Here is a 141790-nt window from a genome sequence, read left to right as displayed (position 1 = left end):
GGAGTCCTCTGCTGCTGCTGGAGCCACTGGAGGCTCTGCTGCAACCTTCTCTTGTACTGCTTCAACTGCTGAGACAGATTCCTCTGCTACAACAACTGGCTCTTCTATTTCTGGAACTGGTTCCTCTACTGCTGTCACAGGTTCCTCTGCGACTGGAGCTGCTTCCTCTACGGCTGCAGGTTTCTCCTCAACAACTGGAGCCGTCTCCACTGCTGCTGCAGTCGGCTCTTGTTCTACCGGAGCTGCTTCGACCGCTGCAGCTTTCTGTTCTGGAGCGGTCTCCTCTGCTGCTGCAGGAGCGGATTCCTCTGGAGGTGCCGACTTGTTCTCTTCTGGAGCTTGTTCAGCGCGTACAGCTTCAGTTACTGCTGCGACTGCTGACGCAGCAGCTTCTTTTACCACTTTGTCCGCCTCAGCTATCAAGTCAGCTCCTGTGGGTGGAGCACCATCTTCCACTTTAGCAGACTCCTCCGCAACAGTAGCTGTTGCTGCAGTCTCATCCTTCTTTTCTTTTGGGTCACTCACATCGTAGCCCTTCTTTCTCTTGCTCAGTTTGCCTCCCATGATGTCTCCTAAGGACAAATAAGACATTGTTTAATTAGGTTTTTCTCTTTTACCGTGAATGATGCAGCAGTGTTAAGCAAAAGTGTGATATATTCTGTTTCCAGTTTCCCTCATCTGCATGTCTGAAGACTGTTGTGAAATGTATTCAAACAAAAAAAGTCTGAAGGCACCTCAGTGAAAGCCAAACACACTGAGGTTTTCAGTTACAGCCAAAATCGAAACAGAAGCATGTGCTTACTTATACTTTATCAGCAATATTGCTTCTTCTTGGTGGTTTCTATCATTCCACTAAATATAGGGGAAACAGAAAGTGCAAACCAAACACGAAAAATCCTTAATATCTTGGAATACTGAGCATGTCCCAACTCTGAACTGTGAAAATGTCTCTTCCTACACTCTCCACAAAATCTGACAAAACATATCAAGTTACATCCAAATGAGTCATAACAATGCCATTGATTACACGTCTGTATGAAACACAGCCTAGCTTTAAGTTTAGTTCCTTCAAATGTAAAAGAGCTTCCACTTCTAAAGAGGAGCCTTTTGTGTCTAAATGAACCAGAAGTTCAATTAGAAAAGTGCACTCTGCCAAAACACGGTTTGGCAAGAAAACAAGTGTAAATGCATGGGAACCTTACAGAGATCAGAAAACTCTACAGAGTCTCTGCCCTTTCAGGAATGTCTGTGGAGGGCTTGATGCCAAATGAACCCAACAGTCTTAGTTGAATATCTGTGGCGTCGATGCACAATTCAATTTTGCTTGGTATGATGAGAGGAAAAATACACACGTAGTTACACTGACAGAACATGTGTTCCATTTAAAATCAGTGCGAAACCGTGCTCAGCATAATAGCGCAGTCAATGAATGGAGGGAGCCTGTGCAATGGACATGCAGTTCTTCACTGTAATGTCACAACATGTTGTGGCTGGAGGGGAAGTGTAAGGCAATGATTGCCACAGAATGCAACTTCCCCAGCAGATAAAGAACTACAAGTTCAACTTTAACTTGGATATTGTACCCTGAAAGAAATCAGGCTCTTGGAATACCAATGTTTAAAGAAACAAACTCTTAAAATACGCTAATATGACTTAGGGGATATATACTAAAGCACTTTTAAATACCACATCTATCTTTTTTTTTATCTTTGCGATTAGGACTGATATATTTTTTGTCTTTTTAACTGAAATGGCACAAGCAGGACAGCATGAGGGCACACAGTGCAGGAACTGTCCATAGTGCTGCAATGGAGCAATCAAGACAGGATGCACCACTAACCAGGCTCAGATAGGCTGCATGTCCATTACACCAAGACTCTGAAACTAAAAAGCAGGTATTTCTGCCTTTCTAGCCACATTTGTGAAATTCCTTTGCAGAACCTGCTTTCACATTAGATCTTCATTTTTCACTCACGTGATTGCATTTTTTTTTTTTTTTTTTTTTTTTGTCTCGCCTATTTTTCCACCAGACCCCCCTGGATGTCGGCCTCCCAATCGGACAAAGCAAATCGTGCAATCGGATAATTTTTTTTTTTTTTTTTTTTTTTTTTAAGAGAATCAATATGTCGACTGACATTGAGATGAATTTAGATTAGAAGTGAAAAATCCATCATTTGATGCGGACGGAGAGAGGATGGCGGAGAGGCGTGAAGCGAGCAGCAGCAGCATGTGCCGAGCCGGCCGGTAACAAAGGATGGGGATCCCTCACCCCCAGCAGCACACACTCAATGAATAAAGTAATGGGCTGGGCTGAGTTGGCATCGCACACTGACACCGAGCTGTAGGGTACCATAGAATAGACTGCGGACGAATATACGGCGGAATTAAAGCAGCCCTGTGCACCGGCCACAGCCGCTTGAGCGATAAAGGCAGCCGAGGGGTCTCCATCCCCCATTCCATCCCACCCACCGCTCCTCTCCTCTCCTCTCCTCTCCGCTCTGCCCTTTTTTGTTCATGACGATCTGAAAATGTCTGATACTCACACAGACCCGTAGAAATGAGGAAAACTCGCAACTGCAACCTGTTAATGTATCAAGAATTCAGTTTTGTTTTGCGCTCTTTTCGTTTCACGTGCTTTTTTTTCTTCCCAAACCGCCTGTTCGATTTAAAGAAAACGTCCTAAAGCGCATCTTCAGTCGCAAAACGACGAGGGAATTGAAGGAGGACAATATACTTTTAGACAAAAAGTCGTTACTTTGTCAGCAATCACATGTGAAAAAATGCGGTGGTCTGATAAGAGGAAGATAAGAAGAGAGAACAATGCTTTAACTCAGACATCTTTCTTTCTTTCTTTTTCTTTCTTTCTTTCTTTCTTTCTTTCCACGAGACATTACACACTAATGCAAATGTAATACGAATTAAAAAAAAAATAATAATAATAAAAAGTGAAATAATGTTCAGGTTTGACTGACCTGTATTTCAATAGAGTTGAGCTTCTTTTTCCAGCCTCCGAGCCTGGATGTGTAGAATTTTTTTTAAGCCTTTTGGAGTGACAGCTGCAGATTCCGCCCCTGCTCTCCGAGCTGCAGCCTGGGACTGAGCTGTAACCGAGGAGTGCCCCTCACAGTTTTCTAGACATCTGTCGCTATCACAATCCAGCCAACCCCACCAGAGCTCCGTCTGCAACCTACACCCTCCCATCTGTAAGCCCTCCCCTCCGCACACACCCACTCCCAGCGCACGTTTCCCCCTCCAGAAAGAAAGAAAGAAAGAAAAAAAACAAAAAAACGAAGACATCTCAAGGTGATTATGAACAAACAGCCGCTTATTAAACTTCATGAAATTGCATTTATCTCATTCTCTTGCTTAGCTGAGAAACACTTCCTTGGGAAAACCATGTTAGTGGTCCCGCCGCAGGATCATTGCTGTAACATAAATAATGCATAGCGGCATTATGTCAGTGAAACCACTTGAGTGCCCCTTCTCCCAACACACACTCTTCTCCATAAGAAATGACTGTGATTCATTTATGGTCTTTGTGCTGTTCGTCAGCAAATTAACAAGCATGCTCATCCTTTTTCTGAATAGTATATTGTATTCAGGAACAACATTGATATTGCTCTGGCATATCTGAGAATTATAGTCTATGTGACTGTTAAATGTTTCTGATCCTTCATTTATGTAATCAACTGGTTAGACCTGAGTGTGTATTAGTATATCATATTTTGTCTCGGTGTGTCCTCTCCAAATACTAAAAACATCAAAATGCACAGAGCATCTTATTTGCCCTCAAAGTGTTAATGAGACAAGAAGTGTTTCAGTCAGTGTGACTCGAAAGTTCACAACTGGACCTTCCAGATAAACATGTTGACAGCTTAAAAAAATGTAGATCCTGGCCGAGTTCCAGTGAGTTTCAGTCAGGTGTGGGGAGACCACTCAGTATACATCTGATTTCTGTTTATTTCACCAATAAACACTTTAGTTTCACTTAAACTAATCCCAGTAGTTCTTCAAGAAGCGCATATATCCTGTACTAAGAAGGTCATTTCACACAATATATTTTCTTTAAAGTCTACAAAGCAATTGCTTACACAAGTCAGAACTGTCAAACCTGCAATTTAATCACAAATGGCTTGAAATGCAGGCAAACAGGTTGGGTTGTTAAGGGTCAGGTTGGTTAGACAAGGGGTGATTGTGATTGCCTTTTTTTTCTCAAAATGTTATAAAACAGTATTTCTAAACAAGGATTACAAATAACTCGGACGTCTCCACCCATGTAAAGTTTATTATATGATGCATGATACATAATAAAAACTCACACTGGGTATTTAGTATCTATATAAATACAAATGCCAGAATATGTGAGTGTGATATGTCCTAGTCCTTTTGAACGTGTAATTTCTCCTTCTCCCTCTTGATCTCTCTTTATTTTTATTTTTGTTCAATTCCAGTAATGTTTCTAGGTATGGATTTTTCAGCGTATAGATTTTACACTTACGTTTCACTGAAATAAAATGAGCATAAACGAGGCAACAGCACCCTCTCCTGTTGTACAGCGAAGAATGCAGCACGTCACTTGTGAATAGAAACTCATGAGATTTAACACTTGAAATGTTCCAAAGGTAAGCTTTTTAAAACGTATTCGTTATTGATATTGATATTGATATTGATTTTTATTGGATTTTTTCTGGAATTTTCTCTGTCACTTACAAAGTAAATAAGCCATTGCTGTTCTGGGTGTAAATGATTACCTAAATCAATAGATTAAAAAACAAAAATCAAACAGAAAAATAAAGTTCAAACAGCAAATCAGATCTGTGGATGTTTCTCAAATTTGATGAAATGTTTAACTCTCGACTGTTCCCCTCACACTAAATCATACTTTATAACAGAAAAACAGAAATAAGGGTGCTGTTGTTTGTTTTTCCTGCTGGCAGCAGGACTAAACAGTGACAAAGGGGCAGCGGAGGCTGACTTTCACATGATGCAAAAGCTCAGGAATGCACTCCCAGGAGTGTAACAACCAGCTCAGCCAGCCACTCTGCTGCAGACAGGACTCAGAGACACACTGAGAGACCTTCAACTCACTGAGCTACTGTTCGAGATCATCTGTCTGCAACTCCTGCTGGAATACAAGAAAATTTAACCAAAAATCTATTAAAATAAATTGTTCACTATTTATTTTTTTCATGAGTGACTTTGTGTGAGCCAGTGTTGTTCGGTGAATTATTCACCCAACTGGGTAAATTCGCAACTATGCATGCTATATGACAGCGATTACCACTCTCGCCTCACAATGACAATTTCCCTGACTTTAAGCTCACACAGCCCAAAACCAGGCTTTTCAGGCTAATTGGTGATTCCAAATTGCCTCTATTTGTGGATTGAGTGCATATGAAATTCTGTCTCCTTCTGTGACCTGCGATGGGTTGGTGACCTCTCCTTCCCTGGAATCACCCACTGTCAGCTGGGATGACCTCTCATGCCACCCTCGTGACCATAGGCGGATCTAGGGGGTGGCTACTTGGGCTCAAGCCCCCAGACCCGTTGCCAGACATTCGTTTAAGGGGGGGGCATATCAAGTGTATGGGGGGGGGGGGGGGGGGGGGCGGCACAAATGTGCGTTCAGCGGGGGGGGGTATCCGCATGTAGCGTCGGAGCGAGGACGGTGCAGTGCGTGCTCGTGCTAATATATTTTGGGGGATTTAGTTTGAGGGGGCACAACATTTATTTGAGGGGGCCAGGCCCCCTCTTGCCCCTGCGTAGATCCGGCCCTGCCCCCAAAGGGGGTCCCAGACCTCTGTTTAGGAACCACTGAACATGATCCTCCAAGGATTTAACTCTGCATGAAGCAGCGGCAGAAACCTATCTATCGCTGTGCTTTTTCTCGTTCCTCGTCACATTTGAAACACTGCGCTGATTGTTTTGGCAGCATCCGGTGGCATGAAGCAGAAATAAGACGCTGAAATGTTGAAGAGCAACATGAACATTTTGGAAGATGAAGCCAGAGGGCGTTAAAGCCGAGAGGCTCTGATAAAACTGAGCCCGAGTCTCCAAACTCCTGTGAAATGTTAACAGCTGCTGGTGAAACACACAGTCACACACCTGAACACACCGTCAGGCGATGCAACAGCCGTCACACACCTGAACACACCGCCATATCTCACAGCAGCCAGGCCCGCCCACTCCGCCCCACATCCACCCAGCCAGTGGATCACCTCGGAAGCACAGAGGAGTGAAACTACAAACCAGTGTGCCACTGGAAGAAAATCTGCAGGCTTGATAATTAAGGTGGAGTCTCATCTAAAAATCCTCAAATCTCAAGAGCACATGTAGAAAAAAAATCTCATTTTCTCCTGCTTCCCCTCCCCAACACCTCGAGTGACAAACGCAATGGGGGAAAGCTCTGAAGACAGTATCAAAACAGGAGAGGAAATATTGCACCATCATAAGATTACGACAGCAATATCATGTACAAGAGATCCGAAACAAACACACAGGAGTTAAGGTGTAATTTACACAATCAAAGGTGTGAGCTTGTTGACAATGCACGCCGTGTCCGCAACCAGCTGCAACTCAGACTACAACACTGACAAACACTGCTGTCGATTGGATGCTATGATATGCGGATAGGAAAGTGCCGTTTAGATATTCCGTTAAAGGAAAAACAGAAACAGATCGAGCCTGACAGAAACTAAAGCTACTCCCAGAAGTCCGTGAATCCACCAGCAGGTCGGCGGAATCGCCGTTTTAAGGGCTGAGGTGTGTTTTTGGGGAGAAGTGGAAGGAGCTGGACAAAACACATTTAGGAGTGTATTTGGGGCTCCTCATCCTGGCTGGGGTCTATAGGTCAAAGGATGAATCGACAGCCAGTCTGTGGGATGCAGAGACAGGCAGGGACAGATTTTGAGCCACAATGTCTCTGGAGACTTTTCACATTTTCTCCAGAGTAATCCGATTTGATAATCCAAAGACAAGGGCTGGTCGACAGGAGAGACAACCTGGGAGCTCTGAGGATAGTGTGGGACAAGTGGGTAGAACCACCTCCACTACTCTATAACCCAGACCCTCATATCACAGTGGAGGAAAGGCTGGAGGCATTCAGAGGTCACTGTCCATTTAGGCAATACATGTCTTCCAAAACAGATGAATATAGGATAAAAAAACTGGGCAGCATGTAATGCGAACACCATTGAACATGCAGGCTTACTCTGGAAATCCAGTTGAAGGAGCCCCAGAGAAGAATCAGGGAAAAATTCAAATGTTATGTTTCAATGTCATCTAAAACTATTGTTTTATTTGTTGGTCTTTCGAAAGCAGTGAAGAGGTGAAACAAATAAAAAAAATGTTTGAATATGTATTTTTTTTAGAAAAAAACGAGTGAATTATCCTAATTGAACCACTACCTGTGAGAGGCAAAGAACACCATTGCACTAAATATTGATAGAATAGCTAGTAATTGAGTTAATAATGACAGACTAACAATGATTTTTAGGATTTTTTGTTTGTTTTGGACATCTTTTAGATAGATAAACATGCACCGGGTCAAATTGACCCGGGAACATCATTGCTGTTCCTAAATAAATGAGCATAACAGGAGGATTAAAGTAATTCGTTTTCTTGTAATTTTACACTTTTCTGTTTTCTCTTTATGAAGATAATTTTCTCCTTTTTGAAGTTTAATTCAGCACTTTAACTCCTCTCATCGGTCAAATCTGAGTCATTTCTTTCATTTCTTCGTCTTAAAGTTTGCTCACTTCTTATGTTTTGATGAACAGTTGAACTGCTTTCAGTACTAATTATGTTTATATATTATACATTTATTTTAATTATATAAGTTTTACTTCAAATTGATAATGACAATATTAGAGATAAGAAATAGAGAAAATGAACTGGTCTTTTATGATTCAAGAATGATTAATGATAAAATATATTTAATTTTTTTAAGCTTTTTTCATGGCTCAGACTTTTACTTTCAATTTTTAACCATTTTCTTCATAATTAGAACAAATTAATCCTCTTTATTCATCCTCTTCATGTAACAATAATACAGAAACACTCGTTTCAGACTGATTTTCTACTCACCAGTTGTTTGGTTTTTCAGCTTCATTCACACTTGAACCGTTTAAATTGCTGTTAACGTCCTATGACAATAACCCAGACTCTTTCTTTCTCCCTTTACTGCCCATACCGGTCGATACTTGAGCTCCTTTTATTTATTTCTTTACAGTTGTGTTGAAACTTAAGCACCTTCTTCTCTTCTTCAGCTGAACTGATTTCCTTTCTGGCTGGTTTTCTTGCTGCTTTCTGACTTTGTTTCTCAGTGTTTCATTGAATGTCTGCTCATCCTGGACTTCATGCGTCTGTGACACAGAAAGAGAGCTGTGTCAAGAGTCACTTTGTCCTGTCGGGATGTGGACGCCGTGACGGCTCTGTGCAAAATTTAATCCACCAATTCTGTATTTTCATACAACAACTTCATTCAACTCTTCATATTTCCATAAGATCTGAAGGTAGTCCTAGTTTCAAGGTGAACTGAAGTCAGTATACACTTTGTTCTTCCTTGACTGTGCAATTTTGGCACAATAACGAACAACATAACAGTAATAAGGACTACTGTGTGATAAAACGGGCATTAAATCAGATTATCAGTGGAAAATTAAACTCTCAGGGTTGGAGGATGTCTTTTCCTGTCAGAACTTCTTGTTATTTAATTACTGATTAATGATCAGGATCAAAAAAAGATCATTTTGTTAAAAAACACATTTTAGAACAGAATTTGCTGTGATTGCAATGGAAACAAACTACATGGAGAAAATATGCTTCAGTGTTATAATAAACACTAATATTAAAGCATCTGAAAAACATTTGATTGATTATTTGGCACGAGACAGAGCAGGTGTGGAGTTGGTCAAGCTGTTTGAGGGTGGAGGAACCTCCTCCCGAAGACCCTCGATTAGATCGTCTCTGTAACACCTAGCTCATGAGATCAGTTTAAAAGAAGGAAACACTGTCCAAATGGTGACCTTCACATTTACTTGAATGCTTTTTGTAGAAACAATATTTCTTTGTAGCTTTGTAACTGAGACGTGCCTTTCATATTAAAATTCAACAGCTTCGTGAGGAATTCTAAACCTATTCCTGTTCACATTTTAAGCTTGTGTGCATCATTCAAACGAAGGTCCAACGCTCCTCCTCCTCCTCTTCTTGCTCCGTCAGCTCGTCTGTGGCTGAAGCCGAAGCCAAACCTCCATTCATTCATCTTCCTCTGACTGGAAGCGGCATGGCAGGCAGGAAGTCGGCGGTCCTGAGGAGCATCGTCAACAAGGACGGCTACAACGACGTGCGCATCGACCACGTGGAGGGCATGGTGAAGCTGTACCTGCACGACATCTGCACCACGGTGATGGACATGAAGTGGCGCTACAAGCTCACCCTGTTCACCTCCACCTTCATCATGACCTGGTTCATCTTCGGGGTCATCTTCTACTTCATCGGCATGGGGAACGGCGACTTCGAGCCGGGCCTGAGCTCCAACCACACGCTCTGCGTTCTGAACGTGGAGACGCTGACGGGGGCCTTCCTCTTCTCGCTGGAGTCTCAGACCGCCATCGGCTACGGCTTCTGCTGCATCTCCGAGGAGTGCTCGCAGGCCATCTTCACCCTGGTGGCCCAGCTCGTCATTACCGGCCTGGCCGAGATCTTCGTCACCGGCGCCCTCCTGGCCAAGCTGGCGCTGCCCAAGAAGCGGGCAGAGACCATCAAGTTCAGCCAGTCGGCGGTGGTGTGCCGGCGCCGGGGCCAGCTGTGCCTGATGCTGAGGGTGGCCAACATGTGCGGCTACGAGTTCAAGCCGGTGCAGTTCAGTATGCCCAGCGGCCGCTACGTGGCCAACTTCAAGTTCTTCGACAAAGTGCAGGCGAGCAACGACCCGGCGTTTGTCAGCAACAACACGGAGAAGCTGAAACTGGAGGAGGACTACAAGAAGGAGTAAACTGTTTATCAGGAAGGCAATGAAATGTTTTCTAGGTAACAAAGAGACTGAACAGAAAACATATAAAATACAGGACAAATTCGTAGCAGCTTGACCAGTGAAATGTGATTTGTAGTTTAATGGAATTATAAGATAAAGTGATATAAAACTACAAAACAGCGTCAGTGGAGTTCACAGAATAGGATCCTGTTGGACACTTCTCTGCAGAAGACATAGATGTGAAAGGGAATGTATTTAATGTGTTCAGCAACTTTAATCATTGCAAAAACCACAAAAATTTACACACCTTTACCACAAAAATGTGTGAGAATTAGAAAAATTTAAGTTAATCCACCAGAGTTCACGTCTTAAATTTAAATCTCTGCATTTGTGTTTTTTTCTACCCTGAAATAAAAACCCAGTTACAGTCTGATCCAGTCATTTCAGTTGATACCTGTTTCAGAATGTTGATCATCCTATCATTAAACGTGAAATCAATAATTCATTCGTATCTGTGAATTGGCTTGTGGACTCTTGAAAAACACACAAAAAGTAGTGAATTTGCCAAATGTCACAATACAGATTGTTCTTCTTGCCTTTCAATAAACTGAAGTGATTTAAGCTCCTTGATCACGCAGGAGGTTTTGAATGAATGGGTTTGCTCTGTACTCGCACAGATTAAAAGCAGAAGCCTCTTCAAGGCCAAAAAATCGTTCCTCCAGCAGCTCAGCTGTTCAGGCTTTCAGGGTTTGTTATAGAAACATGGAGCGACCAGCAAACTGGAGACGACTGTTTCTGATCCAAACATCTGATCTTTTACTGTCAGAGACAATAAACTACATTTAGTAATAATTCTGTTGTTATTTTTGATATGGAACAACTTTTCTTGTTGCTTTTCTATCAGCAGCTACACATCCGATATTTGCTCTGATGGACTGGAGCTACACACACATTCTGACTGTAATTAATGAATGGGCGCAGGAAGCTTTTGGTTTTGTCTGTCAGACTGTACAACTGTATATGTAGAATATGAGCAACAACCCTGGACAAAATATCCTGCAGTCTTGGTCAATTTATAATGTTCTTTTTTTCATTCTTTTTCCTCAATTCACAAACACACACACACACACACACACACACACACACACACACACACACACACACACACACACCCATTGTGACATAAAGTCCATTCCTCATCTTTTCCAACGTCGCTGTTCCTGAAAAAAGACACTTTTTTTTTAACCTATTTGTGCCTTTTTTTTCTTTTTTTTGGGGGTTTCATTGAATTATGCCGAGAAATTAGCTCTTTTTTGTTTTGGTTTAACTGAATTATGCCTGGAATGTAGCCCTCTTTTTGTCTTTTTTATCCTAAATTTGTTCTGAATTTTTTCTTCTTTCCCTCTGTCTTCTTTTTCCCCGTCCCCAGTTTCCTTTCGATTTCCAAATTTCTGTCCAGCTGTGCGAACTGGACAGAAATCAGCTCTTCCAGCTCTTCCGGCTCTTCCCGCTGCAACAACTGAACAGTTTCCTCCACCAGCTCCACCGGCTCGACTTTTTAACCGGCTCCACCGGCTCCACAGTCTCTACTGTCTCCACCGGCTCTTCTGTCTCCACTGGCTCTTTTGTCTCCACTGGCTCTTTTGTCTCCACCGGCTGTTCTGTCTCCACCTGCTGTTCTGTCTCCACCGGCTCTACTGTCTCCACCGGCTCTACTGTCTCCACCGGCTGTTCTGTCTCCACCGGCTCTTCTGTCTCCACTGGCTCTTTTGTCTCCACTGGCTCTTTTGTCTCCACTGGCTGTTCTGTCTCCACCGGCTCTTCTGTCTCCACCGGCTCTACTGTCTCCACCGGCTCTTCTGTCTCCACCGGCTGTTCTGTCTCCACCGGCTCTACTGTCTCCACCGGCTCTTCTGTCTCCACCGGCTCTTCTGTCTCCACCAGCTCTACTGTCTCCACCGGCTGCTCTGTCTCCACCGGCTCTTCTGTCTCCACCGGCTCTTCTGTCTCCACCGGCTCTTCTGTCTCCACCGGCTCGTCTGTCTCCGCCGGCTTTACTGTCTCCAACGGCTGTTCTGTCTCCACCGGCTCCACAGTCTCTTCTGTCTCCACCAGCTCTACTGTCTCCACCCGCTGTTCTGTCTCCACCGGCTCTACTGTCTCCACCGGCTCTACTGTCTCCACCGGCTCTTCTGTCTCCACCGGCTCTACTGTCTCCACCGGCTCTACTGTCTCTACCGGCTCTACTGTCTCCACTGTCTCTACCGGCACCACCGGTTCTACTGTCTCCACCAGCTCTTCTGTCTCCAATGGCTCCACCGGCTCCACCTGTGGCGCTGGCACCAATGGCTGCACCGGTTCCACGGGCTTCACCAGCAGTATTATTTCTTTTAACCAATGGGTGTTTTACTGTGTTGTCAGTAGCAGCCATCTTATTTGATTGGTGTGATACAATGCTACGTTTAAAGCCTTTTCTCAGATGAACAATGGAAAAACTCTGCCAAGACAGTTTGTCTTTCTTGTGACCAAATGTTAATATAATCAGGAATTTATTCTGATTAAATGAATTCCCCCTTTTAAAAACATTCATTGTTTTGCTTTATTTTGGTTTTAAGTTTTTAAATCAATATAATTTCTTGATTTAAGTTTTTAGATTGCAGAGAGAATCCCTCTCAGGGAATCAATCACATCAAAACCTTTCTGTTTATTAAAAAACCTGCTTATTTTTCCTGAACTCCCTGTTCTTCCTCCATATCATCAAACTCTTCTCTCTGTCTCTGTCTGTTTGTCTCTCTCTCGCAGTGCATGCTGGGAGTGATTGGTAGTAGGAGTGTGTGAGATTGTGGTGTGTGTGGCGTTGCTTTTTGCTTGTTTTTTTCTGTTAGTTGCGAATGTTCACTTTCATTGTGGTTTATTAATCACAGAGCACATTTATTAGTTTATATCGTCTTCGGGTTTCTTGGTGGGTTTTGCCGTCCATTTGGGGGTCTGGCTGCAGCCATGACCACCCTCAGACAGCTCACCCGCAGACACGGTGTCCGGGTTGTGGCCCCGCCCCCTGCGGCGTGGAGGACGTGGCTGTGGGGGAGAAGGTGGGCTACGATAATGTGAAGTCGGTCGCGGGGATGAACAGCGCCGTGGTGATCTTCCTGGACCAGGTGGAGCAGGCCAACGCTGTGGTGGAGTCGGGGACAGGTTCGTCCCGGTCCAGCCGGCTGTCCGGGTCGTCCATGTCCAACGTCTGATGGTGAGGTGGAGGGACGGGTGGAGCTGGATCAGGGTGAGACCGTGATAGGGGAGTCTCATAGTGATTTAAACAATGAAGCTGAGTGGAGGAGGGAGTGGAATTTACTTCATGCCAATAAAACTCTTCTCATCAGGCCAGTTCGTTTCCACGGCTGCTCAAATATTCGACTGCTGTTCCAGCTAAACGCCTTGAAGATGGACAGAAGGAGTCTGAAACACTCGGCTTGTATTTGGTTTTATTGAAGAAGAGAGATATGAATCGGTAGCCTTTTTTTAAGGCACCTCCAAAATGTACAACAAAAGGTGAACCATTTATTTATTCAGAATACAAAAATACACATCTCAAGTGACTCCAAATCAGAATAAATAGTTAACCATGCATTCTAACCATAAAAAGGCACAGAAAACAGTCACTTAGTAGTCATAAAAATGATCAACTACTGTGAAGGTGACGACCGTAACATTATATTCCAAATGTGAGAACACAAAACACGTCATATCATTTAACCTTAGGCAATAAATATGCAAATATTTGTTTATTCCTACATATATATCCTTACAAATGAAAACTGCCATTGTAAACGTAATGTAAACAAATCAAACTCACTTTTCTCCCATAGTTTCAGGACTACATGCCAGCTAGCCTGTCTTCTTAAAGATCGTTGCATGGGTTCTCCCAGGGTTCTGGAGAACCAGGCAGTTTGCAGCATTATGTACAGTCCACTGAAAAGACACAGCGGGGGGGGGGGGGGGCGCAAACACACCCAGATGGTACACACACACACACACACACACACACACACACACACACACACACACTGAGGAGCAGCAGCTCAGTCATCGTTCAAGCACAAACCAGCACGAAGAGACGGAGACAGAACCAGAGTTTGAAATGTTCAGTCTGATCTTGACGAGACTAAAACTGTTACGGTCTGTACTGAGGCTCAGACGCAGACAGCAAGACGGAGGCGGGTCTAGAAAGTTCAAAGATCAGTTTATTCTGGGGGTCAGGAAGCGACGAGTCCAGACGGCAGGTCAGAATGGGCAGACTGCGAATTGTCAGTGGCGAGGTTCGGAATTGGCGTCCAAGCTCTGCGTCTTGAGACTGTCTGGGGCAGGTGGGCGGCTGGAGAGGAAGAGAGCTGCTGGGCACTGTGGCGAACTGATCGAGACTCCAAACTGCAAACAAGGAAAAACTAGGTTAACTCGAGCAGCTACAAAGCTGAAAGAACTAACACACGTCAGACACGGGCGGTGATGTTACGATCCAGCGCTGACTTCCAGCTCGAACATCACTTAAATAGTGCCAGCGCCCCAAGCAGCTGAAAGCCATCCCGCTGACGAGCTGAACCCCCGCTGCAGCAAACCTCCTCTCCAGCTCCACCCACCTGAAAAACAAAACCAGAACCCGCACAGTGCCTCTAGGAGGCCGCTGCAGTGCGGGACATGACAAAAACACCTTCAGTTAGGAGCAATGAATCAGGAAACGTCTTTTGATTGACAGACTGTCCATTTCTGAGAACCAAGAGAGGAAGATCCCGTTTACACGACGACGTTTCAGGTGAAAACGCAAAGTTTTAGCTTATTTGTTTCAGGAAAGTTTGATGTTTACACGGAAACGTTGAAAACGACGTGGTGAGCCGTTAGCATCGCCGCCCAAACGTTGCCACAAAGTGTTGTTTTTCCTCGTTCCCATTGAGACAGACCATTTTCGAAAAGTTCCACTTTGGGAGCAGCTGTCAATAAAGGTCCGTTGCACCGCTGTGGAAAGTTTTGCGTTTTCACTTGAAAATGTTTTTGGTGTAAACAGGGTCTGAAACCGACATGAGGCCAGAGTTCCAGTCAGGGGTGACTGGATTCTACCAGCCGATGGATTTCTTTTATTTTATTCTTTTTATTTTCAATAAAACAGACATGTGTCTTCATAATGGAGAATGTGGATCTTGACAGGGGTGTATCCAGGACATTTTTACTGGGGTGGCCAGGATGGGACACAAAGTTAGTCTGGGGTGGCCATGGTAACATGGAATTAAACTCTCTCTATGTCTCTCTCTCTCTCTCTCTCTCACACACACACACACACACACACACACACACACACACACACACACACACAAATGATTTAAACTCAATATATCAGTATGATTCATAGGTTTTATTTCTAAATATTTTTATTTATTTTAGTTCATGTGTGAGTGAAGAGGAAAAGACAGGAGATTACCCACATTTAACATTCCAAAAAAGGACAAGACATGAGAACAGCTCTGAAATATTGTATTTAAAGAGTAAAAGAGACAGAAGAGAGGAAGGAGTGAAAGAAAGTGAGGGGGAAAATGAACAGGAAATCATAAAAAATGTGCAGAGAAAGCAAGAGAGAAGAGACAGGAGGATTGAAGACAGGATTTGAGGACACGATTGAAGAACAGAGCAGTAAAGGACAGCAGAGGTGCCAGCCAGGATCACAGGTAGCCTGCAGTAAGGAAATACTGTAAGGTATTTTATTTCTTTAGTTAATGATCAGTCTGAATAACTTTTGTATTTTAGATTTTTTTCTTTCAGTGGACATGAGGCATAAAATAATGACTTCAAGGCTGCTGGTGGTAAGACATTTGAATCATTTAAGGGTCTGATTTTTAAGTGTTCTCTGTGCCTTTCTCAGCTTTCAATTGGTGGTAAGTTGATGTAAAAAAAAATTCAATAAATAAAATAAAGATAGTTTAGTATGCGTGGCACAAAAAGTGCCAGAAAAAATAGATTGGCATCTGCACCCTCAGGGCTAAGCCCCTGATCTCCTAGAATCCTAGATCCGCCCCTGCTGGTGACCCTGAATCGGATAAAACAATATGAAAGATGGAAGTATGAATTTTAACATTTGCCATACATCCACAGACAAGTTGTTTTATCCTTCTCTGCACAAGTTCATCGAGGAGGTATTGCAATATGCAGCGTGTACAATGCCAGCCAGGTGTCAGTGAAGTCCTCAAGGCTGATTTCACCTCCTTGTACTTTTTAAAGTAATCATCACATGACTTTTTCATAATTAAGAATCAGTTCTTGCACATCTGTCAGTGTTCTTGATAACCATATGGACAGAAGTAACAGCTACAGTGAAGAAACAGCTTTCATTTGCATTTGTTTTAAATAAAAGAGGAAACGTCTCTTCGCACATTTTCAGCACAGCACAAACAGTACCATCTAGTGGAACATGGTCATTCTGCAACATCGGTGACATCTGTGAAGGGACATAGCAAAAATCACAACGAATGAGTAGTAAATAAACAATTATTTCAAACAAAAATAACAATGAGATAACTCTTTATTTTTCTTTTTTGCATCTTCAGATTTGCAAGGCGTGATTTAGAAAGCTCAAATTCCTACCAAAATTAAAACGTGTGGGATTCAAAGAACGAAGCTCTTATATACACTGTCAATGGTTATAAGTTGTATATATGAGGATCTGAGATCAAATCTATGAGATTACACTGCTGTCTATCAGCTGATAGAAGAAAAAAAAGAAATGACATCATTTCCTGGAACGCAGCCATAAGAGCTGCTTGATAATTTGACCCACGTATTTCAAATATACATAAAAAAAAGTATTCCTCCATGTATACAGTCGTAAAGTGTTAAATGTTACAACATTATATAAAATTATTTCTTAATAACAATAATTAAGCAATATTCGATAATAATATAGAGCGGAGGCGTACCCCGGGTGCCGGCGCGACGTCGTGGTCATCGAATGCAACGTACCCGTGTCCGCGCGGATGAAGGCGGTGCTTGTGGCGCCCCAGCAGCAGCAGGGCCTCGCCTTTGTGGTCGTAGAAAGAGAAGATGGCTCCCGTTCTGGAGAAACAGCACCCGGGCGCTGCCGGGGCAGGCGACAATAACAGCGAGGAGGAAGAAGGACAAAACCTCTGGCAAGTCCCGCTGTTTCTTTTACCGCCTTCACGCCCGCCGGGGCCTCCTCTTGAAGGAACGCCGGGGTTCTGCTTTGTCACTGCCGGTCTGTGCCTCCCAGACGCCGGCCCGGCTAGCTGGAACGTTAGCACTGTCTGAGCGGTCAGTGTGCTAACGTCAGCTACTGCTACTGCTACTGCTGCTCGGCTAATGCTAGAGTGCTGCAAAAAACCTGTCAGGAACTGCTCGTATGGTGGTTTTACCTCACACACTGGATGTCACATAACAACTTATCCTCAGGAGAACCGCCTAAATAGCGAAGAGCGCTGACAGTTGGAGCAAAATAAGCATTTAGCTTATTTTATGAGGGTTACATTGGCTAACAGGACAACAACACGAGCTAGCAAATACTTCCACCGTCAACTCAAAACTATGCTTGGAAAAAAAGCACACTTCCTCTTTTGGACGCACTTTTTCAGAGGTGTTACATTCAAGAGTCTTCAGTTTGTCAGCTTGCACAGACCCTGAACATACCGGCCAGTGGAGGTGATTTGTCATTTCCTGTTTTCGGTGTTTGTATCGAAATCCTCTCATCATCAGGATAGCTTTGGCAAATCTCTGCTTCAAGTGGAGTTAACCTGTGTGAAAATAGTTGTGTATGTTTTCTTTGCAATCTGTACTGTATTAATCGAAGTTGTCGACTGATCTAAGCTGCATTTATCCTTTTTTTGTAGGTCTTCAATATTGAGTGAAGTTTCTACACGATCGAGTTCAAAGTTGCCATCAGGGAAGAATATCCTGGTATTTGGTGAGTGTTGTTTTAATGAAAAATGTTAAAACCATAAACAAGAAAGATATAACTTTTTTGATTTTATAAATGAGTAGTGTAATGTTCCACAACATGGACGCAAATGCATAATAACACAAAGACAACTTGTCTTTGGCAAGTTTCTTTTTTGGTTTGTCTTTTTGCAAGTGTGACATGGGCTTTTAGAAATATTTTGTTATGGTAACGATGAGTAGCTTTTGTTTGTTCAAGACACAACAGCAATGACATTTTAAAAAGTTTCATCTGAAAGTTGTTAAAGATATGTTGATGCATGTTGGGATCTGTCCATCTTCAGTAAAAGGATTGTGCAGCTTACAAATACAGTGTCATGCAGGTGAGGATGGATCTGGAAAAACAACACTCATGGCCAAACTTCAAGGAGCTGAGCACAATAAGAAAGGGAGGGGACTGGAGTATCTCTACTTAAATGTCCACGATGAGGACAGGGATGGTGAGTTTACCTGCAGCAGCTTTTCTGCTGTTGATTAACACCAGCTGATCTAACTAAAGCAATGGAATATTCATGCAGTTATTGTACTATTTGCTCAGTGTTTTCTTTTTTCCTGTGCAGACCATACTCGCTGTAATGTGTGGATCCTTGATGGGGACCTATACCACAAAGGCCTTCTTAAGTTTGCTGTCACGGCTCAGTCGTTACCTGACTGTCTAGCTGTGTTCGTCGCGGACATGTCCCGACCCTGGACCATTATGGAGTCGCTGCAGAAGTGGGCCAGTGTGCTCCGTGACCATGTGGACAAACTGAAGATTCCTCCAGAGGACATGAGAGAAATGGAGCAGAACAGTAAGTGATTGCTGACTTGCTTGCTTTGGGAACGTTAATCAAATCAAATCATTGATTTAGTGCATCTTCATATTGATTTTAAAATGTAGCTGTAACTCCGGCATTGATTTTTGTTTTTAGCTTGCCAGTCAAATTTCAGCATTATATGCTGATATTTTAGTGCATGAGTTAAATTAAGAGTTTAAGACATACAGAAAGAAACATAACACATTTAAGTTTTGTTGAGTGAGGGTTCTGCAAAGATGTCTGAAACATCCTGAGGTGTGCACCGTACCCAGCGACTATTACATAACGAGAGCCAGGCTTTTGGCTGTATTCGTAAAAAGAGAACTAGGTAGCTCAGTTGCATAGAAGCTGACAACTGTGTAGCATTACATTCTAGGTCGTCATCACACAGAGGCCCATGATCCTCAGCTGGCTGCTCTGGCCAGAGGCGAGCTCTGCAGATCAATGACTTAGATGTTTTTCTCTTGTTAATTTTAGATGTGATAATTTCTCGCTCATGAACAGTTCGTTTGTGTTGCTTTTCAGTCAAGCCAGTTGAGCCTGCAGGGTTTTGCAGATGGTTCTCACGTGTCTCTAAAGTTTTCTTCTTGCTGTTGGTTTTGCAAAATCTGAAATTCCTTTTAGCAGAGACAGCTTTTTTTTTTTTAATGCATGTGGTATAGAAGTGTTCCAAATCTACAACATGCCAGTGCAGTGACAAGTGTTAACAAGCAGTCTAGTCTGCTGGCAGGCTTGGCAGCTGTACATGAGACATAAAGTGAAAGCTGTTCCTCAAGTAAAGTGAAAGCATACTTCATTACAACAGCGTTACACGGCTATAATGACCTATAAGTATTTCATGTTTGGAAAAAAATTTACTGAGCCTTTTTTTTCTTTGATAACTTGTATTCATAAATCATAGTTAATATCGACCTATGAACTAGAGTCAGTGGTGTATCTGTTATGTCTTGTCTTCAGTAAGTGTTACCTTGAACTGTCATTGTTTCCTGTATAAATATATTTGAGTCTTCAGTCTTGTTATGGAGTGTAACTTTAAATCTGTAGGGTTTCTTTAAATTTCCTTCCATGTCCTCTTGGCTAGACTTTTTGTCCCCACCCATTGATATGGTGAGATATCCAGTTTAGCTGAGGCATGCCACCCACATAAAGCGTCTCTCAGTTCGTCCACTGTGATGTCAGTAGCAGACTGGTGAGACCCGGTCGGATTATGTTTGCAGACACGAGTGTGTGAGTGAGAGGCTGACAGACTGGAAGTGTGTGTGTAAGTGAGTGGCTTTTGTCCAGGGTGTCTTGCATGCGTCTTGCATCATAGTTCCCTCCCTTCCAACAGCAGCGCCAGGGAACGGAAAGGACGTAAACTCTGTAGCTGGGAATTCTGTCAGTGGGCCGGACCACTTCCATGCTGTAGCTGGAGTGGGACGGCTCCTGGAGTCGTCCAGAGGAAAACTACAGGATCAACACTCGGTTACACAATCACATATGACGAAGAAAAATGTACTCAGACTTGTGTGGCATTGAAAAGATTGAGTTTTTTTTTTTCTCCTGTAGTGCTTCAGAATGGTTTGTAAGCAAACATCTGGACTGTTTTGTTTTAGTGAGTGAACAGTTTAGTTCATGTGTAAAACTTTGGTTAGTCTGAAAATAGCTCGTGACACCAAGTATGCTTACGGGATATTTAGCTAGCCAGATGAAAAAACAGCTTTATTCACAGCTCTGTCTGTACATGAACTTTGAGTCAGAGTTTGCCTATTCTTTATTTAATTGGAAGAACTGTTTCAATTTGACTCCACCTTTGTTTGTGGAACAGATAATCTGGACTTTGTGGGGCAAAGTCTGTATTTTTTTTTTTTTAATCTGAAAGTGATGCATGCAGTAACATTTCTCACTGTAGCGTTACAAAATTGCACCTTAATTAAAACCCAAATGCCAAAGAACAAGTTGAAGCATCACTGAGAAATAAAACTATGTGCAAACTCTAGTGCTCCCTAATACTCCGTCTCATTAATGTCAACTTTCAATTTGTGCGATGTCTGTCAGGTGCAGCTTCCAGTCTTTGAACTGAGAAAGCTGAACATCTGACTGCTTTTGCTAGTTATTTTGTTGCCTCAGCTCAATTAAAAAAAACAGTTTTAAGGAAGCCTCTGTCTGGACGTTAAATATTCATGTAATCATGGTACTTGAACCCTAATATATGCTTAAACTTGTTTGTGCATATGCTCTGGATTTGTGTAATCCTGATTCCAAAAGGGTCCTCATTTAGTTTTGCTGAAAACACAGCTCTTGCCCCATGTACAGCTAAATCCCCTGTCTGAACGTAAAGGGGTCAAGGCAACACAGCAAGTCAATCTGGCTTTGTGGGCTGACTTCAGCTTCATTCTCAAAGCTCCTGAGGAAGTAGGCCAAAGCTTCCTGCACGAACACTCCCACCCACCACCACTGCATAGTGCAGCTTCTTGGATGTCTGGACAGCCAGGGAAGCACAGCAACAAAGTGAAGGGTGTCAGTTATTTGTTCGTCTACACTGTATGTACCTTTGGAAAGGTATTGACCCGATGATCTAATCCGCTTGATAAAAGTTAAGGCGAAGCCCAGTTGTCTTAGCAGCTGGAGACAGCCGTGTTAGAAAAGCAGGTTTACAGCATTGCAGCAGGTTGTTCCTCCCGATTGTACATCCAGTTTGTTTTTGACCTTGAGAGTGTGGGCCCCAGGTTTGAATCCCATCTGCAGCAGGAATGGCAGTCTGTGTGAAAACTAAGTTTACAGTGCTGGTAAAACGCCTTGCTGTGGCAACGCTTTTTGAAACATCTGGTCTGAGAACTTTGTGGAAGAAGTTTTTATCCATGGTGACTTCGAGTCTTAAACCAGGGAAGACAAGGGACCACGGTGCAACATATAAAGACACTTAAGTTTCATGTTCACTTAGCTGTTATCCGTTTGACTTCCTCCCAGTGGTGAAAGCCTTCCAGGAATACACAGAACCTGAAGATGGCTCCCAATCCTCCCCGCAGCGACGGGCCCCTCCGGCAGGGGAGGACGAGGCCATCGTGCTGCCACTGGGGGACAACACACTAACGCACAACCTGGGCATACCGGTGCTAATAGTTTGCACAAAGGTAAGGCGTTCCTGCAGCCTCATTCCTGTTTTCAGTCATCTGCTCCACGACATGAGTCGCCTGATGTTATGGTGTTGCTACAAATTGTTTTATGTATTGATCATAGCTTTCTGAAGCTTCTTGTGTCTATTACACAACACATTTTTGGATTTTGATACTCATTAGCTGTGCTGCACAACATTTTTATTTTTTATTCTGATGCTCAAGACAGCAACTTTCCTGACCTGAATGAATAGTTTTGTTTGTGTGTGCTTGTTTTTTGAGGGCTGATTTTTATGGTGCCATCTGTTTTCCTCCAGCAATCCAATGCTTCTGTGAAGGTTTTTATTTTTGACTCAGGAGCTCTTCAAAATGTTTTCACCAACACCAGTGTATTCAGAAATAAAATCCATATTCTATGATTAAGTTTCTTCACAAGTCCTGTTTGATATCACGTTTCTATCTGAATAGATTTAAGAACCTCTCTGTGGTGTAGGTCTTAATTTTTTCTAAGCTAACACATGTAATAATATTTTTTTACACACTAAGTCTTGAAATAATCCTGACAGGAACAAATAACTGCTTCACAGATGTTTTTTGGAGATTCTTAAATTGCCACAGAGAAGCGCATATTTGACATGTAAACCTTCTTGCACTGTATCATTCAATCATCTACACATTTGTGTGTGCTACAATACCTCTTCTGTGATTTACAGGGCAGTTTCCTCTAATATAAAGCTGCTGTTGTAGCGACTTGTGAACCCTGCAGGCTACAGTAGTGCTGAAGAGTGCAGTATAATCGTCAGCAGAGCTTCACATGCTAGGTGTGACTTGGAGACTTGAGAAAGTTTCTTTATCTATCATCTTTGCCCCGTCTAGTCTTTGTAAAAGGGAGGGGAAAACACTCAGCTTGGCTGGGAAGCTTTTGATGAAGATATTTTGTCTTTTACATTACTTTTAGTAAAAGGCTGAAAAGTTCGAAATTGGTGAACATGACAGGATCGTGCTGATCATTATGCGGGATCCTTCTTTTAACAATAGTCAAGACATAAATAGAATAGTTGGGAAGTGAGGAGTTCAAGGCACATAGTCTCAAACTTGTCCAGTGTTGGACTCCTGCTGCACTATGGTTCCAGGTCTTTGTCTATCAGGGCATTATTTTTGGTCTTGTCTGGTGAGCTGTGTCCATAAACAGTGATTTTTGTTTCCTGAACTCTTGCATTTGTTTCAGTGCTGCTAATGTAGTTGGACCTGAGGGCATAAAGGTCTTGGGTATCTAAGATTCGCCTTTGAGCTGCCCCATTGTACCATTGTCCTGCAATTCTGCATATTATTCAATTTTAGAGTAGTAAGACATTACCCCTCAATAAACTAGCCCTTTTATACCCACTCATGTCAGCAAAAGTATATTATACTGTACTTTGTGCCGCACAGTGATGCAGTACTGAACACTCTCACCTTATAATAGGAGAGCTGATTTTCAACTGTTTTGATGTTTATACTGAAGAGAACAAAAGAAGCTCACAAGGAGTGTATTGATGTGCGTTGCACCTCTGTCAGTAACACGTATGTCCGTCTCCTTGTGTTTTGTTTTCTCCTTCAGTGTGATGCTGTCAGCGTATTAGAGAAGGAGCACGACTACAGAGAGGAGCACTTTGATTTCATCCAGTCCTGCATCAGACGATTTTGCTTACATTGTATCCTTTAAAATGCAATGGTTTCTAAGATCACAGCTGGGATTATAAAACAAACTGCAGCTGCTTCATATTTTCTGATCCATCTATTAGCAGCCTGTATTCTATGACAGTAAATGTGCAGTTTTTTTCCTGAACTCAATTAAACAGACGGTGCCGGCCTCATCTATACTTCAGTCAAAGAGGAGAAGAACCTGGATCTACTTTACAAATATATAGTTCATAAGCTGTATGACTTCCAGTTCATCACGCCTGCCTTAGTGGTGGAGAAGGATGCAGTGTTCATGTAAGTCACACCAGAGATGTGAGTGTTTTCATAACCACTGCAGCCTTCTTTCAGATGAGATGGTGCAGAGTACCATCCCACCCACTGCAGCTCATCGCCCTTTCTCTCTGTTCAGTCCGTCTGGATGGGACAATGAGAAGAAAATTGGGATTTTGCATGAAAACCTTTCAACGGTCAGACCAGAGGATCCTTTTGGAGATTTTATCACAAAGCCTCCAGTGCGAAAGGTATGGCAGCTCCAATTGTGACAGAAGTGCTGAACAGTGCGTTCTATAGCTTTTAATGTATTTTACTGATCTTCACAGCTGGTTCATGACAAAGAAATAAATGCAGAGGACGAGCAAGTATTCTTGATGAAGCAGCAGGTATGGCTCAGTTTTGATTTTAATCAAGACATGAATGTTTTAGTTTGTTTTTGAACACATTTTGGATTTTATTCTTTATTTGGTTTTTAAATGTAGGAACAAAAGTACCATGTCCTTATGTTTGATAGCATGGAAAAGATAAGGTTTTATTCACAATTTTCTCTATAAGTAGAGAAGCTTATCAAAAACCTTGACTGGTCAGGGTTCATGCTTAAAATTAAAACGCTAAACATACAATACATGCATGCACTACTCATAATATATGTGAAACAGTCCCATGATCATCACCTCTTACTTCCTTTTTTGTGATCAAGTGAATCAGGAAGCCGCTATTAATAATAATCCTTTATCCACAGTAGGATATTGTTTTTTCCCCCCATTGTTCTGCAATTTAGTTTTACAGTATATTGCTCTCCTATAATGTGTGATATTAACACACTGCAGATATTAACTTTGAAATGTTTTTCCCTGCAGTCTTTGTTAGCAAAGCAGCCTGCCACACCAACAAGAGGAGCAACAGTAAGTTTGAAAATATATTCATTCTAAATATGTTTTTTTTTTTTTTTTTTTTTTTAAACTGGAAACACAAAAAAAGCACTTTTTGTTTTTGTTGATGCCCGCACTCTCAACCTGTCTTTGTTTCAGGAGTCTCCAGGACGGGCAGCCTCAGGCTCTCCCAGACCTGCAGGTCGCGCCGGCCAACCAACTGTGGCCGGCGGCTCTCCAATGACTGCTGTCAAAAAGCCCGATCCGAACATGAAAGGTTGGGGAAATAATTTTCATTCCAGAATAACGAGGATCGTACTTATTTGTGTTGTTGTCAGTAGTTTTCAAGCAGTGACAGACCCAAGTCTTAAAGACAAATTAATTAATTAAAGTCAAGGTTTTATTTAATTATCCTTATAAATTGGGAATCTTTGTTTAGATTCCTGTAAGACACATTACACTCAGTCATTTTTCACTTTAGACTTCTCTTTTGACTTTAATGCTGTCTCAGTTGTTTGTAGGTTTGTCAGTGCTGCCTCCAAGAGGCGATAATTCACATAACTGCAAGTTTTCTGCACATCTCTCATCCTGACACTTGGATTTTTTTAACTTTTATCATAATGCAGCCATGGACCAATCTCATTACACTTTATCTATTAATCGTTAGAGTTGATGTGTTGTTATGGGAATTACTATGTTTTGATTTTTTTTTTTTATAATTATTTTTGTATTAATAAAACTGGAATTAACACATTCTAGTCAGACATGCTCACTCTCATAAATAAAACAATGCAATAGCTTTTTTTTCGTACACAATCTTTTACATCTCCTTTTCATTCTTATTTTGCCTTTTTGATAAGTGAAAATCTAATTTAAGCAGCTTCAGAAGCAGACAAATCCAAAGCCCCCTCTGTGATCTCTGGCACCGACTGGACCTCAGGGTGGGAAGCACTGATCTATAGATAAAGAGCATCAAATCGTTGGTCAGCATCACTCTACGATAGGAGTTCAAAGCGCTTTTGTCCTCAATTAGATAAAGACAAACTCATGATGGAAAAAAAATGTCAGCCCAAATCTTATTTTCAGTAGTGACACAATTATCAAGGTGGATTATTTTTTGCAACCTGTCTAAATAATATTGTTTTGATGGAAATCGTATTGCTCACAATTTCTCCTGCAGCGGGGGCCGCCAACGAGGGAGTGCTGGCTAACTTCTTCAACAGTCTGTTGAGTAAAAAGACTGGATCCCCAGGGAGCCCAGGAAGTGCAGCAGTAGGAGCGGGAGTTCAAGGGTCAGCCAAGAAAACAGGTACAATGTCCTATTCCTCTGTTCCCATGTCTATCTCTCAATTTTTTTTTAATATACAGGTTTTCAGCTGTCTTTTTACCAAAACACTTTGAAGTAAAACATTTTTTAATTGTGTGTTTTAATCTGTCTTGGAGCATGAGTGGGCGCTCTTCACACATGTCAAATTAGAAAACAGGGACTTCTCTTGTTAGAATCTGTGGAATATTTTGCTGTCTGGAGTTTTATCTCTGCAGCCTGAGTGAGAAGGTTAAGCAGGAGAAAAGGAAAAATTTTCCTGTGTGAGTGAACGTCTGACAGCTGAGGAAACTTGTGACAGGCCTGTATGCACCAAACCCCCCCATCACACCTGCTCCCACCAAACTAATGCCACTCACTCTCAAGTCAACTAATTTGCCCACTGTGTTACCAGAGTAGCCTCACTCTTTTGCACATCAGCGGCTTTTTTTCTTTAATTTGTTGTATCACGCAGATATAACCGTCCAATCTCGCCACCAAAGCCTTGATGAAATCATTGCATAACTCGCGTCTGCCTGAGACTACTGACGTGCACTTTTTGTTCCAGCACTGTGCAGCCGTAACGCCCCTCAGACCCAGCTGAATTGATAATGCATGTCCCCTTTTGTCTGGTTAGTTTTTGCATGTGTATTAATCGTGGCGGCGAACAGCATGGGGAAAGCATCACCATCCAGCCTCCATCCATTAAGCTCGCTGGCCGCGGCAGACCGTTTGCTCACTGGAACACGCACAGACGCTACAGGAGATTACTTTTGGGTTTTGTCTCCTGTTTCTTTCCAAGGGCAGAAGCCGGGTTTGACTGACGTCCAGGCCGAGTTGGACAGGATGACCCGCAAACAAGACTCCGTGGTTTCAGCTAACAACATCCCACCGCCGACAGAGAACGAAGCGTGAAGGCAACAAAAACAGCTGCATCGTCCACTGCGTTTATACTCTGGAAAGATAAATATACATGTGAGCATAAAGAAAAAAAAACAAAAAAACATTGACCAAATTCCCAATGCCTATTTCAGTCCGCGCACACACACAACGGGTTCACCAAATAAGTTTCAGAGGCTATCAGATGCTTTGGTGAGATGGGAAAGAGAGAGGTAGTAGAGATGGAGGTGCTGAAGGCTTGGCTTTTTGCTTCTGTCCTCTCTCCCACTGCTAAGTGTTATTTTGTGAGGGATGTCGGTTCATGGAAATGCGTGCACTCTTCCTGGCAGCCAGCCTCACATGCTGGGCTGCAGCCCCCCCTCCTCTGTTTCGGGGCTCTCTCTTCATGATGTTGAAGAGTGGAAATATAAAAGTTTCGTGGCCTCTGGTTCGGTTCATCTTGTGGAAGGAATTCGGTTGCAATTGGAACAATATTCAAACATGAAATAAATCTCGGCAAGCTTTTGAATTCTTGCAAAAAAAAAAAAAAAAAGTAGTTATAGTTTGTAAGATATGATGCTAATGTATTTATACAAATTGCCTCCTTTTTATTTTATTTCGTGCACCATTTGCTGGTTAAAGGAAATAGTCAACCGTATCACATAACATGTTGAAAAGCCACTGACATCATGACACTAATAATGACATGTCCTGATAGCTGATCGCATATCATTTTAATTCCCTTGTCATCTCGAAGGATTTTGTAAATATAAATACAAAAATATTCAGGTTACCTTGATTTTGTATGAAATGCATTTCTGTCCAAACTCTTGAGAATAGCTTCCTTGACTAAATGAGACTGGTTGGGAGTCGACAGGCTTAAAAGGTTTGCAGGAGAATCGCTTCTTTAGCTACAGCCGTGTATATTTGGGAAGGGGGTTGGGCAGCATCTTTCCTACTATAACTCCTAAGTGCCTCGCACAGTTAGCTGTTTGTGTCATAGTAGAGGTGCTTGTCTACGCAAGAGGAAATGCACTGTAGCACCATCAGTTAAAATGTTTTTGTGTCCATTTCTTGTCATCCAAATAATTTATTTCGTTTTACTTTTTTTTTTTTTTTTTTTTTCTTTTTTCATGTACAACAAGCCTGTGGTCTCTGGTTTTGTTTTTTTTGTTTTTTTCTTTTGGAAATATGATTTCTGTGGCCTAGCTGATAGTGTTGAATAGACTAAATGCCTTCATACAAACTGTAAAGGCTGCTGATCGTAGGAAGAAACCACATGACAAATCTTTTGAGTCTTACTGAGACTTACTGTGGTTGAAACCACTCATTTGCAGCCAAAATATACACACAATTATTTGCTGTGGTTTGAACAAAACGAGATATCGTGTCCTCCTCTTGGGTTGAAAAGTTTTCTTCACGCTGTACTTCACATGTCAGTCATAACATTCCCAGTTTCTACATGAAGTAGGTGTAGAGACGCTCCCCAGTCGGAAATCTGTTCGTCCAGTCCTTTTCGTCTGTCCCTTATTAGTGCCCACACAAGTAAAGCTACAACTTTTGCCTTCATTGTACAGCTAACAGTTTGTCACACTTGGCACCCTGCCTTCACAGGATTGCTCCTAATTAATTTGTGTGTCCTTAAGGGGTTGCTTAATTGTCTTATGTCATTTCTTTGTTTTTATTATTAAAACAATTATACTGTACCATATCAAATCTGTTAGAATGTTTATGGTTTTATGACACCATGATCAAAATTAAGTGTACATTGTCATTCTGAAATATGTATGCAAGGCTCTACTTAATCTTATGGATCGTGTACAAGAGTAGTTTTTGCAGCATTTAAGGCAAGTGTGAGGAGAGCAGCTATTTGCTATTCAGAAAATAGCAAAATTGAAAACTGGAGTGAATTGGAACGTGGTACCAAAGATGCATCATAGTCACTATTTTCTACTTTTGTAGTTTGCAGTCATCCATAAGATTAACTAGTGGCCGTTTTGTCCTACTTTTTGCACCAAGCCTTCGTAATCCCAGGATCCAACCAGCCTATGAAGTCTTGTTTTGAACGACTCCCTGTACATTGACAGAAATGGTTTACTCTTCTCGACTATGACTGGAGATTTAGCAGTTTGATGCAAAAAATACTTTATTTACGTGGAGTGAGAGTAGGTTATGTTAAATCCTCCCAACTGTTATCCAACCCAATTGGAATTTACTTCATGTTTAATATCTGCTAAGGGAATAAGGATGAGACATAGCTGCATACGGTCTGTTTGATGCATTACCAGAATGATGCTGCGCAACCTTTCTGGATTTATGCCGATCAACATAAAACACTTTTCTAATTGGGTGAAATGTGCGTGGCTGCTGATGTAGATGAAGCACAATTAAACAGTTTGTCAACAGAAACCACACATGTTGAAATACGCACTTTTTTTTTTTTGGACGCTGAACATTTTTGCTACAGTTCAAGATACACAATGCCGTTTTTGGCCTTTTTTAGAGAATTTCTCAGCAAGCGAGCTAATAAAAATTCATGAGTGATACCACTTTTGTTTTTGCTGGTATTGGTCGTGAATTTATTGTGGATCCTCTTGTCATTACACTTCTGCTATGGATGTATTTGGCAAATCTTGAATGAGATAAACCAAATAAAAGTCCAGTCCTTATCAGGTTTGTCCAATTTGCTCATGATTTGTCCCCTTGTGTTGTTTACGTCCCACTTTTTTTTTGTTGTCAAATATGACTTTGCCCTTATAACCTTTGTGTTTGAAATCATTTTTCAGTGTCACTCTAACCTGACTGACCCTCCTGATTTCTGTTGGTGATACTTTGCAACACTGGTTGAAATTTGGCATTTAGCTGAGTGGAATGAAATGCTTCATGCTGCTTGGTTTCAAAAGTTGCACTTGGTCTTTGTAAAACATTGGATGTTGCTCCCAAAATTAAATAATAGATATGCGTTGTAAGTTTTATACTCCACTGTCAGTTTTAAGCAACTGCCTCTACACTTCCCAACTGAATTGCCTTCAACCACTATCGACAGTCTGCACCTGTGTGAGACTCTGAGCTTCTGCTTCCAGTCCTTTTTGTATTCAGGATATCAAGACATTGTAAACACATGGCTGGCTGCATTTTTGTGTCTTGGATTAATTCTGAAGTTTGATTGTATGTCTTTAACACAACTCTGTAGCCTTTAAGCTGCCATGTGGATTATCGCTTCCTATGCCGACAAAGATAAGGAAAATGTTTATCAGACCCCTGGCTTCAATAAAAACAAGAATCCAAGCATTGCCTGGCCTCTGCATGTTTATGCCCTTACATTTAATGTGTCTTGTTCTGGGTAAAAGGTAAAGAAAACATAACATGTCAGACACGTTGGATTACAAAAGATATCAGGGGATGAAACATTGCTCCATTCTCTCTATACCGCTTTATCTGATGAAGGATTTCAGGGAGCTGGAGCTGATTCCAGGTAACTCGGGTGACAGTTCAACAGTTCAAACAGATTTGTACATACAAGCAATTTTAGAGTGACAAATTAACTTAAAATGTATGTGTTTGGACTAATTCAACAAATACTAAAAGACTTAAAACATCCAGAAGCCTGGACTGAAGCTGTGGATGTTTTCACTGAGATGAGAGTCCTGCATCACCGCCATCGTCCAGCCCTCAGTGAAACGTTTTAATTACACTGTGATGAAATTTATTCACAGGTCAATTAAATGTCACCTCAGCCTCAGGTGCATGTGTTGGAACTGTGGGAGGAAAACAGCACCTGTGAAAATCCACACAAGGGAGAGCATGCATACTCTGAGGAAACCAGGGACATTCTCACTACAAGGCAGAACGATATTAAGGATATTTAATACAAACTGTTAAATCTTTAATCACTCCTTTAATTCCCTGAATTGTCTCCTAACAAGCAGACCTCCTCTATTCACACAGCAGCTCCACAATTTAATCATTGATTAAGGTTTGAGGACAGAAAAGTGAATCTGTCCATTTCAGCACAACCCTGAACCTTTGTGAACCTTTTGCAGACATGATTTGAAAACAGTGGAAAAAGAGCGTATCCCACTTGAAGTGAAACTACCGAAACAACCCAACCTGAGGAGCAGCATTCATCTGCGTCCATCACCTATAACCTCTGATGCCACTACACGCCATTAGAGGGCAGTAAGGGACTGTAGGGAGTTCAGTTTGGAAGACTTGTAGCATTCAGGTGACATGACTACTGTGACAAATGGTAAATGTGTTTCATCCTTTTCTTGCTTTTACAGATTACATTGTTTTTTTTCTCAATAAGTTGGAGGGAGCACATTTAGAACTTTGAGAAATAGACTGTACAGATCTTATACATATCAAAACTTAATAAGCATATTATAAGGACAATGGGAGAGCAGCAAAAACAAGAAGAAAACTTGTAAAACAATGAATAACTATCACATGAGGACATTAGGACAAGGGAAATAATTTGTTTCAGGTCCGACTAGTGGTAAAATGCTTGCGGGGACGCTGGCAGTGAAAAACAAGAAGTGGAAAGAGGCAGAAGAGGTGGAAAAATGCAGCCGAGCCGGATCCTGTCGGCGTGGTTCCGGCTGGATCCGTTTTGCAGGAACACTTGAAACGGCCGGGCGCAGAATGTGCAGTTTCCAGATGGGCGGAGACAAGCTCGCTTCCCATCCAGGGCGAGAGAGAAGGGGCGTCTGCAGGCAGCCCGGACAGTCCGCTGCGCCACTGCCGTCTGGTCAAGTTAACAATAGGACACAGCGGGGATCGTTCTGGGCTCTCCTGGCTCGCGGTGGTCGGATGTTTATTTCGGTGGCGGAGAGGAGTCACGCAGCCCGGCAGCCTTTTTCTTGTTTTTTTTTTTTTCTTTTTTTTCTCGGTGCCGCCGAACTGAGCAGAATCGTCCACGGGACTCGAACAAGTGCCCCGCCTGACAAGAGTTATAAGTGCGGCTGTTAGTGGGGGAGACACGCGACACTGACGCCGGGAGAGGAGACGCCGCGCGCGGTTACGTCGGACGGACACGAACTCGGTTCCCCCCCCTCCTCCTGGTGCGCGTGATGTCGCAGAGCTCCCACCGCGGCGGGGTGACCGCGGGGCGGCTATGAGAAGCGGACTGCCCGGCTTGTTTTCTCCATCTACTCCTTCCAACCTGCGTGGAACAGAGTGTGCTCTCTGTCACACGCCGAGCGCCGCGAGGGACGTCCGCGCGGCTCGTTACTTCGCCACGCAAGAGTCCGGCTCGTGCGGGAACCATGAGGACCACCGAGGAGAGCGAGGGCTTCGACGGCGAGGCCTCCAACACCTCCATGATCTCCGGGGCCAACAGTCCCTACCAGCCCACCACCGAGCCCGTCCACGCCCGCAACGTCCTGGGGGGGCTGAGGTGCGACATGGAGTACCTCAAGTCCTACTTCGGGATTTTGAAGGTGGTTGAAGTGGTGAGTTTAAAGCACGACGACACGACACGCGGAACTCTCACTAAAGTAACACAAACTCTGACACCCTCTGGCAGGACAGCATCCAGCGGGCGGTCTCTAACATATGGCCGAACAGCTGAGGCTGTGGCTACAGGTCCAGGTCTAACCCGCTGCAGGAGAGCAGCATCTCGGCAGGAGACTTTTAGGACACACGACTGAGGTCAGATATCATGTGGACTACATGCTTCAGTCAAGAAGAGCAGCTTGTTGCTAGTCTTATAAGAACTTTTTCCACATTCTGCGGTTTTGGGTATGGAAAGTGTTTTACAAGACAAGATAACTTTCAGCGTGCTTGACTTGAATGTATTTGCAGCTGTGGTTAGACTTTACATCGCACTTAGGAGGTCCTCTGGTCATAGATAATAAGGGGAATAAAAAAAAGGTGTATTATTGCCATATTTCTTGTAGTAGCCACCTAGGAGCACATTTTTGCTTTTATTTCAAATCAGTATTCCAAAAACCAGATGTTTGAACTGGGATAAGAGGCAACAGCTTAGCAAAGTGACTGGTCCCAAAGATCTGATAACTCAGCAGAGGAGGAAATGTCTATCAAGCTGGAGCTATTTCTCTTCTTCTGTTGCCAAAAAACTCAGTATGGTCCTGCACACTGAAAACACACAGAGGAGTGTATCCAGAGATGAAGGACTGTGAATCACAAATGACTACAAATAAAGTTTTTGGATTGTGCAATAAATCAAAATGGAATATGTAAACTTTGTGACAGATAATATTCTATATTCTTGACTCCTCTGCTTCATTATCCAAACTTCTGCCGAACTGTAAACCTGAGATCTGAAAGGTTTTTCAGCTTGTATGCTGTTGGTCCCTGTGGTCTGAGATTAGATCAGTCAGCCTGCGCTCTTGCACACACCTGCAGTGTTTACCTCAGTGTATGTGGGAAGTCGGGATAGGAAGCCATCTGTCATCAGCGTGGGAGAAGTTCGGAACAGGCTGAAACCAAGAAAATTCATACGCTCAGTCTTCAGCCATTTCCCAGCGAACGCTGGAGCATTGTATTAGTCTGGCAGCACCATGAGATTAATTATGTACTTCTCAAACATAAACCTGCAGAGTCCACAAGTAGGGCATCCCATCACTTTAATGTTGAATGATGGGCCTGGATATTTCTGTATATTCTCAGGTGTGTGCAGTAGAAAATAGCAGAACTTAGGTTAAACATAACTGTATTGTCTTCACCATATACTGTTTCCTGTTTACTAGTGGATGATACTTGAGCTGCTGAATAGCTCACTTTGATTCCCATTTTCAAAATAAACACAGTCTCTTCTACCGACAAAGTGAGGACAAGTGAAAGTCATCCAAGTTTACCGTCAGTATCTTGGAGGTCCATAAGGCTCCCTGCCAAGCATTAATAGCTTCCCTGGCTTTAATTCTTACTGCTTTCTCCTGTAATTGTTTCACTCTGTGCCAGCTGAGGCGATGTGAAGATGTTTTTAACAGTAATGTATAACAATGCACGAGAATCGGGACGTGATGTGCTGTAAAAGTACTTGATGTAGCAGAGTTTGGGCTTAATCTGTAACTGCTGCTTTACCAGGAAAGTGCTGTGCGTCATTTATTTCATAGTGATAACAAACTAGATCTTAGGTTGAATTGGCAGCAGTCATACACACTTTTATGCTGCAGATAAATATGAATCAACAAGGTGTGATGGCTTGTAAAATTCAAGCACAGAGTAAAAGTCCTGTGGTAATGTCTGTCAGTCATCACTTATAAACAGTTTTACCTCTTCTTGCCTATGGCCTTACTTTCTAAATATTTTTCCAGAGAACTTACTTAGATTATCTCAATAAGCCTGCCTTTTTGCACTAAGGTAAATAGTTTAAAACCACACTGATATTTGCACAGACCGACGTTTATGTTGAGGTTCTGTTTCTCTCTGCGGGCCGGTGTTAAATGTTAGGTGCTGATAGACCTGTGCAGCAGTTGTTTCACACTAAAATGGATTTTGCACAGGCTTTTAGGAAAAAACCAGGCGACTTGCCACTAAAAGCACAAGCTTCTGCTGACCCTGTACACATCACGGACAACTCCACTACTGTGTAACCCGACCTAGGTGTGTCTGTGCAGGTTTTTCCTTTGTGTCTTTGCCGCGACTGGGTGCACAAAGTCCAACTGATATTCACCTCATTTCCCTGTGCACATCAACCCTGAATTTGATACCTTGCAGAGCCATACGGTCCACACTGCCCGCTTCACTTTGTTTCCTACTTAGTCAAATGGCTTGACAATAAACAACAGATGACAATGGATGTTGCACAAAACCAGGTTTCACATTTTCACATTCTGCTTACAAGTGGTAGTTAAATATTATTGTAAGGAGTTTTCCTCCCCCCGTTCTGTTGTGTAATGAAGTTACCAGACGGTCCCAAATGTAAGCACGCTCTTCCTCTGCTAATACAGATGCCACATGCCTCAATCTGGTGTATGAAACATTACTTATTATTCAGGAAAAGCGAATAACAACATGAATGTTGTGTATGCAGGTGAGGAGACATGCACGCGCTTGATTTTGCACAAGTTCACACATTTACCTGAGCTCTCAGGGTTCTTATGGGTAATTTTTAGTTGTTTTTTTCTTCCATGTGGGACCCATAGTTGTTTAAGTGCAGCATCTAATGTTGAATAGTCTCAACAGTGAAGCCTCCTTTCTTCTGGAACTGTCTGTCCAGAACAGATGGTGTTTAAGAAGGTTGTCTGAGTCCAAGGCGATTCTTTAAGGCAACCAGTAAGGTGCGTAATCCCAAAGATAAGGATGTACTTGGATGTGAGAGAAAAGACAGAAAGACTCTCGGATTTACAGGGAACAGTTTGCACAGGCGTGAAGGCCGGCATGAAATCATTACTTACAGGATTAAGCAGTGTGGCGCTTGTGACACCCCGCCTCCTCCCTTGTGACTGCCTGACACCTGATGCACAGGGACTTTGGGAGGGTGGAGGGGTCGGGGTCGGGGCTGGGGGGGGGGGGGGGGGGGGGGGGGCAGGCAATGAGCGTTCTTCCATAGACATGACATCATGGCTCGGCTTGAGTAGCCCTCCACTCCCATTTGGGTGTAACCTTTTCAGCTCTGTTACTGTCGTCGTCAGACTCTTGCTTCATGCTTTGATGACATTCCAACGACTGCACAAAATGCAACTTTTTTCCTGATCGCTTTAGGGAGTCACTTTCATCGTGACTGTTGAGGCATGTTGTTTCATAAATCATTAACTGTGGACTTCTTACATGTTGTTTTTAATGTCAAACGTCGGCCAATATAACTTTATCATTTGGCTTGTGCATGTGACAACAGTTGTCCACCACTGTAGGTGCTGAAAGCATAAAAGAGATGGCAGGAGGAGGAGTTGTCTTCAGAGAAGCAAGACGAGACTTAAATAGGAATCTCATGGGATGAAACCCTTTATTGGGGCTCGCTTGAATTCCAGTGTTGTAAGTTTTCTGAATTTAAAGCTTGTTTACCCAGGTACAGTCTGAGTCTTGTACAGTTTGTGTAGCAGTGGTAGTCTAGAGGTCGGAGCACCACTGCCGGTCTGTCACCAGTGTCGGTCACCCAAGGAAGGTCCTGAACCCCAAACCGCTCAGGCTGCTTCAAAAAGAGCACCAAACCTGTGCCAAGACATGCATTCAGATCACATGATCTGCTGTGGTGGCCTTTGAAGCTGAAATGCAGACTACTTTAAAAAAGTAAATTCGTTGTTCTGCTCTAGAAATGTTTCATTGAAAACTTTGAGTGCATAGCTAAAGCCTGTCTTCATTCAAACTTAGTTTAAATCACTTTAGTTATTATTTTCCTCAGTGAAGCTGCAGTTTTGACTACCCTGTACATAACAAAAGGAATTATGCTTGTCTTTTTTTGTCTGCCAACTGAGTCAAATGTTCCCGCTAACTGTTTATATCTTTAGGAGTTGATTCATATCTCTGGAGAGCTAATAAAGGACTTTTATAGTTCCTCATGTTTATGCTTCTTTTCATTCATTTGAGAAAGGTTTTTTGTTATTTTCAATTTGATTGATCTTATCCCTCCTTAGTTTTAGTTATGTGGGCTTTGTTTTGTAACGTAATAGCAAAAGTAAAGATGACTACATGAGACGTGTGAGCGTATACAGAGTAACATGTTCCCTTTGTATGTACTCTGGATTGTTAGAGTGCAGCATTATCATCTGGCCTTGACTCTTCTCAGCTATCATTTTCCCTTTCTCTCTTTTTCACCCATTTTGTTTTTGCAATTTTCACTGAATCAGCCATGTGACCATGTCCCTTTAATGCTCTTCGCTGACACTGCCCACATAAATAGGAATGTAGATATTCTGACCACATCCGTGATTGCACTTCCCTTGACATTTTTGCACAATTACAAACAAGAAACTGACTCCAAAGAAGTTGAATTGCTTTCATAATGTTGATATGGGAGCCTTCAGTATCAACAATGAATGTAAATTGAGCTGCACCAAGGATGGAGTTAAAACGTCTTCCACTGTACCTCACCTTTGGAATGATGTTTTCATGTTAATGGCAAACATAGTTCTTTTTATTTCTGTCCAAATAATGTGTTGTTTAGTTTTTAGGTCCACACAATGTTTCCCCATCAACACTGGATCAAGATCTTCAACATTCAGATCACAATGATGGTGGATATGATGCAAAGCAGGCTCTTAAAGTTTGCATACACACCAATAAAGCTCATGATTTTAATCCGCATCTCATTTTATTTGCATCCTTGTTTTGATAAACTGCATGGAGAAGCACAGAGAGCCACAGAGCTGCTTTAGTTAGAAGCAGAATATTTATCAGGCTCACAAAATTATTACTTTTCATTCAGTGAAAAGAAATCCCTGGTGCACGTGCTGTCAAAAGGCTGTCAGAAAAGAAAAAAAAAAACACTGTCCGTACAAAATATTGTAGATGCGCAGGTCTGGTCTGAATTCAGAGTTTGGCTGCTTCAGGTGCGTTCTCATGTCACTCTGGGATTCTGATGGTTGTGTTTGCTTGGATTAGTAATGTGTGATTTACTCATGTCTAGATGAAAGATGGACAGCTGAACAGCAGCATTAGCTTTATTCACATCCAGTGGTTTGAAGCTGACTGGCTGCAGATGGGTTCTCCTGGCCGTCGTGCCGGGGACGGGACTTTACGGCCTCTTCATGAGGCTTAGGTTACTTCATATCCTGAAACGTTTCACCACTCGCGGTTACAATAACTTTTAAAAAATGGTTTGACGTGCTGTGTCCCCCTGAAAGCTTCACCAAGGTATTTTCAATAAGCATGAATTCATATATAGTTTTATAAAGTTATGTGAGTAATTGAACAATGAGTTACAGCGACCTGATTTTTCAAACAGGAGAGATGATTGATTCGTTTGTTGTCACCGATTTGATTCTGACAAACTCTCGTGTCCTCTTGGCCCTCCCACCGTTTTCTCTCTACCTGCAGCTCCTGTCATTCATCGCATTCATCTGCATAGAGACCATCATGATGTGTTCTCCCTGTGGAGGCGTCTACTTCTTCGAGTTTGTCAGCTGCAGCGCCTTCGTGGTGACGGGAGTCCTCCTCTTCATTTTCTGCCTCAACCTCCACACGAAGGTGCCCCACATCAACTGGAGCCTCACGGTACGTACAGGGTGGAATCACCATGTGCAATACATGCAATGGAAACAAAAAACAAGCAGGACAAATCATGTGATTTGAGCTGCAGCTCAACCAAAATTCAGTTTATTGCAGTTTTGTGCAATAAAGGTTGCGTGACAAGGCATAAAAGCAGTACCTGATCAATAATCGCTTTATTAAGGGTTACCAAATGAGAACGTGTTTCGTTTTCATGTTTTCTGTCTTGCTTTGTGACAATCTATCCTCCAAATAATTTGCTCATTGGCTTGTAAAAAAAAGTGTAACAAACGGTATGCTTTGCTTCAGAAGTTGAAATTATTTCTGTTGACACAAGATTTCCTTTCATGACAAATAAGTTTTTCTCCTAATTCTAGCAACAGAAACGGCTAAATGAAATTTTGAAAAACAATAGCTCTTCGGTGTGGTTGTTTGTGTCTGTGTTTGCTGTGTGGTGGACTGGTGGTCTGTCCAGAATGAACCCTGTCTTCACACACAGTCAGATGGGAGCGACACGGTGGGATAGACGATAGATGGACAGACAAGAACTTTAACAGTAACTGAAGAGTAAACATTTACTTTCAGGAAACATGTTTATTTAAAACCAGTTTATACCCAAACAAGTATTAACCACCCATGGTCAACTTTGTTCATGATCATCATTTTGTCATTTTGCAGCATTGTTCGAATGAGAAATGCTTTAAATGACACCCAACATCCTCTGACCATGTTCCCTTTCACAAACGTAACTGTTTCCTGCTCTACAGGCACAACATTAAAGTCTTGTATTCGGTACCAACATGAAAGCTCTCAAAAACTCCCCCACTCAGTCCGAGAGCACGCAGTTCCAGTGTTACTACCAGGAAATGCATTGTCAGCTGTAAACAAATGAGCTGGTGGGTGTTCTCCAGTAAATACTGGCAGCCTCACAGCGTCTGCCTACATGCAACACGATGACGCGTTCTGAGCTGCAGCCGGGTATCTTTTACAGGCAAATGGAGAGAAAAAACAAAAATGTCTAACTGTATTTCCAGGAGGCCACACAGCTTACAGTAGATCATGAGCCAGATGTCCGCATCCAACTATAGCTATCGGATTGCTATCCTCCGTACAGTGTTCCACCTCAAACATGAAGAGTGGGCGTGTCTTTGGCTTCTGTTGCTGGCAGAACAGCAGTAAATGAAAGCTTTTTACAGCGTTCGAGAGGCCAGAACTAATTTGGGAATGCTGATTTAGTAGCTTTTACCTGTGGCTGCTATAATAGTGAAGTCCTCCTGTGGGCCTTTTCTTCAAATTCTTCAATTCCTTTCTCTTGTCAGCTCTAGCAAGTTGATGTTTTTTTTTTTTTTTTTATGATTAATAGTCTAGAATTATGTAATCGAGATGTGTTCTGCGTGTGTGTAGGCTAAAGTGTGTTGGCTGCAGATTGACTTCAGGGAGGTAGAAGAGAGAAGTCAAATGACTGTGGTTTGGCCCGTTGGAGCAAATCATACAGTTCTGAACTAAGTATGAATTTATTTTATTTTTTTTGTAAAAATTAAGATGGGTCAGCAAATTTCTTCCTCACTGAACTCTTCTGCGCCTCTTCATATCTGATGCTTGCGCGCCCCCCCCCCCCCCCCCCCCCCAAGTGAGCCTCACTTTAGTAGTCGCTGTTACAAATGAACACTTCTTGGTTGCACTTCATACTGCGGGATTAACTGCATGCTGCTCATGTCTGTCGAGTTCAAAGCTGCTCCAGTCCCTCTGGATGTCTGGGATTTTCATCATGAGTAAGTGTTTAAGTGCAATAAATCAACCATTAACAAGAATTCGAATGATCCGTTTCCCAACTACAAACTATGGACCGACACCTCAGTAGAGCGACTTCTAAGATTCCCGTTGAGCCTATGAAGAAGAGTTTTAATGGTACAATTACATGCTACATGATCCCGTCCCCTTCGATTCACCCTCTGTGATGACTTTGGCAGCACCGAAGGGGAAACAGGCCTCGACCCCATTCCCTCTTCTTCCACAAGGAAATGAGTGCAGCCCTGGGACCTCGTTTTAAAAGCCACTGCGTGGATTCATTTGCTTTTGCTGCAGTAGATGGTTCGACTTTTGAAAGCAGACCGCTTGGTGCATTGTGATCCCAATTCAAAGCCAAATAACTGTTGGCAGCAGGAAGGGATTCTGGGACAGAAATGGGCCAATGCTAAAGACACAGTATAAAATTCAAAGCCCAAAGCGGAGGGAGAGAAAGAGAATGTGATATTAGTGCCGCTATTCTCCTTTTGGAAGTAGAGCAGCAGCCTAATTACTCTGCTGGTGTCTCCAGCATATATCTGTTGTTTTGTCCTGAAAACCAACACCGTGTCATTGCAGTTAACGTTACTACCGTGAGAATAAGCATTTTGGTACTGAAACAAAAGTTGTCAGAATGGTGCCAGTAGAACCTACTCTCACACAAACACCAACTGCAACACAATCAACTTAACAGCAATCTCAACAAGGGTTATAACTCCCCAATTGTCCCACTGGTGTGACAACACTGATGGTGTGTCAGTGTCGCTTATCATACCAATCATGTTGAGGTGTTATTTGTTCTTCATAAGCAAATTATTTTTACAATATTTCCCTTTTATAACCACATTTTTTGCAGTGAATGTCAAATGTGGCAGTCACAGTCACGGCTGGGGGTTCGGAGTAATTTCGGGGGCTGGATGTTACTCAGCAACATGGTCACGATGCTAAACTTGCTTAAAAAAACCTGGAAATGTTGGTATTTCAAACATGTTTTTGTATACTACCTGATTCTGTGGCACTGGCTGCATTGGCATCGTCAGAGAATTCCAGTCATTTCTGTCCTATTCTTATCTTGATTAAAGGTTTTAGGGGTGATCTCGAAAAGGTCGGGGGTTCAAAATAGAGAGAGGGGAGTTAGAGAGCTGCTAGAATAAAGACAACGTGTTTGGATAGTAGCAAATCTATAGAAAGTCATTGAATCAGGAAAATGTGTCATTGATATCAAAGTGTCTTAAAGGAACAAACAGAACACAGTCCTTGTGCCTGGAAAAGAGAAACCTGCGAGAAGAGTTGTAAAACTATATTAACATATTTTCGTATTTGCTGTATCATGACTGCAGCGTCATTTTGAAAGTATAAGTCATTGGACCTTGAAGTAATCTGTAAGGTCTTTGTCTGCAGACTACCCCATGACCCTCAACTATAAATAGTTAAAGAAAAATGTTGAATGTGATTTGTCCTGGAGACTGATATATTCTCAGATAAAGGCATTATTTTGAGATCATTTCACTAATGAGAAGGTTTAAGTGTTGATATATAAGCCATTGTATGCAGAGTATACCAATGAAATCATGCGTTTGTTATCCTCCAGTGATGATCGCTCTACAAGCAATGCAGCAAATGTCAAAGAAAATAAATAAAACTTTCCCTGACGTTTTTGCTCATAGTCAACTCAAACTATTCCTTTGAGCACAACTCTTATGTTGTAGCCTTCACACGGGTATACAGACTAGTTTTTCCATCAAGCGTGATTCTTATTCTGTGATTAAATGAAGTTTTTCCCCAACATTGTTTCCTTCATGATCCTGAGATGGCCTCGAAGAAAGGCTGTGAATCCCCTCTCTCTATTTTTGAATTGACAAAACATTCCAGTGAAGCCAAACACTTGCAGACATAGCTCATTTTCCGGGTTGTTTCCCAGGTCTGCTCTGGATGTTGAATAGTGTCACATGAGCAGAGACTCGTCTCTTTATGCTCCAGACACTGAATGGACGGTTGAGTGTTTACATTGGATCCTTCTCTGCATGCGTGTGACGCATGCCGTTGCACATAAACACAATGCCGTTTCTAGCAGATCACTGTTGTGTAAACAGATCTTTATTTATAATGTATGCTTTATTTCTTGGAGCTATTTAACATGTAAATCATAAGAGCAGTTATGAAATGCATTCACCATACGAAGGATGCCTGGATGGCATTTTTTTTTTTTAGTAAAAACCATGTGCTCTTCCTTTTAGAGGTGGATTGAAATGACTGTTGTATTTGGTGCTACATAGATAAAGCTGAAAGGTTTTGAAGGTTAATTAGTTGGTCTATCACTGAATTTCCTGAAAAACATTTATTCAGTATTTTCTTTCCATATTCTTAAAGCTGTAGACATTCTGCATCATAAGCCTTTCTCGTTGTTGTACTTTATATTCAAATAGCAGGTTTTTATGCAAATTCGTCTTTGTCTTCTTCTGCTGGTAATCATCTCCATCTCTCTGCAGAGACTGCACACAGCTCAGAGTTGTGGTTATTATTAGCCTCAGTCATGAATCTATCATCAGTTTAAAACAGAGCCCACTTTACTCGTGTTGTATTTACTTTATCTACCAGTACAATCCAATAAAAGCCTTCTAGGTTTTGACAGCTGAAGTTTGTCACCCAAGCCGACGAAGACCTGAAACACTCGCTCACTGTCTTTATTTATCTTTTGAAAGGGAATCGGGCGCGTATATTAAAGCCAGAGAGAGGTTTTATTCTTGCATGAAGCTTCCTGGCCCTGTGCGCCGTGCTGTCAGGAGAATAGATTTCATAATCAGCGTTCAGCTACACCCTGGAGGGTTTCCATAGTTGCACTTGAATGACTATTTCTAGTTCCTAACATGAGAGCTCGACAGAAACCCAGAACCAAATGCAGCAACAGGGACCTGAACCAATGCCGTTGAATGAACATCCTCCTATTTATATACTGGATACGAACCACGGATTGTTGTTTGATACCGACTGTATAAAGTAGGACACAGTCATTAGAAATTGAGGGCAAAGCAGCGTTCAGCTGACAAACCTCACTCGTCCTGACACCACAGAACACTGGGACCTCATTAACAATATCCATTTGAAGAAATCCGGCAAGAACTAACGGGAGAAAAACACTCATTTGGGGAAAAAATCTTCGGTAATGTGGGGACACTATTAACCTTCTGGTTGTTTCCCAATTATAAACTGCAAACCATGCATTTTGCCAGCTAAAATGACCACCTGTTTAACTTCAAAAGATGGCAGAGTTTATTTTTGTGTTGGATCTGACAAACACATCTACACGTTCTAGATTAATTACACATTTGTTGCCGGTATGAACAATCATTGTATAACTAAAGAGCTGCTCTGAAGCTGTTCTTTTTCCAGCTCTGATCCACAGTTAGAATCCATTTCAGCTTTGCTCGCATTGTTCTAGCTCACAGAGAACAACATTTTACTATAACACCAGTTACCATGCAGTCATTTTCCAGTACGAGCTAGCATAGGTGACAGTAGATCGGAAAAACTCTCTGGAGAAAAGATTTTACTTGTGTAGCGCTCCCCATGATCCACCACATTCAGCCCACATTTTCTTCCACAATCATTCACACACCAGGGGTGACGGCTGCCCTGCACAGCCTTCACTGGCTCTATGCTGCAGTGCTATTGGATCATAATATTGGATAAGCATTTTACACTCTTGGAGTTTATACTTTTTGCATTCTGTGGCTTGTTTCTGACTGAAGTTTGATAAGGGATTAAGAACTGTACATTTTTAAATCATTATAATTTAGAATCGACTATGAACGGAATAAAGCCATTAATGTAACGTGCATGTGTTGTAAATGTGACCTACTTAAAGTTGTGAAGCTCAGCAGATAGAGAGAAGAAGAGCGTTTGGACGTAATGATCCAGAGAGCCGGTGGTTTGGTCCGCTGCTTTGGCTTCAGTGGTATCTGGGGTTTACACGGGTTTGGTTAAAATATGAGTTGAGGAGCTGAGTGGAGCAGAAAGGAGCGGGGTCAACTGAATTGACTGTGGGACTGAGCCCACTTGATCCAGAGGGAATGTGGAGTCCTAAAATTGTGCACAAAGTCTTTCTGCACATGAGAACAGGACATGGGATAGTTAGCTATTTCCTGTTTAACCGGTTCGGCAAGATAGATGAGGAGTGCAGGGTGAGTAATGTTTGCAGTGTGTTTGTGTGTGTGTGTGTGTGTGTGTGAGGAAGGGATGGTTTTCTAACTGCTGCTCGTTGACTGTGCCTGTGTTAGCATGCGGTGTAATTTTTCCATATTAACGTGTTGGTAATTAAACCGCGGGATCAGTGGCCCGTTATCCAACCTTCTGAGCCCCACTGCGCTCTGTCAGCTTTACGTGCATGCATTTTTGCTTGTGTGTATGCGTGTGTGGTCAGCGTTGGCTATAAAGCCGTTGTGTGTCATATGAGGGAAAGGGTCTGCACTCATTACAATCACACTTGTGATCAGGAGGGTCAGAGCGCTCCACTATTAACCCTCTCCTCCCCATCAGGACTGCTGAATAACAGGAGCGTAAAACATGAAAGAGAAGTATCTCTTTCAGTCTCCTTTTCAAGTCTTAACAAGGTGGGGGATGGTTGGTGGGGATGCGTGTGTTTGTGTGTGTGCTACGAGGTCCAAGGTGGCTGTTAAATCTGTGCCTTTGCCCCTGAAGTTTTAGCCTCCCAGTGAAACACCAGGATGTAGTCTGGCAGGCGATAAAGTGTGACATGAGAAGTATTGACGGCTCATCAGGGCGACATCAAGTCAGTACATGCGCAGGTGAACATCATTTCACGGTGAATTCAAGCAGGCGGCCTGTGGTGCATAAACTTTCTGAGTGTTGCTGTTGTTATTAACATCCATACATTTTCCAAATCATATCTTACACCTTTATTCGTCCTCAACCATTCCCAGCTGACTGCGGTTGAAAGCACAGATCACCAGACCGCCACACACTACACATTGACCTGTGGGTCATTTACAGTCACTGATGGGTCTTAAATGTGTATTTTGGACTGTGGAAGGAAACCAGAGTACCTGGAGAAAACTCAAGCTTGTGCAGAGTAGAGTGGCCATAATGTGATTCTCTGATTCACTGAAAGGAAAGAGAGAGAGAGAGAGAGAGAGAGAGAGAGGTGTTGAACGTCTTTATGTGACTTAATGTCTCTTGATGACACCTCATGAGAACGGTATCAAAATATGCTTTGCAAAGCACCTGTCATTGTGAACACATGGACAGTATAGAATGGACATTCTTGTGAATTTATATTTAAAATAATATTCCCAAGTCCAAGCGATGTGGTGACCACTGCACAGGAAGAACATGCAAACTCAACTGGGGATACCATATCAGTATGAGGAGATATAGTGCTGAAAACCTCATTCCCAAGAAACAAACCTTTTATACATTTTCAAACTTCATAAATATGATGTGATTAACACGTTTGAGTTTCTTACTTGTGTAGTAGTGTATAGACTTCGATTGTTCCTGGTTTAAAATCACATGCCTAACCTGAGTGCTTATAGGTGTGTAGAAATCCTTGCTTTTAAAATTCCACAAAACTTGAATCTCCAGTGTTTTAAGTCGATCGTAAATTTGGAATTATTGTAAAATATTAAATTCATGTATTTTGTTGCAAGTAAATATAGAAACAAACGGTGTTTGTGTTGCTTCCCTGTAGGACCTGGTGAACACTGCTGCCAGCACCTTGTTCTTCTTCTTGTCGTCTCTCGTGCTCGCCTGCATTAACCACAGCAAAGGAGCTGAAATAGCTGCACTGGTGAGTAATCACACACACACACACACACACACACACACACACACACACACACACACACACACACAAAACACCAAAAAAAAAAACAGATGTAGCACAGATTGTGTTTCAAACAGATCCAAGAAGAGAAAGAGCAGTGTAGTTTGAAAGTACAAACCAAAAAAAGTAGAAAGCCTTTAAGGACGCGACACTGTGACAATATGAATAAATAGAAATGATATCCTGCATGGAATGGCTTCTATTATCTTTAATAGGTATTTTATGGCAATAGATTCACAATGGTCTCAGAGTATAGTATAGATATTATATCACAGTCATTCTAATTACAGTACTTGACGTATTATTCATATGTAACTAATATCATCCATAATCAGAAGCCCTGACTCTACATGTCTTCTATTTATGTTTTATAAGCACAGCTTTGAAAACCTCTCTATGTGTTAATCTGCCAGGAGCACAAACATCTATAAATAAACAGACCCTTTTATGTGATCCCACACATCAAAATAAGGAATAAATTCGACTGTTGTGTCTGTATGATATTTTCTTTTCCCCCCACAGTGTTGTGGTTTTGTCCTCACTGCCATGTTGGTATTTTATTTTCTCAAACAGAATTGTTTTTTTGCCTGCTATTGAAATTCAGACGTTGTTATTCTGCTGCTTCCTTCCACCTGCATGCAGATCTTCGGCTTCCTGGTCACAGGTGTTTATGGAGTAAACACCTTCCTGGCGGTGCGCCGGTGGCGCCGTGGCAGCGGGTGCCAGGCGCCTCAGGCCAGCGACTACATTCGGGCACGTACAGCGTCTCGCGGAGAGATGGAGGCACGAGCCGAGCTTGCGTGAGCGCCGCGTCGACGATCGGACTGACGTGAGACAATCCAGCGGCGGCAGGCCGGAGGGGGACACCACTGCCTTCAGGACAGTATTCCGTAAAATGTGTGTGTGGGATCGCCGCCGCACGCTTGTCTTTTCATCGCAACACTTGAGTTGTGCTTGGTGCTCGTCCAGCACGGAATCAGTCTTTCTTTACAGCGACCGAGCAGCTCTGGGGGCGATCTGGACTGCTTCCTGTGACGTTTTAGCGGAAAAGCGGATTCAGATTTGAAGGTGCGCTCTTTTAAAAACGCTTCAGCGTCTTTTTAAAGCGGTGTGAAGGACGACTTCCTGGCAAAGAGGCTGACAGAATGCGACTGTGCATCAGCTCTGAAGTAGACGTTAACTTTGCTTTCTTTTTTTTAAGGTTTTTTTTTTTTTTTTTTTTTTTTGTGAATGAATTGGAATTGAAGAAAGGCAGAAACTCTTGTACAGTTTGAACTTTTACTGCCAGCTGTGGTGATGAATGTGACCGCGGATCCAAGAAGCCGCTGGATCAGCAACATACAGAAACCCGCAGCTCAACAGAAGCACCACGACGACATTATTGTTCTTTCTTACGAGCTTTGGCTGCTACCTGTGAGCGAGGCTACACATGCTGACACGAGTTTATTTCAACTTTGTCTTGGCTAATTAAGAAATGCCTTCAGCGTGCGTCCCTCTGCCACCTGTCAGCAATTAGAGTCCCGACACAGGGTCATTTTCAACTGCAATAATGACGGTCAACACAAGGGCCAAAACCTTTTAAATGAGCGACACGATTACAGGAGCAGAATAAAAATTAACAATGCTTCATTCCATTTGTTCTTTGGACATAATTTCTCCCAAAACAAACAGCGAGGTTGTCGGGCTAATGCTGCCAGCCACCAGTAGCTGATGTTAGGCAATGGAGATGTTCTTGGTTTCCTTTTATTTTTCATTTTGCACAAATTCCTGGCTTCAGATTACACCTAAATCAACTGTAGACCATGAGATTCTTCCAAAGAATGAAGAGGCGGTAACGCAGCAGAGCCCGATGCCTTCAGCTGACACACTGAATCTCAGGTTTTCACACTCCTTCCATATTTACTCCTTAAAAACCAACACGAGAAATCACAGGTGCCTCGACCTGAACGCTGTATTTCTGTATGCCTTCCCAACAATCGGGCGTGACCAAACTGTCGCACAGAACAGAATCACCCAGTGGGATGGAAAGAAGGTACATTGAATTGAAATGTTTGAGTGTGTTTATGCGTGTGTGTGTGTGTATATATATAATATATTAACACTTATCGTCATGTATTACATTGCTGCCATTCCATATTGCGGTTGTTGTAAAAGTCATTCCTGCAGAGTGCAAAGTGAATCTATCATTCCTGTGACGGTCGACGGGAGGCGTAATGTTGAAGAACAGCGTCACATTTTGCTTTTTGAAGTGAAGGAAGGATCATTGACTTCCTTTCTGGAGTCTCATATTGTTCTGATTTACTGAACTAACAACACAGTGACACCTAAATACCTCTTCAGGCTTTGAGGTGCAGGATCGAAAGCAACTCTACGGCTCCATCTGCTGGTCACTGTCTGAGCAGCGCTTGTTGTGATGAGGAGTGTGTGTCGTGTGTGTGTTTCCCACAGTGAGTGACCCTGAGCTGGACGAGTCTACGGGTGGGTTGAATGTATCTGGCTGCAGAAATAAAATCAACACTTCTCCAAACTTTTTAGCAAAATGATAAAATGATTGTTTTAGTTCAGATTTTATGTTTTTTTTTTTTTTTTTTTTTTATTCTAAGGTTTTAGCTGTCGGTTTAAAAAGATGATGAATTATGTTCGAACTGTACTTACTTTCTCATGTTTTAAATAACTTATCCTAATTTTGATTGATTTTTTTTTCCTCTATTGTTTTTGTGACTGTAGTTGTATAAAAAGACAATCACATTTATATTTATATTTCTAATTTACATTGACGGATTTGACAGACACTATAACAATGCTCGCATTCAACATTTGTCCAGCAGCAAAAAAATGTAAGAGCATTTTGTCGTTTGATGATATAAACGGACCACAATCTTTGTCAAGCTGCAGCTCTTTTTGTGTATCACCATGTACTATGAAAAATCTATTTATGAGAAAGGAATTAAAGGCTTTTTAAAATCACCAGACTGTTTTATATACACGGCGAATATGATTTAGTGTGAGGGGAAATTTGAGGTGTGATGCTCTCCGGTTTCATTTTAATCCTGTGTGCTTTTACTGAGATTAAAACACAGTCTGTCTTCATGCCGCATGGAGCTGCACTGTATTTTTGTATTTAAGACATTTTCGAAAGGCTTCACATTCAGTTTATAGTGACAAATGAAATAAAATGGCATTACTGAAAACTGAGTGAGTTTTTAATTTTTTTTTTTTTTTTTATTCAGAAAAGAGCCGTATGTAAAACACATTTTAGTAAAAATTCAAAAATGCTCATCAGTACAAATGATTGATTTGGTGCACAGAGAAGGTACAGAGATTGATTTTTATAGGTAGAAAGTGAAAATTGTCAATCACAAAGTAAAAGTTTCTCTTTTTATGGTATATAAATCACGTGAAAGCCACTTGCATTGTTAAATACAAGTAAAATGTATATTATGTCTGTATATTTGTACATTACACAAATCTCCACTACAATCCTTTTGTACGTTTTGCTCTTCAGGTCGTTCCATCCACAACGTTTTTCTTGTCTCAACTTTTAAACTAGTCTCAGAGAGTGAAAAAATGGCAAGTCAAAAATTAGGACAGAAGCTGACAAGAAGAAAAGACACAGGCTCAAGAACACTACGGTGCAGGGATTTTCCAAAACATGATTCACATTCATAATTAATTCAAAAAATAACAAGACCACACCCAGTGATCTGCCGGGTTCCACACAAGCACACACACATTTGTGAAAATACATACAGTAGACAAGCATAAAAACCAGAGTTTCTCATGTCTTGAGTTATTTCAAATTCACAATAAATCTCCAACATAAACATCTGAGGGTATAAAAGACACGCTGAAGAAAAGCCGTGCACATCAGGGCAGAAGAACTGAAAGGTCCGATTTAAAATGATGCCAAAATTAATTATACACATCAGAAATACATCACTGTCAGGATAAGACATGTAGACAATGGTTGTAACCAGCCAACCAGTTTTTCTTTAATAAACTTGATTAATACTATAAATGATAAATGAGATTTGACCATGTTTTCTCTCCAACACAACATTTTTAGTAAGTTAGCAAACATTCCTCTATTCAGGCGTTACTTAGTGTCTTTAAACAGGGTCAATCATTTCCCAAAAGGTAGCATGTGGTATTATTTCAAAATTAGACACACCCTCCCACATTTCAGTCACACAAACGTTTTCTCAGTATAATTAAGACTGAGCAATGTCACAGCTTTTTTAAAGAATCAGACTGATAGTGGCATTTACATTTGACCAAATGGTCTCTGACACTTCTCACGAGGAAAAGAACATTATTGACCAGTAAATTAAGAGAGGAACACATCTGACACCAAATTGTTTTTCTTGCCTGGACAAAATTTGTGTGGTAAATAAAAATGACAGATTTCTCCAAAAAAAAAGGATATTTTTCTAGTCTTTCTGCATTCTTGAAAGCTGCTAAAACTACAGATGAACACATGTAACAAACCAGCTAATCTGACCTTGAAGTGATTTCTACGATACCCGGTATAAACGTGAGGCTGCTGCATAGTGAAGACGTGAAGGTCGCAGTGGACGGCAGCTCAGCGGTGAGCTGATCTCCTGGTCTGGGAACCGTGGATTCAGTCTGAGTCCGAGTCCGAGAACTCATCTGGAAAACACACGTGGAAAGCAACAAGGTGAAACAATACATGCCTCTGAATGGATTCCATAATATATAATGCTTTACCAAAGTTCATGAACCTTCATCTGGAGAAACAAACACACTTTGAGTTTCAAACATCAATATGAAGTTGTGACGAATAATAAAAAACACAAAGGAAAGCTTTGATGAATCAATCTTAAACTGAGTCACTTTGGTTTGTAGTCTCAAGTGTGTTCAGGAAGAGGAAGATGAAACTTCTTCAAGCTGAGTCGAGTCAAACTTCATCATAGAGCAGGTTTAAAAACAAGAGCGCTCGACCGAAGGCCCTAAAGGTTCACCAGAGTAGCGAAATGACTGCAGAGGCCGACAATGAAGAAATGAAACAACCCAACACCGAGGGAAACGGGCCTCAGGGCGAGGTTTGCTTTCAAAAACAGAGACGGCCGAACACGTATAAGCACACTTAGATGAAGAGAGTGAAAATAAAAACATCTAGAGGGTGTTCATCAGCAGTATAACTGTGTAACATGCATTTCCTAATATAGCCTGACGGGAGAGCAAACTTTCACTGAGTCATTCCGTTACCTTGCTGTCTGGACAGTTCCTCATTGGTCTCCCCTCCTTGTTTCAGGAAACTGGCCAGCTCATTAAAAATGAGATAAAAATCTAAAGCAAAGGCAATGGTGGCAATAAACCCGAATATCTGAGGAGACAGAGCATGGGCAGTGCGTTGAGCAAGTTGCTGAATTTGGAGTATTATTTGCAACAAGAAACTCATTGACAGTAGATCCTGCAGAGTGAACTTTACCCCGGCCGCCTTGGAAGAACCGTCCGCGTATTTAGACACCGCCATGATGGAAATGATGAAAAAGATTATGGAGGCAGTCACACATCTCATGAAATCCTTTGAGAGGAGAAGAAAAGAGAACGAGTCTCAGGCCGAGCTGCACTCTGACTGTTCGAGGCTGGAGAAGACGGCGCTCACCATGAGAGGCCAGCAGAAACCTTTAAACCTCTCGTTGAATTTGGTGGAATAGGCGAAGAGCAAGAAGACGGCTGCCAGGAACTCCAGCGCCGGGACCGTCACAAAGGCCGCCGCCGTGGAGGCGGCGAAGCACACGAACGATATGAAGGACAAAACCTGTGAGGACGGGTCAGAACAGAGGGAAAATGTCAGTGCTTTCATTAGTTTGTGAGATTCATCCAGCCTCTGGCAAAGGCACTTTTTTTTTTTTTTTTTTTTTTATCCAAATGATAAACAGAATCTAGTCTCCTCAGATCTCTCCTGGCGATAACACTCCTCAGCCCTGAAGCTGCGAGTCGTCAGGCCCACTTCCTGTCAGGAGATACAGCTGTTATAAAGTCAATGTTTATTCACACAAGCTTGTACAACTATCACACTGAATCCTCTGTGGCTCTCACACACACACACACACACACACACGCCCCGCAGACACACAGCTCTAAGACTAAAATGCTTTACGTGCTCTTAATCACAGCCTGACTTGGCTTTGAAGCTGGACACGCCGTATCAGCGCCGACGAGAGCGAGTCCAGACACTGTAATCTGGAGCAGCCTCGGCCATCTTGTCTTTGTCTCAGCCAGCGATCCTGCCCCGGCCCCGAGGGTAGGAACTCCCTCTGTCTGAACCCGAAGAGCTGCAGCTGCTGCTCTAATGAAACGCTGCTGCCGGGCAGCATCCTGTCGGGGATATGTAAGATTTCCCTGGAAGACGACACTCACAGCGAAGAACCACAGATGGTTTGCTCAAGCTGCACCCACCAGCATGTTCACCGGGAAACAGAGATTCATGAGACGCTGCGCTCTGGCAACTTTTAAGTTTTAGATCAAATACCTACTATTCACTTTTGTAAGGAAAATCATGCATTTTCTATCTGATTTGCTTATTGTACTCTCAAACATCTCAGCCTAAAATGTCTTCTTTTGGCTGAAAACAGAACAAATTAAATTATATTCCACAGGTTGTATTTATATAAAACAATGACCTAACTATGATTTAATGTTCAGGTTTTTAGACTCACACATTATAAACCTCAGGTCAAAAAAACCACCCTCACACACTGCACTGTACTGAGCTGTTTGTGGTGTGTATGGCCTCAGGAGCCGGCAGCACGTTTTACGCACATTCACCGCTCTGCACGCTCCTTATTAACAGCTTGTTTGTGTTTCGGAAAATGTTTGAAACACTGTAAAGCTGGGGTTTCTTGCAGCACGTTGAGCAGGCGCTACTTATTAGGGCTTTTCTTATCAGAGACTGACAGTCCTAATGAGAACGACACTGTTCAGACAGACCGGGCAGAATAATGCACGCTCAGCAGGATGCCGGTGACTAACACTGCAAAACATGGCCGAGCTATGATGTTCTCTTTTTTTTCTTTCGGCGTCTCACAGTTCAGCCACTATGAGCTGATAGAAAAAGCGTCAGGTTTCAGCTGCATCAATAAGATATAATGAGTTATGATCATTCACATCAGAGAATCGTGTGTGACCCTCAGACGCCACTTCACTCACACACACACACACTGTAGCAGCTGTGGCAGCTGTTTCACACGTCTGACCCACCAGGGGAACTTTCAGTTTGACATCTCTTCGCGTAGATATGAAGTGCTTAAACCACAGCGAAAACAAGTCGGGGTTAATTTTTGCTGTCAATGCAACGAGTGTGAGAAAAAAGAAGATGTTTTCATGTCGTGATCAGTGACCTTTCATTTACTTTGTTTGTTCTGAAAACCTAAATTTCTACTTCGAAATTTGAAATGCGATGAGAATGAGATGCTTTAGCATTTTGTGTGTGTGTGTGAGAGAGAGAGAGAGAGAGAGAGACAGACAAAGAGACAGGCACTCAGCAAAAGACATGGCTGTATATCGATCGGCTTTTTGTTTCTTTTTTGTACATCCCAGTGCAAAGCGAGGCTGAAAGGCCACAAATGAAATGTTTTCAAAGCCACACTGCATGGATTTTTGATATCTGTTAACTGATCCGGTCGGTGTGGGAGTTCTGTAGCCAGTGCTGACTAATTCTATTTGTTGTGTAACGTCACTGTATTTCCCACATTGTTTTATGCTGTTTGAGGCAGAGAGCTTTCCAACTTTATTTCAAGGATAAATTCATGGGTGCTCAAAGAAAGTCAAACATTTAAACCCAAGGGACTGTAACGTTTCATGCTTTAAGACTCCTTCCAAGACATTTTAAAGTCAAAGTAAACCATCTTTATGAAGAAGTGTATATTAAACCATGATCACGAAATTTCCATGATTTAAAGCTTAAAATCTGCCTAAATGGGACACCACACATCTTACACACTATTTACAATTAATTTGTAATGTGGTATCTCCAACAAAAGTTGATACACATGTTCCCCACTTGGTTAAAATCACTTGTTTAATGTGTTCTGTGAGGTCTGTCATTTATCCCTTCAGTCAGGTGACTGGAGAGTCGAGATCAGTGAGCAGCAATAAAGAGAATGCATTGTGTGTGTGTGTGTGTGTGTGTAGGGTTGGAGGGCTGCAGAGACCAATGCTCACACACATGCTGATGACTGTGCTGCAGGCTGCATGTTACAGCGACAGAGGGAAGGATGTGACCGTGAGGAGGAGGAGGAAGAAGAAGAAGAAGAAGACAGCTTTTCACTGCCTGACATGAGCTGACTGTCACATGACTGATGTGAGTGAGACAGAAAGCTCTGCAAGAAGACCCCTTCCTGCCAACAACCCTGCACGCACACACACACACACACACACACACACACACACACACACACACACACACACACACACACACACACACACACACACACACACACACACACACACAGTAATTCAACTACTCCTAAAAATGTATTGTTAGTGAGTTACAGTCCTGCTTTCAGCTTTCCACGTTCAGCTCTGCGCGTGCTTGGACATTTTTACGCTTGATTTGGCCCGATCACTGACATTGATGCAAACATGTTGCCAATAAATTCACTGCTCTTTTACATTTATATGAAGATTAAAAAGCGCATCCCACAGTTTTTTTTTATCATCCCACGCCTCCATTCACGAGTCAAAACCACCGAATGGCCTGAAAATGACTGAAACACTTGAAAAAAGTTCGCGCATTGACGCAAAAAAAAAAACAAAGAAGCCAATGAAGAGGAACGAAAGTGTTCAAAAACTGAGCAGACTGGGTGGAAAACAGTCGTCTTTTATGTGGAAGGCGTGATCCCGGAGCTGTGATCGTTTCTTACCACTTCAGCAATGAGCAGCATTCCCTTCCTGGAGGTGGAGAACTCCCTGCTCGGCAGGACGGACAGCAGGACGGACTGGCGCGGCCGCGGCGGGGAGGACGGAGCCTCCATGTCCCCCATAGTGAGCGGAAAACAAGAACCGAGTCTCCTCAAACTCCTGATCGCTCACAGCCCAGCGCAGCGGCTTCAAGGAAAAAGAGGGGGGGAAAAAAGAAAAGAAAAGAAAAGATAGCCCCTCGTGGAGGCGTGAGGCTTCTCGGAGGTGGAAACGGAAACAATGACAGCGCGGAAACGCTCCCAAAAAGCGCAACATCTGCTTTCTCCAGATGTGAAATGTGATGCCCTGCAACAACCACTCGGCGCACGGAGTCAAGAAAAGCTTTATTGATTGTTGCTGTGTTACATTTGTCACAAATGTTAAAATGTGCAGAGTTTATGGCGTTTCTTTTTAATGTGGAATGCTTCAACTTGGGCTTAACTATGCTCAAAGTCATATTTCATTCAACCCAGAGGAAAAAAAAAACAGCAGTGATGATTCTTTTTGCCCGGATTGGAGTAGCTTTTTTTCTTTTTACTTTGAGAAAAAATCATTAGTAAAGAAAATTAGTTCACAGTGAAACAAATATTTTTCATTAAAGTTAGTTGATAAAGGCATACCAAGTTTCATTTCAATTCAGTCTTATGATTTAATTTCAGCACCTGTCAGACTTCATCACTACAATAATATCCTATGTTGCAAAAACACATTACAGTGTCCAATAATTGTCACTTTGCATGGGACAAAACATGTGGCGGGTGCATTGTTTAGACTGGACACACTGAGGAAGTTTGGTTAAGATTAAACTCTTTGGTCCACTTCCCTAAAGGAAATTAAAAAGTCCAGAAGCAACATACACAGAAATGGACAGAACCATCATCAGTATTGAGGAAGGGTTTTTAATAGCAATAATTGAAATGCAGAATACTCAGAACCTAAAACAGAAATAGAGATGTGGAATAAATTCTATAAATATTTAGTTCTAAGTTACCCAATAAATTCCCTGTAGTTCACTTTCCATTGATTGCTTTGTGGTTTAGTTGAGTCCAGCTTCATTTCTTGATTTGTTGAAGGTGATGTTCTTGAAAAGCGTGTAGCTCTCCACACCATGCAGTGCAGCTGATATCAAACAGGCTACCTGAAAGCAGAAAGCAGGCCTCAGAATAAACACGTTTCACTGCATTATTTCAATCTGAGCTCCAGTCCGTATGGCTGGAGGCTACTTATGCTGTGCTGATAACGATCTGGACACAGCCGCAGCATGAGGACACCCACTGCTTCAGGACATAGAAAGCCGTCTCCAGCACTCTGGCTTGATTAAGTTTAGATGGTGTTATCCAGTCCTGGAGGGTCACTGTCCTGTACAGAACACTGGGCTTTCACAGTGGGGGCAGACTTTCTTTAGGAAGGCCATAAACTACTTTTAGAGAGATTTTTCAGGATCTTTTGAATTTTGAACAAAAGTACTAATAGAAATGAAAAACTAAAATGGTTAAACAATCGTTTATTTCACTGAAATATACATTTTTACACCAGACTTTCATGAGAAATTAAAAGCTTCAGTGTAACAGTTGCAGAAGTAACAAAATGCATTAAAAGATTAATAAAGGTGTGTTATTATGTGGAAAAAAAAATATTAGGATGTTTGGTTCCTTCTCGATGTCTGACAAAGTACAAATTAATGTGAGAGTTGGGGGCAGTGGTTGTGGACAAACTGTTTGAAAAGCCTCTCATCTCTGAAGAAAACTGTTCATCAGATGTATCCCTCATCATCAAGTGCTGCAGATACTTTGTTAAGCTTACATCCAGGTGTAATGAAGCACATGATATCTAAAACAGCTGTAGGACAATGTAGTGGGAAACTCTTAAACCAATATAATTCAATGTGATGTCCTCTTAATGAATGTTTGTATATGTAAGAGAAAGAGCCAGAGAAGATAACTCTTCCATATTATTTACTTCAAGCTGTCCAGTGAGGTGTACATGTGGGGAAATAAGTCCCATATATTAAAGCGGGCCCAAACAACCGAACATCACAACTCCAGATGAAAGAAACACTTCTCACCCCTCCAACCAGTACACCCGTCACAGTATATGTAGTCAAAGCAATCAGGCCCAGGACAATCAGGTAGACTGCAGCAAAGGTTGAATTGAATAAATCCTTAGGAGAAACGAAAAGACAAACTCTTGAGAAAAAAAACAACTGGAAATTGCAACACTTTCTCATTCTCAATTCTTGTACAACTTTGTGCAGTTTTGTGAGTTTGTGCCGTGGAATGTGACTCACAACCAGCGGCCAGAAGAAGAGCGTCAGCCGCTTGTTGAGCCTGAGCAGGTAGAGCAGCAGCAGGAACAAGGTGATGAAGAACTCCAGAACTGTGGCCGCGATGTGCTGTGGCAGGCAGGCGACAGCAAAACACACAAACGCCACGAAAAGAGTTCCCTGTGGGAGGAGGAGAGAGTCATCACAAAGTCAGCTTAAAAAAAAGGCATCCTGCATAAAAAGTGTGCATTGAAATACTGTTACATGCTGTCACAGTCATTTACTCATGGAATCATACAACTTGTTTCACCTTCAACATTAATGAACACACTCTACTAATGTTATTAGGTGAGATGAGTCACTGCTTCAACTTCTAAAATACTGTGGACAGTGTGGATCCCTCACATCAACAAACTCAATACGATAGCTTTGTGAGTTAAAGAGAAACTGTGTGACACTGCTGAACCGTTTCTCTTCCTCTTTCTGACAAAAGGAGGACTCTGGTATCACATTGAAGTAGTTTCTGAACAAGCCAAATGTTCAAAGTTATGGTCCTTAGAATAAATCTTACCATCTCGGCCAGTTTTACAATTCCTCTCCTGGATCTGAGGAAAGAAGTGTCCATTTCCACGGCCGGCCTTTCATCTTGATTCCCTGACATGGTGGTGCCATTTAATTTGCAAAACACAACTCACACAAGTCTGCTTCCTGAAACATGCAATTTCCTTTCAGCTTCATCGGAAACTGTCAGTGTGAACATGTGCAATGTTTTTTTTTTCTTTTTTTATAAAAGCTGTTAGTTGGCACATCGACCTGAAAGGAAATGCAAAAACATCTGCACACTTACACCTCTAAAGGAAATCAAGATTATCATCTAACCCAGCACACTCTGAGAAGCCACAGGAAGAAGTTGTTTATTTTTTTCAAAAATTTTAATGTACCAATTTTAATTGAAATTTTATTTTAAGGTATTAAAATGTATTTATTCCATATGAGCATTTATTTATATGCTGTTGGCCTCGATACACAATACAGTTTATGGAAAACACACACACAGGTTTGTATTTCTATCCTTGTGAGGACACTCATTGACATAATGCATTTACTAGCCCCTAACCCTGACCCTTATCCTAACCCTAACCCAAACCACAACAATGCCTAATGCTAAAGAAATGTCTTTGCACCTTTTTTTTTTTTTTCAGTAACAACAACATGGTCAAGACAACAGTTTCCCCTCATTAGGACTGGAAAAAGGTCCCCACAAGGATAGAAAAACGCGCACGCATGCACACACACACACACACACACACACACACCAAAAAATGTTTTTTCTTGAAGTAATTCCCTCCAGTCTGCACTGTTTTTTTTAAATACGTTTTATTAAAATAAACTTTTATCAGTAAAAAAAAAAATACTGAATGAATCTAACAATACAAATTTGTTCAAATTATTTTGGCAACATCCCTTTCTCATGAACGCATTCTTTTATGATCTCAAGCTGAAACTGTCATGACTTATTACAACGTCCAGCAATCAAAACAGTTGCATTAAAGAATATCTTGATCTTGTCCAATAGAAAAAATATATACTGTATATTTCACAGAATAGAAAGATCTGTAGAATAAGGCACGTTTTGAGGTTTCTTCATCTTCTGGTGTCAGTGTGGCCAGCTACACTTCCACGGTTTAGACTTGGGTGCGTCCAGACATTTCCCCAGCTTCTCACAGCCAGCAGGAGCCCAGTTCTGAAAGACAGAGTCACAACAACACATCAACAACATTAAGTTACCAAACCAATTATTTAAAGAATTAATGTCATGAAATAATTTACTTATTAACTTCTTGTAATGCATTATTTTTGTTTCCTGTCCTGTATGCTTCAAATTACATGTATTTTGCTTTTATCCCTGCAACAATATGCCTTTCATTACATGCTCCTGTGATGATCTTAAAGCTGCATTCACATCAGTTTAATGCAATTGCATTCAACAATCCATCTTTTAAGCTGCTTAGAGCAGGAACAGCGATGCAGCTGATCGCAGCTGACTGTGGATGGAGGCAGAGCATATTCACCACAGGACACTTTGAAAAATGCACATTTTTAAAATTACCAGTACGCCTTGAAATAAACAGCTGTGAAATTCAAACAAGTTATAGGAAAACGCAACAAAGGTGAATATGCATGAGTATGTGATAAATATTACACACCGACAATGTCTTTATGATTAAGAGGACATAAGATACACATGAAGTTGCTCTTACATGGAGACTTGTGGCTCTGCTGTGTTAACTTGCAGCGCCACAAGGGGGCAGTACTGCACCGCAGATACATATGAAGAGGCGCTTATTTAAAGACTGGAGGAGACAAAGCCTCAGCTCCCTTTTGGCGGGTTTAATTGATCCGAAAATAGCTTTTCTAAATAAAGACCGAGGCAGTATCGAGGAGGAGAGGCTGAGATTAAAGGTCAGGACATCAACTAATAGGCAACACATTAGGGAGAAGATTAGTCAACAAACAACAAAACTAAATCCAAATTTACTAAAGAGTGAGGTTATTTGTCTTCTGTACTGTAGCTTCTTTATTCAGGGAGCTTTCATGAGTTCATTTGATATTCAAATGTAACTAAAAAAAGAGCAAGATCACATGTATTTATTTCGACTTTGATTAATTCTCCTCCTGATGTAAAACAAGTATGAAAGTGTCTTAATTTAGCCAATAACTTCTTTATATGCTGACATGTGCAACACGCTTGCCTGATGTGAATCTTACCATCACTGCCTGGTCACACATGTTGAGCTGCGGTACGCCGGGCACCAGAGTCTTTTCGTGATACTCCACTACTGCAGAAACGCTTCTCAGCGCATCCAGGTACTCCTTCGTCAAAACGCTGCAAGCACATGAGCACAGTCAGTCAGATTGATTTATACTAAATTACTCATGATCGATGCGTATTTCAGCCTCCATTACTTTTTCCAGGTCGATATTCCAGCTCAAAACATCTTGCAATATGTTGAAAACAGGTGAAACTAGAAAGAAGATAAGTAACAATTCTTCAATCTTGAAAATCTTAATCTTTACTGCTTTTTCTTTTCTTTGTTTTTTTAAGGGGGGGGGGGCATATTCACATCATAATGTCTCCATGTATCCACTTTTTGCACTCCAAAGAAACTCATGAGATCAGTCTGGGGAAACGGTGTTGACCTTCAGTAACAGATGGGGATCATAAACACACGCAGGCCGTCCACTCGGCATCCTTTGAGAAAGCGCACTCAGCAGGGTGAACTGTGTAACCCCCCCATCACATCCCCTGTCTCTCAATTACTGCTGTTGGACACCGGCGAGCGCCAGCACCTCTGTGCATTATTATATTCAGAGTGTAAAACACAGGGGCCCTGAAGGCTTTCAAAGGAACGCTGCTCTCAATAGGACCTGTAGGGTTAATGGGTTATGTGTGTGTGTGTGTGTGTGTTGGGGGGAGTGGGCGTCTGGTGGCGTGACACAGGGATAGACAAATATCAGCAGTGCAATTACACCCCTGATACACTCGCCGGCAGCACCTGTGCCAGCCTTCCATCCTCCCTCCACTGCAAACCCAACCCTCTGATTGGCCCCCGGGGAACATGTGCATGTGTGTGAGGTGAAGTGTCAATTAGAGTAATAACCCCGGGCCCTGTCCAGCTCACACCTACCCTCCCTCTCAGATCTCCCACAGGGCAGCAAGGCTTCCTCCATCAGCCAGCACCTGCTCCTTTTGCTTGATACTCAGTCTTTACTTTCCCTCACAATTACTCGACTGGTAGTGTGCTGACGGCAATTAGTCTCTCTCCCTCGTGTGCCACATTTGTCATAAGCCTGCCATCCATGCATTGTGACCCTAACTTATAGCGGGAAGAACCAGATAACTGCCCTCGGTTACAAATCAGACTTTCCCATTAAATTGCTTTAGTTATCTAAAATCACAAATTCTGCTTTTGGCCGATCTTGATCAGCAGGAAGGATATTTCACTCCCCTCCTATCTGTGCCCGCTACTGATTGTAGCGATTCATTTTGTGATAAGTGATGAAGCGGCTTAATGGAAGTAAATGTAAGAGAGATTTATCACTGCTGTAAGTATTCAATTTCTCCATGCAAGTGTGCAAACAAAGCACGCCATGTACTGAAAAAGTTGCGCGAGACGCAAAAGTTTTCCATTGTTTTGTCGATGCACTGAGAATCTCACAGTGCAGACCTCTAAATCAAAAACTAATAATACCATTTGTTTGTGCCCCCTCTGCAAACAAATAATGAAAAGCCCACAGTCAGCACAGCTCATTATCATGATTATAACCCTTAGCTTACTAGTGTAGAGGCAAAATCTGGAATAATAAGCAGCCTGTATGCAAATCGAGTCTTTTGATTTATAATGTATGGCACCCAAGGGGGATGGGGGCATTGCTCAGGTGTGTCACCACTCTGATTACTGATTCATAACACTATTGCGGGAACACACACACACACACTCACACACATACACACAGACCCACACACACACAGAGTAGCAGAAGGTGGGGGAATTGAGGAGACAATCAAATACATCTGTCCTGCCTGCCCCTCCCCTCCGCCTTCTTCTCCACCCCGGTGGAAATTGAGCACTTCAGTGAGGACTATTGATTGGGGATACAAGAGCTTGGTGGCAGGCAGCAGATGAGGCCAGACTGTGCAGGGCTGCCTGCAGTGTCGAGGCTGGGACTACACCACGGACGACCACGGGCTCCGGGGAAAAGAGCGGAGGTGGGCGGTGAGAAAGGAGGATGTGTTAATCTTGAGGCATTAGGTAACGGACAGGAAGTAAAAGGGAGCAAAAGGCCTTAGTTGAGCCCGGTGTAGTTTCAATCTCGTGGAGTTCTGAGTTCCATCCCGCTCTGCTGGACCAAGCCTTCTCATCCTTTAACACCGCTGTATCGATAACCTCCGTCGGACACAGTGGAAGCCAGGCCCCCAGTCACAGGAACCTCACCACAAACCCCAAAGTCCATGAAAATCCCCTTTAGATTGCTTCATAATATTATTTACCACCTTCTTTTGTAACTGAGCTGGGGATTGTGTGTGTGTGTGTGTGTGTGTGTGTGTGCGCTCTCTGCTATATCACAGCCTGCGACAGTAGTGAAGGTATGTGTGCAGACAGGCCCTACATCATCTTAAGTGGCTCTTTAGGTGCCGACAGAGATTAATGATGGCCAGGCAGCCAGTCCAGCTGGGGGACCTAAGAGCACACGGACAAAACACACACACATACACACGCACGTTTACCAGGATGGAGGAGAATAGTCCCAGTGGATGCAGAGGGACAAGAGCTGAGTGGCGAGAAGAGAGGCGAGATGCAAAACAGTAAGTGGAGAGAGAAAAGGTAACGAGGGAGAAGGAAGTCTGAAAGTTTGGACAAGAAAGAGAGAAGATGGGCACAAACTGAAAGAATAATGCAGCAGGAACGCCGTGTGTGTGTGTGTGTATGTGTGTGTGTGTGTGTGTGTGTGTGTGTGTGTGTGTGTGTGTGTGTGTGTGTGTGTGTGCGCAGCGGGGGGGTCAAAGAGTTGTGTGTAAAGGTGACCTTGGAGACAAACTCACTGACCTCTTTCTGCAGTGGTAAAGACGTGTGTGTGTGTGTGTGTGTGTGTGTGTGTGTGTGTGTGAAGCACTCAGCAGAGCACATGGCTGCATATTGATTGGTTTTTTTTTTTTTGCTTCTTTTTTTTATTCTTCCAAGTGAATAGCAAGGCTAAAAGGTGGGCAAATGAAAAACAACATTAATGTTTTATCATCCAATCTCAGTCTAGAGCTGAAAGGAGCTGGAGAAGGAAGCAAAGCCGGAGATGAGGCCAGAGCGATGTGAGAGAAGCGTCGCTGCAGACGACAGAGAGGAAAGGTCAGTGCAGCAGGTTTCAGGATCAAGTGCGTGAAGAGAACGTTGCCTCATTGAATTCGTCAAAAATTATTTCAATGCATGAGAGATTTTGTCAGGTTTAGATTCAGTTTTCTCATTAAAAAGAAAAAGCATATTAAAGCTGTACATTAAAACCAAATATTAACAGCGATATTCATCTATGCTCGCACCATTTTTCTCTTCAGCCTTGGCAGTCTGCGTCCGGCGCTCTAAGTGATTCTTAACTCTCCTCGGGGCTGCGGCAGAAACCCACATTAAACAGCACTCACTCTTAATTTAGACCCGAACAATTTATCTTGCAATTTTAACCTGCAAGCAGGGCGCCGGAGGGCCTAGGGCCAGATAGTGATCTTTAAGGAGCTGTTTGCAATCACAATGAAAAGGGTGTAATCAGGCATACTCCAGCTGAGTGGATCAATCCATCGCCTTCTTTTTCGTGCCACTGAATCCACATTGATCTTACACACATTCTGTGCTTCAGCCAAGAAACCTCTCCACTCTCACTCCTTTCCATCTCTTTTCCACATCCTCGCTCCAGTTTTGCACTTGTCCTCTTTTTCCGTGAACTGACCTGAGAGGGAACTTCTCTCCAGGGTCCCGTCCCAGGTGGAAAATGATGGGCTGCAGTGTGTATTCAGTCTGATTGTGGGTGGTCACACCTGGCACATCCTGACCAGCACAGAAGTTTACACCCTGTAGGAGAAACACAAAATAAATCATCGAAGTGCACTTGAAAAGCAGCGACCTGTCAGGAGCCCCGCTGTAAGTGAAGGTGAAGATGTGATTTGAACTGCTCCGTTTGTACAGGAATCGCCACATCTTCTTAACTTGCTCCATTCAGCATGCTTAAACTAACAGCAGATGATCTTCCTGCAGCAACCAGGACTCACACCTACGACCCACATACTTAAGGTCGAGACATGACCCAATGGGCAAGTACACAATAAAAGTAATTCAAGCGAATCTCCTGAAAACACAGCTCGCCACTCAGCCTGTGGCAGTTTCAGGTCACTGCTTTCTTCACGTGTTCTGGTGCAAGACTAAGCTTCAACAGAAAAGAGCAGAACTGTCCCATTTTGGCAACAAATATGTCAGAAGTTCATTATTAAAGGTCAGTTTTTCTCTACAAAGGAAGCCAACAAAAAGGGGGAAAAAAAAGGTCTGAATTGAGGTCCACGGTTTCGCTGTTATCTAACATCTGAATTAAAATATACAAACCAAAATAAAATGAATCATATTAATACTTGTTCATGCATTTTCAACCACTTCTTCCATTGAAGGGTCACACAGTTACTCCACTCAACAGTTTGCTGGTCCAACACAGGGCAAACACAGAGAGACAGACAGCCATACGTTATACTATGTGCAATGCAGGATCACTCAAATGCATGTTTTTTGTTGTTTTTTTTTTTTGCGGGAAGAAACTGCAGTCACAGTAGAAACCTTTATGGATGCACAGGAACAACATGCAGTTTCACCCTGGACTCAAACTGAGGATGTTGTTGCTGTGAGTGATCAGTAGAACCGCAGGGGGCCCGTGCCTCTATTCTGATCTGTATTTCGTTTAGAAACAGTGAATGGAGCGCTACACCGTTTCCGCTCTTCTATATTTGATGATTTTGGAGATTGTAATTTTAAACACCTGTAAACACCACTTTTTTTGTATGTTTTGTTTTCATTTGTGTGTACAGCTTTAAAGGAAAAACTGCTGAAAGGCTCCGAGTGTTTAGATTTAGGATTCCTGCCACCTGCCTCATTGTACTGAACGCCTAATCTCAATGTGGTTTGGTCTATATGCATATTGTTTTCCAATCTGTTGTGTTATTTATGCAGCCACTGTTGGCACATCTTGAAGGGAAGTCACTCGCATAATACGAGGGACTTTCGCAGCCTCCTCCTCCTCCTCCTCATCCCTCCATGCCTTCGCTCCCGCTCTCTGACTCCATTCTGGGGAGTCTGGCAGCGATCGCAGCCTGATTGAGTCACACTCACTCCTGCAGAACCCCCCTGGAGATCTGCCCCTCCTTCAGCACACACGCACATACACACTCCTAACCCTCGCACTCGCACACATTCTGATGAGCACAACTAATATTGGAAAAGCATTCGTCTGTAAGGCAGTGCTGCTGCCCCCCTCGGAGGTCGCTCCACAGAGAACCTCCAAATACATACAGAGGAGAAAAAAAAGAAGAGCGAGGATAGAAACCCCCGACCCGGTGGAGCTCGCACTGATCCAGGCATGTCCTCCTGTCTTTTGAAGACAGCAGCTCAGAAATACAGAAGAGGATGGAAAAAAAAAAAGAAGTAGGGGGAAGTCATCCCAGAGGAGCAGAGAGACGGACTGGACCTCACAGGACATCGCTGCCGTGGTCATTACATGATAAGAGGCAGGAGATCTACAGGTGGCAGGATGGAGTTTTATAAAGAGGGAATATTTAGTGTCTCTTTCTGAAATCTCTTACGTGAAATCCAACATTTTCACTGCTGGGGAAATCTATATTTTGATTTGGTTGACAGATTCTTCTTTGACAGTTTTATCAAAGAATGGGTTACAGCTCACACACACCTACATTCTCACCTACAGGCAAAATACAGTCACCACCTAGCCTTTGGACTGATTTGCAACAATATATCAAGAGAGAGAACATGCAAAGTCCACAGTTTCCTCCACATTTCATTTACGAACACGTGAAAGCATCAAAATGACAATAAATCTTGAATCTGATGGCTCAGGTTTTTAATATTACGTCTTGTTTATCTTATCACTTTAACTAATTTATGCTCATCATCCTTTACTCTGCTTGCACTGTGAGATTTTTAAAGACTAAGTGATTTTTTTTTAAATAGCTTCACTATTATCATGTTGTGAGCATTACAGTTGAGAAGCACTAAAACAAAACGCACAGTTTAGATGAATTGGAAGAACCTAAAAGAGCAGAGATTCATGACCCATGACTAAAATTAATGCTGAAAAATACTTAAATATAAATGTTATACAGAGTTAAGCTTCCGAATGACACCTGAGAAAGACTTTTGATGTCTGAAGCCTTCATCACAGGTACATCTGAATCAATTCAATAAACTATATTCACACATAATGATCTAATTCAAGACACTTGTTCTAAAATATAAACTTCTAAATGCCCTGGCACAATTTCATTGCTGAATTATTTCAGTCAAACACCAGCAACAAGTTGCTTCGGTCCTCAAAGTCAGAACCTGTGATTGGAACATGATCTTTCCCAGTGGCGTCATTTCAGGTCTCGCCCTCTAATTTTTTTCCCCCCCAACAACACCATTTAATGAAGTGTCGTATGAGATAAACAAATAAACAGATCAATAAATACAGAAATGCATCCGGATCAAACAAGTTATTTATAGACAACAATCAAAAGTACAGCAATCATGGCACAGATCATTTCGGTCAATTTCTAATAGATAAGAGCCATCAAAAAGCTTCCGCAGTAGATGTAACAGGTGTCTGATAAACTAGTTCTTTTTCAGTGTCACTGAGCTCATTTTCATCATCTAGGTTACTCAGTAATCCAGATACAAAGCCACCGTCACACCAGACTGTATTTTTCAATATTAACATCACAGCGCCGCCTCGCCGGAGTTTGATGGGAGCCATTTAAGCCTGTGAAATTTCTCATTTTTCTCATGGCTGAGCGGCGTGAACGGAGCCGGGCCGGAGCGATGCGTCGCCGAGCCATTAACCTGTAATTTCATTCTTCTTCACAGACACACATCTTCCCTTGTTTATTTCTTCATCGCAGGACAAAAAAAAAAAAAGGTAAATTATATTTCAGAGTATTACCAAATCGGAGGAGCAGCCAGGAAAACAGATGTATGAAAATAAAAATGTCACGATGAAATGGTTAATCTCATCTGTTTAGCTGAAAAAACTAAATTGAAACATATTTTTCTTTCTGGAGCTGATTTACAAAACATAAGCTATCTATTTACAGATTTTATGTTTATGAAATGCATCATGGGATGCACGAGAAAAAAAACAGTGGAGCAATTCAACCATCATGTGTCCTCCATGCGCCGATGCAGCCGTGACGACAAAATAGAGATTTAACTTTACCTCGAAGGAACTCAACAGTCGCTCAATGACACGCCCGCACAGACAGGCGCGTCTGCACAGAGCATCAAACATATATGTGCATGTTTTCCCTCGTCTTCTCGCTCCCGCCTCCGCGTACGCACGCACACACCAATCGATAGGCAACTCACAGGCAATCAGACGCCATTATTTGTGAAGTTCCACTTCAGTTCACATGAGTTGATAAAGGAGGCTGCTATTGATTCAGCGGCCCTGAAGGAGAGAGCAATTTAAGCGACCGATGGGGCATAAAACAAACTGGATCACAGGAAAAAAAGCATAGCCACCAAGGGCGGACAGGTGGACACGTCTCTCTGGACAGAGGGAGAGAAAGAGAGGCGAGGAAAACACACTCTCATGCCTCTTTAGGTGTCGGACCTCTTCTCTATCCAGATATATTTGATGTGCGCTCAGCTGATGTAATTATGGGCGAGCTGTATGATGCCACCAGGAGAAGAAGAAGAAGAAGCAGGGAACGATATGCAAATAGGGGGGAAAATTTTCCAGTGGAGTTTGAACAAACAAGTCAACTGGGTGATGAATGATGTAAGTTCGCTGATGTGGGGGCTCTTCATTAATATTCATTACACTCTGATGTACACAGCAGTCAACTGATGAGCCATTCTCAAGATAACACCAACAACAGCCGAAGTGTTTGTGTGTTTGAGTCAGATTAGGGAAGACAAAGAGGGAGGATGCGGCACCGCTTACGGAGGAGCGAGGAAACGGAGACGGGACGGAGCCGAAGTGCCGAGAAGGAGGTTTACCTGTTTAAACTCCTCCATTGAGTTGGTCCATGTCCAGTAGTGGGCCTTGAACTGTCCGACTCTCACTGCCATCATCTCATTCCCGCGGTAATAAAATATTGGCCTGCGGAACATGGAAAGATGAAGACATAACCATTATTTTCACGATTTCACAGGAAAAATCGTTTGGCATGCTCACATTTAAAAGAAAATTCTGATTTGTTCCAGTAAACATCGTTGTGGGTCCATCATCAGCGGTGCAATGCTTGTCTCTGCATTTCTGCTGCAGAAAGTTGGAGAAACATGGAGTTGCACAACAATGAAGTGTTTCATATAATGGCGCCATCAGCTCAAAGTGCTCTGCAGCTTTCCAAACAAAGCTCATTGATACAATAATCTATCTCAGAGTTTGTTCTCCAGTCTGGCTAAAGTCTGACAAACACATTTTTTTTTTCTGCTGTTGACAAACAGAAATAAACCTCTATGGGTGACAGCAATCGGCCATGGAGCTCCAAATAATGAATCCACAAGTTAGATAAACACTGTCATCTCAGAGACTTCATCTGAACTCCACAGGGTACGCTCTCCCTCTGTGTGCTTATGTCTTCTGCAGGGCCTTTGGTTTCCATCCACACGTCTATAAACATGCATCTGAAGGTTAAGATCTGTGTTTTTCCATGCATCTCTCTGTCCAGAGTGTAGCCTGTCTTCGCCTTTAGTGGATTTGAAAAGGGCCCCGTCACCCCAGAACCCTGGGAGTGACTTTACTGAGTAAAGCGGCACAAACGATGGGTGAATGGATGGTTTGCAAGTGAAATATAATGACGTGCTTCAGCTAGACCGGCGCCTGGAGAGAGGTGGAGACACTCACAAGCCAGCGGCTGGCAGAGAAATTTAAATGTTGTCCTCTGACAAACACTCCAACAAGCTTGCTCTCACCTGTTTTCCAGCGAGTGAGAGAGATTGAGGAGAACTGGAGTCAGGTCAAGTCCGTCCAGGACCCGGTCATCGGGAGCGCTGATGCCGGCCAGGGACAGGCACGTGCTGAACAGGTCCATGACGTTGGCCAGCTGCTGACTCACCTGGAGACATCGGGAAAAGAAGTCAGCATTCGTGGTTTCAGCTGATCTTTGAGACGCTCGCTGAACTTTACCACTGCTTCTTATTTTCACCACAGGATGACGACAGTCCTCAAATGAAATCAAAGTGCTTTGACACGTTGACAGTGCACAGTCATGGCAGGACGCTCGCCACACATGCGGCAGGCGCATGTTGCCAGTCTCCTCTCTAATCTCTGCATGCAGGATTTTTTTTTTTTTTTAATAAAACTCATTTCTTAAATGAGGTTTTTAGGAGGGAAAGGGGGAGGAAGGGAAAGGGTGGCGGAAACAGAGGAAATAAAGTAGGGAGAGGACAAGGCCCGGGCAAGCAGGCGGCTGGAGCTGGAGCGAGCTGGTGTTTTATCTCCTTCTCCCAGTCCCAGTGAAAAGCTTTATTTTATTTATAAACTTTGAACTATTTTCAGATAAAATGCCATTTTTTCGCTGTCATCCTTGATCTTCCGTTCCATTCTCTCCTGAGCGAGCCTTAGAGGGAGACGGCACGCTCACAATCAGATAGCGCTATCAGCCCTCTGCAGCTGCACCGCCATGTGCCGCTGTGCTCCTATCGGCAGCCGGCACACACGCAGAAACACAGACACTCTCACACAGGCGCACACACGCACGCACGCACGCACGGGCTCCTAAGCACTGAAATGAATTCCCTTTTCTTCTGTATCCACAGAACTCGCCACAGAAAAGGCTCCGCAACGCCTTCCATGATCTATCTGCACATCCAGACACTTTCTCTCTCGCAAACACTAACAGATTTCCTCCTTCATTTCTTCAATTCTCTCCTTTTTTTTTTTTCCTTTTAAAGTTCCCTTCACACACACATAAACCATTAGAGCAGACGGGACAAAAGGACATGAGGAGATGTCACACTGACATTTAGTTGGTAATAACTTGCAAAACCAAAAAAAAAAAAAAAAAGAAAAAAGAAAGAAAAAATCCAGAACTTTAAAACTCAAACAGGTCTGTCAGAAAAAAAAAAAAAAAAAAAACTTATCTCACACTTTGCCACCCTTTAAATCCTTCTTTTATTAGCTCTATCGCCCTTTGCTGTCTACACAAAACTTTTTTTAATCACCCTTTATTCTTGCCTTTTTTCGTCTGAGTCATCACTCTCTATTAATGTCACATTTTCTTTCGCGCTCTTTCTGAGCAGTGATGTGGGTTATCTGAGCAGGCAGCGCTTCTATCCCCGTCTCCGCCACTCCGCCAGTGTGTCTGCGGCCCGATAACCCAACAAAGGGGATTGTGATGCTCAACAATGTTGTGGGCCCTGACAGCCCACCCACCTCTCCATCTTTGTTCCTGCAGTCCTCATCACGGCGGCCCCTCAACCCGCCTCGGGCGCCGAGGATGCTGAATCTGCACGTGGCCATGCCGTCTCATTCCAGCACACCTTCACCACCAGTCAGTTAAATTGATACATTTCAGGATTTGTATGAAGTGAAGCTGTATAAAGTGTGCTGAAATCAACTTTTACCAAAAAACAGACAGACAGGTCAATGTCAACACGGCACAGGTGCAGGAAGTCTTTAGCACTCCTTTTCTCTTTTCTACACCAGCCACCTCTTTTACTTTTTTTTTTCTTGCCTTGCTTCCTTCTTTGCAACACCCCCCCCCCCCCCCACCTCCCCACCTCCACACAACCCCCAACCGCCCCCCCCCTCCCTACCACCACCGCCGCCGCCCCTCCCGTTCCTTTATCCTGAGCGCCTGGCATATTCAGATACTGAAGTCCTCATTACGGCTCAATCCAACCTCAGCAAACACACAAACAGATTAGCCGCTTAAGACGCTCCCAATCCCCCTCTCCCTCGCTACTCCGCCGTGCTATCAGGCCCCAGCACAACCCTGTGAGATGAGCCAGGGGCAAGGCTTACTGCAGACTGCTGCCTCCGCTCGCTCCTCCACAAAATCCCTCTGCGTCACAGCCCCGTGTCACAGCTGCCCCTAATACAATTAAAAGTCATTTGCAGAACGCACAGGCTTAGGGGATCACAGTGTGGGTGGGGGGGCCGGGGGGGGAGGGAGGTGGGGGTTAAATTGGGGAATAGGGAGGGTAAAAAGAGAGAGTTGGGACATTAATTCCATCCAAAAATATTTGAGAGAGGAAAAAAAAAAAAAAAGCACCCGTGTGCTTTATGGCCAATGACACAGTTTTCTTTCAGGAGTTCGTGACAGAAGTTGAGCAGTCACAAATAATTGGCAGCTGTTGCCAGTGGATCAGGATGCATGCATGTAAAGTGGTAAATGATACACAAATTAAACAAAAACAAACAATCGTTTGAAAGAAGGGATTAGTGAAATAATTATTCCTTTACTCTCAACCTGGTTCACAATAGTTTACACTGCCTGCAGCTTTTCGGAGAACATTTCAGCAGCTGGTTTGATTTAATGGGCAGAACATATGAAAGCAACAATGGGAATTAAAAAACACAGTCCCTGGATCCTTCAGTGTTTTCTCTAGAGAACATCCCAGGGATTTACTGAGTGATCAACTGTTTTTTTTTTTTTTATTTATTTTGTTTTTTTTGGAGGCTTTATTTAGGAAGAGGCAATAAATGACTGAGGCTTTCATACCGTGCCTTCTTTGATGTTTCCAGGCCACCAGGCAATGGCGGGCTCCCTCATGCCCCCCTCAAAGGTGGTCTCCTTCCCACAGAGGAACGGCCCGTTGCTGCCACCTGAGGAATCAGATCCGCAAAAATAAACATGCAGCACACCATGCATGCAAAAACAGATAATATAATATATAGTTATAGTTATATAATATCGTTTATGCATTTCATGCCATTTGTCCTCGACGTCAAAGCTGCTCCGTTGTCCGAGGTGAAGAAGACAAAGGTGTTTTTTTCGATGCCCAGACTCTGCAGCGACGACAAGATCTGACCCACGCTGTAGTCCAGCTCCATTACCGCATCGCCATAACTGCAACACGCGAATAATTACCCTTCATCTTCAGACATGTATTCATATCCAACCTGCACATGCTGCATTCAGAGAGTCAGTAGTCTGGTATAAAACATACCGGCCTCGCTGGCTCTTCCCCAGGAAGCTTCTGGAGGCATAAAGAGGGGTGTGAGTGGCGTCAGGCGCCCAGTAGAGAAAGAAAGGCTGCTGGGCTTTTGTCTGCCGATGGATGAATTCAAGTCCTTCCTACAAAGGCGGAAGAAACTCTTATGGTGTTATTATTATAGATATCAAAAGTCCCACTAAAGCTTGTTCTTAGTTGGTCACTAACATTCACTTTCATCCTGCTGAAGAAAAAACATTAAATACAGAAGAAATTGCGATTATTGTTCAGTAGTAACATGCAGGCAGTTGTTGCTTGTGAGTAAACTTTTTATTTTATTGATATTTGGGGTTTTTTTTCTAGATATGTCCTCCTCCAGTGTTGTACTTCTTACAGTGATAATGTTATTCTGATCAGTTCTTTTCTGATGTAATATTTTTGAAATGTCTGATGATGAGCGTGTCCAGCTGAATCTGCACGATGCATCATTTTGCAACATGGCTCACACACTCTGTATTGCTATTTAAGAGTTGTATTAACCTTAGATAAATTTTGTATATTCCATTTATGTTGTGAAATTTAAACAAAAAACAAATACACGCATCCTCACATCAGTAAATGAGGATTATCGCAGGGCTGTAATGGGTAAACTGGATTAGTTCCAGCCATTTGTGATAAAGTAGAAACCTGAAATTGCATATTTATTCTAATCTGTGTATAAAGTTTATTTGTTGTATGGTAGCTTTTATTTTGGAACTTTTAAATAGTTTTCATTTGGAAACTGAGACTCAGTCTTACAATCCTCCTGATAACTGCAAAACTGCACACGGCAACAATTTCAAATATAAAAAGTCACATTCCAACGGCCTACTTCTGCATTTGTTTTCATTATCCTAACACAATTTAAAAGCTAGAAACAAACTGGAACTCAAATGTTTGGCTTGAGTTTGACTTTCCAGACTCGCTGATACTGATACAGTCTCCAAAGGCGAGCCGTGAAAATCAGCCCTTGACAGGCCTGTGCTTCCCTTAAGGTGTCGCACTCACTACATCTCCAAAATACACCTTTTTATCTTTGTGTGCTGGTTTGGACACTCTAAATAAAGAGAGTAAGAAGAGCTGACGTGAGCGTCAGGGTGTGAAAAAACTCTTTGATCCACTTCGGCTGGCTAAAAAGAAACAGAAATGATCAGAGAAAAGAATGAGGCTTCAATCCCACTTTTAATCTGCTAAGACAGTTGTCGTTTCGATAAGCAAAAAACTATTTTTCCTTCTTGTGCAGAGTAATATAGTATTTTACACTTCAAATATGTTTGATGAAACCAAATGTGTTGAATCATTTAAGTTTGAAAGGAGAAATGTTCATACAGACAAAAAAAACACACTGAAATCTGAGGTGAGGATTAATTTACCTTCAAGAAAATCTGAGTGAGGTTTGACTCGCCGGTCTTCACGTTGATTGGAAACTCTTCGTAGTATCTGGAAAACAGAAGCAAATTAGGCAAATCAACTACATCTTTGCTACTACAAAGTTTACTGCCCGAAAAAGTAAATTTTAAGTGGTTCAGATTGACGATTGGCGGATTTCATCAATGAGCTGACTGCATCTTCTGCACCGTAAAAATTCCATTTACAGTGATGGAAACTGCCGTCGACACCATCAGTGAGACAAATAAGAAGAAAACTTCCCTGTTGTTGACGGCGTTTGCAGGAGATTTTGGCGACAGACATATTTGGGGAGTCTCTGCGAGGCTGAGCAGAGGGAACAGTTATGAGGTGCTGCTGAAGCGTGGCGCGGCGAGCGCAGAAGCAGCGGCAGGCATCTCTTTCCTACGCTTCACTTCCTCCAGGTGTCCTCGCGCACAGCCGACGCAACCTGCCGTCTCTCGAGGGCGTGTGCGTGTTTTTTGTGTGTGCGCGTGTCTGTGTGTGTGTGTACGTCTGTCCGGGGCCCAGGTATGCGGCGTTGATTAAACCCACGGCTAAGCGAAAAACACGCCCGGCTGCCAGTTCCAATGACCCTGAATACACATATGGCTGTTTTGGGGAAAACAAATGGGCGGAAAATGGAATACACAAGCACAGCTGGTACAGAGGAAGAAGGGAGGAGGGGGGAGAGAGAGAGAGAGAGAGAGAGGGAAAGAGACACTCAACTCATCCAGAGGAGCAGACAGCCCAACGATTCCACTGAGTCACGAGGAAAGAAGGTTTTTATAGATTTCCAGCTCCTGTTTGCGCGCGCCGTTATGTATATCTGAGTGCTCCTGAGTGATACTACCTGCCAAGCATCTCCGAGTTGTTGTAGACAGGGATGTTGGGTGTGATGCTGCTGTTGTAAGGGCCAAAGTGGCAGTTTGGTGCACCAAACCATTCATCAAAACCATTCTCCAAAGGAAGGTACGCCGGTCTGTGGCCAAGGTGCCTGTTGTGACAAGTAAAGTGGATTCATACACTGAAATCAACACGACTGAAGGCTCAGCTCCCGTGATTTAGCATCTCGGAATTCAGAAAATTGCACCTACAAGCTTGGACACACAATTTTTGAAAGTTCAATATCCATATTTTTCTTCTTTTTTTTCTTTTCTTTTTTTTTTTTTTTTTTTTGCTAAAAGCACTTTCTATTCACCACAGTTCAGTAAACCTGTAGATGTCTGAAGACTGAGCTGGAGAGATAACATGTCACTGTGCTCATCATGTCTGATTTGAAACTAACAAAGTCTGTTCGCAATTTCTGGAATTGCATTTCTTCACCTCTTCTGCACAGAAAAACAGGCAGCAGCTGAAGTTATTGCAAGAGAGGTGTGGTCAAAATGATGGAGGGAGCTATTGAGAAAAAAAAAATGCTTCTCCTTAATGTATCATTTGTGTGAATTACAGAAAACTTAAAACTGTGAAACAATAAAAACACGTATGTCTCACTTTACTTGACTAAATAATCTGAATGTGCCTACCATATGATGTCTGAAACCTGTAAATGGAGATATAAGAACTCACCATTTTCCCACTATCTTGCTGACGTAGCCGTTTTTCTTCAGCATCGCCGGCAACAAAATCTCATCCTTGGAGATTCCTCCCACTATCTCCTGCGGCGTGTATGCTGCAGGAAAAGTCCACATATTTAAATTATACAACTGAGCTGTTTGACTTTAACGCACACAGCACATTTTATATACATTTCAAGTACAGTGATCTGTATGATGAACATTTATGGAAACGTACCATTTCTGGCATGACCATTTGTAGTGTAGAAGCCATTTCTTACAGGCAGTCTCCCGGTCAGAAGAGCAGCTCTGGCTGCAGAAAACACAACATGACAACGATATACTGTTACTCTGAACTTCCAACAAACAACAAATAAATATACTTAAACTGTATATATCATCAAACTATTCAATTTGTAATTACTTTGATAACATTGCTTAAATAAGATGCTGCAAAAGAAATAGAAACATTTTCAAATACAATACCTCATCAGGAAACTACAACCATTGATTTCATATTTAGAGTCCTATATGTACGATAAATACAATGAAAGGGTAAATTTAATTATGAAAATCATAAATCATCTCATAAGGCTAAAGTTTCAACATGTCATGAACAGGAATCTGAACACTGGAAGAGGTCAAGATAAAAGTTTGTCTTTCATTCTGTTCACATATATGAGTCAGAATATGAAAATACTTTCAATAATAATACTGCCTCAAAGAAAATCCCTCAATTCTATGCAAATGAATTGCTGTGTAAATCGTCCCACAACCCTGATATGTATAAACTCCTTCAGAATCATTGGAGTTCGATGAGCATAATGGATAAAAATGCACAACTGAAATTTAAAAAATATACAAAAAAGAAATGATTGTTAATATAGTAAAATTGCTCAATATCTTTATCAGTGGCATGAACTAAAATGTAAAGTGTTCTTTTCTCAACTTTTAACATGCCAGCAAGGTAAAAAACAAGAAAGCATCTCAAGAAAGCGACTCATTTGTCACTTTTAGTAAAGCTATCTTATAATGACAGATAAATATTCTTGCTAAACAGGAAATGCTGGTTAACATCAGGCGCTGCTGACTCACACGGGGAGCAGAGGGGGTTGGCAGTGTAGAAGTTTGTGAGAAGCATGCCCTGAGCTGCCATGGCATCCAGATTCGGGGTTTCTTTGGCGGGGTGGCCAAACACCCCCAAGTCCCCCCAGCCCATCTGAGGAGCAGAGGACAGGTTATTACCAGGGGTACATTGTCCTAAAACTGACGATTTATTCACAGCTGGACATAGACGACTCATCAGATGATAGCATCAATTCATCTTATCATGGAAAGTAATAGTTGATTTTGGAATTTCATTCACTGGAGCACTTTAAAAGTGGCGAATCTGTTTTTTTTTTATGTATTTCTGACAACAAAAATCAAAACTGACATATATTTACCATGAATATGCAAATTTTAACACTGTCAATATGTAATTTTTATTTTATCACAATAAACTGGATGATAACGTTTGAGGAAATTGCAAGAGTTTTATGGGTCTTATCTCACTTCAGCTTATGCAGAGAGTAAACTAATACTGAGACAATGACGTCTGCATGGTCAGCTGGCAAGCTGCCGCTTTGGTTTGATCTGACTGAAACAGATCAGATCAATGAGGAGTAATCAATCAATGAAAAATCAGTGAAATTATTCCATGCTTTGGTTTTATATTAAGGACAAACTTTAATTCACTTTACATAAGGGAGATGATTTTTTTTAATGTGTTTATGCTGGTTAACAATGTTAAATAACTTATTGAGTCCTGTTTAATTAATATAAGTAAACGAAGATTGATGCAGAATATAAAGGGTGGTTTTATATTGTTCTACAAATTTTACAGTACTTCTATATTCAAGTGGAGAAGAACTCACTGTGTTGAAGGAATAGTCTCTTTTTGTAATTTTAAAAATGGCAAAAAAAAAAATAACACAGAATAGGAACAGTAGTTGCTCATTTAAAAACAAAACAATACACACCTATAACACATATACAAATATACAGCTTTTATTCACACTTCTATATTAGGGTATGTAGCAGAACTGAGTGACTGAGTTTAATAATACAATATGTCTCAGCCCTTTGTTTTGCTCCCAGTTCCTCATGTGGCCTCTTCCAAAAATAAACCTGCCCTACAACAAATACATACCACCACTAAAATGTACATGTGGCTGCCAGTGTGCAGGTTTCCATTCCAAATAAACCTCTGTGAATCTGCCTATGTGTTTTGCTTGAAGTTGTGCATGCAGGTTTACAGCAGTGGTTCACGCCCTTGCTTGTGTGGAGTCTGCATGTTCTCCCTGTGTGTGGGGGTGGTTTCCTCCGGGTACTCTGGTTTCCACCCACAGTCCAAAAACAAGCATGTGAGGTTAACTGGCAATCCTAATTTGCACCTTGGTGGGTGTGGGTGTGGGTATCTGTATCTCTGCGTTTGCCCTGTGATGGACTGGTGGTCTGTTCAGCCTAACCCTAACCCTAACCTCTCCCGTAGTTGGATGGATTTGGCACTGGCACAGTGCAACCCTGAATAAGATGAAGTGGTACAGAATGTCTAGATGTGCCTGTGATTAAGAAAAGTCCTGATCACTTCACAAGTAGGACAATCAATATATTTGTGACATTAAGTAATAGTTAAATCATTGTTCCAAAAAATTCCAAGCCCCATATCCATATCCATAGCATCACTTCACATCTGACGTTAAACGCTGCAAACACACTGAGAGAGCTGCCATCACTGGTTGATTACAGACTATTACTGTCTGTCCTGCTTTAAGGATTTACTATCATTATGACTTATCTAATTTATGGTGGTCAATGAGACTTCTGACTTCTTCTCTACTTTTCATATGATACCTCAGTGAAAATGCCTACTACGTCCTAAGCACTCGGGAAGGAGAAAACACAAAGACCTGTGTGATCTGTGTGGCTTCTACACTCAGTCATTCGATGATCAGGGAAGTGATGTGAAGCTCCAACTCAACACACAAACTCATGCGACCACAACAAAAAATACAAAGAATAACTTACGTCATCCATCAGCATTATGATAATATTTGGAGGTGATCCATTGTGTAGCTTTTCTGTCACCGAACAGCATATTAAAGCACTGAAGAGAATGAGAGTTAGGGCAGCCACAGCCATCAGGAGCGCAGGCAGTCTGCAGTGTGATCACATGACCATCCAGGAAGTGGTTTGTTTACCTTCCTGCACCACTTCAGCGCAGTTTCTGCGCATAGAAAGGCATAGGTGTCTGCTCGAGTTTGAAATAATTTTTAATTACATTTTAATGAAATTACAGTCTTCAATTGTGTTTGATGAAGATTTCTTTGGAAAAACTAACTTTTCTCTAAACTGTTATTATGTACAGGGACTAATAGTAAATGTCCCCCAACGGTGAAACCTCTGTATAAAGTCAAGGCTTGAATTGTTGTGAAGAGAACCAAATTGGATAATTAATAGAGTGATATTTTGCGAAGCGAACATATATAAAGTGGCCTTGTTCGATAAGTGAGAACGTCGTAAATGCCTCTCAGTTCTGGATTTTCCGACGGTCCTAAACGCGCCTCATCACGTGACAGCAGCTGACAGCTCGAGGAGGAAGAGCAACATGGCGGTGTGCATAGCAGTGATCGCAAAAGAGGTAACAACACCCTGGTTTATCATTATTTATGAAGATCAGGTCCATTTGTGCATTTTTGCTGTGGTCGCTAAGCTGTTTCCGTGTCTACACTTACTGACCCGGTAAAACTAGCGCTGCTAGCTCACATTAGCTTGATTCTGCTGCCAGGAGTGACAGATTCTGGCATATTTGGTCATCTTTTTTTGTAGGCTCTTCTCATGTTCTGCTTTGATCTAGTTTGTGTTGCGTTTTTCACTAGAACTACCCTCTGTACATCCGGAGTGTGCCCACCCAGAATGAGCTGAAGTTTCACTACACGGTGCACACGTCGCTGGATGTGGTGGAGGAGAAGATCTCCGCTGTGGGGAAGTCTATAGGAGACCAGAGGGAGCTGTACCTGGGCCTGCTCTACCCCACCGAGGACTACAAAGTGTATCCTTTACCAGTGTGTGTTTTCAGGTCATGTCAAACTCCTTCATTCACTGGAGTCAGAGCCGATGTTCAGCTTTCTTTCTTTGGAGGACTCGCGAAAATCAATGTGTACTACAACTGTTTAATGAAAAAATGTTGGCATAGTTTGTAAATAACTGAATCTTTCTGTATTTTGACATTAATGTGTTGACAGAAATCCAAACACCCTTAACCTGGTAAAATAGATATGGCTATGTAACCAACTCCAAGGTGAAGTTTGTAATTGTTGTGGACTCCTCTAATACATCATTACGAGACAATGAAATCAGAAGTGTAAGTTGTAATATTTTTGTTTCAATATTATTCCTTATCAACTGTGCTTCCCAGCTTGGGAGATTTTGTTTTCTCTGAGGTTTTCAACATTGAATTAATGAAAACCATAACACAACCAAAACACTTGGCAGAATTTAAAGCAGACCTTTGGATTTACTGGACTGTTTTGAATCAGACATCGGCTCTATAGTTTGAACAGAAGCAATCAGTGGGGTCTCGGGATGGGCAGGAACCACTGGTTCACAGTAAAAACTGTTTTACATTCAGTAGATCCAATATGACCCAAAACATTCACCAGATCAGATTGTTATGACTTTGTGTAAGGATTTTTATCTGCAGTTTCTTTGGAAAGTCTTGAGCTTCAGTTTACACCCTTTTTAAAATTCTTTGAAAATAAACATAAGTCCTGTTAATACTGAACCCAGATTGGACACATTATACAAAACATTTCAGGTGTACTGAACATGCAGACACAAACTGAACCTGAAATTGTCTTTACTTCTTCAATTCTTTCTGTCCTTGCAGATGTTCAGGAAACTGCATAATTCTTTCACTGATGTGATGTGCAATCCATTCCACAATCCTGGGGATCCCATTCAGTCCAAGTGAGTTTGTTCTCTTAAAAGATTTACTTTGAAAGTTAGAATCATGTGCTAACATGCTGTTCCTTGTTCAGGGCCTTTGATGGGATCGTTTCTGGGATGATGGTACAAAGCAGTTGAAGTCCTCTGCCTCCTCTTCACTGCGCCTTCATTGTGTATATATGCCTTGTTTACAAGTTGCTTTGATTTTGAATCTGTAATAAACGTAACTGGACAGTGAACCACATGTCATTTTACTACAAGGGAAGCACTGGGTCATTGTTTTATTTATTCACTTATAGCAAAGAACTTATACATGGGGGCGAGGGGTTATACATAACATTGCAGGCAATGACACAAAACCGTCATGTCAATCTGTAAAAACAAAGATGCAGCTGCATAACAATTTCAAGATTGTCCCATGCATTCACAGCAACTTAAGCTTGTAACACCTCTTTGTTTCATTCCCTTCTCATACAGATGAAAGACAGATGCTGGCAGTCAGCTCTGTACTTCTCAAATAATGGCTAACAGTAATGCCTGAATGCACTGGTTTAAAATAACTTCTAATCACCCACATGGCATGTGTGCTGCGGGTAGTGCTAGCGTTGTTGAGGGTAATGCTGTCCGCTGGACTCTGCCCCTGATTCCTCAGACGGTGGTGTGATGAGAAGGAGACATGGGTAACGTTTAGGCATCTGTTCATGGTAGCCCATGTGTCCGTACTGTCTCTTTGCCACTGAGGGTCCTCCGTAGTAAGGGTGGGGTGTCTGATGTTGCGGCCTTGTTGACTGGTACCGGAATCTGCCTCGAGAGCTGTTGTGGTATCGAGGTGGACCGTAACCGCGACCTCTGCCTCTGGAGTGACCTCCTCTGAGTCCTCCCCTGTCTGTGGTACTGATGCCAGGCATGTTGGTCCTCTTGGGAAACACCTGTGATCCAAAGAGATCCTCGTTAATGTGCTGTTTAAGACAGTTAAGTAATACAAAGATCACTAGTATTACTAGTATCACTAGTAGTATAAGACTGACAGTGTAGTTAGTTTACAATGGTGTTAATATCCAGCCTTCACAATCCAAAAGTAAAGGTTTGTTTGTTTTTGTTTTAAAGATATTTTCCACAAGCACACCAAGATAAAACTGGCATGCACACAAACTTGTTTGGGTTTTCTCCACCACTATGCCAACAGACACGATACTGCATCTCACCTTGAGGACTCTTCCTCTGAACAAGGTCTCATGCAAACCAATAGCGCTCTGCACAGAGTCTCGATCTGAAAACTCAATATAAGCAAAGCTGTGAGGGGAGAAAAGGTTCAAACGGCATTAGAGGGCCAGAGAGTGTCACTTTGCAGCATTGACAGCATAAATGGAAAAGTGAGTCGAACCCACCCTTTGGGGTGACCAGAGAATCTGTCACACAGGATGGTGACTCTGTTGACAGGACCGCACCCATTGAAATGGATCTCTAGCTCGTCGGCTGTCGCTCCATAGTCTACCTGGGAGATTGGTCAACATTGCGTCAGATGAGAGAGAACACATATTAATCATGAAGAAAGCAGGTGTGTGAGAAGACTTACATTTCCCACGTAGACTGATCTGTTGTCTGCATCTATCCTCTCCTCGGGAGTCATATTGTAGAAAGGTCCTGTAGAGAACGCAAAGACATGGCTTTTGTGCATCCAATATGGGTCACCTTATTTGAAATGAGTGCGTGCTTTCACAAAAATTTAATTCTTGCACCATCTTGTGAAAGTACACATTTCAGCATCTAATTTCAAGGATTACATCTCTGTTCTTGAGGGGGAACCAAATGCGAGGACGGGGAGGGTGTAACGGATGCACAGAGGCAGAAAATAGCCACGGGCAGCAAGGAGGACACTTCTGGTTCTCTGGGGCTCGCTGCTCCGTCTCATTGGGCAGTGATGAGGCACACGTGTACACTGTTGTGACCACGGAGAAGTGTCCCAGGTGTTGGCCAGATGGTGGTGGATGCGGTTACCTCACCTGCCTGGAGGCTGGCGATGCCGCACACCTGGCTAAAAATATGCTGCCGAGGCTTCCCGAAATCAAAGGCAGCATTTAGCGGTGCGCTAAGGCGGCACAGCAAGAAACCACTTGGCGTGAGACACGCGAGACATCTCACCGGGCTGAGGGCTGCTGGCCAGGAGCTGCATGTCCACCGCGTCACACCGCTCCTCCTCCTCCTTCAGCCTTTCAGACTCTTCCTCCATCTCCAGCTCCTGAACCCTGGCCTTGATGGCCATCAGCTCCTGAAATACAATCATCTCAACTGTCAGGTGATGCAACAGGCCTTTCCATCCCTCTCAGCTTGGTTATTGAGGGCACAATGGTGCCCTGATCCAGTACGAGTAACTGATTAAAAAATTATTACTGTGACTGAGTGACAATTTAGAATACCTATGAGCCTTTTAATGCAAGCTTACTCGCTAAAATTTACACAATTGAATCTAGATTGGTGCTTTTAAAATCAGAACTTGCTGCAGAAAACCCACACATTTAATTATTAAAACTTTTAATGTGCATTGTTTTAGGCTAGAAGTTCATTCACTCAAAGTACCAGTGAGTCAAACAGCAGCAGCATTGACAAACAAATGAGGAGAAATATAATGAATACTTCAAGTATTTTTAACTTTCTCTTTCCCTGTAATTAAGTGCAGTATGAGTGAAGTAAAAATAGCTTCGGTGCACTCCTTTCTCTGCTCCTCATTCACAAAAATGTCAAAGAAATAACGATCCCGAGGAATAACACCGAGAAGCTCCAGTTGTGTCAGAATAACAAGGACAAGTTAAATTGATTCCAAGATGTTTACCACATTCAGTATGTATTCATTTGAACTTCTTCACCATATGAAGCATTTTTGTGAACTTGTTAAGCTGGAAAAAAAAACATAAAAGCTACTTCATATGCTTATGAAGATATTAACCATAACTTTACTGGTTTCCATCATTCATAATAAAATGGGGATCTGATCAGATGAATGGCTCATGTGATATATGGATGTTGAATGTTGTTAAGATACAAAATTGTACTACACTATTTCTACAAACATTTAACAATGATCTGTTTGTGCTTTGAAGCATGCTTTTACTAAATTAAATCCCTTTCGAGCTCAGGCCCTTTACTGAGTCCTACCTGAGACCACCAGGTATGAAATAAGTAGACCTGCCGATCCATTCATTTAATCAATGAATGCAAAGCATGAATGGAAATCATGTTCATATTTTAGAACGTGTACAGCTCACAGACACATCCACTGCAGTTAGATCAGCTTCCTGCTGTTTACACCGCGCACACAGGCTGAGGCACGCGATGCATTTTGTAGCTTTAGTTTGCATCACATCCACACAATGCTAGGTGCTGGATGCTAGCGGAGTGGACAGGAGGACGGCCTTCCTGGATAGCACGAGCCGCAACCGACTGGAACGTGCACTTTAAGCTCAAACGTGGATTTCTGCCACCTTAAAGCATTCCCTTTGTTGAATCATTTAATCGGTGCGTCCGGTTGTGGATACGGAAAGCACCGTGATGTCCTTATCGGGACAACCTTTTCATCAACCACATCACACGCGCACGATCAGCGGTTCACGTGCGCCACCGACTGTGAATCAATACAATACGAACGGGAGAGGGATTGAAAAAAAAAAAAAAAAGAAACGTGACAGCTCGTGTCTTCTTCGCCGTCCTACTCACCGGATCCTCGGCGAAATGCTCCCCGATGGACTCGCCCTCCAGGTAGCCGTACTCGGGACAATTCTCCGCCATGCTCACTGCTCAAACATCGCATCTGCAAGGCTCTCCGCAGCTCTCCAAAAGCGACACAAAAACGTCTCGAGCAAAGGTGGGGGTGGTGGTGGGGGGTGGATGGCCCGCAGACACCTGACCGCGCGCGAGGTGAGATAATAGATATCACCTGTGAACGAGGACCGTGACGCGCGAGACTGATTGACAGTACGGCGCACGTGAGAGGCGTGCAGCAGGAGGAAGAGGAGGAGGAGGAGGATGAGGTGGTGGTGGGGGGGAATGTCTGCCTCACAGGGCCGTATCCGACACACATCCGGGTACCAGCTGCCCTCGTGGGCCCCCCAGCCTGACCAAGTAACCACACAACATTAAACATTAACGATATTAAACAATATGACTGGCTCTCATTCTCATCATGGGATTGATAAAAAAAAGTATTATTCTTCTTAATTTAGTCAGTTTTGAGTCTAAATTGATCAGATTTTGGAAAAGCTTAAGTTTTGTTTTTGCTTTATTGATTCCCTTGGGGGAGATTATTTTCCTGGTTTTGACCCATCCTACATTTTTATAGGCTTAGGGGTTGGTCGGCCTAATCCTCATGTTTGTCACTCTATCAGGTTTTGTAGGAAAAAAAAAAGGACGTTTTCCTTCCAGGGCCCTCGGCTGCCCTCATTGGTCACCAAGTAATAACACAATCCTCCATCCACCACCTTATAGTGACTTCACCTTATGCAGAGTCGTAGGGTTCTGGAGCCACTCCCAGCTGAAGATGTGCAAAGGCAGGGCCACACACTGGACAGGTTTCCAGTCTGTCACACTGCAAACAAAGATAGACATCCATTCCACACACTCTTTTTTTCTTTTTTATACTGTGGGAGTAAACCCTCAAATACACGAGGAGAACATGCAAACTCCACACAGACAGGCCACTGCCATTATTTGAACCCAGGCCATTTTGCTGTGAGGCCAGAGCACTAACCACTGCACCACTGGTCAACAAAACATCAGTAATTACAATATTAAGTAGTATGACTGATATTCCGTTTATTTGAATGCGTGGGATATTGAAATGATTCTAAACTTTAAGAGGATTTCCTGTAGTGGGAAATCCCCCCTTTAAATATAAAGGGTATATTTATTCACATGTCTGTGTGTGATCAGTGAGTATTAACTTGTTTGTAAATGAATGGGGTTTGGTAATATTTCACTTTTTCTTTTTAACTTTGCTGATTCTCTTGGGAGGCTTATTTAACTGCATTTGAATTGTTATGTTTTATGCATTTATCACTTTTTTCATTGCATTTTATGTTAAGTAAGGGAGGATATCTTCTTCCCAGGGGCATATCTGAGGTACATACGACTGGCTTACTGCCCCGGTCCATCAAACCTTTAGTCAAAATATGTCACTAATATTGACAATATAAAATAAGATGACTTGCATTAATTTCATGCAATTGAGAGGAATATTGAAATGATTTCAAATTAAAAATGACTTACTAACCCTTCTTCCCCATATTAAATGCAATCATGAATATTTTAAGTGCTTCCATTGATCCCTGGGGTTATTCCTCTGCATTTTACCTGACTAATGTCATTAATCTCTTATATTTATCGCTCTTTCAATGTATTCATTAATGAGAAAACGAGGATGTATTCCTGCTGGGCCACATTCAAAATACTTGCAGTTCCCAGCATTTTCCGTTGGCTCCAAAACCTCAAAATCCTCTAAGTGCCATTTACCAAGTAAAAACACAACTATGAAGAAAAAAATCTCACAATAATAACTTATCAACCGCAAGTTTACCAATGTTACAGGGTAAAACTGACTTTCTTCTTTTAAAAATAAATTAGATAAACCACCTCCTTCAACTACAAAATAAATGGATGAATTAATAGTCATCCAATTCATATTTAACCCTTTCAAAACACAGCCAGATGTCAACTGAAACATCCTCCTAAATCATTGTTGTGAAAGGACCTCAAACCAATGCGCCAAAAGACAAATAAATTATGACTCCGAAACTATAGATAACTATGTTACTTGAAATTAAATCTTACTAAACTCTGAAAATGAAGGAGTTAAATCATATTAACTCTTTGTAATATTTATGTGTTTTTATGCGTTTTTTTTTCACGTGCAAGTCTTTTTTCCTTATGCATATTAGATTTTAGGAAGAAATGTTTGAAGTTGTTTCAGGATATTTGAGGATCTCTTTAATATTCCTTTCTTATATTTTCACTGTTCATCAGTGGCACATTGAATTTTAATTGTCCAGTTTCAAAATAAATCTCAATCAAATTCAGATTAATGTGGAATATTTGGAAGGGTGTGAAGCTTTCATGATGCATAGAATATGAATTTATAAGTTACCGAAACAAGAGGAGACTATTGGACTTTGTCAAAAAGGGACGAAAAAGAGAAATGGCTGCTACGGGTCAGAGAATAAGACTGATGGCAGACCCAGTTCACTCATCCACAAGTCTCAGGAGCTTTTTTCTGGATGCACTTACAGGAGAAAGGGGCAAGAAAAAAAAAGAAAGAAAGCACAAAGGTGCCTCTGTATTTGTCCCTGTTTTGATTGCTCTTTTGAATTAATGAATTTGTTGTATGGTTGTTGTATGTATTTGCTTTGTATATACTGACAGCAGAAATTATTAGCCCCCGGGGAATGATAAAAAATCCTGAACTTGAAATTAAGAAAATTGTGGTTACACAGCAATTTGTGATAAAGACCTAATGGTTTGTCAGCAGTGGTTGATTCAGATGAGGTTAAAGACTTACAACAGATGTGAAGACGTTAATTTGTCGCAGCTGTATCGAGCATCGTAAATGAAGACGGGAATTTCCATGACAAAAGAGGAGACTTTCGATGAAAATGTCTAAGTGAGATTAATGCGGCGCTCCAGACTCAGATTGAGATATTTGTGATTTGTTTTTTTTTGCAGGCTAAGATAATTAATCTTTTATTTGTCACAATTTTGATATAGTTAATAGCTGCATTGGATGCATGTTGTTCCTGGGTTGCACCGTACAGTGTGCAGTGGTTAGCACTCTCTCGCCTCACAACGAATGTACCCTGCCTTCACCTATTATCGTCTTACATCTGCTCGAACAGCCCTGAATTGGATAAAGCATCACAGAAGGATGTTCTGTGGTGGGTTTCACTCCAGTGATATCTGATCTCTGCACAAACAAAGCAAATGCAATGGCGTTTGAAATTTGCATGATAACTTTGTTACAGTGAAGAACCAGTAACAAAGGTTTGTTTGTCTGTTTTGTGGATCTCATAATGTCCTTTCAATTAAAGAAGAAAATCGAGAGGAGCGATGAATATGTTATTTCATGTTTTAATTACACAGTTACATTGTTCAACACAGACAATAACCTGAATTAGAATGTTTTACAGCTTCACACATCCAACAGAGCGAACAGTTAAAGAGCGGTATTAGCAACAGGGAGGAAAGCATGCAAGAAATAAATACAAATTAGAATTTAATTCTTCTGGCACAGTTTACTTCATCTAAAAATGGCAACAGGACCGTTTGAAGAGGAAAACGAAACAAAAAGAAAGATCTTCAAGCGCCAACCTTTCCTACAGAAACGTGGTTTTTCTGTAATAATGTATTGCACAAATACAGTACACATGAAAAAAAAAAAACATAAACCTTTTTTTTTCAGTTTATGTAAAGGTAAAAACAAGACCATCCTGAGCCATGGCTTTTGGGAGACAAGTGCTGTATCCATTGTTTGCCACCTTAGCCTTCTTCTGTAAGTATTCATCGGAGCCTGTTTCACAGGGAGGACGCGTCACCATCGCGTCGGATGAGCTCTGAAACGTCAGTGGCAGAGTGGCCGGTTGGTGTGGGGACAAACCAGTGCCAACCTAATGTGTCTGTTTTCTTATCAAACGTCTAGCCCGTTAAATGTACATAGTCAAGTGAAAATAGCTGATGAAAGGAGTTTGGAGACCCTCGGATGGTATTCACAACAGCAGAGCCCTTATGCGTTTGCCACCTTTAATATCTTCACGGGGAAAAGTAAATGACACCACAGCACAAATCGCATTTGTTTCGTGACTTAATGATATATATATTTTTTAACACCCAGCTGAAAAAAAAAATAACAGGTGAATCCTGCTGTCCAAACAAAATCAGAAGGGAGAATCATAGTGAAAGACAGTTTGCTCGTTCCTCTGCAGCCTCAGACAGCAGCTCCATAACTCTACTGCTGGGAAACAACATAAAACACCTGAACCAAAGGCAGATCTACAGAAGAAAGTCAGAGTTTTGGTCATTTATTAGTGGTCTATTGAGTTTGGTTTTGTTTAGTTTTTCTGAGGGCTTGATTTCAGACACGGAGGCACACACAGAGCACTCCAAGTTGAATGGAACTGTCGCCACAATGTTACTTTGATGTGGATATTGTACGCCAACACTGTACTTTACTGCACAAAGCTGCTGCTACATACTATGAATGCACCTCTGTAGTTTGTCTGGGATGTTTCATTAAAGCTCTGAAGGTTTCAAGTAGTTTGTACAGAGACATAAAGACAAAGAAGTTTTTATGTTTTTTTTTCCTTTCTTTTTTTATACAAAAACACTGTCATTTACACACAAACACTCACGCAGCATTTGCTCATTTTATCTCTGCAAGGCTTTGTAACTGTCAAAACACGCAAGAAGCAGGCTTTTTACACGGAGATGCTTCTATTGTTTTTAGAGAAGCTCTATTCAACGTGTAGACAACAAGCGCTTTGATTGCTTGAATAGGAGTTCTACACATTCGAAACTCAGCCGGTTCATGAGCGTGCTCTTCACTCCCGGGCTCTCAGTGTGCATTTCAGACACTTTGGTTAACTGGTGCAGCTGAGCTCTGATCACGTCAGGTCAACTTCGGGTCTGTTCATGCACACCATGTCAGAGCATATTATGGCAAAAAGAGCAGGAGTACTTTGGTCTGTGCTTTTATTGGTTTTGGACAACAGATGGCATGAGATGGTTCTATCTTCAGTTTGGTAGAGTTCAGCATTCAGTGTGTGTTTGTGTGTGTGTGTGTGTGTGTGTGTGTGCGTGTGTGTGAGCTGTATCGGTTTTTGCGTGATCAAACAGGTGAGGTCAGGTGGGAATATGTAATACACCACATCATGTGTCACGACAGTTCCTTTCAACTCTTTTGACAAAATTTAGGTTAATGTGTTAATTCCTTATGTGTGAGTCCAAGTCTGCTCTCAGCCCAGCTTTTCAGCTTTTCAGAGTCCAGGTCATCCTCTCCTGGCGGTTAGCTGTATGGTCACAGGAGGTAGCTAGTGTGAAGGGGAGGGGTTGTCATCAGTGGTCTGTGGCAGGCGGGGGACTTTGAGATCAGAGAAAGAGGAGCAAGTTTCCCAGAAAAGCTGGGGTTCAACATTCTAACATGGCAATCAGAACACACATACATGAATGCTACACATGGATGCAAGGGTGCCTCGCAGCTTATCTTATGTGACTGACATGTTTGAAATAGTCCAAAATGTTAGCTTTTTGATGATTATTGAGGAAATATTTTTAGTTTTTCAAGCTCAGCTGCAAAAAAAAAAAAACCCCAAAAAACAAAGCTACCATTTTAACAAGTTTGGTCCATGCGAGAATGAGGCCAACCATGTCGGGGTTACAATGATAAATATAAAAATGAGACTGTTGAACATACATGTGTTTACACTGGGTTATTGCAGGAACACGTGGGAAAGGCTGAAAAACTAAATAAATAAACTGGAAATACAGACCTGTTTGAGCTTATGATCCGATTGCATCTTCACACCGTTTAAATAAAGGAACATTTTAAAGATGGGGTAGCTTTGACTGTAGCTTAACGCTGGCATATGTTTTCAGCCTACATTAACGGCTTGTCCTGCACCATGGGAGAAACAAACACTCTTATCCACACATGCACACGGATCGATGAGGACCAAGAGAGAGGATCACTACAGCAGTGCTTGAGCTAAGAGGGTATTAAGTAAGAGAACTTCAGGATCCCTAAATTCAGTATGAGCAAAGTAACTGCCAACGGAACCACCACTTTTCAACCTTTTCTGAATTGTTGACTACATTTGGGTCGTGTAGTCAGTGACAGACAAAAAAAAAAGTCCCCTCCTGATAAATTGAGCTACTTCGTCTCTGTTTCCGACGCTCAGGGTCAGGTGGCAATTTGAAAACTTGTATGAGAGAGAAAAAAAAAAATGAGTTGATCAATTTTAGAAACAAATGCACTGTGAGGAAAAAAAAAAATCATATTCTGGACATTAAACTTTAAAGGTTTCTGTTATTTGGCAAACACATTTTTGGACCTTTTTAAATACTATGTACATTCACATTAAGTTACTGATGTTACTTTAAATATATTTATATGTATCTATATTATATGACACCCTATGGGCTGTTGCTGAGGTTCCATTCAGTAGCTGAATTCTCTTCATATTGCACCTCTGTCCTCTCACTGTCTTACAATGCGAGCGATACAAAATATTCTACAAGAGGGGTTTCATCTCATTAGTATAGATACAACAGATCAAACAATAAGTACAATGTGGGGCTTCCTCTCATAAACAAGCACCATTGCTCTGTTTTCACTGCTCAGCCCGAAATTAAAGGAGAAAATCGAAAGGCAACAAAACCAAAACAAAGTCCATCTTTCGGGATATACACAAGGGCAACACATGTGGACATCAGCAACAAGAGACATTATTGAAAAAAAAAAAAAAATGAAAAGAGGAGCAATATCTACAAGCAGGTTCCACCCGACGCACGCAGCTGCTCTGTGGCTCTGTCCATCGCAGGCTGGGTTCAGGGGCGGACTGGAGTCAAGTAGTTGGGGAAGAGCATCGAAGGGAGGCGTGGGGTGAGGGGAGGTAGAAAGAGAGAGGAGAATAAAGTCTACGACCGCCCTTCACGTGGCTCTTTCGTTTGTTTTTCATGCTTTGGAAAAGGAGGGAACGAATGTAAAGGTAAGAGCAATTCCTTGAAATATTTCCTCTTTGTGGAGTTTTTAAAAAAAAACAAACTTACAAACAATCTCCCCGCGTGTCCCCCCGCAGTATGCAACGCCTTCAAGCTTGTGTTGAGGTTTTTTTTTTTTTTTTTTGGCAGCTCTGTTGCCATGTAACGTATCTTCATCTCCTGTGAGGCTATGTAGCTTTTCCTTTTCTCTTTCCTCTCATGTCCTCTCTACCATTCACCAAAAAAAAAAACAACAAAACACTGTGGCAGGGTTTCCATCCATTTCATCGAGTCTTTCTTGTGGGCAAGTTCACAGCATTGTCCATGTTCACGAGTCTGGGCCATCACTGCAGTGTTGTCCGGACTGCAGGAGGCAGCTGCAGATCGCAGAGTTTTTTTGTTTTTTTGTTTTCTGTTTGTTTGTTTGCTTTTTTAAAATATCTGCCTCCGTTCTGCAGCTCCTCTGCAGCCTGGTCCTCTCAGGGCTGGCTTATCTGCTGAGGAGGTGATGTTGCTTTGCGTTTGGTTATAAGATGAGTGCTTCTCTTTATCGCTTACTTACTCACTTTGGCAGTGTAATACAAAGGTTTGGATCATGTTATTTTTCATCTTTGAATTCATTTGGGTTCATAATGGTGCAGAGAGGTGAGTCCGGTGTAGATTTTCTTGGCTCGCTAGCAAGGTAGTTAGCAGTTTAAAATTAATTTCTTTTCATATCATTACTGTTATCATCATAAGCATCATCGTCATCATCATCATCTTCATCATCATCATCATCATCACTATTATTCTTTATTTAGAATATTTGGACTTTTCTTTATTTTACCTTAAAGCCAGAAATAAATATTCAATAAATACTAAGCTGTTTTTCTGAGGAATGAATCGCATCACAGGTTTCACTACTCCCCTCATAAGTATGTGAGAAAACAACAAAAAAAAGAACGATATTAGGTTTCCTGCCTGTCTCCATCACACTGTGGAAAAAGTGCCACATCAGTGAACTGTTTGGACTGTTAGTGCACATCTCAGGGCTGGGCACGGTCCTGTCATTGGTGCTAAATTAAAGGGAAATCCTATCCAAGTGCTAATCGGCCTCGTCATCCCCTCATCGTTGCTGACTTACCACAGCCCTTATCTTGTGTCCTTCCGAGGACAGTATTTATCGTGCTTACATTACTGAGGGCACAGTTTCAAGTCAAAGCTCTTGTTCTCAGCAAACACATCTGATATGTTTCTGTTACAGAGATAGGAGACACTGCTCGATGCATGCTTTAAACTACTCTGAACTTCAGGCTGGAATCTTTGTATCTGTGGCTATAGCTGTGAAAGAGACAGAGAAAGTGTTTTGGTAGCGGCGGGGGGAGTAAGAAAGTCAGTCTATTGTCAGGTAGTGAAGAGATTTTCAGCTCAGGATATGAGGGGATTCGGGTCTGAAGTAGGGGAAGAGGAAAGGGGACAGTGTGCGATGGAGATTCCTCAGTTTGGTTTTGTGTGGCGTGTGGGCACTGTCAGTTCAGTTTACAAGAAAGGAGCAGGGGGGTCAGCGAGAGGTGGCATCCAGCAGGGCGGGGGTGGCTGGCGTCGTGGAGCGAGAGGCACTGCTGGAACTGCTCTCCTTCGGGCTGGCGGAGACGCTCCCACTGCCGCTCCCAGCCCCGCCCGCAATACTGCTTTGGCCCACCAGGGACAGGGGTCCTGGAGGAGTGCTCTCGGAGTGGGTCGGGGGAGCGCTGGACGACGCTGAGGAGGAAGACGGGGTTCCTAGAGGGACGCTGCTGCCCCCTGGCAGCCCCTGCAGGCCCTGGCCGCAGACGTGGTGGTGCTTCTCCCAGTCCTTGTGTTGACAGAAGGAGCCGCAGTAGCGAGCCGTGTTGCAGCCACTGCACGTCTCGCTGGCCTTCCTCCCGCAGTTCCAGCAGCTCTGTTGAGACAGTAGGGAGAGAGCAGGTTGATAAAAATAAATCTCTTTTGTATCCCAAGATAGCAGTGCAATCCATTTTGTTACATGAATATATGATGAGATCTAAAATAACACGTTTCTTTATTGAGGTTTCTGTATCTGATAGTCACTTTTCTGTCCCGTTTGTGCAGGGATTTAATGTTATGGATGGATTACATCCTGGTTCAAGGCCACTGGTTTGTGTTACCAGCAGGTGGTGGTCAACTGCCCCGTAATAGTTTCAGCCTGGCACTCTGCTCCAGCCATCTGGGTCTGTCTGCTTTTATTTACTCAGACAACTGGACTGCTTCTGCAATAATGATGACAGCACGGTGTAGCACGAAACCCACAGCAGCCAGCTGTATGGCATTACGCAACACGAGATAAGAGGAACAAAGTGAAGAGCAAAAGATGGCTCAAGAGAGCCTTCAAAAGGAATGAGTGAGTGACTGAGTAAAGAATTACAGATCAAGAGAGAGGGGAAGGGGCCAAAATGTGGGTGGGGGTCTGTGATACTCACTTCACTGGAGTCTTCCTGCTGGTTGATGACTGTTAGTGCATCCTCAGAGGCTTGCCTCTTGGCCTCCGCTAGTGCCCTCTCCATTTTAGAGCGTTCTGCGGAAATCATCTCATGAGCTTTCCTCTCAGCATCTGACACTGCCTTCTGCAGCTCCGACATCGCCTGTCGCTTCACCTCGTTCACTGCCTCCTCTGAGAGAGAGAGAGAGAGAGAGAGAGAGAGAGAGCGAGAGAGAGAGAGAGAGAGAGAGAGAGAGAGAGAGAGAGAGAGAGAGGTGTTAGTGCTTATGGCCATCGGCCCATCTTGCCTGCTCCGTCATCCTTTATTAAGGCTCTTTAAGCTGCCATCTTGTCCTATCTCAGCAAACAGATGTACATCATCCAAGATTTAAAACTTTCTGCCAGAAAAGTGAAACAGCCAGACTTCCATAATTAATTCAAACACGTCTGGTCACAATAATTTTCTGTGCTGACAACAGCAGATGTCACCAACTTGTCTGCTCATCCAACGCCCGGAGATACACTGTTTGTGTGACTGTCGTCTCACCGTAAGGATGATTTTAATAGAAACAGTTTGGCACAGTTTACAATGAATAGTGAAGAATTTTCCCAGCAGTAGGCTTGAGTATTTCCACAGGGGGACTTCCTGTAATGTAGATTTCATCACAGGTCCTCTTGTTTTTTTTTCAGCACAAGCACACTGAATGAATGAGGAGGCTGTGTTTTCACGGGCAGGTGTGTAGATGCTTTTCCAGATGGCAGTCTAAAATAGAAACTTCCTGCTGTCCCATCTCGATAGGGGGCAGAAATGATTACGTTATGTTGTGTTTTGTTATTGGCCTCACAGGGCACAGCACAAGCCAACAAATGACTTCTCTTATTCATCTGAAAATAGTTTACTAATCCATCACTCAAATGGTTTGTTGTGATCTCTCGATAAGGGTTCTTTTGAAAATGTGTCTTCGAAGCAGCAACACTTTTAAGGATTAAATTATTTGGCTTATCGCTTCACCTCCTCCAGATGTGCCAGAAATCAGAAATGTGTGCTCACAGGAAAAAAAAACAACAACAAAACAAACTGAGATGGCACGTACGCGCAGACTGCCAGGTGTATTAGACCAACCAAGTAGGAGGTGAGGCTGGCACTGCTCTCTCCACTGCTCCCCATTTCCTCCAGTCAGTGTTTGTTTGAGTGGGAACTCATAAATAACTGTCACTTTTCCTCGCTGCTCCACTCCAGTTATTCCAAACTACTGTGCAAAAAGATAGGCGGCAGGGGAAGCCTTATCCACACTCCGCTCCGTGTGCACACGACCGTCTGTGTGAGCCTGTGTGCATGTCTGAGCTTCATTTCTATGTTGTTATACTAAAAAAAATAAAAAATAATAATAAATAAATAAATAAATAAAGTAACAGTCCAATGAACATGAAGTTACACTTAGACGCACATCTCAGTGCTTTTCCTCATCCTGTCGTCCCATCTCTACCTTTATCTTTCATTTCACTCCCACCTTTTTTCTGGCTTTTTCTTACACTCCTTCTCCTCCCCTTTCTTCTCTCCTTAGCAAACACTATCTGCATTATTCCAAGCTTCTCAATTATCTGGCCTAATGCATGCACCACTAAGATTAGTTTGCAAATTTAATTAATTCTTATCAAGGAGACTGCATAGCAGATGCTGGGGCAATTAGCACTTAATGGAAAACACGGGGGCAGCAATATTAACGTTTTAATTCCACAGGGATTTGGCAAGTCCCTGAGACGTGTTATTTCTGTCTGCTTTTTCACACTTCAGATCTTATTTTTCAAAAGCACTGCAGTCTCTCAACCTGAACCAGGCCGGAGAAGACGTGTCTGGCTTTAATTAAAAGGAAGAGCTGCCGCAGCTACATCGGGCAGACTACCTGACTGCTGAGACAGAGGTAACACATATTGCACATGCACACACAGAGACGTTAGAGGTGAGATGTTGGGAGTGAGATATGTTACTCACCCTGCTTGTTTTGGAGGTGCTTTAGTGCTGGGGAGAGCGGGATGCTTGTAGTACCTGTATGAAAAACAACTGCAATTAAAAGAGCTTTTTCTGCTGGTGAAAATGCAGCACAGTATTTTGCCGACAGCAGCAGCATCTTTCCTCCGCAGGGTATTGGAGTATGAGCGCAGTATAATAGTGCTGGGACTGAGGTGGAACAAAGGCTGAACCGGATGACTCCTGGGATGGGCTCTATCTAACATGCAGAATATGAGAAGGCCCATGCAGAGAAACACTCCAACCTGCTTCCCTTTTTACGTCTGTGTGAGCCAAAACAAAAATGATTCATTTTTGTCCGCACATATACAATGTCTATAATTGAGACACTCTGGTCTCTAGTCACTCTAGTTTGTGAAGGAAATGTGAATGAAAAAGTTGAAAATGTGTTTCTCAGGACACCGGAGACCAGTTAAGCTCCGCCCTTCGATGCGCTGCTACTGTAGGCCCAGTGACTGCATTTTCACTGCAGTTTTAACTGCAGTGGCCTTTCATAGTGGTGACAGATGGAGAGCGTTTAGCCCTAATGACACAGAGGGCCCCCAATCCTCTGGCCTTATGGGCCTACTGTTGTGAGGCCTCTGCTCTGTCTGTCGTGGTAGCCGGGTTGAGGGCCATGAAGACTGATGATGGTAGCGTGTGTGTGTGTGTGTGTGTGTGTGTGTGTGTGTGTGTGTGTGTGTGTGTGTGTGTGTTTTGTTAGTGCTTGTGAGGTCAGTCGCGAAGACAACAGGGAGAACCGGGTGCCTGACTCTTACCAGCTTTCCTCCAGATTTCTTCAGGCAGGTATCCTGAGGGAGGCCTGTGTAAGAAGTCTCGATGGATTTCTGAAACACACACACACACAGACGCAAATTCAATGTTGGCTCCACAGCCACACACACGCACGCACGCACGCATGCATGCACACTCGCACACGCACACGCATGCTGTGCGACTGTTCTCAATTCTATTTTTGGAACTGTTACAAACTATGCGTGAGGCGGCATCAGTAAAGAAGCTGTCTTGAACTTTTTCAGCCATGTCTGGGAAGGAATTAGACTCTGCGATTTAGACATGAATAGAAATCTTAATTATGAATGAGCATGCTGACACCACAAGGGTGCAATCAGTTTCAGGATGTTGCAAATAGATTTGTATTGCTTCACAGCATGAGGCAGAATGTGGAAACCTGTTGGAAAATATGATCTTCTCTCTGATGTTTTGTGTCTAAATTGATATATTAAGCCCTGATTTTAACATTCCGAATCAGCCCTGCCTTGCTGTGAGTGTTTTGCTTTGCCAAGCATACCCTGTGTGTGTTTGTCTACCTGTCTGTCTGCCTGTCTGCCTTTCAGCAGCCGAGGAAGTTCCTATGGGCAGTGACTCGCTGCTGCTAGCTGTGTTGGAAGAGGAGTTGTGGTGAGGAGGAGGAGGAGGAGGAGGAGGAAGAGGAGAAGGAGGAAGGCAGTGCTGTCCGTTGCTCCCACCTTTTTTCATCTCCTCAACGTCACTGTAGCGACGAATCCAGTGATTCATCTCCTCCCGGTCGGCCTCCTGGCAGCGGCGGAGCACCGTTAGAGAGCGGCGCGTCTTCTCCACCATGTCCATGATGCAGTTTAGAAGCTGCAAGGGATTGGCGATGAGTTCAGAAATGTATGTAAAGAGGATCTTAAAAATGTTTGAGAAGTGCTTGAATTATCTGTACACCCCCCAAACAACAGCAAAAAAAGAAGTAAAGCTACAACCTGACAATGACCTCAAGTGGCTGTAAATCTACACACTTTTCACCTATCAGAGCAGTGTGCGTGTGTGTGTGTGTGTGTGTGTGTGTGTGTGTGTGTGTGTGTGTGTGTGTGTGTTCTTGTATTTCTATCCTTGTTGGGGCCAAATGTCCCCACAAGGATAGCAAAACGTGGAACGACGTGCCTTGTGGGGACCTTTTTCCGGTCCTAAGTAGGAGAAACAGTGTTTTCTTGACCATGTTGTTGTTACTGAAAAAAGTAAAAGTGCAAAAACATTTCTTTAGGGTTAGGCTGTGTTGTGGTGTGGGTTAGGGTTAGGGTAAGGGTCAGGGTTAGGGGCTAGACATGAATGGGAGTCAATGGACGGTCCCCACAAGGATAGAAATACAAGACTGAGCGTGTGTGTGTGTGTGTGTGTGTGTGTGTGTGTGTGTGTACATTGTCTTCTCAGTCTATACAGTCAAGGGCTGAGCATTTGTCGGTGCATTTGAGCATCTAAGAGCATTACTACAATGATAGCGTAACAGCTGGGTTGCTGATGAAAAAAGCCAATTCCTTCCACCCTTTTGCTTTATTCCCTGCCAACTCGACAGATTTCCTCTTTTTCTTCCCCTGTTGTAAACAGTGTCACTTTTTTTTTTTTCCACAGTCCCCTGTCTTTCCAGACTCGGCAAGGTCTAACTAAATGGGTTTAGCGTGGTTGACATTCAATCCATATCGCTATTCTCTCTCTCTCTTTCTCTCCTCCCCTGTCCCTTCACCACCTCCCTCCCTTCTGAGTTAGCTATATTTATTTCAGTGAAGTGTTTCTAATTTGGCAGGGGTCCAGGCCTGGCCGGTTCTCTCCATGACTGCAGCTCTTGTCTCAGCTGCTCTCCCCAGCTGGAGCTGCTCTCTGCTGGGTCCCAAGCTCCATCTGGGGCCCTGTTTTCTCTGTATGTGTGTGTGTGTGTGTGTGTGTGTGTGTGTGTGTGTGTGTGTGTGTGTGTGTGTGTCTGGCGTACGACATTTTCTCTTCACGGAGTTGGGTGTTTGGAATCCAGATAGGTGTCTGTCTGTTGTTAATTCACCACACTGACACAGACCTCCTAAGGTCAGCTGTCTGTCAGCCGCGAACTCAGCTGGGACAGTGGCTGTTCCGTCTGTCAACAGCTCCCCGCTCCTGTCGTCAGCATGCCATCTTTAGCACTAAAACTAACTTTAATCCCCCGCTGACCTCTTAGCTCTTTTTTTGTTTACGCTACTTTAATATGAATGAATCAAAGAGGCAGCCCACTCTGCATCGGACGGTGATCTCATGCTGATTCTTACATTATCAAGGTGCTTCCACTCCTCTGCCCACTCTCGATCTGTGAGGCGGTGATCGATCACCTCCTCCTGACGGGCTCCATGCACTGCTGCAACAAAAACCCACCATATTTATGTTAGAATAAGATTTATATGAGTGTATAATAACTACCATTTTATAACTGGACTGAATTGCAACATTTTTTCCCCTTGAAGTTGTCATAAGAAATTAATTAAATCAGCATTTTTGCCATGCTATGTGTGTCATTATTTGTATTAGTTAGATAGATGGATATATGTTTTCATATTTAGGACATTATTTACTAAGATTACATGTGGCTGAATAAATTTTCATGTAAATGACACCAAGGCTGCTCAATAACAACATACTAGACAACTCTTCTGGATCCTCAACATACAGAACAACCAAAGCAGCACACACAATATATGAAGAAAAATAGTCTCTTTCAATATCCTGCACAAAAGTCACTGCGCAACTTTTTAGTGTTTGAAGCTTTTTCAATCAAATAAGCATTATACAGACTCAGACAGCTTCCTCTTGTCAGTATGAGAGCCTCAGGTCCACGGCTCCATGAGGCTGTGCACATTAAACAATTTGACAAAGAATTTGTCTCTTTGGTTTTGGGAAAGCAGAAGGAAGGCATATATGGTTGCCACTGTTGACCACATGGGCATGTATGGCTGCAGGCTTTATATAGATACACTGCCAGAAGGATTATCACAGTGGACTGACAACTGGCCTTTGTTCTCCTCATCCTACATATATATAAACATGTGCACAGGCTCATTCAGTCTTCTTGACCATATCATTGTGTCCTTCATGTGACGACAGAACTTTATCGTTTTCAAATAAATGAAAGAGATGCAGTTTTTCTACCTGTCTGTCGGTGTCTGTCTCTTGCATCACGGTGCTCACTGTGTCTGTAAGCATCTCTATACTGGTGCGCCAGGGCCATGTCTTCTAAGCGATAGTGTTGGGGTCCCATTTGAGGGTTGGGTGGGTGCGGTAGGCCATTGGGAGGATGCGTCGGGAGGCCGTTGGGAGGCGGGTGAGCGGGGAGACCCGTGCTGGGGCTGAAGCGTTGGCTGGGACTGATGGTGCAGGGCCTCTTAGCCAGGTGCTCCGTGTGCAGGCCTTCTCTCTCCGAGCTGTCTTTTGTCCTGTAGCGGAGGACAGCAGAGAGGGTTAAAACAGGGCTGAATGGTAAAATGCTCATCTGCTTTTCAGTGATGAAGGACAGAGGTAATGAAAAATGCTATGGCTTACTTCAGCCCTACTTAATGTGGCAACTATTTTGTGGTAACAGAACATTTTTCAGCTATTAGATAATGTTGGTTCTTCACAGTTCTCTGTATACAGTAAGAAAAAAAGCTCCAGCAGACTGCTGTGAAATGGAGATTTCAACTTTTAAAACCACGGAATGATTGGATGCAAAATTAGATCTTCAGTTTTTTTGCTGGAAGCATAGACAAATGTTTAGTGTATTTCAATACGGTCACAAATGTTGGATAAACATATTTTTAAACTTATGGCCGGTATTTGTGGGTAACTTAGACATGAGAAAATTTGTTTTTCTCGCCGGAAAAAATACATCTGACTGTCACACTGTGAGCTCCCAGAAGCAGACCTGACGTCACTCAATGTGGCAGCAATTATGGTGAAAGTAATGAAATATGCCAAAAACATTATTTCCATCTGATTTTTTCTTATACTCATAGGCATAAACAATACACCCCTTCTGTATTTTGAAAAAAAAAAACCTTACCATTTGCATTCATAATGCTTATTGGTGGTAACGACTTTGTTTAATATTTATGTTGTACAGCAAATGTGTTAAATGAAGGAACTGTGAGAATTAACTGTAACTGCTGAGTTTAATTTGAGACTGTTCCCATGAGAGTGTTCGTCTTATTTCTGGACTCTGACCGCAGCTACGAAGCTGCACTGCAGGAGGCAGACATGTTGCTTGTTTGTCATGGTCAAGCGACGCTATTAACACGGAAATGGGATTTTCCATACCGTGAGCATTCCAGTTTATTTTTCCTCCTGTATGGTTTACCATGCTTGATATGCAATGTCAGTGTATGACTAAATTTGACAGAAAAATACCTTAAAACAAAGTAATTTCATTAATCTACTCTTCCAAACAACATGTACATGAAATACGCTGCAAAACACTTGCACTGAATTACAAAACCTGAGGGATTCCAGCATTTAGTTTTAAAAACTATACCTGTTTGGAGAGGCTTTTGTAGGAAACCCCCTTTTTTTTATTTTTTACGTTCAACTCCCATATGGTGTATCCCGATATGCACGTGTCTCTGTCTTCCTGCTGAGAGCTGCTTGTTGTTCAGCTATAGTGAGGCAGAACCTCTCCAAAGCTTTTGCACAGCTGTACGCCATATGTATCAAACAAAACCAAGTCCAACTGTACACCCTTCGTCTCAGGCTCTTAATCTGAATATCCTTCAGCTGAGCTTAAATTGCAAGTCTTTCTCTCCCTCCCTCCCACCCTGCTCTCGGGCTTAAGGGGCAATATGGGCTGAACGCTGTGTGTTTGGCAGATGTTTAGAGACACTCATTTGTGTCTGTGTACTTTTAGCGTGTATCTGTGCGTGTGTGTGTAAGAGGTTGTGTTTTCAAGCCATCTGGACAGTTTAAATGGGAGTGTTGATATTAATCTGTTTAGCGGGATGGCAATAGCCAAGCATTCAGATGGAAATCACTCTTTATCATCCTCGGGATCAAAGGTGAATAAATGCATTGCCTCCGATGCGTGTGTGCGTGTGTGTATTTGTTCACTTTCGGTTCAGCCTGTGTGTATTTGTGTATGTCGCCTGTACTCTTTCACATCTCTGACTGCAGGATCTAACAAATCAGAGGAACAGCTGGCCCAACCCCCCCTACACCCCCACCACCACCACTGAGGCCTGCCTGCTGTGCATAAACCAGAGGTCGGGAGGCGGAGGTGTGCAGATTACAGTGGGATTGCACGTTCGGATCCAACTCCTCTTCCCATCCAAACCACCAGCAGCAGCAGCAGCAGCACCACCGCCACCCCCCCACCACCGTGCACAACAGCCAGGATGTGCTCAGGGTTCTGGTCAGCACATCGCCATCTGGACACATCCCTGACATATGGACAGCTGGTGGGAGCCCACAGGTCAGGCAGTCAGAGGGAGCGAGTGGCAGCAAGTGAGGGGGGTGTGCAAGCGATCCGAAAAGAAAGGGGGGGAAAAAGAGGAGAGGAAAGGGAAATGCGAGGTAATTCTCACTTCGTTTTGTCAGCTGTGAGAACAAAGCAAAAGTGTTGGGATGAAAAATTGGCAATAGGAAAGCGTGGTTCTTTCGGTTCTTCCGTGTGTCTTTGAGTTGTGTTGAGGATATCTACTGTACTTCACACCCCGCTCCCGTCTCCGTCTTTTGCTTCCTAGCATCTCTTTTTCTTTTCATGCTCTGCATTTATCTCACTCCTCCCTCCCAGACAGCTGGCAGAGCCAGTCTGGCATCAGGGCTGTCCAGACTTCCACCTCCCGCACAGAGGATTTACAGCCTCCCCTTGATGCTTGGCATTCTGAAATACCCTAAAATAATTCATTTTTAACAGTTTGTGTGTGAGTGTCTGCCAATGCACGTGCACTTGTGAAGTCTGTATTTTCTTCTGTTTAATGGAGAGACGCTACCTGTCAGGGGTCCTTCTCTTGCCGTGCTCATTCATCTCCAGCATGATCTCAGAGGAGTCGAGGGGCGAGCTGGCATTGGCATCCAGGAGTAGCTGCTCATGTTGAGCCAGATACTGAGCTGGAGTCTGTTTGGCCAACCTGGCACAGTGGAGTAATTCTCTCTGCAGCAGGGGCAGGTTTGCCTTCAGTGATAAAAAAAAAAAATATGGAAAGCAGACATTACTGATTAAGACTAAAATAAGTTGTTGCAGAAAAGCTATAGATTTACTGAGTCATGTAAATCCAGGGAAGAGCTAGGTTAAGTTAAATGGACAAGGGGAGCAGTGCAAAAACTCATGAAACAGTGGATGGATGGAGTGCGAGTAAAACAATGCCAGATTGAGGTGAGGAAAAAAAAAAAGAAAGTGATAGATGAAGAGACAGGATGAGATAAGACAGGTCCCTTGACACATTCCTCCAAAATGTGTCTCAGTCTCTTTATGGGTTGTGCTGCTGTCTGTATTGTATCTGTGTGTATGTGCATGTGGATGTGTGTGTAGCTGTGCTGTCAAATAGCACTCTTGGACCTGTCTGGTTGATATAACACAGCCACTGCTGCAATGTCCCAGATGTAAAGGATCATCACACCCCAGGAGGTCTGACACACTCACACACACACAATCACATACACTTTTTACCAGATGTTGTCAAGCAAATCCTTTCAAAAAAAAAAAATGGCTATACAACATGCATATATAGGTTTCCATTTCCTTCTCTCTTTAAAATATGTCTCAACAGATAACAAATCCACACAGACCATATGAAACAATAAATATGAAGAATAAATTGAGACGCTGTAGGTTCTTTTTACCTTTAGAAAAGGAATGACAAAAGGTCTCAGGGGGAAGTTGGTGGCCTCATGAAGTTTGGAGTGAAACTCTTCAATGGTGAGAGTGGAGTTCTGTTGAAAAAAAGAAAAACGGAAACTTAACAGCTGCTTAGAATCCAACATTTTTCCCAAGGAGCCACAAAAAGTTATACAAGACAGTAATTCGTCATTTTATAGTCATGATAGTTTATGAGTGCGCTCACAGCAGTAGCTTTCATTCATAACAGGAATAGCTAAGTGAATCAAAAAAACATTTCAGCATCTTAAAGTTTTACGAGAAGAATGTAAATTCAGTAAAACATTTTCCAGACAAGAATTTAATCAAGTGTTGTCATCAAGAACGAGACACTGACAGGGGGGAAATGGAGAGCTACAAGCAGGCATACTGTAAAAGTAAGTTAGGGCTTCTCATTAAAGTTCTACATAAACACAACAACAACAACAACAACAACATACCACCAGTCCCAGCACGAGGCTGCGCACTCTCTCTCCAATCTCAGGTGATATGTCGTTGCCGAACTGCTGCAGCGTGGTCAGGAAACGTTTCAGCTTGCAGAGCTGCCGGGCGCCACAGGCGGGCGGGAGCTGCTGGTTGGAGAGCGAAGCGGTCGAGGACATGGCCGGCCCGTTGCTGAAGCCGTTGGGAGTCGACGGAGCACCGTTTAGCGACGTAGGCGAGTGACTGCTCCCATTCAGCACTGCAGATGAACAGACATACGGACGAGACAGTGTGAATTGGGTCAGTAGTTCTGAAGGTGCCCGGGGGGCATCAGACAGATCTGGGGGCACGATGAGGGCAGAAGCTCCTATATCCTGCCGACAGAAGGGCATGCGGTGACGAGGACACAAAAGCAGCGTATGATGTTTAACTGACTACACAGAGCAAATTCTGTGGCAGTTCCTTCGAATGCTGTGGAGGGTGTTTGTGTGCGTGTGTTTGCAGTATCTTCAGCTGTCTCACAAGTGGTTCAATTTGATGCCCCACACACACAGCCACCCCCCCCCCCCCCACCACCACCACCACCACCACCCCCCTCCACCCCCAAATCCATCAGACTTCTCCACCCAGCTCCTCACTCGCTCACTAGGACACAACTATAAGAGGAACTTGTTAAAGAGGTGCCAAAAATAGCCCCGTGGCCTGTGTTACTTTTATTCCAGTAGCAGGTGTGTAGCTAAATCGAGACCTGCACATGTCCACCAGCTGAGAGTAGATTTGCAGCTTTAAGGTTGAGAATAGACACAGCAGTCATACACATATACAATCACTCACATATTCTCCTCATAATGCATGCACAAACAAACACATAAATACCGAGGAGCGCTCACAGACCAATGTTTGACCTTTCCCCTCAAATAACTCTTCTCCAAGCTGTCCTGACTTTTGGCATGGATACATAAACATGTGCGTACGTGTGTTTAGAAGCACCTGATGATAGCAAAATCAAACCCTATTACTCTTTTTGTCTTAATATGTTTTTTTATTATAGCAGTTTAAGAAATTCCCGATACATCAAAATACTAACAACAAAAGAACATAATAAATACAGAAATTTAATCTCATTAATATGTATTTACAAGCTTCCTCAGCGAGCCGCTGTTGACTGTAATGCAACACCTTGTACTTGAAGAAAGCAAAGAGTATATGCAGCTCAGTTGTTCGCTAGTCCGGCTCCTGTGGTTCCTCTCAGGCATTCTTGTTGCTCTAATCCATGGGTCGAGGGCCTGAACGCATATGGACTAACCCATGTGATCCCAACAGGCAGCACTTGTGTTCTGGTTTTAGAGAGAGCGAGAGGTGCAAGGAGAGAGCTGCACCGCTGACCGCCTGCCACAACAGGTGAAACAACATGGCCTGTCATTGCTATATAGGGAAGAAAGTAGTCTACCCTCTGCAACGCCACGGCGGCTGATGTCCCCCTTACCAGCCGCCGCCTGACCAGCTGGTAAACAACACAGAGACACACTGCATGTATGCAGCGCCGCAGCCACACTCAGACATGCGCTGCAAGACACTTGTCCCACAGGCAAGGGCAATATATGCACACAGACAGAGATGCCTGTAGGGACACACCTGACACACAAGTGACTTCAACATTTGTTCACCCAGAAGAGGGTACAAACACATATTTGGAATTTCCCTCCCTCTTCGAAGTCATATATAGTGACAGTTGAACAAATGGCTTTAGAGTTTATCGTAGACGGTGATCGAGATATTGCAGAAGTGAGTTTCTGGTGTGAAGAAATTTAATTAATAACATGCAGGAGGTCATAAAGAATTCAAAATTCCCCTGACATTTGATATTTAGTGGTTAACTTTTGAAACAATTTTGCAGAAAAATAAAGCTTTTGCCTGGTTGCAGGCTACTGCTTGCTGAAATATGACCCAGTTTTAAATAGTAAAAAAAAAAATTGTGTTGGAACACGAAATTACCACAAGCATACTTAAATGTGCATGACAGATCTGATTCGAATAAACCGGCTTTCTTTGCTTATCTTGTTTGCTATCAGTCACGCATCATGTCTACAGGCTCACTGCTCCTACGCATGTCGTCATTGACAAAAATTCAATAAAATGATCAAAAACAGCAGCTATTGAAATACTATGTGCATAATTCTATGTTTTGAAGAAACAGAAAGGATCCGTACTTGATTTACTGGTGGTAGGTGTGAATGAAGCATTGCGATTGGTTGCTTGGCTGACAGCCGGGGGTGGTGGAGGCATAGTGGGTGGGGTGGACCTGGGCTGGGTTTTCACATCCGCAGGTGAATCTGGCATTGTTCCAACCTTCTGCACTCTGCTACCTGTGGTATTATAGAAGAAAAAGAAAGAAAACAGAAAACTGTTATCAAAATATCGCTCCAGCTGAAAAAGCATCATACTTGTCGGTTCAAAAGGAGAGGACTGACATTTTCACCTGGGAGGAATTGATTGTGTCCTTAAACCAAAAGCCGCATATAAAGAACCAAAACAAATCAATACAGGGAGTGGAAATGAATCCAAACTTGTATTGTCTCTCTGGTTGGAGATTCATGGGCCTGAGAGACATGCAGCAACACCTGCTCACTTGCTCAGCTGCTGCTGACTGAGATCCCCCTTCTCTTCTCACTCGCTCTGCCTCCTTCACACATACACAATCCATGCAGCTATGACATCCCAATCAGTGCCCCCTCTCCCCACTGTAACCTCCAAACCCCCCCCCCCCCCCCCCCCCCCAACTCGCACGGGCAACACACATATATATTCGGACACACACACGCTCACATGCACACACTCCCTCCCCGCCTGTCCCTTCTCGTTCCCAACTTCAGACAGGCTGCTTGACAGCCAGTGACAAGTGCAGCTGGATCTGCTGCTGTCCATCACTTCGGACTGGCTTTCAGCGGGGCTGTGTGCTGCTACCAGAGGCTTCACTATCCTCTGCCAGACACCCTGCCAGGACCAAACAAGGCAAGGCCAAGCTGTGTAGCGTGAAGGGAATGGATGGTACAGCAAGGGACATGAGAACGAAAAAAAAAAAACAAAAAACAACACACTCACACACGCACACACACACACACACACAAACACAGCACAAGGTGGACGTGCCACAGCCACAGCCGTGTGTGAGAACTGATGCTTTACACTGAATATGAGAGGCAGACGGCCCCGTGCACAGTGCTCAACAGTGCCATGCATAATATTGTAAACAACAAATCAGAATGCAGCTTTCTATAGTCAATGTGTGGACTGGCTTTATGTTTATGTGTCCCTCTATTGGTGCAGCTGCTGGAACCAGATCTTTCAGTATGTAAACCTGAGCTGGGAGTGTGATGACTTTTTCAGCCTGTGAGTAGATCGCTTTTAGGGATGTGTGTGTGTGTGTGTGCAAGCGGCAGAAAGTGCATTAAATGCACACTAGGCAAAGAGAAGCAGTGAAATCAATAAACCATCCAGTTTATATAGCACAGTTGAAATGTGTTCCTTTGTGTTTGAGTGCCATGCACTCACAATATATAAAGTAAACATGTACACTCATAATGAAAGACTAAGGAGGGAGGTCCCTCTTCTATACTCCAGCAAAGCAGATGTAAACCAGACTGTAGACTTAATGCGGGCATTCATTGATTCTTAATAACTCTCACTGCATCACCTCCGTCTTACCTCCTCAGATGTGTCTTAATGTATCACAGAAAAAAAAATAACGTAGAAACAGACATTTGCTTTCACACTTTCAGAGTAAAATCACATTGCTGTAGAATTTCTGCACATTTTATTAAATTAAATTACAAAAACAACTAACACAGCTCCTAGATGTAAATATCTATTTCCTGATTAACATGCATCTGCATCTAGTTTGAATTCATGTGTGCATCTGTGCTGTAAAATCTTTGTTGTCCTCAGCGAAATAAATCACCATAACATGATGTGTCTTTCAATTCCCCCCTGTGAAGTGCTTTCCTCTATAAAACCCTTGCATCAGTTGGCCTCAGTGTGTGGTGTTAGCCTATTTCCAAGAGCTTGTGTCGAAGCGTTCAACAGCTGGTGTCTGTATTTAAAGAGTGTCATGCTGGAGAGCGCTGTACGAGGGCCATTGACACAGTGATCCTCAGGAACACGAGGGGCACTCTGCTGTTTGTCCCATGCTAGACACTCAGAACATAAACACACAAGGTTGTAGATAGAGGCAGACGGAACTGGTTGGTATAAATAGATACAGCCATTCTCCTCTATAGATCGCTAAACACATAAACAAGCTCTCTGAGCTGCTCAATCGCTCTGCTAATTTGAATATGGAGGCAGCCATATGTTTCAGTAAAGTCTTCTCTTTGATCAAATTTACTGTGCCGCTCAATGGAAGGTGTAATGTAGGACTCAGACAATATTCAGACATGCACTGCAATGGCAAATAAGACAAAAATAAGCATTTATGAGTCAATCTGACTGCATACTGAACTGTTCAAAGCCACAGCCATGTTTGAATTAACAAGACCTGAACCAGTTTTACTCCATATAGGGTCAAAAGGAAAGGAGGTTGACATTTAGCCAAAATGCATGAATGACAACAGACCTCTGACAGAGAGAAGAGAAGGGGAAAGTAGAGGAGACGAGGAGGTGAGAGGAGGAGGATAAGGGGACCATCCAGTCTGTCTGCTCCCACCGTGGGATTACAGACAGCTGTTTAATCTGACCAGCTACAGGGACAGGGCACACACATACGCACCATGCTTTGGATTTTACTTTAATACATTAGGAAGTCTGCTAGGTCTGCAACCCCATCTGTGGCCATCTGTGCTTCTATTGTGCTTTGCGTTTGTGAAGGACAAAACATTTATAACACAAGGAGAATAAAAACGGCTCTGTTAAAGTCTGGGCCGTGCCTCCTTGTCTGTAGACTACTATTTTCCTACACATCTTAACATCTGAAAAAAAAAAGGCACTTTGAAACCAAGACAGAAAGAATTGCTCAATTTGGATATTGTCTGTCCCAAATATGACTGAATATTATTCTTAAAATATAACAGTATGATACAATCATTACGTACCTTTCCCCTGCCTGTGTGTGTGTGTGTCTGTTTCTCACATTGTCTGAGCAGCAGTATGTCTGCAGATTTGACGTAATCGGGGTTAAAAGATTACTCACCAAAGAAACAATCTGTAGTCTGAGTTCTAAAAATGTTCTCCGTCTTTTACACTCCCCTTGTGCCATGATGAAACAAGATGAAAAACAATTGACGACGAGACACAGAAAACCACAGATGCCATACGGTATAACTACTGCACACGCACAGTGCAGTGGTTTGTCTTAACTTTCCGAAGTAATTTGGGGGTCTCGTTACAGACTGAAGTACACGTGCTTTCGTTGAAGCCCCTTAAAACAAACAGACAAATATGACTACATGATGGCAAGACATTAGAGAGAACTTAAGACACTGGTAGTGCGTTTTGGTTTCGTGTTACATTGCATGAGTGTTTGCTGTATTCCTGTCTGCGTGTGTCTCTGTATGTGCTCCCACTGGAACTACAGCTGTATCTTATTAGCTTTAGCTAACCACTGCCGAACAGTCCCCTTAAATCCCCCCTGTCTATTCAATCTTTCGTACTCCGCAGAGACTCTCGTCAGTGACCACATAGCCCTAAAACTCTCCCTCTGTCTCTTGCTCGCTCCCTCCCTCCCACTGTAATTCCCCCAGTCTCCAGGAATGCTGTTGTTTTTAATTTCTCCCAGCTGCTCTGGCTGGCTGCCCAGCCGCCTGCCTTTCCACATCTGTTCCCTATCACGCCGCTCTGGAGTCCACACAAACAGAGCCTGAGCCGCTGGCCCCCAGCCCCCCACCAGGCCTTTATATCAAAACATTGGGGATTGTAGCTCTGCATCCTGGACTTAAGACAGAAGGATACAATATCTACAGCACCTTGTTTATCGTGATACGCAGGAAGACGGGCTCTGTCATCATCAGCACAAATCCAATATGTCATCTTCATGGAGCACAGAGCAAAAACAAATACGCTTTGTGTTTGCCTGCTCACCACTTCTTGTTACCGATGAGACGTGTGAACTATGTCACAGGTAAAACGGCAGTGTGGATGTGAGTGAGTGTGTGTGTGTGTGTGTGTGTGTGTGTGTGTGTGCGTGCCTTGATGTGTGTCAGCACAGACGCTGCTTCTGCAGACAGATCCCAGACTCCACTTCATCTTGAGCTGATTTAGAGTTCAGAGGCTTTAAAGCCCTCTCTAATGACAGGGTGGGAGACAGGCTGCTACAGTGCTTGTATGTGCACGTACACACACACACACACACACACACACACACACACACACACACACACACACACACACACACACAAACACAAAGAGACACACATAGATTCACTGGTGTTCACAAGTTTTCTGAATGCAGACACAAACATACGTCCCCCCCCCCCCCCCCCCCCCCCATGTTATTTGAGAATCTCTGTGATAGTTCATACGCAGGGCCGGCTGAACAAACATGTTGAACAAAAAACAAACAGGGGGGTGGGGGTTCACTGGTTTTTCCTTAATAAGCTCTGAAAAAAATCCATTTTGTCTTTGATCAGATTACCAAGAGCAAGTCATTCATAACTCACCAGCTTATCCAAGTCAAGAGCATCAACGTTTTTCTTTAAATGGTTAAACTGGCAAGGAAAAGACAAATAACTTGAGGACAAGCAGAGAGGCAAGATGGATCAAAGACAATTTATGCAAAGCCAGAGGTGTTAAGGTTAGAGGAGGTTATATTTCTGTCTCTCTGAGCTGCAGGGATCCTGTCATACAGTGCTTATATCTGCGAAAGCTGTTGATGTAATTGTATTGAAGTTCTAGCGACCATCTGTTCTCCTCTGGGAGGGCCCGGCTCCTCTCGTCGGCAGTGAAGTGGTTATGTGCTGCATATCACCGCTGCCGACGTGCTCACAGAGAAAAAACTTCCTTTTCAGATTTTCCCAACGGCTGCTAATAAAATCCAGATGCTCGATTGGAGCTGTTTCTGTTTCACTCCCGCCTCTTTCTCTCCTGCCTCTGCATCTTCTGTCCTTCCTCATCTCTTCTCTCAGTCCCCCCTCCTCCTCATCCTCCTCCTCCTCCTCCTCACTTTACCCTGTCCTTCTACGTTGCTAATCATTTATTTTGCTTGTTTCATCTACCTCCCTGTGCTCTCTCCCTTGTACCCCCACCATCCATCCATCCTCGCCTCCCTCTTCCCTTCAGCCACTAAACCCAGAGCCATTCCTAAATAAAGGAAAGTATTTGTGACATTCGGCTGAGGCAGGCTGTGCCAAGAACAACTCCCTGCCTGGCCAGACACATCTGGAGTGTGTTAGAGCCGCACTGGGTCCTGGTACCAGCATGGCTATCCCAGCACACATGCAAACACACACAGAGAGGAGCACCGCGCACTGACCATCCGGAATACACACGCCGAACTGCAAACACTCTCACAGAGCTTGTGGTTTTCATCTCACATCGAAAACAGTAATTTGTGTTGCTTGCCAGAAAGCCCAGCAGCTGTGTGCACAAATTCTCTGCTGCATTTGTCGGTTTGTTGTTTACAATTCCTCAGAAACAATAGAGTAGCACTCGGTTTTTATGCATAATTGTGCCAGTACATAACGACAAGCATGTACTGTTCTGTGTACGCACTTGAACCACATTGGAGCTGCTTTGTGCCTCCACATGTATCTCTGTATACATCTCCGCAGTGTGTGTGCGTGTATGTGTGTGTGTGTGTGTGTGTGGCTCCAGGGTCCCTGTGTGAGAGAAGCTGAACACCTGAACATCAATAACTGTCATGTGGGCCACCTGGGACCCCACAGCCAGCTTGCACCACGGGCACACAGCCATCACCAGCACAGCTGCCACAGCGAGGGGAAGGGAGGGTAGCAGAGGGGGTTGAGGGGTATAGAGACAGAGAGACAGAGCAGAGATATGGGGGAGGAAGTAAGAGACGAGAAAGAGGCACACACTTGAGGAAGCGACTGTGTATGTACAGGGAATGGGGCAGAAAGACAGAGACAGACAGACAGACAAGAATTTACACGTAGCTTCTGCTCTGGATAAAAACTCTCCTTTGTTGCCTCTGTCGTGTCAGCCATGTGCCTGATTTTGCCAGCTGAAACCTCAGCCTCAGGCTGCCACAAACCAACATCACATCTGACTTTCTTCTGTCAGTTCTCTATTTGATGTGTAGAGCAACTGAACAACATCAGCCCTGGGATGATTCATGTAAATTTCATATACTGCTCATCATCCACAGACCTGCACAAGCTTTCAACTAACATCCATAATCTTTGATGATTGTCACAGAAATTTCAAAGAAAATTCTAGATCAAACTAAAGTTTTGGGTCTACGTGGCACCAGGATGACAGGTCCAGTAATGTATCTTGTGTTTTGAATCATTTGACAGAGCTTGGTGAGTTTATTGAATTACGAGATCACACTGAAAATGTTTAAAAGAATTCAGATCTTTAAGGGGGTGTTTAAGTTTCTGTGTGTGCGTGTGTATGTGAGTTTGAAACATCGTCTCTCGTTGCTCATATGTTAACAAACTGTACGCATTTTTGATGCTTGTAGTACTAGTTACCGGATCACTGCCCTCACTAACTGAGAATGTGTCCCACTGATTGCAATAATGAAGTCCCATCAATGGATGTGATTCTCAAGTAATAAAACAAAACCAGAAATTGTCAGAGGATGTTCTCACAGAGCACTCTTACATTAATAAGCTCCCTGATCCAAACACCTGCAGCCTCACCCAGCTCCAATTAGCTCATCAGGCTTTTAATTACTCTGTTAATTGCATACAGGCAGCATGAAGGGCAGCCTGGGAATAGGGCAAGGGGGGCCTCCTGAGGACCCATCCTGACAAGCCTGACAAACAAAAAAGGTTTTCCTCGGCAGAGCCGCTCGGGAGACAGAGAGGAGACAAAAGCTCCAAGTGCCTCATCAGCAACGCCGTCGCACTGAGTGATATCACTTCCCGCCCTGATCGGTTCGGCACGGAGGATGAGGCTGTGAGCTGAGTGATGACGAGAGCGGCCTGGTGGGGGGGGGCAGACATGGAAGAGGAGGAGAAGTTGAGCAGGTCCATGCATAGAAAGTTATGCGTACATGTGTGAGCGGCTGCACTACATCTGGATTAGTTCATGTTGGTCACAGGAGAGCGAGCGGGGCTGGGGGGAGGGGGGGGGGGGGGGGGGTGTTGGAGGAGCTAGCGTGGGAATGTCCCACTGTTAAGTTAAGGGCATATGAGCTTATTGCATTTGTGGGAGAGTTAGGCTGGAGTCTCCACAGTGTGACCTGTCTGTCATAGAGCTCTGCGATAACACAAACATCCTCTTAACTGTGCAAACTGAACACACACACACACACACACACACACACGCACTCAGAGAGAAATGGTAAATGATCTCTGAAGCAGCTGACATGAGAAAGCCAGCACAAAGCATGAGAAACTGCTATTTATTCCCCCTCCTGTTATTTTGGCATTAATTCCTCATCCCTCGCAAATGACTATTGATCTTTCGGCGTATCGGTGTAGCCGCCTGTCTCTCCCTCACAGCAGATGTCCTCCCTCCGTTTCTTCCAGGAGCAGTGTTTGAGGAGGTGTATCCAGGAAACAGTGGCCGGCGCTCGCTTCCTGTGTGACAGGTGTGCGATGGAGGCCTGACAGCTGCTGTCCTGTTCTCTCTTCCCCTCCATGTATCCCTCTCTCCTGTTTCTCCCTCATTCTGGCCAGCTGCAGCAGAGAGCAGCCCTGTTTGTTCATACGTCACTGCTGCTGCTTTGCTGATTTATGGTGCACAAAAGACTTAAATTTGACCCTGGCAACACACACAAACACACACACACACACATGCACAGCAAATGCAGCATCTCTCCCTTTCCTTGTCATAGTCCCTGACTCTTTGCATGTGTGCGCACTAAATGGAGTATCTGTCTATTTTTCTTCCCGTGTCTCCTCGCTCTTATGCTTTGAGCATCGAGAAAAAAAAAAAAAAAACAACCCGACACTGAGCTGTCACTTACAGCTAAGATAGGAAAACAAACAGCAGATTAGTCATTCTCCTGGTTGATGTCTTGTATTTCATTTCATTCAGTGTTAAATGTCTGCTCTGTCACCGTGAAGCTGTCAGCGCTGACAAAACTGTCTATAGCCTGAACTGTTCCCCAGCCTGCCAGCACTTTCATACCTCTTCATTTGGCCCGCAGGCACAGCAACAAAAGCTCCTGACATTAGCCAGACACGGGAAGGGTGTGCTGTATTATCGCGCGGGACCCCATAGGTATCACACACACAGACAAACTGCTGGGAAAAAGAGCGGGGGGGGGGGGGGGGGGGGGGGGGGGGGGTATTCATGTGACAGGTTAGAGAGAAGCTTTGACAGTTTCTCCATTTAGCCTACAGCCAGCTCACGCTGGAAGCTGCCGAAATAAATACCAGCTACTCCTCTGGGACACAAGCCGACTGCAGGACGCCGACACAAAAACAGAGCGCGTGGACGAAGAAAGGGGGCAACTGCTGTGCCAATAACATGCTGATTATGTGAGCTAATTGGCAAATTAAGATGACCTGCTGTCATGTCATGGTCAGACAAAGCAGAGAAACTGTATGGTGGGGAAGTGCCCCAGCCTAAAATGAAATTATACAATATCTTCCGGCGTAATTACTGAAGGAAGAGATGGTTAAACTGGAAAAAAAAAAAGCATTTAAAATTCTTTTGTTAGTGTGATGTCTTTTAAAACAGATCACAATTATTTGAAACTTAAATGTTGCTTTATTTTAATTTATTAACAAATATACAGTCAGCTCCATAAGTTGATCAAAGTTATATGAGTGGGAACAATAACGATTTGAGCCTTGTAAACAATGAATGTCTGAGTGATTACAAAGGAACAGCCAAAGTGCATCAAGCAAATAAACAATATAAAAATAGATGCTTTCATACCAACTTTGTTTATGAAGTATCTTCAAACGAGTTCAAAAAGATGTTTGACAGGCAAAGCAATATAAGATTTGATTCAAAGCAAGACTGTATGACTGAAAATTGAAATTACACTGCATGATCAGTTTTAAAGAAACAGACGAAAATCAGACTAAGACAGTAACTGCACAAATGTAAGGCATGTTCTGTAACTCCACCACAATTAGCCTCATATTCCGGAAGAAATGAAACTCCAGACCGATCACTTGACCTTATTGTGAAATCAGTACAGTCGTGCATACCAAAAGGTGGTGATGTGAAGTGTATTTACAAAGATCAGGTCCAAGGTATGAAACATCATCTCAAACATGTCTGGAAGCTTTGAGAAGGACATGTATGATCGGCTTCCTCGTCGTAACTCCTGGTGGTCCGAGCATATTACTAATGGTATGATCTCTGAAGCAACACTTCAAACAGCACTTGAGTAGTACCCCGCTGAGACTGCTGATAAGTCGCTCCTCAAAGTGACCACCGCTCTTTGACATATCAAGAAAATCTCTGACCTTCTCTGCTGCACACTTCAAACACGTCTGAATAGCTAAAATATCCTTCTCCTGGTGAAATTAGTCCTTTACAAGAGCTTTATTTTATCAGAGGGGTTAGGGTTTGACTGTATGTGTGTGTGTGTGTGTGTGTGTGTGTCTGTGAGAGAGTGTGTGCGTGTGTAGAGAAACAGGCGGAGGAAGGAAGGCTGGAGCCGAGATTAAGGTCTGTACAACACACTGGTAACACAACGGCACTCTGTGGCTCAACCTCCCATTTGAAGGAAGACGGAACCATCTGTGTGGCACAGGATCTGTTTCCAGAAGATAACAACATTTTTAATTTCACAAATACTGTAAGAAGAGAGAGAGGGAGCAAATGTGAGCGAGACATGCCTTCCTCTCCAATCTCTGCTCGCATGCTCCTGTGCCGGAGCCTTTCCCCAGGCGTCCAGAGAGGAGCTCTTTGGAGTGGAGATCTTAATAATTTCACGTCTGTATTCCTTTGTGTTTGTTTACTCCTCGCCTGTGATAAAGGCCTCGGTGTGGGGCAGAAGGAAAGGGAGGGATTCATTATATCTGGTAGCGGGAGCGATATGAACTTCCCATTTTCTCCGCTGGCCTGTCCACTCGGTTTGATTAAAACAGAGCGCAGCGCTACTGTAGATTAGCCCAGCTGTTTCCTGTGTCTGCCTCTGATCTGAGCACACTTCCTCCAGCGTGGAAGAAGAGGTTAGAGGGGAGAAGGTGCAGCAGCGAGAGTGGAACCAAGAGGAGAGGAGGGCCAAAAGTAGATCAGAGGTCAGTGGGCAAGCGAGGAAGCGAAAGGTGAAGAGGCAAAAACGGGAGGTGAAATAGGCACAAGACACGGAAGGGAGGTGGAGGAAGTGTTGTCAGCAATTCAGCGGCGCGGCGCGCATGTGAATTAATCGATGTTTTTACATTTGTTCGCTACTGCATTCATGACTGAGAGTGTCTGTGAGCTGGAAATGTGCTTCCCTTTAGAAACCTGTAATTGAGGGTGCAGATTATCAATGCTGTATATGTTGACGAAATTTAGTAAAATGAGGAGTCAATTCAACAAATAATTTCCAGAAATGCTCAGCAAGAAACGTCGAGCTTTTACCCTTGAATGTCACAGATACGGGAATTTGAGTGTTTTGCTTGCTCTGCGGTAGAAACATGAAGGAAAAGACACCTGATATTTCCACTGACGGAGTGGTGTTTAATTCAGCTGTAAACAAATGCGGTGTGTGTGTTTTATTCGGGAGAATCTGGGTGAATTTGTGGAGAAGTGAGTAAAGGCAAGAAAGCGATAAGTTTTAAAGACACAATTTTCTTTTTTTTTTTTATGTTGTTGTTGTTGTATATGGCCTCCACCCTCCGCTCTGCTCTGCTCTGTTCTGCTCCCACGCTGTGGCGTCAGCAGGCCAGCCATCCAGCCGTCCAGCCAGTGTGTTTCTCATTCCATCAGATGTTGGGAAGCTGCTCGCTCCTCGACTCTAGTCTCTGACATTCTCCATCTCCCCAGAGACGCCGGCCAGCCTTGTCACAGTAATGTTAAACACATGTGGAACAGACCAGCGCGGAGCAGACCAACACACTCACACAAGATGAAGCAGGAGGCAGCCAGAACCACGCTGGCTTTTCCCAGTATGCATCAGTCCAGCCATAAAGACTTTGCTACAGGGACAGTCACTTCATCATTCTCTGCTATTTTTGCAGAAGACGCACAATTTACACATCAATGTCATTAAAGTCACTTCAGCTGCACGGAAAGTACATTAGGTTTCTGTTGCGAGCTTCAGTTTTACAAAAGGCTGCTGGAAAATCATTTTCCCCGAGTACAGAAATACCAAAGAACAACTAACAAAAGTCAAATAAGCTGTGAAATTTTCTCCATCACTCCAGTCTCCCATTTAATAGAGACACATTAGTGAGCTTCCATCTGCATTTGTTACTCTACTTCTGCACACACACGCACATACGCACACACACACACACACACACACACACACACACACACACACACACACAAATGGTAGTCTTTTTCACCTTGAAGACCGTATTGTGCGACTTACTTCAATGAGTTGCAAAAAAGAAAAATAGTTTGTTCTCAAGGGAAACGGTGACACTAATGTGTCGATTCGCCGTTTGAACCACGAGAACATAAACAACGCTTTTGTTGCACTCATGCTTGAAACACAAATTTGTTAAAACAAATATGAGCTGCAAAAGCCACTGAAACACCTTGTTGGAGGTCAATTTCTTCAATGTTTAGTTCAGACTACAATGTTATTAAAGCGAAATTATGAGGCTTGCTGGTCTTGTTAAGTCTCTTACACGTACAAAGATAAGAGTAAATAGAAAATATACGTCATTTGTAGCTACGTGCCACTGACAGAACTCATGAGAGGTTAATAGAAAAAAAATGTTTCCATCGTGTCTTCAAACCTGTTAAAGTTGCCAAAAAGTCTCAAAAAACAAAAAAAGAGGAAGTCATGACAAAATTTAGCTTGACTAAACTGTATGTGCTTATCAGTGTATGTATTACTTCATGTACAGCAGAAGGAGGCAGTTAGTGAGAATTTACTGAACATTATAAAGAGTCCCATAATTTCAGCTTCAATGATCTATTATATATCTGTTGTTTGACTTACGGTAAGGCAATGAATACAATGAAAAATCTACGCAAACACAATATCTTTGTCTAGTGTCAGCTGCTTGACTTGTCTTGTTTGTGATGGCCCAGGTGTCTGTGTTGTGCTGACCACCTGACCGGCTCGCTGTGTTCTCGCCGCTCCCGCCCACCCGGGGCCATCTGCTCCTCTCATTAATTAGGAGACAGCCAGTTTCACCTGCACTGCCCGCATTTAGATCGCAATAATTACCACACACACAAAGCACGGGCCCACACACTCACACAGTAAACATGTATTGCATTACCCAGACGCTGTAGCATCAAGTCACAGAACTGACGAGTAACACCTTCTTCATTGGTGCCGTCACTCAGCTGATCTACAGCTCACTGAAACAATAAAGATTGCTTGATATGTTCTTAGGAAACTAGATAAAACCACAATAAAACACAGATAGTAAACATTGCAATAATAAGGTAGAAGGAACAACAGCGTGTCCTTAAATAGGTGGGCTGCCGGCTCATATCATTGCTTGATGCTGTGAAGACGAAAACACTTGTTCACAAGTATGTTTCCTTCTGCGTGTGAGGCGGAGGACGTCCCCTCGATGCACCTGTGGTGGATGGGAACTGAATAAACACACTGCGAGCAGGGGTCATAATGAATGGTCTGCCTTTAAAGAGAGCTACTTAATGATGAAGTGGGGACATCTGCCTGAGCAGGCTGCAGGCCCCGCTGATCTGAGCGACGGGACGGCCAGCGGTGGAAGGCGAGAGAGGAGGATGGTGGTGGTGATGGTGGGGGGGGGGGGGATAATGTGTGGTGAGGCAGGGTGTCTGCACTGCGGTTTCACCCCTGCAACCTCCCATCCATTGTTCAAGACTATTATCAGCTGTTCAATTATTCAGATGATATTTACCAGGGCCAATTATACCGGGCTCTGTCCTGCAGAGAAAATGGCCAAAGTGTTTTACTGTTGCGCTCACATGCAGAATAGTGTGCCGCTGAGGCTGTTCAAGTAGGGGTAGAAACCTTTGGCTGGACTTCTTTCTTCTTTGGGGAGTGTCTCCACTCACATATAAGTTGCTATAAATCACACATAATGAATTAAGTGTTTGATGTTGATGTTTATTTTCTCCGGTTGCCATGGTATTCCTCTTAAGCACTTTCTCCAACATCCACACAAAACAGTGTCACCACAGTCCAACCAGCAGCCGCCTCCCCACCGAAACGACTGCTCCTGAAGCTGCTTTTCAGCTCCATCCACAGCAAAGCCATGCTCTGGATGCTTGACTGTGATCATCTACAGCGCCATGCACAAAGCTGCAGAGGTTATTCGAAGACACCATACAGTTCAGATAAGGGTCAGTGTTCAAGTGTAACTATTCACACCAACAGTTTTTATCGAGCCCAGACAGGTGGACGTCAAAATCAAGGAGAGCAAAGATTCCGGTCATCATCTTGTCTCAGCATCACTGTGGATGTGCAGTGTGGACTCATGGGGAAAACACCTGAGTCCTCCATGTCTACCTCACTCTCTCCTCCACAGTTCACAAACTGTGTTCACAATGCTACATGATAATAATATGAATAATAATAATATTTCTAATACAAATAATAATGAACTATAGGTTTCATCTATGTCATTTTTTTCCCTGTCCTTGTTTTGTGATTGCATGCTGATGTGCCATTACATCCCCATTACTTGCCATTTTTCCCTAATTATGCACAAAAGATAAACAACACGATCATTCTGAAAGTCATTTGTCTTTTTCTCTTGTCTCCTAAACCATTTACAGACGCGCAGACTTGGAAAAAAAATCCCCCAAAATAAGAAAAAAAGAACATTATCATGCTCCCTTGTTTTCTTGAGACCATTATATTAAAGCTGATCAGACTGTGAAAGTCTGAACTTGAGATCTTACTGCAGTCCGAGTCTTTAAATATGAAACAAGTCTCCTGCTGTTCATGCAAGCCCCCGGTGCCATTAAAACCCCGCGTCAGCAGCAAATGAAACATATGAGAGATATTTGCTTGAATGCAGACGAGTGTGGAGGTTTTACTTACTTTGTGAAGGTCGAGGTCAAACCGAGGTAACTGTGGTGGTGATAATCCACACCAAATAGTTTGAAAGACAGATTCTTATACTGTCTTGATCCTCATCGTTTGGGGAGGAAAAAAATAAAGCTTTTTTTTTTTTCCTGTGTTATTCCCTTTTTCTGTTTCTGTGAGATGTTGAGAGGAAAGATCGACAGTCTCGCACATATGAAAATGTTTAACTTTCCTTTGGGAGTTCAAATGGGGTCTTGACTTTCCCGGTTTAATAAATTATGAGGTATTTTTTTCTTCTTCTCTGTTATATCAAAATCAAAAAGGGGAGAAAAGGGAATAAAGAAAACACAAATCAACGCCAGGTCTGTTGGATCCTTAAACAAAATCGATGTCTTTGGTGTTGAAGTCTGAGTTTTGTTTTCACCCCCTTTAAAGCAAACCGCTTGTTATTTTGACCGTGAGGGGGGGTTTAAAAAAAAATCAGAACTTGTCCCAGTCGCGTAAATCCGTCTTCTCGCTTCTTTTACGCATCCCAGACAGAAACCACACAGTACAGTTTCAGGTGTGAAAAAAATAATAAGGGAAACAAAGGAAAACGCGTCCTTTTCGCTTTTTCTTCTAAACAAACAAAACTACAGAACGGGCTGCAAGTTCACCGGTGTAAGTCCAGAGATCCTTGCACATCAGATGAGAAATGACGGTGATGAGACTCCTCTTGGTTTGCGGGGTGCGCCTCTGATTCCTCCGGTGGCAACTTTAAAGCCTCTTCACTTCAGTTTAGCGACCGTCGCCAGTCAGTCCTTGTACATCCGATGAAATGCTTTTTTTTGTGTTAAAAACACAGTTTGTCGGACAGACTCCTCCAGCGGCACCGGGTTCCTCTTCCTCCTCCTCCTCCTCCTCCTCCTCCTCCGACGCGCTGATCCTCCGCTGCTCCGAGCGGTCTTCAGGTGGTGGAGCAAAAAGCTTCACTTCACCCCCCGGGAAAAAAAAAAAAAAAAAAAAAGAAAATAAATCACATTCAGCCGAGCAGAGCTGCTAGAAATATTTCCTCGACTGCTCAGCGATTTTTTTTGGAATTTATTTTTCTTTCCAAGGGTTTGGTTTGCAGACTTGTTTTGTCTTCAGTGATGAGTGGAGCTGAGCTTGCGGGCCCGCTGTAACCGCGGCTCTCTCCTCCTCCTCCTCTGTCTCTGTCCTCGCTGTAGCCTTCTGTCTGTGTTTAAACACCATCTGGAGCTCCTAACCCCGCTCGCTCTCTCTCTCTCTCTCTCTCTCTCTCTCTCTCTCTCTCTCTCTCTCTCTCTCGCTCTCTCTCTCTCTCTCTCTCTCTCTCTCTCTCTCTCTCTCTCTCTCTCTGGCAGCTATTGTACAGGAATCCTTTTCTGAATTGAAAAGGATCCAAATTGACGAGAGCGCACCGCACATTGGTGCAAATTATTAAAATCAGGCAAAAAAATTTAAAAAAGTTCTGCAAACAGAAGGTTATTTGCACCAACGTGTGAGGAAATAAATCAGTACAACTTGGTTGGAAATTGGCTTTTCTGGTTAAAAATGCATCCGAAAACAAATAAACGGCGTGGAAATAAATGGCTTATTTGTCTTGCAATGTGCAGGATAAATGAACAAAAAATTCAATTAATTGTTTCTGATACAAAACAGCTTCAATTAAAAAAAAAAACAAAAAACAGCGGAGGTGAGTGAAATACAACTGTGTTGCAGTCCCGCTGTCTGCCCGTGGGGGCCGCTGTTTCCTCATATCAGGACAGCATGGACTGCACAAATCTGCACACTTTGTTTACTTTAACACGAATAAAATACTAAAACAGCTTTTTGAAAGCCAAGCAAATGCAAAAATCGATGCATGTGCGTCGGTGTGTGAGCAGTCACCAGAAAATACTTGCAATACTGTAAATCTAGAGGTTGTAGTTGGTTGGTCGAATGGTGTGTGTCTGGAATAGTTATCACCACCTTCACTGTCCCATTTAAATGACACAATTATTCAAATGTACCCCTTGTCGGTTAATGTTATTTTAAAGAGGGATAGCATCCAAATCGTTGTCTTTTGCCTGTGTTATCAACACCACTGCAAATATTCAAGTTCTCTTAAGTGCTTAATTTGTTGCGTCAATTTGTTGTTTCAAGCACTGCATGTCATATTTATTCAAAGACTTCAGAGTATGACAATTGTTTTAATAATTTGTGATTTTCTGTTTTTCTGATGATCGATCAATGTTTAATAAAATGTCACAAAATGCTAAAACTGTCAAAAGTTTTGAAAGACAAAAGGAAGTCTTATGATTGCTCAGATTTCCTCAGTCCAAAACAGAAAGTCATTTCAGTCATTTTTTTTAAAGGCAGAGGGAGAAAAAGATAATTTCTACTTTTAAAAGGTTAGACGCAGTGACAGATTTGACATTTTTTTCCCTCAAGTAATTCTCTGTTAATCATCTAATTTGATGACAGCTTTCCACTTTTGCTCTGGAACAGATAAAAATAAACTGCTGGGTTTTTTGTATACAAAGAGATAACTTTTATTGTCAAGCAGAACTTAACTGAGAAACAAATATGCTAGACAGACACACACACACATACACACACAGAATATGAGGCACAGAGAAAACTTCAGGTACAGAACATCTGGTGTGTGTCTCCTTCTATGTGAGAATCCTCCACCTGGCCACACTGGTCTGTCAGTCCCTTTGCCCCACCCACCTCACACACACATACACCTCACACACACACACACACACACACACACACACACACACACACACACACACACACACACACACACACACACACACACTGTGTGTGAGAGAGGTGGGTGGGGGGGTACAGGGCAGAAGACAAAGCTGACACCCTCCTGACCCCTCCTGTGTCTGCAGAACAAACAGAACCAGCTTGTAAAGTACACACAGACAGCTGCTGTGCCCCGACTTCGGTCTCACCAGCCTCACCGGTGCAGAGCACAAACACCGCCTTCATGCGGAGATGAGAGGACTTTTGAAAAACGCTCAAGCACCGACTGAATAATGTGAGCAAGCATGCATGAAGAATCTCCACCGTTTTTCGATTGAGATGTAATAGTTGTCTGCATGCCCAATGAGAAGGCAAAAAAACATCCAGGAAAGGTGCTGTGAAATGTTATTTGAATGTGGCCAATATAAACACACATGCACATAAATGATGAGATACTAAATTCACACAGGTGACGCGATGAAAAGAATTTTGCCGAGCGTCCAGGACTCAGCGACAGATCGTCTGATTCTCTCTTTCAGAATCATGATCTCGGATGCACGGGAGCAGGGTGAGCCTTGTGATTCTCCCTTCATTAGTATGTTACTGTAGGAGGCTCATATGCTGCCTGCGCAGAATCCTGAAAACAGACGAAGTGTGAGTGTATGTGTGTGTGTGTGTGTGTGTGTGTGTGTGTGTGTGTGTGTGTGTGTGGCCGTGAATGACAGAAAGGTTGGCTATGGGGGTTGCATCCAAAGAAAGGATTCCTGTCAAGGTGACAGGTCCGAGATTGACAGGATGCTATTCTCCTAGGGAACGGTGTCAGTCAACCTGTCAGGCACCCTGCGCGACAGCCTCTCGCTCCTCTTAATTTGGCCTTTTGTTGAGCGGTCACCGGGTTAGCTCCGACACTCCATGTGGCCGGCCTGATAAACTGCACAATGAAACACACACAAGGTGGGAACTCGCTTCGATGAACTCTCTGTACCATAATAGTGCAACTGGAAGTCCCTTTGATGGCATTAATGACGAAAACAGCTTTGTCTTGCCTTCCTTTCACCGGTCTATCTCCCTGACACCTCACAAACGCTATAGACCCCCACGCGCACGCGCACGTGTGCACACAGACACACAATGCTATTATGTTGAGAGCATCTCCACACACACTGAGATACAGGAGCTGGGTCTGGTCATTGTACTGTTATGGTAATGATGATTTTGTTCTATTTCTTCTTGGCTCTGTGCTGTGTGTGAGTCCGTGCGTGCATGTGTGCGTGTGTGTGCGCTGGTGTGTGTGCGTCATAGTAAAAGCAGGAGAGAAGTTTGCAGCATTTCCTCCACTCACACATTGTAAATCCTTTCCTACAGTGGCAGTCACAGGCTAGTGTGTTGAAATGAGATAAGGCCCTGAGCCGACTGAAAGGAACGCTAGACCCATTGTGTTCCTGCGCTCTTCTCCCTTCTACTATCCTTTCCTCTCTTGTACTCATTCAACGGGCCCGACTCTTATGGAGCTGCCATTAATGTTACCGTTGTCGGTTCCAGGCAGTCATGAAAGCAAAAAGAGTACATCTCCATTGATCAAAAGGGAAGAGGGAGAAAACAAGTTGTGTTACGCCGATTGAAAAGCTGATAGAATACTGCTGAGTTTCTGTTGAGACAATTCCCTTTGAGTCACATGTATCCTTCCTAAATACGACATTTGTAATTTAAACTCTGTTTTCCTCCGATAGTGAGCTTAAAAGGATGTTGATCTCTCACTTTGTATGTTAACATCTTTAACGCCTGCATGTCCTCAAGCTGTTCTATTATATTATGAAAGAGGATGAGACAGAAAGAGAGAGTCTAGCTGTAATATGGCGTGGTGTAACGGATCATTGACCCACCCACTCAAGCACACACGCTGGAATGCTGCTTTTACAAATTGCACCCATAGACCCCCTGACATTTTGTTTGCAATCGAGCAGCAAAGTGTCGGCTGTTTGAATCATCCAGACATGACGGGAATTCAAAATCCAAGACGTGCTCTTAGATAGAATAATGCCCTTTGAAATATCTGACACTCAGTTTTCCCATAGAAATATTTTGTGTAAGACTTCAACATATTTCTGCATTACATCAGATATTCCAGGATATGTCCGGAGGCCTTTCCTGCTGTTTTTAAAACCAGCGCTGTAGCGCCTCTTGTAATGTGTTAATCACATCTTTGTTTGAGGGTTCACGCTTGTCGTGTTTGGCCAAGTCCAAACGGACCCTGGTCTGGCTGCTGCGGTTGTACGCTTCATTTGTGGAAGTGTAAATGTGACCATCCACACCATGACACACAACAAACAAGTCCGTTTAATAAAAGGGTATGGATAGATTGTGAGTGTAATTTGCTGCAGTTTGACTGAAGTCTGAATCAGTCCGTGAGCTGATCAAACACAGGAAGCGATGGCCTTTAGGAGCACCACATCCTGACATTTTATTGAAATTAATGTGCACAACATATAGGTTTTTTTTTCCAACTGTTTTACCCCTTTATGTATCGTGACTTATAAGCTGTTCAAGATCCCACAATTGAGCTTCATTTAGCTCAATACACAAATTGTATTCTGCATTCTTGTAGCTTCATCAGTCTCCCTATAATCAGAGCCTGTACCTCTGTTCAGTTTTCTGCTGGGATGAATGGAATCATCATTCGCTCACTTTAAATCTTAAATAACTTATTCCACGTTCCTCTTAATATTTCAATACATCATTGCACTAGCTTTTAGTCGTTTGTTTCTTGATATATATCACTGCGAGCATCAAAGCCAATGCTCATTTTTAGGATTTGTACAACAAACTGTAAAAACATATCATCGTTTTAATGTCCCCACTGTTAACCATAGATCACTGTAAACACTGTTCTGCTTGAATGCCAATCCGTGTTTGTTTCAGTGCACGATCTGTTGTCATTAAAAAGTGGACTCTTTTTTTTTAACTGGCGTACCTGTTTAAATGAAAGATTAATATTATATCAAAATGCCATTATGACCACAAAACATTCCTCCTTTCATCTATTTTTTCCTGAAGCAGTGAACTGCATCACAAACGGCTTTCGGGTGGCGTATCAGATGTTTAAAGCTCTTAATTTCTCAGCCAAACAAAATATTGGTGCTCTTTTGTTTTCTGGCAGATAGTGAGGGTTAACTGCCATGATATGTTATCTCAATTTCTTTCTGCATATGCAGTTCTGCTACCAGCCTTTGGACGATACGAGACAGCTGTAGAAAGTGAGAAATTGCACAAAAAAAAAAAAAAAAAAAAAAAAAAAAAAAAAGTTGGCAATGACTTCAGTCTTTGCTGGGCATGTGAGTATTACTGGCAAACTACTGAAGGAAATAGTGAAAAAGAGAAAAAAGTAGCTGTGTTACGTAAGTATTGAGAGTGGTTTTAATTTTGTAGTATGTCTTCAGTCAGCTTAAACACCGTGGTGTTTGAACTCTTTACAAAGTCTCTCCTCTTCCCAGCTAATGCACCTGATTGATGAAAGTATGGTAACAATATGAAACCTACTTGAATGTCAGCACTTTACTGCTGCAAGTAACAGGCTGAACTATTAAACGTGGATACAATAGGTGTAGTAAGTCAAATTTGAAGTAGTTTTTTTGTCAAGACATTATATTGTAGGACAGTTGCACTCAATAATTACACCACTTTGAAAGAGACTGCATAGGTTGGAAGGTCTATCTTTATACCGTCAAGTACAAAATGACACCTTAGAGTTAAAATTTTCAATTTACTCATACTTGGACGTCTGAGTCCAAGGTCAAGGGTAAAAGGCGTGCTTGAACGTTCTGAGTGCTTGTGTCTGTGGCTTTTCACTGAACAAATAGCAAGGCTGAGTGGGAGCAGTGAGCAGCACATGGCCACATCTGACCAACAGAAGTGCAAACTGTCAAAGAGGAAGTGACACCTGATTAAATCATGTGTTGACTCAAGAACAGGATATGTTGCCTGCGCACGGAGAGAAACGGACAGATGAAAAAAAAAAAATCCCCGATGCACAGGTGAATACGTCGAATATTCACACGAGAAAGTCACTGCTACGACTGTGACTGTGTGTGTGTGTGTGTGTGTGTGTGTGTGTGCGTGCGTGTGTGTGCGTGTGTGCATGTGCCTGTTTGTGTGTTTGTGTGCATGCAGACAGTTGGTGGTGCTGGCACTGGAGATAGTGTGTTGAGGGGGATGAGGCACTGTATCAAGTTGTGAACATCTGTTCCTCATAGAAACCGCAAAGTTGGTGCTGAGGAAATAAAGAGGATAACTGCTCTCCCTCTCTCTCCCTCCCTCACACACACACACACACACACACGTTACATGCACAACGATCTTCATCACCACCTTTCCTTTCCTCCCACATTCATTTTCCCACTTCGTGTTTAGTCTGTATTTTACTGCTTCTTGCATCATTATCAACATGTATCTATTCCCACATTTGCTGATGATCTCTGCTGTATTTGTTTGCTCATATCTGCACAACAGATACAGATATAGTGATGTAATCATTAAGCAATAGACCAGTGAAGATAGTGATATTATTGCAAATGAATATATTAAGAGCATTGCATTGTCTTGTTGTGAAAATATCAGCCAGTGAACAAATTATTGATTCAGCTTGATGAAGGAAACTGCAAGATTCCACATTTGACGAAAGACAAAAAAAAGAGTAAATCATTCATACTACTTGTGAACTTGTTGCAGAAAATATTTTCATAGCAGGCTTTCTACCTGTGGTATAGAGTAGCAAGCTGGTAACCAGAAGTTTGCTGGTTTGAGTCCCACTGTGGGTCTGTGAGCAAGGCCCTCAGCCCTCCCCATCTGCTCCACCTGCACCATGAAGGACACCCAACATAAAAGTTGTGCCAGATCAAACATGCGGATCACATTCGACTGGTGACCTCTGCAGCTGAAAAGTATAAAGTGCTTTAATAGAGTTGAACTTGGTTTAATAAAAAGAACAAAAAACAAAAGAGGGAGAGAAAGAAAGAAAAAGACTTTACTAATAAAAGCTGTGAGAAAATTAAATCCTCGATCATCTGAAAGCTCTTTTTCAATGACTTTGAAAAACGTAAGCAGGTCTTTGGAGACCTTGATGCAATGCTGATTATGCAACACATTGCTGAAAAATAAGAAGAATGACAATGTTATGTACTTGAAGTCACATGAAGTTATTACTGGTCACATGCTTCTGCTTGTCTGAGAAAACAGTCAAGAATCATCTACTCTTAGCTACAGAGGATTGAGACTGGCACAAAATTATGAAGTCTATGATACAGCAGACATGAGCCAAGGCTTTGTTAGGGATTCTCTGCACCTTTTCCATCAAAGTCCCTTGATTTAGTCCTTGCTCCTTTTCTTCCTCTCCCCGTCTCTCTCGCCGCCTTACTGGCTCTATCTGGGCCTGCTGTGAATATGTGCGAGTGCTGGGTGGCAGTTCCTTATTGTTGAGTGTCTATATGAGTGTGTGAGTGTGCGTGTGTGTGTGTGTGTGTGTGTGTTCGTGTATGCATGTGTGTGTGTGTGTGTGTGTGTGTGAGTCTGAATGCTGTGTGCGGCTGATAAGACCCAGGGAGAAGAGCCAGCGTGCCGACATATTCTTGCCACCGTGGTTATCGCCCGTCGCAGCTGTGCCTGAGCTCTGCGACATCTGCTCCCTCACAGGAAGCCTATGCTGCGACTCACAACACCTCTCTCTCTCTCTCTCTCTCTCTCTCTGTCGGTCTGTCTGTCTGTCTCTGTTTCCCGCGCCAGCATGCATTCACATGCTTTCACATGCATAAACCCAGACTTTAATGCTGTTTTTCTATACAGTGCAAACATATTGCTGGACTAAACCTCTACACACACACACACACACACACACACACACACACACACACACACACACACACACGCACACACACATACACTTACACGTGCACAAATGCACACAAATACACAGAACATAGTGTTACATCAGGTAAACCACTTGTGACAAAGAGCTGTGTTTACAGGTCTGCAGTTCTCAGTGGAACATTTGTATGCATATTTGTGTGTCTGTGTGCGTGCATGTGATGAATGGGTTGGAGCACCAACGCCAGAGTTCCACTGGATTTTTATCACAGAATTACAGGGGGGGATGCTTATGACTAAGCCTAATTATAGAGGCCTTATCACTGCAACGTTCACAAAGCTTATTACTGCCAGGAGACGATATGCGCTGCAGGTAATTCACTACTTTGGGTATTAGTCCTCACACTGGCTTACCATTTCTAAATATTTAGAGTCTATAAAATTATCCTTTAATGTCTGATTCTTATGCATCGCTCTCCTGGAAAGCCTTTGCTGATCTAAATGACATTTTTGCTTTGTACTTAAAGGAACTGTTAAAATCACTTTTTTGTTGTTGTCTTTGTTTTTGGGTGTCTTCCCAGATGACACTATGCTAACTTGCATGTGTCTCTTGAAGCAGAGGAAGCTGAGCAGTGAAACTCCAGCATCTAGTACTGTTCCCTGCAGTTGTATGGGGAAGCCCGGAGGAAGACCCCCCCCCCACCCCCCACCCACACAATGCTCTAAAAACCTCTTTCCCTTTCCTTTCTATTGCCATGGGACAAAATGTGCTCCACTGGGCTTGTTATCAATAATGACACATTTATTGATGCTTGGCAAGTCTAATAAAGACAAGAAAGCAAGTGCACATGGATAAATATTAACTCAGTGGGAAGATTAATCCAGATGCTGTGATTTATTTTAAACTCTGAAATTATTTATATATTTTTAACATAACCAATAACATTGAATCAGTGTGCTGCAGAAAACCCAAACTGCAGGCTGCACAGTCAATGTAATCAAGAGATATAATATAGATGGTATTGTTGGATGTCATTCTAACCTTGAAACCTTTGCTTCAATCATCAAATAACAGGTCTACTAGTCAGATGAGGAAACCTCACATTGCCCTTATAGCATGCAGCACAAAGTCAACACAAACTGATTATCTGTCAATCACCTCGACTTAATGAGCAGACCTGACAGCTGTGGGACCCTCGATCACTCATCACAGTTAACACACTGCCAAAAGATTTCATAAAACAGGTCATGTAGCACGACAAGCTCCTACCTTCACTACATCTGTAATGAGCGCTGGCTGCCAGGCTGTGGTCGAGGCTTCTGGGCTGAAAACTGTGGGCGGCGTGCTTTCCCCTCAGCGTCCGGTGGCTGATCAGCGTGACCGTGGGGACACAGGCGGCAAATGTCGGGGCAGAGGTGGACCCGGCGATCAGGTCAGCCGTCTTCTGGTGTTCTAGATGGACCTCGGCAGACATGTCTGGACCTCCGATTTCTTTAAAAGTGGGATGGTTTTGGCGTTTAAGTGAGACACTCAGGTGCCTGCTACCGGCCAGTTGGTCCAAGTGGGGCAGAAGTAGCAACAACGAGGTAGTTGACTCTAAAATCCACTTTTAGCTCCAAACGATTTTGCAGTTTATTCCTTAGTGCTTTCTCTCATCGAGGGCGCCTGAACCTTTCTGTGTTCCTCTGTCATACTTTCATAATTGTTGACTCGTTTGCTTTTGAAGCCACTGTGGATCATAATGTGACTCAATGAACCGCCATGAAATGGCTAAGAACATGGAAGCTCCAAATAGTAAAGCAATAAAGCACACAAGTATTTCCTTTCCAGCTTTTTTCAAATCCTCAGTGAAAACTTTATATCCTTGTTTGTATTATTCCTGGAATCATCAGGTCGTTTCTTCTCCCCCCCTTCTTGCCAACAACTTTGCATCCAAAGAAATATATGACAGTTGCACGCTAATACCCACGACTAATAGTCTCTGTCACTGAACGCAAATCTCCCTTGCCTGCTTTTCCTCTGTTGGCCTGGTTCCCTCAGTCATCGTCGCTCCTGTCCAGCAGAGTGTGAGTGAAGCAGTGGAGAGAGTGCATGTGAGCGAGTGTCAGTAGCAGGTCAGCTTGTCTTGTGGCGCTGGCTGAGGGGTTGTGCTCTCATCTGAACCCTCCTCCTGCCCTCCCAGGCACTGCGAGCTCAAAGAAGAAGTGGGTGCTTGGATGAAGTCGTTCCTGCGTGCTTCTGCGTGTGTTTTTCTGCATCGCGGGGCTGCAGCCTCTGGGGAGGCCAGGCAGCAATGTTGCTGGCGGTGATAGCGGGAGACAGCAGTGGGCTGCAGGACTCGGGCCTCCGTCTGGGCTTCCTCTGTCAGGAACCAGCTGCGCTGGCCAACAGACACTCCCTTCCTTTTTGCATCCTACGTTTTAAGACGCCTGGTTTTTTTTTTTCTTTACTGCATCTTGTTTGCTTGGACTTGACACTCCTCTTTCTTCATCCTCCAGGTCATCCTTTGGATTTAAGCAGGTGTAACTTTTTTTTGGCATTGTCTAAATAATTGCACTGAAACTTTTTATTATTTTTTCCCAATTATTAAAATTCCAAAATATCTCAAAGGAAGTTTTTTTTTTTTTGTGTGTGTCTGTTTAATCGAAAAATGCAACAAACTGCTATGCGAGAACGACAAATTTAAGCAATCATAAATGTTGATCGCACAGTAAAACTTGATGAACTGTACGCAAAACTTTACCAACAAGCTGATTTTGCCGCGGCATTTCTATCTAGGCGATGCTGATGTGGCTCACAGACTGACATCAATTCCATGTGCAGTAACTGAGGAACTAAACTGGCCCCTGATTCTGTGTGCCACTGCTTCATTTCATTTCGATTTCCGTTTTATTTATTCCTCTCACTCTGTGTTGCCTATCTGTGTTTCCTACAACACTTGAAAGACATACAGTATCATGTATAAGTATCTCCAAATTGACCATAGGACTGAATGTGAGTGTGTGCAGTTGTCTTTAGAGTATTCCATGTAATGGACTAGTACACGCACTCAGTATGCTCTGCTTTTTGCTTATTGCAGGCTGTGATGAGCTCCAGCACCGGGCCTTGTTAGGCAAAACGGTATAGAAAACAAAAGGTGACTCCTTGTATATAAATCAAGACTTCTGAAATGTGCGCTGCGACAATGACCCTCAACCCTCACAGGCCATAAGTTTAAAATGTAACTATCAAACTATCAAAAACAGGACACCTCCTCATTGTCAATGGAATATTAAAGCTGATATTTTACAAATGATAAAAAAAAATAGTGTTGAAGTCTGCAATTTAGCACTATAGTGAATTACTGCAGAACAGAAACTGACACGTTTTACACAGATCGTTTCATGAAAGTCACATCACAGTTTAGTTTTGTTCAGCAGAAGTTGTTGTGGGCAGTCCTTCTCATCAACTTGTTCGCTTCCCGTTCTCATTAATTTCCAAATAAATAGACAATTCCCCATTTGAAAGCTGGCCTACGAATAAGAGTGCAAGGTTGACTTTTCAAAGGAGAGGCACATCTGTTGCTTCATGAAAAGAGTTTTAACATTCACCAAACAAAATCTCCCGTGTCGACTTTAGCTTTATAGACAAGCCCACCTCACAGGTGGTGACCTTTTAATGAGTTGAATCAAAGATTGAGTCGTGACAGCTTAGATGTATTGATCTCCAGCTACAGCAAGGTGACAGCAGGCGGTCACCTGTATGTGTAGAGAACGCCAGCAGGATAAAGTCTGTTTTTAGGAGAAGACATACGTTGAAAGTTTTGCTGTCACATATTTGGAATCAAAGATACCAAAGTAAACTGGACTAAGCCTGAACAGCTGAAGGCGTCTCTCATGTGAAACTCAAGCAACGTAGTAGCCGTCACCTTCCTGACCTCTGACCACTCAGGACTCGTTAAACTCTAACCTCAGCCGTGTAGCCTGCGCTGACTTGATAACAGCACACACACATACACACACGCACACGCACACATACTCACACACGAATATGCACACACACATATTTGGTGGTGTGTTGATGAGAGAAGTGAGAGGGGATGTGAGTACACAGATGTGCCAAGCGCCTGGCTGAAACCAACACACAGATGGTCATCTGCAGAGAGGAAGTGAGAGAAACTCATGTTGCTTTTTGCTGTCTTTGGGTGTGGAGGGACGAACGGAGAGGGAGAGGGAGAGGGAGAGGTGATTTCTCTATAAACCCGCGGTGTTTGCAGCTCATGAATTTTAGGTGTTTTTTTTTTATTATTATTTTCATCAGTTACACCATTGGGATTTCCCACATTTACAACTGTTCATACAGAGAGGATGTTCACATTTTATGTTCAAGTCAATAAAAAACTGAATAATGGCAAAATCAAAGTGCAAATTACATTTTATTTGGGAGCTTGATTTCCTGCAGCAACTGATTAAATTTTGGCATGGATTTCTTCGGAGGGTTAAGTGGAGGAGCCCTTTAACTACAGTCGTCGGCAAAATGATAATGAAAACATATGCTTGTTACTGGATTTGAAGTGCTGTGAGTACACATGAAGTGGGGGAGCAGGTAGAGAGTGGATGTTCATCACAGTTTTGGCACGATACAAAAGCAGTTAATGGGGTAAGTCAGACATGCGGCGAAAATTAGGGGCACATTGAATCCTGTATAGGGACGACAGAAAGTTTCAGGCTCCCTTGATTATACGATGTGAGCTGAGTGGAATTTGCCTGCAGGTTTAAAATGATTGGATAATCATGAGAAAGAGGAAAAATTATGCAAGAAGAGAGCAGAGGACTAGCTAAACTAATCAAAGGTTGTATATAATGGCAGTAGAAGCAACAGATTCAGGAAAGCATTAGAACTCATTAAAAACTGTTTCTGAATCCCACGTACATGTAACATGCTCTGACATAAACTTCAAGTTTAATCACATACACAAAATGATAACCTTGTTATTGACTTAAGTCAGTATCTAATCATCAGCCGTATCAATGTATCAATGAATTTTAATCTTAGGTGTTAGACTGCATGTGGTTTCTCCCTTTGGACAAAAACCCTAAGTTACTCCCCTCTGATCTGCATGTGAACACACACACACACACACACACACACACACACACACACACACACACACACACACACACACACACACACACACACACACACACACACACCATACTCCTCTGTGTTACCTGTTATAGAAGCCTTTGCTCCTTTGGCCTCCTCCCCTCAGATGTTGGCAGGTATAAAATGAGTTTTTGGGGAGAGAGAGATAATGATTCCCCCATAATCACCAGAGGCCAGCTCTGGTTCTGGCAGGTGCTATCACAGCAGCGGCCCAGTGGTGCCTTCTCCCCTGAGATAAGGTCAGGAGGATGATGGGAACGAGGATGGTTGGAGGGAGGAGCTGAGGAGGAGGGGAGAACAGGGCAAAGGGGGGCAAAACGTGAGTTACAGGCGAACAGCTAGCTTCGCCTTATCTCCCCCCAGCGGCTGCCGCTACTGGCTTCCAGATGCGGCGGTCCAGAGCAGCCGTGTCAGAGAGATCCCTCTATCAGCGACACACAGGCACCCCTCACCAAATACAAACCCAGCAGGAGGACACATCAGGACTTCATTACCTCTTTAAAACTCCAATCAGCATGCAGGGGAGAAGTGAAATAATCTGCAACTTTGTTGCTATATCAGAAAAATCCAGAGGAAATGCGCATAAATCTGTCACACTTGTTTTTGAGCCAGGTTATTAATTGTGTTGTAATGACAGCAAAGTTTCCTTTGAAGGAACAAGTTCCTCTGCGGAACAAATCTAATACAAACAGTGGTTTCATCATGCTGGTCAGAGCTCAGACGAAATGCAACTTTTCTCTTTGTGCAGCTGAAGCAAGGCAGTGTGAAAGTCAGTGGCTGGGACGGCTGGCGTCTGGTGGTGGGGAAACAGCCATATGGTGAAGCGCTCCGACACCTGGCCACCACCAACTTGCTGAACTCTTTACCTCTGCTCCTGTCCCCAAAGCTTTTTCAGGTCAAGCATGCAGTAGCAATGTAAAGTAAATAAAAGCCCACATGCTTCATGGAAATACATGGAAAGAGCTTCAGATCCAAAATCAGACCTGCCACTGCTTCCTTTCCACTCCCCGATGTGCGTATATCAGGATGTGTTTTCACTTGTTAAGTTTGATCCAGTTAAGAGTAACCCTGGTACAATTAGCTCCTTGTACATCGTTAAGTAGCATTTAGTTTAGTTTAGTTTAGTTTAGTTTAGTTTAGTTTAGTTTAGTTTGTTTCTTTCTTTTAAAACAACACAAAGACAAAAAACAAAAAAGATGAAAATACATCAATGTCATCAGTCTAGACACCAAACAAACGAAAGAAAAGGAGCAGAAAGAAGAACAATCAACAAACAATACTTCAGCAATGAGCATTGCTGTGGATGTTGTATCAGAATAAACAACAGGAGCTGTCCAGGATGTGTTTTGTTGATATCTTTGCATCAGATGTTAAAAACAGAAATACAGTCATGAACTGAACTGGACTTTTTTTGTTTTCTTGTTCAGCTTTGTTCCAGACACTGAGTAATGTGCTCTCTAGGTCGTCTCTCAAGCGTACCAGCCATCCTCCTTGAGCCCAGTGCAGGCCTGCTTCTGATTTGATCCTTTATGATTGATTTTTTTCAGAACTCTGTATCTCTCCAGCCCTTACAAATGACTCTGAACTCTTTTTGATTTTGACTCTTGCCTGTCTGGCAAAACCCTATATTCAGTCAAACATGAGAACTGACTTAACTTTTGTCAAAATAACCCAAACTTTAGCTCACAGATATTTTTCTAACTTAAAGTGATTACATATTTCATATACGATCTTCTATCCATTCATTCATGCATTTACTATACTGCTTTTTCCTGTGCATGGTTGTGGGCCGCTGACGTTAATTCCATCTTACTCAGGACGAGGGAGTATATAAAAAGTCTTCAATAAGCACCAGCACGTCCTCGGCACTCCACGTCTGCCAATGAGACAGTTTCCAACTTTTTCTTCATGCTTCTTTTGATTCGCCCCTTTGGCTTTGTTTGTTTTGCTACCCAAAATGCAGTGCGTTCCACGTTGCACGCTCTCGCTTCAGGCACTGGAAGGTCAGTTTCTAACGGAGATGAGACCCACGGTTTCAAGAGGATCGTTGCTTGTTTGTTCCAGATCTCAGTTCAGGGGAGCTTTCACACATGTCCAATGGAAGCAGACTTTACCAGCGAAATGCCATAAGTAAAATGATGTTGAGTTGATGATAGTAATGATGGCATTTTATCCAGGAAAGCCACACTGTTCCTCAGCAAACAGCAAGAGGTAAGGATAAGGAACACTCCAGGTTAGTGCACCCTCCAAAAGGAGTTAGCGCAATGATTTTGTTGTCTCAAAACGAATGTGGCAGAAGGGACAGTGTACTGTGACGACTTCTTTCTATTAATGGAAGCACCCCCACCAGGCAGAAAAAAAAGTAATTCGAGGCTGGTGCACCCTGTTTCTCTAAAGTGTTTTTAAAATACACACCTGTTTGGCAGCGTCAGCTTCAGGAAAAACCTCCAGATCTTAACAGAACTCTATAAGTTAAACCGTCCCCATCTGTCACAGTCGAGCCCCACGCAGATGCACACTGAGCACCTCCTCTCTTATCCTTCTTACAGCAGACTTGGCACTCATTCAAGAACTGTCAAAACACACCTGCTAAATTAAGCTGAGCCTCATAGTCACACAGACACAGACACAAGTTCAAGCATATACACTGCACACACACACACATACTGGATGCATACAGCCATTAAATGCAGACATACAGATATGGATGCAGGCAGAGTTATTGAACTGATTAGGTCTAAGTAAGGTTACCTGTGATTTTTATAGGTTTTCACCAGTTGATTGCCAGAAAAACAGAGTTGTGTTTTTTCACTCATCAGTTTGAAGTTTCAAAGTTCACCCTGGCTTACCTTTGTGAAACAAGACAACTTATAACAAAACCCAGAACTCTGTCAACATCAGTGCCAGTAATAAGATAGTAATCCATGTTGTGGATCAGAATTTAGATGAGTTGATCATTAAATAAACAAGTCCTGAAATCAAACTTGAGATCTGTTGATGCCCATCTCTGTTGACCCCCTTAAACTCAGCCTCTCCCCTCTCTTGTGGCTCGTGGCATGCACAGCCGATGAGCTGCTCTAAATAGGTGCCACTGTGAATTGGAGACAGATGGAAACGAAGGTTCCCTGCAGAGTGGTTCCCCTACAGCTGTGGTGTGTACCCGGTGCCAGGGAGTGATGACAGCTCAGCAAGGGGGCACCCAGAGAAATAGAAGACAGCACCATCTTCGTTTCGCTCCTTCACACACACGCACACACACACACACACACGCACACACACACATGCACGCAAACACAGCCTGTGCAAAAGGTGCAAAGAGGAGGGGTGTTAGCTCCAGTACCAGCCTCCAGGAATGTGAAAGAAGAGATTTAAGTGAGGAGACAAGCGACAGACAGCTATAACACAACACATTTCCACTGCTCCATGGCAACCAAACAAACAGACACACTAACACATGCCTTAAGATTCTTGCATAAAATATTAGCACTCTGATCTACAGCAAACAATAACTCACTGGGAAATGAAGTGAGGTGTGCAGTGCTGGCAACTGTGGGAGTTTCTGATTTTGGCAGGTTTTCATATCGGTAAAGTTTAAATTTTACAACAATTATTTTCAGGATCATAACATTTCTGAAACTTTCAGTCCAACCCAGAGTAAAACAATAGTTTTCAAGAAAATATGATTCCTTTTGAGAGTAGCAAGGATCTCGTCTTAAACTTTACCCATCAGGCATTGGTGACCAAGAGGCTTGATCTCCACAGCGGACAGGGCACCACCGGAGGTCCCTGATAAAGACCCTTGACCCCCACCAGCTCCCCGGAGAGCTGTAATGTGGTCACCCACCAGTGGATCAATTCCGGAAAACAAGGAATTTCTCCAAGTAGATTATTGAAGTCAGAGTAGTTTAAGCAATTCTGACAACAGAAATTCAACTAAAGCAATAGTTTTTTTTTGACAAAATGTCCAATCCACCAAAATATGAACATTTAGGTTCTTCTAAACAGTGAAAAACATGGGGATCAACCCAGACTTCTCCCTTCCTCTTGTAATGTTCAGACTGATAATTATAACAAATCAATTTTTCTGTGACACTAATACGCCTCTTTCCTGCATTTGTTGCTTTCAGTTCCTTCTCTTTGAAAAGAGTGTGCATTCTTCTTGGATCATCTTCTGTCTGTATTATTGTAGGTTGGACATTTCCACTTGTCTTCAACATTCAATATTTTTAGTGCAGTTCATAAGCCATTGGACAGAGGCAGCTTAAGTGGTAAAAAACAAGGACAACACCATTTTCACATTGTCCGTGTGATTATATCATTTAATTTGAAAATACTCAGTAATATCCTCTGAATCAGTAAAAGTTCTTTCAAATGCCTCTCTACTCTTGTTCATAGTGAAAGTTGGTTTGATGGGAAGCACTCAGAAGAGCTTTTTTTTTTTTTAGTAGTAAATATCCTTTGGACACAGGTCAAGACTCCTGTTCCCAGTTCATAGTAGAGATAAATGTAAAGTACCAAGAGATGACAACCGTATAATTGGTGCATTACAACCAAAATCAATAGAAGATCCAACTGAAAGTTTTATTGATGCTTTCTATTGTATTAGAGTACTTGTAGGTGGGAGTCACTGTCAGTCAATAGGTCAAACCTTTAGACAATGATGCCAGAGATACAATGGGTGAATCCATTAGAACAAAATACTCTGATCCATCCATTCATCCAGTCATCCATCCATCCATTTTCAACCACTTATCCAGGACTGGGTCACTGATAGAACAATCTAAGTAGGATGCCCAGACTTCCCTGTCCCCAGACACTTCCAGTGTGTCCTGGGTCTTTCTCAGGGACTCTTCCTGGTGGGACATGCCCAGAACACTTCCCAAGGGAGGCGTCCAGGAAGCACCCTAAACAGATGCCTGAGCCACCTCAGCTGGCTACTCCCGATGTGGAGGAGTAGCGGCTCTACTCTGAGCGACTCCCTGGTGGCTGAGCTGGAGAGGGCAGACCACCTTCTCCTGGTCGAGGACCATGGTGTCGGATTTGGAGGTGCTGATCCTCATCCCCATTGCTTCATACTTGGCTGGAAACCGCCCCAGTGCATGCTGTAGGTCCAGGCTCGATAAAGCCAACCAGACAACATTATCTGCAAAAAGCAGAGATGAACTCCTGTGGTTACTAAACCGTACCCCCTCCGGCCCCTGGCTGTGCCTAGAAATTCTGTCCATAACAATTATGAACAGAACAGAATGGGCAGCTCTGCCGGAGTCCAACATGCACCGGGAACAGGTCTGACTTACTGCCGGTAATGTCTTCCAGGCTCCTGCTTCAGTTACACAGAGACCGGACGGCCCTTAACAAGGGGCCCCGGACTTCCTTCTCCCTAAGCACCCACCATAAGGCACCCTGAGGGACGTGGTTGAATGCTTTCTCCAAATCCACAAAAAAACATGTGAACTGGTTGAGCAAACATCCATAATTGATTAACAGATGCCCGCAGTTGAGATTGCATGATGCTTTTAGATTCCATGTTAATGGGACTTTTATCTCAACAAATTTGTTCTGAAATTGAGTCTTGTATACTTCCTCGCTCACAAACCCACAGTTTTATTCTACAAGCTAAAGCTGAAAAGTCTGACATTACAAGTTGAAGAGCCCAGAGGGGGAGGTCAGGATGCTAGCCAGCTGTGGGTGGCTCGATGCCACACAGTGGGTGCACTATGACTATAATTACCCAAAAATGTGGTAGAGTCAGCACTTCCAGACCTGTGGGAGAGTGTCACCTGGTAGTACACAAAATATGAGCTACGAGCACTTGGACCATATTGTGTGTTTGTGTGTGTGTGCATGTGCATGTCCGTGCGTGTGTGCAAGAGAGAGAGTGAGAGAGAGAGAGAGAGAGAGAGAGAGAGAGCGAGAGAGAGCGAGCAGCAAGTCTTTCTGAATCTACCTGCAACTAATTAGCCTTGTCTAGCTGTCTGACATATTGTGTTCAGGGTCATGTATATTTCATGAGAAGAGGCTTCCTGTAAAGGTCATTGTGGAATTTTCAAATGAAGAGGCACCTGCTTTATTCATCACATATAATTGTATGTATTATCAACTCTTCAACACTGAAGTTTTAAGTCTTTATCTGGGATGAAAAAACGACAGAGGATGATTCATCTGCTCTATATTCACAATAATTCCTAATAACAACAGTTTGCCAGACATGTAACAGTCATGTAACAGTGTTGGTATCGCAACAATAGTTTCTTAGAATAATCACTGCTGCTGTTGCTGTTAAATCAACTAAACGTTGTTTTCTGCCCATGTGTGTCACGTCATTATGAAAGAAGAGAAATAAGACTTAGAACAGGGTGAGATGTGAACATGTCGAGTTGCTCCTATTCATTAGAGCTGTATTTTTACACGTAGAAAAGGGGTCCAGGGAGTACTTCTGTTTGACCTGCTTTGCATAAACCAATCCAATCTAGCCCAGCTTGTGAGGAAAAATCAATTAAATTCTCTGTAATTGGACTGACAGTACACTCCAAAGTAGAACAGCAATCGATATTAAAGATGAAAAATGAAGCCAAAGGCCATCCCGCTCCATTGATTAGCACTGAGAGAAGAAGGGATCCAAATATTATTGCCACATAGGAATATGAGCCATTGAGCGCCATAATGTTGTTATTGTCGCAGTATTGAAATAGATAGGCTTGGAGTGAGCATGGGCTGACACTTCCAATTAAGGTTCATTGATCTGTAAACAGACATGGGTCAAGTAAGATTTGGAAATACTTTTCTGTGCTTTGTTTATTTGTCTTCAGAATTATATGCTTTGTGTGGAAGATACACACTGAGATACTCCAGTGTACTTTATGTTGACAACTCATCCAGTATCACTCAAGTGAATGGAAACTGACATCAATTAACAACTTTTCAGTGATAAAGTCTGAAAAGCAAAATGCTGTAGTACTCTTTTCTTAAGGTATTTGTGTTCACTTTTTTAGACTGATCGACGTGGAAACCTGTGACCACAGACCACTCACTTACACAAAGGAAGAACATGAAAACTCTATACAGAAAGGATCTGTTTTCTTGTTTTGTGAGCCGTGGTACAGCATTCAGACTCCATAACGCGATGTACCGATGCAGCAACTGAACAAGCGCTACATATGGAGCATGTACTTCAATGTTTTTCATTATTTATAAACAATGACAAAAAAAAACCTTTCTTTCAGCCATCATAAGGCTGACTCATTAATATAATGAATATCTACATGAATGAAATAAAACATGGCCATCAGCCATTCTTAATCACTGAGAAACACATTTCTCCAAGGACACTGCTGACCATATTCATAATTTATTATCATTGGTGAAATAATTTTAATGCATATTTTAATGGGAATACACACCTTCAGTCCTCAGCTTTCCTGGCACTCTCCTGAAATTTCATCACGTTTCTATGCTGGGAGTATTAGATCCACCCTCATTAGGTGTCGATGGTTCATCCAGGGACAAGTATGGCCAGCTCTGTAAATTTGTAATCATATTTAACAAGTTTTCTGGCTCTTTCAAAAAATAAAAAGTACTAGTAGGGACAAATCTGGCCTCTTTTTGCAGGGAGAATCTTGTGATGTCTTCTCATTGTTGTTAAGTTTCTCTGTGAGCTGCTGGTGCAGACTTTCCACCATCCATGTTGCAGACACTCACAGGAGCCTCGTTGGTCATCGCTTCCTCCGAGCTGCAGTGAAAACAGTTTTACCTCTTCATGTCCAAGGTTCATATGACTCAAAGCCACTTTTGGCTCATCCTGTATTCACACTAAACATATCTAAGGTATTTTGACACTCTTTTCTTCTCTCCTGCAGGCTTCATTATAACTGCATGCACATGTCGAAGAATGCAGATTAGGTAGTCGTGTCATTTGGGGACTTCCAGAAACTCTCAGGACACAGGAGTTTTGCACAGTGTGGCCATATTAGCATCACTTCATCTTTTTTATGCTGTTTTTTTGCGCATGAAAGTATCTATATATTTTTGACAGTTTTATTCCTGATCCACATCCATAAAGTGTTCTGATGGGTGCTGTCATGATAAACTGGCTGGTACAATCTTTTTCTTTTCAGAGGTGAATGGTTCACAGCAGAACACGTCATTGTTGTAAAGCCAAAACCAAAGACATTAGAATTTGATATTTAATGTAAAATTCTGTAATGTATAATGTGTTTACTAACTGTTGAATCTCTAAGATAACTGCTATGAAATGTTATTTCCTGATGTGTTATTATTCCACAACGCCATAAAGTGGGTGCACCGAAGCACCCTAGATATGGGATTGGTAAATGTTGAAAAGGAATTTCATCCAGGTGATTATTAAAGTATGATCAGTTTGATAAAGTATGATTACAATCATTGTGCTTTGGCTCTATCAATCAATTTTCTGTCTTTCTACCTGTGAATGTACACGGGTGGTTTTGTTGTAAATCCTTATTGACTGAAGAAGGAGAAAAAAAAGGTGGTCACATGTCATCCAGTGTTTCTTATTTCCTCACTCTCTTCATCTGTCTCTTTCTTACTCTTACACCGCTTTGTGTCAGGCCCGTAATGTTGCTCATGTCCCCCACACCTTGGCTCCAAAAGCTGGCAGATGGATCGATAGGCAGATGTTTACTAATCAGCAGACAGATGGACTGACCAGCCATCAAAAGACAGCAGATGTTCAGATAGTTAAATACTAAACTGAAAAATTCACTTTTTGGATGCATATCACCAAAACATAAAAATAAACACATCCTGGAAAATCCCGGAGGGGGTGGGAACACTATGTCATGTTTATGAGTCCATAAAGCACCGAACTGAGGGAAACACTCAGGTGAGCAGCGGAATCTTATCTGAGCTTGTACAAGTGCGTTTTAAATGTCCCAAGTACAAAACACG

The 141790-nt window shown here is 42.9% G+C and overlaps 9 protein-coding genes across 19 annotated transcripts in view; 3 read left to right on the top strand and 6 right to left on the bottom strand.

The window, feature by feature from the left end:
* Positions 1–3150, bottom strand: part of LOC115394232 (fibrous sheath CABYR-binding protein) — a 5097-nt gene extending 1947 nt beyond the window's left edge. For both annotated transcript variants that reach the window (XM_030099486.1, XM_030099477.1), the window contains exons 1-2: positions 2973–3150; positions 1–572 (exon numbers count right to left, since the gene is read on the bottom strand). The exon at positions 1–572 is cut by the window's left edge. In XM_030099486.1, the coding sequence (XP_029955346.1) occupies positions 1–564 (564 nt within the window). In that variant the 5' untranslated portion in view covers positions 565–572; positions 2973–3150. The remainder of the gene's footprint in view (positions 573–2972) is intronic.
* Positions 3151–16986: 13836 nt separating this feature from the next.
* On the top strand, positions 16987–28995 carry dync1li2 (dynein, cytoplasmic 1, light intermediate chain 2). 2 transcript variants are annotated; one of them, XM_030099509.1, is made up of 13 exons: positions 16987–17139; positions 17854–17927; positions 18283–18399; positions 18520–18750; positions 21706–21869; positions 23452–23545; positions 23693–23828; positions 23944–24055; positions 24134–24193; positions 24668–24712; positions 24839–24956; positions 25860–25988; positions 26790–28995. In XM_030099509.1, exons 1-13 carry the CDS (start codon positions 17054–17056, stop codon positions 26804–26806), a joined length of 1383 nt encoding a protein of 460 aa, XP_029955369.1. In that variant the 5' UTR covers positions 16987–17053; the 3' UTR covers positions 26807–28995. The 2 variants fall into 2 exon arrangements, with proteins under 2 accessions (XP_029955369.1, XP_029955359.1); XM_030099499.1 differs by having other exon boundaries at positions 26785–28995.
* Positions 28996–31527: 2532 nt separating this feature from the next.
* On the top strand, positions 31528–46520 carry cmtm4 (CKLF-like MARVEL transmembrane domain containing 4). Its single transcript, XM_030099520.1, has 4 exons — positions 31528–32314; positions 37803–37979; positions 45466–45564; positions 46243–46520. The coding sequence occupies exons 1-4, from the start codon at positions 32129–32131 to the stop codon at positions 46402–46404; spliced, it is 624 nt and encodes a 207-aa protein (XP_029955380.1). The 5' UTR covers positions 31528–32128; the 3' UTR covers positions 46405–46520.
* Positions 46521–46802: 282 nt separating this feature from the next.
* On the bottom strand, positions 46803–54821 carry LOC115394259 (CKLF-like MARVEL transmembrane domain containing 3). The gene is made up of 5 exons (XM_030099533.1): positions 54492–54821; positions 51230–51385; positions 51053–51148; positions 50830–50947; positions 46803–50250 (listed from the first exon to the last, which is right to left on the bottom strand). Exons 1-5 carry the CDS (start codon positions 54609–54611, stop codon positions 50222–50224), a joined length of 519 nt encoding a protein of 172 aa, XP_029955393.1. The 5' UTR covers positions 54612–54821; the 3' UTR covers positions 46803–50221.
* A 49-nt stretch (positions 54822–54870) lies between these two features.
* cklf (chemokine like factor) lies at positions 54871–57512 on the bottom strand. The gene is made up of 4 exons (XM_030099547.1): positions 57363–57512; positions 56816–56971; positions 56594–56689; positions 54871–55666 (listed from the first exon to the last, which is right to left on the bottom strand). The coding sequence occupies exons 1-4, from the start codon at positions 57450–57452 to the stop codon at positions 55565–55567; spliced, it is 444 nt and encodes a 147-aa protein (XP_029955407.1). The 5' UTR covers positions 57453–57512; the 3' UTR covers positions 54871–55564.
* A 637-nt stretch (positions 57513–58149) lies between these two features.
* On the bottom strand, positions 58150–77882 carry galns (galactosamine (N-acetyl)-6-sulfatase). The gene is made up of 14 exons (XM_030097974.1): positions 77742–77882; positions 75768–75891; positions 74911–74985; positions 74686–74788; positions 73970–74113; positions 73104–73170; positions 71707–71834; positions 71470–71606; positions 71259–71362; positions 68506–68648; positions 67588–67690; positions 63284–63405; positions 59561–59678; positions 58150–58535 (listed from the first exon to the last, which is right to left on the bottom strand). The coding sequence occupies exons 1-14, from the start codon at positions 77853–77855 to the stop codon at positions 58449–58451; spliced, it is 1569 nt and encodes a 522-aa protein (XP_029953834.1). The 5' UTR covers positions 77856–77882; the 3' UTR covers positions 58150–58448.
* Positions 77883–77980: 98 nt separating this feature from the next.
* trappc2l (trafficking protein particle complex subunit 2L) lies at positions 77981–79900 on the top strand. Its single transcript, XM_030095614.1, has 5 exons — positions 77981–78354; positions 78593–78765; positions 78990–79077; positions 79603–79682; positions 79754–79900. Exons 1-5 carry the CDS (start codon positions 78322–78324, stop codon positions 79797–79799), a joined length of 420 nt encoding a protein of 139 aa, XP_029951474.1. The 5' UTR covers positions 77981–78321; the 3' UTR covers positions 79800–79900.
* A 27-nt stretch (positions 79901–79927) lies between these two features.
* pabpn1l (PABPN1 like, cytoplasmic) lies at positions 79928–83657 on the bottom strand. 2 transcript variants are annotated; one of them, XM_030095591.1, is made up of 6 exons: positions 83373–83657; positions 81804–81930; positions 81238–81305; positions 81050–81156; positions 80867–80954; positions 79928–80590 (listed from the first exon to the last, which is right to left on the bottom strand). In XM_030095591.1, exons 1-6 carry the CDS (start codon positions 83442–83444, stop codon positions 80261–80263), a joined length of 792 nt encoding a protein of 263 aa, XP_029951451.1. In that variant the 5' UTR covers positions 83445–83657; the 3' UTR covers positions 79928–80260. The 2 variants fall into 2 exon arrangements, with proteins under 2 accessions (XP_029951451.1, XP_029951461.1); XM_030095601.1 differs by lacking the exon at positions 83373–83657 and adding an exon at positions 83220–83290 and having other exon boundaries at positions 81804–81931.
* Positions 83658–86757: 3100 nt separating this feature from the next.
* cbfa2t3 (CBFA2/RUNX1 partner transcriptional co-repressor 3) lies at positions 86758–130183 on the bottom strand. 8 transcript variants are annotated; one of them, XM_030099242.1, is made up of 14 exons: positions 130171–130182; positions 129643–129644; positions 119137–119941; positions 105116–105271; positions 102923–103164; positions 102449–102538; positions 101599–101780; positions 98792–99075; positions 97918–98003; positions 96193–96487; positions 95641–95709; positions 94847–94900; positions 92855–93045; positions 86758–92325 (listed from the first exon to the last, which is right to left on the bottom strand). In XM_030099242.1, exons 4-14 carry the CDS (start codon positions 105243–105245, stop codon positions 91936–91938), a joined length of 2013 nt encoding a protein of 670 aa, XP_029955102.1. In that variant the 5' UTR covers positions 105246–105271; positions 119137–119941; positions 129643–129644; positions 130171–130182; the 3' UTR covers positions 86758–91935. The 8 variants fall into 8 exon arrangements, with proteins under 8 accessions (XP_029955102.1, XP_029955077.1, XP_029955040.1 ...); XM_030099217.1 differs by lacking the exon at positions 119137–119941 and having other exon boundaries at positions 96193–96261; positions 96352–96487; positions 128990–130182; XM_030099180.1 differs by lacking the exon at positions 119137–119941 and having other exon boundaries at positions 128990–130183.
* Between the last annotated feature and the right edge of the window lie 11607 nt (positions 130184–141790).

The sequence above is a fragment of the Salarias fasciatus genome, chromosome 1 (assembly GCF_902148845.1).
Source record: "Salarias fasciatus chromosome 1, fSalaFa1.1, whole genome shotgun sequence".
In the NCBI taxonomy this organism is placed as follows: domain Eukaryota; kingdom Metazoa; phylum Chordata; class Actinopteri; order Blenniiformes; family Blenniidae; genus Salarias; species Salarias fasciatus.
Note: the sequence above shows the minus strand (reverse complement) of the source record. Positions and strands in the feature narration are given on the sequence as shown.

Coding starts and splice junctions, on each gene's coding strand:
- pabpn1l (XM_030095591.1), bottom strand. CDS start 83,444: ATGGCGGAGAATTGTCCCGAGTACGGCTACCTGGAGGGCGAGTCCATC. Junction 81,157..81,237: donor GATCAGTCTACGTGGGAAAT/GTAAGTCTTCTC, acceptor CCAATCTCCCAG/GTAGACTATGGAGCGACAGC. Junction 80,955..81,049: donor TTCTCTGGTCACCCCAAAGG/GTGGGTTCGACT, acceptor CTCCCCTCACAG/CTTTGCTTATATTGAGTTTT.
- LOC115394259 (XM_030099533.1), bottom strand. CDS start 54,611: ATGGGGGACATGGAGGCTCCGTCCTCCCCGCCGCGGCCGCGCCAGTCC. Junction 50,948..51,052: donor GTTCTTCCAAGGCGGCCGGG/GTAAAGTTCACT, acceptor CTGTCTCCTCAG/ATATTCGGGTTTATTGCCAC. Junction 50,251..50,829: donor GGAACTGTCCAGACAGCAAG/GTAACGGAATGA, acceptor TGTGTTTTCCAG/ATGAGTTCTCGGACTCGGAC.
- cklf (XM_030099547.1), bottom strand. CDS start 57,452: ATGTCAGGGAATCAAGATGAAAGGCCGGCCGTGGAAATGGACACTTCT. Junction 56,972..57,362: donor TTGTAAAACTGGCCGAGATG/GTAAGATTTATT, acceptor CTCCTCCCACAG/GGAACTCTTTTCGTGGCGTT. Junction 55,667..56,593: donor CGGGTGTACTGGTTGGAGGG/GTGAGAAGTGTT, acceptor TTCTGCTTTCAG/GTAGCCTGTTTGATATCAGC.
- cmtm4 (XM_030099520.1), top strand. CDS start 32,129: ATGAGGACCACCGAGGAGAGCGAGGGCTTCGACGGCGAGGCCTCCAAC. Junction 32,315..37,802: donor TTTTGAAGGTGGTTGAAGTG/GTGAGTTTAAAG, acceptor CTCTACCTGCAG/CTCCTGTCATTCATCGCATT. Junction 45,565..46,242: donor GAGCTGAAATAGCTGCACTG/GTGAGTAATCAC, acceptor ACCTGCATGCAG/ATCTTCGGCTTCCTGGTCAC.
- trappc2l (XM_030095614.1), top strand. CDS start 78,322: ATGGCGGTGTGCATAGCAGTGATCGCAAAAGAG. Junction 78,355..78,592: donor TAGCAGTGATCGCAAAAGAG/GTAACAACACCC, acceptor GTTTTTCACTAG/AACTACCCTCTGTACATCCG. Junction 79,078..79,602: donor GAGACAATGAAATCAGAAGT/GTAAGTTGTAAT, acceptor CTGTCCTTGCAG/ATGTTCAGGAAACTGCATAA.
- dync1li2 (XM_030099499.1), top strand. CDS start 17,054: ATGGCTCCCGTTCTGGAGAAACAGCACCCGGGCGCTGCCGGGGCAGGC. Junction 21,870..23,451: donor TGCTAATAGTTTGCACAAAG/GTAAGGCGTTCC, acceptor TTTCTCCTTCAG/TGTGATGCTGTCAGCGTATT. Junction 25,989..26,784: donor AGGGTCAGCCAAGAAAACAG/GTACAATGTCCT, acceptor TTTCTTTCCAAG/GGCAGAAGCCGGGTTTGACT.
- cbfa2t3 (XM_030099180.1), bottom strand. CDS start 129,194: ATGTCTGCCGAGGTCCATCTAGAACACCAGAAGACGGCTGACCTGATC. Junction 105,272..128,989: donor TCATTACAGATGTAGTGAAG/GTAGGAGCTTGT, acceptor ATAATACCACAG/GTAGCAGAGTGCAGAAGGTT. Junction 98,004..98,791: donor AGACAGACACCGACAGACAG/GTAGAAAAACTG, acceptor TTTTTGTTGCAG/CAGTGCATGGAGCCCGTCAG.
- galns (XM_030097974.1), bottom strand. CDS start 77,855: ATGGCTGTGGCTGCCCTAACTCTCATTCTCTTCAGTGCTTTAATATGC. Junction 68,649..71,258: donor GAAACATCAAAGAAGGCACG/GTATGAAAGCCT, acceptor CGATGTCTCCAG/GTGAGTCAGCAGCTGGCCAA. Junction 58,536..59,560: donor TGTGTGACCAGGCAGTGATG/GTAAGATTCACA, acceptor TCTGTCTTTCAG/AACTGGGCTCCTGCTGGCTG.